The sequence below is a fragment of the Phaseolus vulgaris genome, chromosome 7, assembly GCF_000499845.2.
Source record: "Phaseolus vulgaris cultivar G19833 chromosome 7, P. vulgaris v2.0, whole genome shotgun sequence".
Lineage (NCBI taxonomy): Eukaryota > Viridiplantae > Streptophyta > Magnoliopsida > Fabales > Fabaceae > Phaseolus > Phaseolus vulgaris.
In genome coordinates, this window is record NC_023753.2 from 39,653,544 (window position 1) to 39,775,439 (window position 121,896).

A 121,896-nucleotide genomic window follows, 5' to 3' on the forward strand; every position below is an offset into this window, starting at 1 on the left:
CAGAACAGTTTTATTTATTATTAAGATTACGAACATAGGAGAGAAAAAGATTGACTTGAAGGAAAGGAAACAGAAACATGCAGAGTTGTTACATTAGGAAATGAAAGAAGCATCGAATCTTAATGTTACATTAAAGAGAAAGAAACGAACTTTGACAATAGCAGCCTTATTTGTAGCATTTATGAGATGAGAGTGAAGCCTTCTTTAGCTGACAGGAAGAATGCCTCTAAGACATGTCCAAGCATCAAGGATAGGCCTCACTCCACCTAAAAGAGTGTCATTACTTGAACCTGGAGTGAATTTGATCCACACATACTTATCTCCTTTGAAAAGATAAGCTTCAGAATTCTCATGGCAAGCAAAACACGCATCAATTCCACTTTCGAAGATCGTACCTTTCAGAATAGTAAACCCATCAGCGATGTTACGAATGCTGCCAATAAGCTGTTTGGAATCATAGTCTATGCGAGTATACTTATTGCCCTTGAACAAGTAAACCTCTTTTCCTCTGGTTGACCTGAATGCAGAGTCTATGCCATTCTCAAACACTGTGTTTTTGAGAACGGGAAACATCTTAGCAATTGTGGTAGGACCTGAGAGAATCTTGTCATTTGATGAACCTGGAGCATAGTCTATGTAGGCACAGTATTTGGTTGAGAACACATATGCTTCACTCGCTTCAGTGTCAAAGGCACAGTCAATTCCAGGTTCTGCAAAGAACGTTGCTTCAAGTGCTGGAAAATTAGTACTAATCAAGCATAGATTAGTCAAAATCGTATCATTTGAACTTCCTGGAGTGTAATGCAGTCGCACATACTTATTCTTCATGAAGAAATACACTTCATTTTTTCTTGATGAACGAATTGCAGCATTGATGTAAGCCATTTTTCTTCACACAAGAAATAGAAATAGAGGATATAAGAGAGAGATATGAGTTGATTTGAGGATGGTTAGATTCATATTAGAGACACCTATTTATAGTGTTATGAGAAACTACCATGAATAGACTGATTTCTGAATGTGCCATTTTGTGATCACATAAACAAATGTTTATGAGCTTGGTGGGGTTCTACACTAATAAATGCTATAGGTTTTATCTGTAACCGTCCCACATGAAAAAGTCTATGTATATGGGTTGGTCTATTCTTAAATAAATCATATATTTATATTTATTATTATTTTTTGATAAAAAAAAACTTATTTCTAATTAATTAATAGATTATTGTGTTATTTAAACCCTGTGCTGTTTACCTCATCACATAAACTCAACAAGTTTTTCATATCATAGGATATTTTAATTTACAATATATAAATATATGTTAATTTAAAAGATGAGTGTTTAAATAGGTTTGATAGGTTATAAAATTATAGAAGAGATTGGTACACGTAAACTCAATAAACAACTCAACTATGTGCTCATTCAATATGATATGTTAATCAGTAACGTGTAATAATTTATGCAAGATAATATTATATATAAAACTATTCAAAGAAATAATCTAATTAATATGTGTTTTTAGGAGACAAAGTGTATATTTTCCCGTGCTGTGCGTTTACATTAGTTATTATTTTTAATTTATTATTATTATTAAAAAAATAAATTAAATAAAAATAAATTTTAGAGATTAAAATAATTAATTAATATTTTCACTAATATAGTAATTTTCTAATTGGCATGTGCATCTTTTATAAATTATGCATAAGAACATTTTGTATCCTATAGCATATTTGCATAAATGTCTTCAAAGTATTTACGATATTTGCATAATTAATATTTACGATATTAATTAATATTTTGGTAGTTAAAAACAACTAGAATAAAGTATAGATAAAAAATTAAAACTACGATGACAATGGGTTGTATGGGTAGTTGACAACTATCTGTTTACAAATAAATACAATTATTACAATCAAGATATTTTTTAATTGTTTTATATATTTATTATAAAAAAAATTATTAAATAAAAACTAAATTTAAATACCAAAATAATTAATTAAATTAAAAACTATTTTATAAATTAAAAATTATTTTATAAAATTAAAAATTTATTGATATTCAAAATAATTTCACTATTAATCAAAACTTATAAAGTAGTTTATAAGTTAGTATATAACCATTAACTACCAAAATTTTAACTACTAAATATTTTATATTCTAAATTAGTCTCTATTAATACTTTAGAGATTAATTTAGAATCTAAAATATTAATAGTTAAAACATGAGAACTAATTTAGATATTAATTTAAAAATTATTTTATATATTTTTATTAATAATATAAATCATTTTGGATATTAATATTTTTTACTCTCTAAATTTAATTGTTATTTAATGATTTTTTTAGTAATTTAATAACAATTTTTTTTTTTACAAAAAATTATCAGAAAATATCAATAACTCTCTAAATAATAGCATAAAAATGTAACATTATTAAAATCGACCAAATAAACTTTAACACGAACTAAAAGATTAACTTTTTTTAATAAATGTAAAATTATTTTTAAATAGTTTTATATTATGTAAAGTGTGTATCGGATAAGTTGGTGCTTAGAGCCAACTTAACTAATAATGAGTTGACATTAATTTTTTAAAAACAAGTAAAAATATTTGTATTTGTATCAAATTAACATAGTAAACTAACTAACGTTGACTTGAATTAATATTAAAACTATCAAACACTAAATTAAATAATTTATAAAATAAAAAATAAGTCAATTTAGTTGAAAATAATTGTTTTAATTAAAAATTAATTAAAAAATTAGTGTTAGTGTTTTCTTAACATATACTATTTAAAGTAGTAAAAGTTGACACTATTGAACTAACATCGATATTTTAGAGTGGGTTACATATTCAATACAAATTTGATACTATTAACTAATTAACCTTAACTTTTAGTTATTAGAATTGATTTTTACATAAGTTAAATTTATATTTTCTTGTAGTTATTTGGGTTATATACATTATTATTTTTATTGAAATCAACTCTATGTTTTGGGGTTTGAACTTTCACAAGAATTATATTTTCTAATTTGGTATAGAGTGTGCTTACCTCCAACACATTTTTTTAGTGAATTCTGAACATGGTGTCACCACTTTTGTAGGTGAAATTCTGATATAATAATAATACTTGCCATTTTTCAATGAAGATCCTAATTGGTTCAAAGTGTTCATACTATATAAATAATCAAATATCAATATCCTAGACATATAGAACTACATTCTATACTCAATAAACAACTCAATTATGTGCTCCTTGCGTTTACATTATATATTATTTTTTAATTTTTCGTGGATCTCAACAAAACCTTATTAAAGAAGGCAAATCACAAGATGGTCAATTACTTTAAATATTATTTACATAAGATAATAATTTTATAATTGATATATTTTTTTATGATTAAGAAAAAATAAATAAATGTGAATCATTTAAGGATGACCATGCCCTTATAAAAAAAATTCTTAATTTTTTCTAAACAAATCAAAATTCTCCAACAGACACTTAAAAACACACCTAACAAAATTCAGAAAAATTCGGCTATTGTGCTAACCACCTTAAAACATTCATAAAAAATCAATCTATACAAACTAAAGAATTGAGACACCAATTATAAAAAAAAAAATTGATGTATTTTTTCTATGGTAAATTTTTTAAAATGTCTTTATTGTTAATTATAACATTTAATGATATTAATTCATCCTTTGGTAGTTAAAAACAGTCAGAATAAAGAGTATTCGTAAAATTCACTGTTTAAAAGTAAATAGAATTATTACATCAATCTATTGCTTAATTGTTTCTTATATTTAAGAACATAATTATTGTTTTCTAATTTTAACATTTTTTTACTAAAATTATCATAATTCATATTATAAGAAAATATTAAATATTAGTTTCTACATAGTAACGTCACTTAAAATGAAGTATTATTAAAATCGACTAAGTCAAATTTAACATGTAAAATATATATTTTTTTAAAATTAAAAGAATATAAAATCATTTTTAAATATAATTTTATATCATGTAAAGTGTATAGATCAATCTCATGTTGTTCAAATATAATAATAGGGTTGACTTAGTTAATTTTGAGTTGATCTTAAATTCTTTTAACAAGTAAAAGTATTTGTATTAGTATAAAATTAATAACAAATTAACTAATGTGAAATTAAATAAATCTTAAAAATAAAGTAATATTAAAAATAGATTTAGTATCTACCTTTCCATTTTTCAAGTCTAGATTTAATTTTTTAAAGCACATCATTCCAAAAAGGCTTACATCTTATGACACTCTCTACCGACATACCCAAATATTTGAAAGGTGTTTTCATCGCATCACAATTAATAATAGCAGCAAAACCTTTTAACTGCAAACAAATCAATCACCACTCCTTTACCGCTACTTCTCAAGAAATTCACTTTTAAATCATATACAAACTCAAAACAGCTTAAAATAACCTTAATGATAAACACACTTTTAATATTTGCCTGACAGTAAAACAATGTATTATCTGTATATTGGAGCATATTAACCCTGACATTCTTGCTTCCAACTTCTAAACTCTCTAAAAAATCGGTCTCGTCAGCTTTTCTAGAAACCTCAGCCAATCCTTCGACCGTTATAAGAAACAAAACAGGGCAAGAGGATCACCTTGTCTCAAACGTTTCTAATGAGAGAATTCCTTAATCAGAATCCGATTAACGAGAACAAAAACTGTAACAGATTCTAGACCAACTTTAATTTACAAAATCCACTATCACAAAATCTCAATCTGCATAACATGTAATAAATAAACTCACACTTCACATAATCATATGTTTTCTCATAGTCCACCTTAAAAAATACACAAGACTTCTTCTTCCTCTTTACTTCCTCTAGTACCTATTTATATATTTTCTACCCGACCTTCAAGGAATCAGACAAAGTTAACTAAGAACACATTTTATAGTGTTTTACATTTAACTAAAAGAATCTAAGAAGAAATATGAGATAAATATAGTAAATATAAAACCTCAATTGTCCCACAAACAATATGCAAACTTTACAATAACATAATAAAATGAGAATTCGATGTTTTTCAATACTAAAAAAAATATGAGATTAAAAATCATTAAAAATTAAAAAAAAAATAACAACATTGTAAAGTAGTTTTACAATATATTTACTCATATAATCATGGTCGAATCACCATTATAAACATCTTTTAAAAGAATATAGTTTTGAAGTATATTTTGTTATTTTTTATAAAACTATTTTTTTTCTCAATTAATCTTTGTTCATCTAATGCAGACTTTTACAGTACATATCATAAAAAAAAAATACCAGTAGCAGCGTGGATTCTTTTATATACATATATATATATATATATATATAAAGTGCAATAAATTTCTTAAAAATACATGGTTAAGATAAAATTCTGTTTTGAACTTTCTATTTCAATTTTTTATTAATATAAAGTATACGCACAAAATAAAATAATAAATACCATTATAAAATAAAAAATATATTGAAAGATAAAAGTTGGAAATGTCTGAATTCGAAAATGAAAAGAAATAGAAAGCACAGAAGAAAACGTGTTGAAATTAATAGCTTATCCGAGGACCACACGTATGAACAAGCACACTAAAAAAATAATGTTTGGGACCATAGTTTAGTCCTCTATGAAAAATTTCAAAATTGGTCCCAAACAAACACAACACGAATATAGTATATATGAAAAATCTGAAAATATACTCACATGTGTATTCTAGAAATTACATCAACATACTTACTTGTATTCTAATTACAACAATTATGATATTAATTAATACTTTGATAGTTAAAAACAATCATATTAGTTCTACTTCAAGTTTACAGCAGGGCTTTATTATACAGGTTCTTAACATTGATTAGTGAGATTTAGAGATACATAAATAATTGTTAATTTAAAAGAGGTGTGGTTGATGAAGTTTTTTCTTAAGGTTTGGTCAATAAATTTCTCGTTTTTTAACTGGTGTCTAGAACCTTTGGTATGTATGTATTTGATTTAATGATTTTTCTTTAGTTGGTAGTGTTGGGAAAGGCAGTAAGAAATTTTTTTATGAGATTTAGATGCGTATGCAAAAATGTACTTTTGTTTTTTCTTACTTTGTAGGAGAGTCGTAACACCCTTAAGTGGACCTATTTAATTTAATTGTTTATTACTGATAATTTTTATTTTTTTTTGGTTTATATATGCTTCGGAGGAGTTTGGAAGTTTAAAATACACATATATATTCAACCAAACCACAAAGTTCTTATTTATAATATGAAAATTGGAAAGACATACATTAGGAAAAGAAAAGAGACATTCAATCCTAATGTTACATATTAAAGAGAAAGAAACAAACTTTGACAATAGCAACCTTATTTGTAGCATATTATGAGACTAAGGTGGTTGATGAGAGTGAACCTTTCTTTAGCTCACAGGCAAAATGCCTTTAAGACTTGGCCAACCATCAACTATTGGCCTCACTTCACCCATAAGTTTGTCATCATATGTACCTGGACTGAATTTGATACGTGCATACTTATCTCCTTTGAAAAGGTAAGCTTCAGATTCCTCATGGGAAGCAAAACATGCATCAATTCCACTTTCAAAGATTGTATTTTTCAAAATAGGAAATCCATCACCGATGTTACGAATGGTGCCAACAAGCTGCTTGGAATCATAGTCTATGCGAACATACTTATTTCCCTTGAATATGTAAACTTCTTTTCCTCTGGTTGACCTGAATGCAGAGTCTATGCCATTCTCAAACACCGTGTTTTTGAGGACGGGAAACATTTGAGCAATTGTGGTAGGACCTGAGAGAATCTTGTCATTTGTTGTGCCTGGAGCATAGTCTATGTAGACACAGTATTTGGTTGAGAACACATATGCTTTACTCTCTTCGGTGTCAAAGGAACAGTCTATTCCAGGTTCTGCAAAGAACGATGCTGTAAGTGATGGAAAACCACTACTAATCAAACGCAGATTAGTCAAAATCTTATCATCTGATTTTCCTGGAGTGTAATACAGCCGCACATACTTATCCTTCATGAAGAAATAGACTTCATAGTCTTTTGATGAACGAAATGCAGCATTGATGTAAGCCATCTTTCTTAACACAAGAGAGAGATATGATTTGATTTGAGGATATATACTTACATTCCTCCCAAAGGCACCTATTTATACTGTTATGGAGTGTGAACTTCTTTACCATTGGTGTTGGAAAGGAAATCATAAAGAATCTTTTACAACATAAAAAATAAAAAAAAACGTTGGCATTATTGGTGCAACATGTCCTCTCTGTTTTTTTATTGGCATGAATAGACTTATTTATGCATGTGCTGAATCACAGAGTTAATCAAGAAGAGGATATCAAATAAATAAATTGAACTAAAAAAATTGTTAAAACAAAAAATGTTGTCTATATAGCATTACAAATGATGATTTTTACAAAAATCGTCATCTATAATGTAATATTTTTTTTCAACTAATGAACAAGATGACAGTTTGTGCAAAAACGTCATTAATTATGAAAAAATAAACGATAATTTTTATTAATAGCTTTAGCCTATAGCAAAGTAAAAACTACCATTTTAATTATCGTGTAAATTAAATTTTTAAGTATTTTTTTTATCAGTAATGAAAAATCAATAAATGGGAACCACTTCAGGGGTGGTCCAACCCTTTTACAAACTCACATCCAAACCGCCGAATAAATAACCAACAAAACCAAGTGCTAATTTAAAGATAGTCAATAAATTTTTAAATAATAGACAACGGATTGAAAATAGTTGCTTTAAAACTCTAAAAAAATTCATCTAAACACTATTGATTGTAACTAAAAATCACAAATCTTCATTTGAGAGGACTATTAAGACATAAAAGGACATCTAAGTAATAAGTTATACGTTTGTTTCACAGTGCAATCGTACATATTTCTTTTAGTCATGGCAAAGAAAAAAAATTACTTATTAAGATATCTATGTAGGATTTTAATTGAATAAAATGCATGTAAAATTGGATTATTTTACCTTTTTTTTCATACAACCTATTAGAAGTGAACTTTAAGCCTAACTCAATTCTATAAAATCGATTCATAGTGAACTTTAAGCATAACTCAATTTCATAAAATCGACTCATGAAATGAAGTTTGCATTCATTTATATACAATGAAATGTTTTATAATTTCTAAATTTCTAGTTGACGTGGCATCTTTAACAAAATCAGATAAATGATTGAAAGTTGATCCCAAACATTCCACTACTTCACATATTTTTTCTATCTTTTAGTGTTTTTTTTTCATACAAACATATTTTTTCTATCATTTAGTGTTTTTTTTTCATACAAACCATATTCGAGGGACCACACGTCACAAGATATGAATTTCCATCAACTTAACATTAACTTTTATAAATATATGATGTTGATACAAACCATATGAAGGTGACAACTGTACCAAAATTGATTGCAGGTCCCAAACAAATACAACACGTGAAAAATACCAATTGCAGTGTGGGTCTTATTTTGTAAGAGTTTATGGATCACATTTATTTTTTTATAAAAAAATTAATAACAATGTAAATTCTATATATATGTATAGAAATAAACTACAATAAATTTCTTAAAAATACATCTCGTTAAGATAAAATTCTGTTTTCAACTTTCTATTTCAATTTTTTATTAATATAAAGTATACACACAAAATAAAATAATAAATACCATTATAAAATAAAATATTGAAAGATAAAAGTTAGAAATGTCTGAATTCGATAATGAAAAAGAAATAGAAAGCACAGAAGAAAACGTATTGAATTTAATAACTTATCCGAGGACCACACGTATGAACAAGCACACTAAACGACATGAAAAAAAATAATGTTTGGAACCAACGTTCGGTCCTCTATGAAAAATTAAAAAAATTGGTCTCAAAATTGGCCCGAAACAAACAACACGTGAATAAAGTATATATGAAAAATCTGAAAACATACTCACATGTGTATTCCATAAATTACATCAACACATTTACTAGTATTCTAAATTCTAATTACAAACCTTTATTGTAACACCCCATAATTTACATATAACTATTACAATAAAAGTTCTAACAGTTTTTATATAAATTTGGATTTTTTCAAAACATTCCTAATACATGATTAGGATTTATAGAAATACAAATATTTACATATCCAGTTTAAAAGAACATCTTAATGTCCTCCAGAACCTTCAACACATGTATGGTCATCTGCTCGTGTACGTCGTACAGTCATCGTAGTTCAAACACAACAAGAAAAGCAAGGGTAAGCTAATGAAAAGAAATTTCATATCTTATCTAATTTATTTATTTTTTGCAAAAAGAACCAATCAAACAAATCATTTATAAATATTTCTTTAAATGTTATCATATAAAATTTCAATATCAATTTCATCATTCATATAGACCACACATGGATCTATTTTCAATCACAATCATTGGATTTCATTTCAATCCTACTTCATCTTCCCGGAAGACTCATTAAGTATGCCCCTACCAGAGACTAACACCTGACCCAAAGATTACCATCGAATCCAATAGAAAGGATCAGGGTAAGTTCAAACATCCAATACCGAGTGTCTACAATGGGACCCGGTGTGTATGAACTCCCTCTCAGCTTCTCACCACCTAATATCTTAGTCTACATGACTTAGATCATTAGTGAAGCCAGAGGATCTCCGTTAAACATAGGCTTTTCATACTTAACGTACCATCAAACAACAACTCATACATTATCCCAAATGTATGACATCAATTTCATACAATTTACATCATTCGTATATAATACATATCATTCAATCAGAACATTTTAAAAAGTTATACCATTCAAGAACTTTTCCTACATCAAAACAATATTTAACTTTCAAACTATCAAACTATGATATTTATAAAGTTAAAATAATATATAAACAAACACACAATATATAAACAAATAACACCCCTGCAAGAGAAATTCAATATTGGGACCACGTCCCTTCCGCATTCAGATTTTCTATCCTAAGGTGCTATTAAAAATTAAATTAAGCTTCCCTTACCTCAATTGCTTGTTTTCCAAGCAACTTCAAGAATTTTGTTCCCCACAGTCTTGATAAACTTCAAGATTTACGGGCCTAATGCAAGTTATCCAAACAGAACAAAAATTCAGTATATAGTAGAATAAGTTGAAAGGATTAAACTTCTCAACTGACCCAACCAAGATTGATGACTAAATCCTAAGAAAAAACAGATAACAAAGGATCTCTAGAGTAAAAATGAACTTACTCTGTTTGAAAATAAATCTGATCGGGTAGAAATGTACCTTAACTCCTCAACTACAGCGTGGTACGATCAGATTCTAAAATAGATGAGGTATGGAGTGAGAAATTAAAAGAGAAGGTAGAAGGAAGAGATGGAGGGAAAAAGAAGAAAGAAAAGAATGGTTAGTGAAAGTGGGGGCAAAGTTCTGCTTCTTTATCCTCTCTTTTTTTACGCTGTTACATTTATGATATTAATTAATACTCTGATTGTTAAAAACAACCAAAATAAAGTATAGATAAAAAAAATTAAAACTTCCCACGATAATCGAGGATCATTCTTAAGAGTATCTTAACTTGAATCTTAGAACTATATTCAATATATACACAAAATTTTATATTTTTACTAACTTAAACATCGAAATATTTTTCTACAAAATGAGGTCTCTCATTTTCTAATGGTTGAATTACTATAACTTGAAAAGAACTCACTAATGCTCCCGCCCTGAGTTGACGAACATAAATTAAAACATACTTCACATGTTACATCATCAACAGATTTACTAGTATTCTATTTTAAACATTTATAATATTAATTAATACTCTGGTAGTTAATTTGAATTGATATATTAACATAAAAATTCTTATTTATTAGATTTTTTTATAATTTTAATTTCAAAATGTTAATCTTTTACACTACAATAAAACTATTAAATAACAACTAATTTCAAAAATAAATAAACTATTATATGAATTAAGTTAAATATTATCTTATAAATTAAGATATTCTATTATTGTAAAAATTTATAAACTATAGTTTCTAAATTGGTATTTCACATAATTACCAATATTTAATTATTAACTACTTTATATTCTCAATTAATCTTTATAATAACTAATATATTATATTAATATTAATTTAATTGACATTAACTTAAAAAAAAATCACATCAATTAAATTAACATTAATTTTATTTTTTAATATTTTTTTGAATTAATTTTAGTTAATTCGTCATAAATTTAACATTAATACAAATATTTTATTCATTGAAAAAGATAAAATAAAATAATCTCAATTCATAATTAACTTAAAAAAAACTGAAATGTAACTTAATATGTATCTCAAAATTCTGATAAAAAAATTTAATTCTAAGTTAACAGATATTTATTTAGAGAAAAATAAACTTACTTAATTAAAGATGGTGTAAACTTTTTGTAGCTTATATGCTTTGAAATTATTATTTTTGTAGCTTATATGCTTTGAACATTTTTCGGATTTTTTTTCTTCCTGTTTAAATGTATTTCCCATTGTACCATCTTTTTAAGTTACTCTCTAAATGTTTTAGTAAACTAGCTATTTGATCTTAAAAAATTAAAATTAATAAAAAATATAGTTTATAAGATTATTAGCTAATTTATTGATGCAGACACAGTTTCCTCGTACAAACGTAATAAAAAACAAACCTCATACAAATCAAAAAATATTGAAACACAGGTCTCAAAAAAGAGACTTAGAAGTAATTGGCATGCGTGTCTTTTATAAATTGATGCTGCATATAACTCGATTTTGTATTTTTTGTTCAATGGTGATTTTCTTAAAATGTCTTTGTTGTTAATTATAACATTTAATGATATTAATTAATACTTTGGTAGTTAAAAAAAGTCAGAATAAAGAGCACTGAACTTAGTCAAAAAAAGAGAAATTAAAACCGTAAAATTCACTGTTTAAAAGTAAATATAATTATTACATAAAGCTATTGCTTAATTGTTTCTTATATTTAAGAACATAATTCTTCTTTTCTAATTTTAACATTTTTTTACTAAAATTATCATAATTCATATTATAAGAAAATATTAAATATTAGTTTCTACATAGTAACGTCACTTAAAATGTAGTATTATTAAAATCGACTAAGTCAAATTTAACATGTAAAAGATTATTTTTTTAAAATTAAAAGAATGTAAAATTATTTTTAAATGTAATTATATATCATGTAAAGTGTATACATCAATCTCATGTTGTTCAAATATAATAATAGGGTTGACTTAGTTAATTTTGAGTTGATCTTAAATTTTTTAACAAGGAAAAATATTTGTATTAATATAAAATTAATAACAAATTAACTAATGTGAAATTAAATAAATCTTAAAAATAAATTAATATTAAAAATAGATTTAGTATCTATCTTTCCATTTTCCCAGTCTAGATTTAATTTTTTCAACCACACCATCCCAAAAGGCTTTCCTCTTATGACACTCTCTACTGGCATACCAAAATATTTGAAATGTGTTTTCATCACATCAAAATTAATAATAGCAGCAAAATCCTGAACTGCAAACAAATCAATCCCCACGCCACCATTGCTACTTTTCAATAAATTCACCTTTAAATCAGATACCAACTAAAAACATCTTAAAATAACTTTAATGATAAACACTTTTAATATTCGCTTGACAAAAAAAATAGTGTATTATCTGCATATTGAAGCATATTAACATTGACCTTCTTGCTCCAAACCTCTAAACTCTCTAAAAAAAAACAGTCTCGTCAACTTTTCTAGAAACCTCAACCAATCCTTCAACCGCTATAAGAAACAAAAACAAGGCAAGAGGATCATCTTGTCTCAAACGTTTCAAATGAGAGAATTCCTTAGTCGGACTCATTAACAAGAATAAAAACTTTAGTAGATTCCAGACAAACTTTAATCCACAAAATACCAATCTTCCTAACATGTAATAAATAAACTCCCACTTCATATAATCATATGTCTCCTCACAGTCCATCTTAAAAAATACACAAGACTTCTTCTTCCTCTTTACTTCCTCTATTACCTATTTATATCTTTCTACCCCGACCTTTAAGGAATCAGATAGAGTTAACTAAGAACACCTTTTGCAGTGATTTACATTTAACTTATAGAGTCTAAGAAGAAATATGAAAAAAATATAAAAGATATAGAACCTCAATTGTCCACTAATAATATGCAAACTTTGAAATAAGATGATATGAGAATTCGAACTTTTTCAAGTACTAAGGAAAAAAAAAATATGAGATTGAGAATCATTAAAATTAAAAAAAAATAACAACATTGTAAAGTAGTTTTATAATATATTTACTCATATATTCATGGTCCAATCACCATTATAGACATCTTTTAAGAATATAGTTTTGAAGTATCATTTGTTATTTTTCATAAAACTAATTTTTTTACTCAAGTAATCTTTGTTCATCTAATGCAAACTTTGACAGTACATATCATCCAAAAAAAATACCAGTAGCAGCGTGGATTCTTCTATATATAAACTGCAATAAATTTCTTAAAAATACATCGTTATGATAAAATTATGTTTTCAACTTTCTCCATTTTTAATATTTGTATTTAATTTAAATTAGTATCGGTTAACGTTAATATTATTTATTGGTTAATATTTATTTAAATTAACATCAATCTTCCTAAAATTACTGTAAGTTTTTAATATCTGTATTTAGTTTAAATTAGTATTAGTTAACATTAATATTATTTATTGTTAATATTTATTTAAATTAACATAATCTAACTGAAATTACTGTAACTTTTTAATATCTATTTAAATTTGAATCGACTGATCATACGATGTCTTCCCCTGGCACACCACAATTGAATTAGCTATTAGCTGATACAGTTGTGAGTGTGTTGGTGTGTGATTTTATGCAGGTTCTGTTTTGTAGTGTTGTCTTGTGAGTAAATTCACATATGTGTTAAACCAAACCACACAACCATACAGTTTTTATTTATAATTAAGATTATGAAAATAGGAAAGACAAACATGCAGTGTTCTTACATTAGGAAAAGAAAGAGGCATTCAATCCTAATGTTACATTAAAGAAACAGAAACAAACGTTGGCAATGACAGCCTTATTTGTAACATATTATGAGACTATGCTTTTTGATGGAGAGTGAAGCCTTCTTTAGCTGACGGGCAAAATGTCTTTAAGACATGGCCAACCATCAACGATAGGCTTTATATCACTCAGAAGAACGTCATTAGTTGCATTTGGAGTGAATTTGATACGAACATATTGATCTCCTTTGAAAAGATAAGCTTCAGACTCCTCATGAGAAGCAAAAGACGCATCAATTCCACTTTCAAAGATCGTATCTTTCAGAACAGGAAATCCATCAGTGATTTTACGAATGGTGCCAACAAGCTGCTTGGAATCATAGTCTATGCGAGTATACTGATTGTCCTTGAATATGTAAACTTCTTTTCCTATGGTTGACCTGAATGCAGAGTCTATGCCATCCTCAAACACTGTGTTTTTTAGGACAGGAAATGTTTCAGCAATTGTGGCAGGACCTGAGAGAATCTTGTCATTTGTTGCACCTGGAGTATACTCTATGTAGGCAGACTGATTGGTTGAGAACACATATGCTTCACTCCCTTCAGTATCAAAGGAACCGTCTATTCCAGGTTCTGCAAATACCGTTCCTTTAAATACTGGAAAACCAGTACTAATCAAACGCAGACTAGTCAAAATCTTATCATCTAATTTTCCTGGAGTGTATTGCACCCGCACGTACTTATCCTTAATGAAGAAATAGACTTCATAATCTTTTGATGAACGAAAGGCAGCATTGATGTAAGCCATCTTTCTTAACACAAGAAATAGAGGGATATATGATATGATTTGAGGATGCTTACATTCCTCCCATAAGCACCTATTTATACTGTTATGGAGTTGGAACTTCTTTACCATTGGTGTTGGAAATGAAATCATAAAAGAATCTTTTACAACATCAAAAATAAAAATAAAAACATTCGCCATATTGGTGCACATGTCTTCTCTGTTTATTTATTGGCATGAATACACTTATGTATGCATGTGCTGAATCAGAGTTAATCAAGAAGAGGATATCAAATAAACAAATTGAACTAAAAAAAATTGACCACAGTTAAAACAAAAAATGTTGTCATTTAAACACTATTGATTGTAACTGAAAATCACAAATCTTCATTTGAGAGGACTATTAAGACATAAAAGGAAATCTAAGCAAAAAGTTATATGTTTGTTTCACAGTGCAATGATACATATTTTTTTTAGTCATGGCAAAGAAAAAAATATTAATTATTAATATATTTATGTAGGATTTTCATCAAATAAAATGCATGCAAAATTATGCGAAATTGGGTTATTTCACCTTTTTTTCAACCATTCAGTGTTCTTGTTCATACAAACCATATCCGAGGTACCACACATCACAACATATGAATTTTCATTAACTTAACATTAATTTTGATAAATATATGATGTTGATACAAACCTTATCAAGTTGACAACTGTACCAAAATTGATTGCAGGTCCCAAACAAAGCACATGCAGAAGTTAGATAACATTTGCTTACGTGTTTCAATTTTAGTGGCTTTTAAGGTTACGTGTTATCCTCAAGTGCCACACTCTCAATAATCATTTAAAACATCCAATTTTTTAACATGTTTGCCATTTAAAAATAATTTATAATTCACATTCGTTTTCATTAAGATGAACGAATTCATAATATATAAATAATTATGGTTTAGTTGGTGTTAAATTAGAATTAATGTTAATTACTAAATAATAAAACTATTCAATAGCAACTAATTTTAAAAATAAATAAATTATTATATTAATTAAATTAAATATTATCTTATAAATTACAAAATCATTAATATTTAAGAAAAATCTATTATTAATAAAAAAATTATAAATTATGTAGTTTCTAAAGTGATATTCACATAATACCAATATTTTAATTATTAACTATTTTATAACTATCAATATTTTAATTATTAATTACTTGATATTCTTAATTAATCTTTATAATAACTAATATAATGTTCTTATGCAAAGTTATGCTACATTATTTTGTGGTTTTAAGCGTCAGCTTATGATGCAACCAAGTAGTTTCAGCTGAAGTTCTTCTCTGCTTGTGCCAGACTATGCAGCTCAGATCATCTCTTTGTTTTAGAATTTTTGTGTATAAAAGAAGCTCAGTAGTGTTAGGTACCTCTTTTAACTTAAATAAATAAATAAAAAATCACATCAATTAAATTTATTTATTTTTAATATTTATTTGAATTAAGTTTAGTTCATTCATCACAAATTTAACATTAATACAAATATTTTATTCATTGGAAAAAATAAAACAAATTAACCTCAATTCATAATTAACATACCAAAATTTTAAGTGTAGTTTAATATGCACCACAAAGTTCAGATAAAAAATCTAACTATAACACTAGGATTTTGAACTAGGATTCTGAGCTAATAGAGATAAATCTTGGAGTTAAAAGAGTCACATTTTCTTTTTTTGTTAATAATATTTTTTTTTCATGTGATGGCAGATGATTGTTGTTACTTGAGGTGTCAGCCTAGCTGAGATGTCAAGTTGCATAGTGATGTCTAACATGAAAACTTTTTATAAAAAAAAAAAGTTTATGCAGAGACAAACCTAACAAGTTCAAAATTTGACTCAAATGGAAGAACAAAAATGAACTTACTTTATTAAAGATTCTAATTTGGCAGTCTTGTAGTATTCATTGCTATGAGTATGAGTCTAATGACACACTCCGATCGCCAAACCTCAAACTGGAGAGCGAGTAGATCAGAATCTTAAAAAGAAGACAGAGAAAAGAAAAAAAAAGAATTTTTTTTAAAGAGATGATTATTCTTTTAAAATAAAACTTTAATCTTTTAACTTTATCAATAAAATATTCAAGTGTCATTTTAATAATACCTACTTTTACTCTAAGACTATTTTATTTGATCCTACCTAGATATATAGTATTTTAAAATATTACTTATACATATATAAAATTTAGATAAATATAATATATTTACAAAACAAGGCCAAATAAAACGTCCATGATCTTGTACCTCTATTCATATTTCATGTATGGCAATTTACAAAACAAACAATGTATTATACTAATTTTATATTTTTATGAATATATTAAAGTTATTATTATTTTTTATGTATTTTAATATTAAGATGTATTTTTATGTTTTCAACTTTCTATTTCAATTTTTTATAAGTATACATACAAAATAAAATAATAAACGTGTTGAATTTAATAGCTTATCCTAGGACCACACGTGTGAACAAGCCCACTAAAAGATATGAAAAAAGTAATGTTTGGGACCAGCATTCAATCCTCTATGAAAAATCCCAAAATTGGTCCCAAACAAACACAACACGTGAATAAAGTATATATGAATAACTATTTTCAAAGTATAGTTAATTAATCAATCTCCTTTTATGACAACAATTATTTTCATTCATATGAATGCGAATTATTTTTTAACGAATGTAGAGAACTAATGTTTTAAAAATATTGAAAAAATAAGAATTCAAAAACTGGTGAAAATTCGAAAAGTGATATTTTTTAAATTAAGAAAATTTAAAATAATTATATTTAATTATAATAGTATATAATTGTTACCAAAAGTAATGTTGGAAGAAAAATTAGATGCAAAATGTAATGATTATAAATATATGAATACTATGAAAAATAATAATAATTATAAGAAAAAATGAAAAATAATCATATTTAATTAATGAATTGTAGTCCAATAAATTGTGAATATAATGTATTACAATAGATGACAAGTATTGTTAGAGTCTTATTGAAAGAAGTTAAGACCAAATAATCATATTTAACTAATTCTTCGTAATAAAAATTATCTACTTTATGAACTAATTATTAAACTTATTTTATATTTTATAGATGTTCAACTACTCGAATCCGAATAAATTGATTATTTAACGATAGTTTGGACATCCTATTTGCTCAACTTTTACAACACCTTAAAATAGATCATGATTAAAATAACTTAATCATATATTTTCTACTATTAGATTTAGTTTATATGCTTTTAATATATATAAATTTTGATTTTACATAATTAATTTTTAATTTGATTTGATGTGGTTAATATTTTATTATTTTATGAGCATGTTTTTCTGTCATATTCTAAAATCTGCATGGGATTTTTCAACTAATGAACAATAAAGGTGACAGTTTATTAAAAACGTCATCTATTATAAAAAAAAGTAATTTTAATTATCATGTAAATTAAATTTTTTAAATAATAGCAAAATATATGACGGATTAAAAATCATCATTTTAAAACTCTAAAAACTTGTCATCTAAAACACTTAATATTAAAAATCACAAATCTTCCAACTGTTAACACATATTTTTTTTTTATCAGTAATAATAAATAAATAAATATGAGTTAGTTTAGGGTGATCTAACTCAAATACAACTTATTAAAAATAGTCAACCAACAAAATACTAACCAAACTATATCAAAATTATTCAAATTACTCTGAAAAAAAAAAAAACTCCAAAACCAACGATCAATAAAATATAATCACAATTAAATTGAATTTAAGCAAATCATAGATTCAAGACATCAATTTAAATAAAAAAAATAAATAGATGAAATTTTAAAAGAAATTCAAAACCAAATTTTCATTTCAACTAAAACAATCTTTAAATAATTCATACTACATTTAAAAATAACCTAAAATATTTATAAAAAAAAATTGGACAACTGTACCACAATTGATTCCACCGATAAATACAACATGTGAAAAAATACCACTAGTGTGGATTGTTTGGCATATAAATAAAAGTTAGAAATGTCTGATTTCGAAAATGAAAAGAAATAGAAAACACAGAAAACGTGTTAAATTTAATAGCTTATCCGAGGACCACATGATTATCTTTTTATAATTTCTATAATTTCTTTTTATCTTTTTAACGTATTTCACAGTTCGTTTAATAATTTATAATAATCAATTATAAAATTAAAAGAATTAATGTTAAGATAAATCATATATTTATCAAAATTAATGTTAAGTTAATGGATATTCAGTCCTCTGTCTGGTTTGTATGAAAAAAAAAGTTAAACAACCCAATATCTTATCTTTCATCATAAATAATTCTACATAATTATATTCAAGAAAAATATTTATTTCACAATCGTCCCATCCTACAATCCCAAAAATATTAATTGAAATTTATAATTTTATTAATTTTGAAAAAAATTCTAACTAAGGGTTTTTTTATTTTTTTTTTTAAAAATTAATATTTATTAAGCTTGTAGAGTAAACACGGTTGTCAAAATATTAGAACTCTTATATTCAAATTTTTTTTTCTCAATATTTCTTACATTAAATAAATACATAAGACGAATTAAACTCTAAATTCTAAAGTTAGTAACTAAAATTTTATCAACCAATTAAATACAAATTTAAAAATTATTTATTAATAATAAATAATAAAAATAATTTAGATATTAATAATTTGTTAAGATAAATATTGAATAAATTCCTAAACATATATATACAATATAATATATAAAAATTTATACTGAAATGTTAAATTTTTGTGAATAATTATGGTTTATAGTTGTGATTGTGAATATTTGCTAAAACGTAGTTGAAAATTTCAAAATGTTGAGCAGGACACAACTCAATGTTTGCAATAGTTCTCAATGTCTAAAAGAATGCAATGATAATTCCAAGGTAAAATTATCTCCCATATTATAGAATTTAATATCTTGTTCATTTCTTTACTATTAAACTTTTTCTAAATTCTTCCTACTATTTCTAAAACTATCAATTTGATTATCCTTTTCTTAAAAATCACTATTTCTGGACCCTTTCTCTCCCACCCCAACCCACTCTAAATTGCTAAATTGGTGATTGTTGATCTTTCTACATCTCCATACTTTCTTATGACAATCCATAAGTTTTTTAATTCCTAAAATATCTTTTTTAACATTTTGGATTATGTAATCTGGAAGTCTTTTGTGATTAGCTTCTGGATTACAAAATCTGAAAGTCTTTTCTATACACGAGATTAGCTTTTAGATTATGTAATCTAAAAGTCTTTTTCTTTCATATGTTTGATTAGCTTTCGAATTACATAATCCAGAAGTCTTTTCTGGATTAAGATTAGCTTTCGGATTACGTAATCTGAAAATCTTTTTTCAAATGCGTGATTAGCTTCCAAATTACATAATTCATACACTTATCTCAAATCCAAAAAAGACTTTCGGATTTCGTAAATCTAAAGGAAACTTTCGGATCCAAAAAATCTTCTAAATTATGTAAAAGAGTATTTTTCACATTTGGTACGAGGATAACAAAAAAAAAAAAGTATGGAAGTGCATGAAGAAGGAGTCTGAAATTCGTATGGAACTCTCCCATCAATTTCAATGCATACTTGCCACATTTATACCAGCATCTTTTAGTAGTTTAAGATTTAAAGTTTAAAATTTCATAACTACTGAACACAGCCATTGAACAATCCATTTGTATAAGCTTTTCCAAGAGTACCAACATCCCTCGCCAACCACCTGGTAAGTTTCAGCAGAAAAAAAAAATTGATCTGGATAATGAAGAACAGCTGGATCAGCATGAAAATGAAAAACACGTCCAATTTCATGGTGAACAAACTCTCTGACAACACTATAACGATATTTATCTGAATGATCACTAAAATGAAAAGAGAAGACGTGAATTATAAATCATTATATAATTAAGAATAAACTTTTACTTGAGTTACAGTAAAAAAAAAAAAAAAAACTACTAGCTCATATTGACATGAATGAATGAGGTAATAGTTTAGATACTGCTTGCTTGAGAAAAAAACAGATCAAGATGAATATAGCTTGAGGGAGCCATTCATGGAGGAAGATAATGATAAATCAGAAAAAGATAATAATCCAGAAATAAACTAGACGAAACCTAGAAATAATAAACCAGAGTTAGTACAACGAAAAAATAAAAAAAGATAATGATAAATATTGTGCAATAAGAATTTAAAATAAATCACAAAAACTAAAGCAAGTTAAAATTTAAAATTAAAGTTAATCACGATTAATTAAAACTACAATTGTATGTTATGACACAAAGCAAGAATTCATGTTTAAAACACTACAACATCGAAATTAAAGGTAAAAATAGTTTATCAGAAAAAAAAAATTATAAACAAGAGAGTGTTTAGCAAAATCCATAACATAGACCAGCAATAACCACAAACAAATAATTATGGTCAATCATGTTTGTTTTAAGATGAATTAGTAAACTGGATCCCTTATAATAATGCAACTGTAAAATGACCTAATTAATTCATAAGGATAGAAAAGTTTGTCCCTGCAAGAATAAGATTAAATAAATTATGCTCACTTAGTATATATTTTAAATAGAGTTTTACACACTGAAAAAATCCAAGAGAATGTAAAATAACTGAAAAGAATAGGTAACAGAAATCACCTTACATAAACAATCATTTTCCTTGTGCCTTATAAATAGTCTTAGGAATACAAGCCAAACTTTTAGACTCTGGTAGAGCTATGATGTTTGGAAAACTAATTCATTGCACATTGGCACTGTGAAATAACAAAACAAAAAATAAAAGGACCAAAATAAAAATATATATATATATTTTGGTTGGGTGTCTTTTGTATAATATTTTGGTTATTGTAGTGTAATGTATGTCAGATCCTTAGTTAGTTGGGTGATGAAAAATTTGTTTGGTGTTTTTCTAAACTCCTTTCATGGAAGAGAAGCTTCGAAACTACCTAGCGTAGCTTCAAAACTATCTAAACCCTAAACCGCTCCAACTTTAAATAAACAGTTATTTCTATGTTTCTAAATCTCGTTAACCAACATGATCCAAACATTATTCAACATAAGATTAACCGAAGTAGATGCATCTTGAATCTTGAAATGTTCGAAATATGACTCATGGACAATAAGATCGACCGAGCTCACTCCAAACTAGTCGCAACAAAGATCCAAATTAACTAAACAACTCTCACAATGTAATTATACATATTCTTTTTTAGTCATGGCAAAGAAAATAAATATTAAATTAAATATTATTATCGAATAAAATGCATGCAAAATTAGGTTATTTCACTTTTTTTTATACAAACATTCTACTTCACATATTTTTTCAATCGTTTAGTGTTCTTGTTCACACAAACAATATCCTAAGGACCACACGTCACAACATATGAATTTCCATTAACTTAACATTAATTTTGATAAATATATGATGTTGTTACAAATCATGTCAAGGTGACAACTGTACCAAAATTGATTGCAGGTCCCAAACAAATACAACACGTGAAAAAATACCACTAGCAGTGTGGATTCTTTAGCAGATATATACGTATATATATACACTGCAATAATTTTCTTAAAAATACATCGTTAAGATAAAATTCTGTTTTCAATTTTTTATTAATATAAAGTACACACACAAAATAAAATAATAAATACCATTATAAAATAAATAAAAAATATTGAAAGATAAAAGTTAGAAATGTCTGAATTCGAAAATGAAAAGAAATAGAAAACAGAAAACGCATTGAATTTAATAGCTTATCCGAGGACCACGTTACATGATTATATTTTTATAATTTCTATAATTTCATTTTATTTTTTAACGTATTTCACAATTTGTAATAAATAATTATAAAATTGAAAGAATTAGTGTTATGACAATATCATATATAAGTGTATGCAATCCTCAACCTCAAGAGCAGTAGAATGTTTGGGACAAGTATTCAATCCTCTTGATTTGTATGGAAAAAAAAATAACCCAATTTTGCATGCATTTTATATGTATTTGTTAAAGTTGATTTTTGGTAAATACTTAATATGTATTTGTTTTGTTGTAGTGATTAAATCTTGCTGTATACAAAGTTAACGGGTGATACAATATCAGAAATAGCTCTGCAATTTTTATTTTTTTTAAATCTACATGTTATTCAAATAAATATAATAATATTTGCTTAATACAATAAATATAGTACTAAAAATAAATGAAAAAACTCTAAACATACTCACATGTGTATTCTAGAAATTACATAGGCAGATTTACTAGTATTCTAATTACAACATGTATGATATTAATTAATACTCTGATAGTTAAAAACAACCAGAATAATAAAGTATAGATGAAAAAATTAAAACTCAAAATGGACTTATGCATGCATACCAATTTATACAACATACACATGTCAATAATAAAGTTATTATGTTAAGTAAGTAATATTGCAAATTAAAATATCCTATGATAGTGCTAAACTTATCCAGTTTATGTGACGAGGCAAAGAAATTTGTATTTTTTTAATTTGAGTTTATTAATCGAAAAATGATTTATAGATCATATTTATTTTCATTAAGACGCATGAATTCATAATATATAAATAATTATTAGTTTAGCTGGTGTTAAACTAGAATTAATGTTAATTAATAAATAATAAATTAAATAAATATAAATAATAAAATCAAACAATATTAGCATCAATTAAATCGAATAATTTTATTTATTTTTAAAAATAATTTAAATTAATTTTAACAAATTCATCATTGACATTAACATAAAAGAATTTACATTTTTAACTTTAAAAGGTTAATCTTTTACACTATAATAAAATTATTAAATAACATTTAATTTTTTTTAAATAATTAATTATTATATTGATTAAGTTAAATATTATTTTATAAATTAAAAAATATTAGTATTTTAAAAAAATATTATTAAATAAAATTTATAAACTAATTTTAAATTACTATCTCACACTTAATCTTTTAACTATTAATTATTTTATATTCTCAACTAATCTTTATAATAACTAAGATATTATATTGTATTAAAGTTAATTTAGTCAATATTTAATAATGTTACAATATTGAGTGACACAATTATTTAGAATTTAATTCGATAATTTTTATAATAAATTATCATAATTTTAGTAAAAAATAAAAAAAGATTGAAAAAAAAATTATGTTTAACATAAATAATTTTTTATTTTCAAAAATAAAAAAAATTAAAATTGAAGCACTTATTTTATATGTAATTAAAACATATTTAACCTTATTATCAAAAACAACTTTTCGTTTCGTGTACGAATATCATTGAGTATATGGAATCTCATTCAGCACAAGATTTATTTGTGTTACCTGTAAATGGAATTTTTTTATAAGAATATTTTAATGATGTTTAAATATAATTTTTTTCTATATATATATATTATGGGATTTTCTATTTAGTTCACACAATTTTAAAAAAATATACTTAAAGATAATTATTATTTTTATATATAAGACATATAATTTTTGTGTTACTACTCTATTCAAATCTTATTTTTCTATATTTCTTACATTAAATAAACAGAATAGACAATTTAAAATATATATTTAATTTTTTCAATAATTGTAATATTTAATAATAAGTTAAATTATATATTTTTTAAAAAAAATACGAAGATGACAATGTGCATGTTTTCGTCCGTGTATATATATAATTATTGTATATTACTAATTAAAATAAGTTATTATAGTAGGAATGGAGAAAGAAAGTTGATGCGATGACAAAACAGTACACGACAATGATTTTAAGTATTTTTGTTTTAGGTTTGGTCTAACCCCACCCTTTAATCTTATCCAGAAGTAAGAGGAAGGACACATTTCTCACGTGCTTTACTTTACTAAGTTAGAAATAAGTGTATTCATGATAGTTTCCTGTATCAATAGTAAAGGACTTCCCACTCCATAATAGTATAAATAGGTGTCTTTCATAGGAATCTAATCATCCACAAATCAACTCAGATCTCTCTATTTATCTATACTTTATCCATCATTTTCTACAGTTTGTTAAGAAAATGTCAATCCCTCCACCAAATGATCCATCCAGAGGTTCATCAGAATTCTCACAGCCTCTCCGAATGGTAGATTTTGTTGAAGCTCTAGAATTGTTAAATAATATCAACCGTGTGAACGTCGTGGAAGGAAACTTGACTGGAATTGAGTACAGGACAGGTGATCAAGAATTAGATATTCGTCGTCCTGTATATCGTTGGGACAGAAGGCCCTACCAGGAGATCTTTGAAAATGGCTTCCAAGCATGACCTCAAGGACAAACTCCCAACTCCACTTATTATGATTTGCATCACTTCATTGAACATGCAGGAGCCCCTCTTGATTCCAATAGGCCTCCAACTACAACACATGTGTACCACACTCAACAATGCTTGGCAACCAACACCTTCTATCGAAGTCCTCCCACCCGGCTCTCAGATCCAATTTTATCATTATGAAATTTATGCTCCTGGTGGTATTTGGTATTTGGGTTGCTCTCAGTCTTAATAGTTACCCATATATTTCTCAAGCTGAAGTTTGCTTTGTTGGAGGAATTGCATCTCAGTACATTCGATCTTGTCTCATATTCACAGCAACACGTGAAGCCGGAGCAAGGTTAGATTACATCTCATGCTATATAATTTTTATAATCATCTCATATAATCAATCACTAACTATAACCTATTATATTGTGCAGGTTTCCGAGATTACAGAGAGAAACAAGATTGGTGATAAACAGAAATTTTAATCCAGTGTCATTTCCTTACCTTGAAGTTGTAGTTCATATGCCAGTGTACTACTACAGAGATGATAATGGTGTAAACAGATACCTACCTGAAGAAACTTATCCGCCTAGGAGAGAGAAAAGAGAGGTCTTGAGTGCTGATGAGGATGCTGCTCTTAAGTGGTATACTAGTTCAGTTCTAGAGATACCAAGTTATATAAATTCTGCATTGCGTTCATCAAGAACAAATGAAGTTTATTTCTTCTTAAAAAATAAGTATGTGCGGGTTTATTACACTCCTGGACAAACAGATGATAAGATTTTGACTGATTTACGTTGGATTTATGATGGCTTTCCATCACTTGTTGATACGCCATTTGGAGAATATGGAATAGACTGTGTCTTCGACACTGAAGGCAACGAAGCATATATCTTTTGTACCAAACTTTGTGCCTACATAGACTATGCTCCAGGTACAATGAATGACAAGATTCTCTCAGGTCCTACCACAATTGCTGAAATGTTTCCCGTCCTAAAAAACACAGTGTTTGAGAATGGCATAGATTCTGCATTCAGGTCAACCAAAGGAAAAGAAGTTTACCTATTCAAGGGAAATAAGTATGGTCGCATAATGTATGATTCCAAACAGCTTGTTGGCACCATTCGTAATATCACTGATGGGTTTCCTGTTTTGAAAGGTACCATCTTTGAAAATGGAATTGATGCTTGTTTTGCTTCTCATAAGGAGAATCAAGCTTATCTTTTCAAGGGAGAAAACTATGTACGGATCATTTTCACCCCAGGCACTACCGATGACACTCTTGTGGGTGATGTGAAGTCTATCTTTAATGGTTGGCCACTTCTTAGAGGCATTCTACCTCTCGACAATAAAGGAGTTGATGCTCATCCTCAATCTGATCATGAAGAACCATATCCTGATCAACATGATGAGCTTTGAAAAAAAAATAACAAGATGCCATAATATGATAAGAATAAGGCTTTCATTGCCAAAGTATTGCTTCCTTTTCTTTCTTTCTTTCCTAATGTAATAAGTGTGGATGCTTGTGTTTACTTTCTTCTATGTGGATATTTGCTTTCCTTTCTTCATGTAATGCTAATGGTTTAATAATAAAAGTGTGCTTTTTGATTGAATAAATTATTCTAAATTTGTTTCCTTTAAAAAATTTACGGAGATGTTTATTGGTTGATTTGATTCCAGTGTATTTTTTAAAGGCTATGTGTAACACCCCATAATTTACATATAACTATTACAATAAAAGTTCTACCAGTTTCTATACAAACTTGGAGTTTTTCAAAACATTCCTAATACATGATTAGGATTTATAGAAATACAAATATTTACATATCCACAGCTCAAAATAAAACTCTGTAACCTCTAAGGCTCTCCTGCACCTGTATGGTCATCTGCTCGTGTACATAGTACAGTCATCGCAGTTCAAACACAGCAAGAAAAGCAAGGGTAAGCTACTGAAAATAGAATTTTATAATATACACACTTAAATCCAAAGAGAAAACCAAGTTACATGATCAATTTCTCAAATTACACAATCTTCTTCAAATCCCAACATTAAAACAATCACATAGATCTCACATGGATCTACACATCCAGAATATTCAACAAACAACATCTTCCGGAAGACCCGTATTAAGTAAGTCCTACCAGAGACTAACACCTGATCCAAAGATTACCAGCGAATCCAACAAAAAGGATTAGGGTAAGTTCAATACAACCCAAGCCGTGCATCTCATATGTCACAGTGTGCATGAACTCCCCCATCAGCTTCTCACCACCTGATATCTTAGTCTATGTGACTTAGATCATCAGTGAAGCTCGGAGATCTCTGTTACCACTTAGGCATCAATACTTAATATACAACAAACATCAGTCCATACATTATCTCAAATGTATGAATTCAATTTCATACCATTTCGTCATACAATATCATTCAAAAAGTTATCCACAATATTCAAAAGTTTATTTGGCATAAAAAAATACACTTTAATACTAAATCATCAAAACCCAATATTTTCACAAATTTAAATAATATATAAACAAACAACCCAATATAAATAAACACACAACATCCCTGCAAGAGAAATTGAATATTGGGACCACGTCCCTTCCGCATTCAGGTCTTCTATCCTAGGGTGCTATTAAAAAATAAATTTAGCTTCCCTTACCTCAATTGCTTGCTTTCCAAGCAACTTTTAGAATTTTATTCCCCACCGTTTGGATAAGCTTCAAGATTTACGGGCCTAATGCAAATTATCCAAACAGAACAAAATTTCAGTATATAATAGAATAAGTTGAGAGGATTAAACTTCTCAACTGACCCCATCAAAATTGATGACTAAATCCTAAGGAAAAACAGTGAACACAGGATATTTAGAGTAAAAATGAACTTACTCTGTTTGAAAATCTGATCGGGTAGAAATGTTCCTTAACTCCTCTGCTACAGCGTGGTATGATCAGATTCTAAAATAGATGAAGATTGAGAGAGAAATTAAGAGAGAGGGAGAGAAGAGAATTGGAGAGAGAGAGAAAGTGGTTTGGAAGAATGAAGAAGAAAGTGATAGTGGGCACACTGTTTCTGCTTTATATAAAGAAAGTGTCGTTACACTATGATACGTAAACTCAAGTAAAAATGATATAAAGAAGAAAAGAAAAATAAATCCAATAAAATTATTGAGGACTATGTGAATTTCATAAAGTATAATCTATTTTTTTATTGTCAATAAATAAATAAATTAAAAAAAATATTTTAGAAGTGTTATAAACTTTATAAAAATATCAACAACCTCATCATCTTGTTTACGAATTTAGAAAAATATTACAAATATCAATAATAAGCAAACAAAACCAATACGAGACCTAGGCTTCCTGCAAAATTATGCAGAAAACCTTGCATAAGTATCCTTTTGATGAAGCACAATCTATATGTGAAACAAAAAGAATGTTCATATGTTAAAAACCCCACAACATATTATAATTATTAGAATAAAAAAATAATTTAAAATAAAATTATTAGAATTAGGTGAGTATCCAATTTGTACACTTTGATTTCAAATGTTATATTTAAACAAAATCAAGTTTGAAAAACTATACTAATGACGATAATTTAAAATACATAAAATCAAAGAAATACAATAATATTTAGAGGTGGTGGTGAAAATTATCGTCCATGATAATGAACAACAAAAACAACTATATAAAAAATTGTCATCTATATAAAAATAAAAATTACAACTTTAATCACATCTAAATTAAAAAATAAATTAACGACAATTAATAGACAATATATTGAAAATGATCACTCTAAAGATTCTAAAAATTATCGTCTAAACACCTTTGTCTCACAATGATTATACATATTCTTTTTAGTCATGGCAAAGAAAATAAATATTAAATTAATTATTAAGATATTTATGTAGGACTATTATCGAATAAAAGGCATGCAAAATTGGGTTATTTCACTTTTTTTAACACAAACATTCTACTTCACATATTTTTTCAATCGTTTAGTGTTCTTGTTCACACAAAAAATATCCTAAGGACCACACGTCACAACATATGAATTTCCATTAACTTAACATTAATTTTGATAAATATATGATGTTGTTACAAACCATGTCAAGGTGACAATTGTACCAAAATTGATTGCAGGTCCCAAACAAATACAACACGTGAAAAAATACCACTAGCAGTGTGGATTCTTTAGCAGATATATACGTATATATATACACTGCAATAATTTTCTTAAAAATACATCGTTAAGATAAAATTCTGTTTTCAATTTTCTATTAATATAAAGTATACACACAAAATAAAATAATAAATACCATTATAAAATATAAAAAAATATTGAAAGATAAAAGTTAGAAATGTCTGAATTCGAAAATGAAAAGAAATAGAAAACAGAAAACGTATTGAATTTGATAGCTTATCCGAGGACCACACGTTACATGATTATCTTTTTGTAATTTCTATAATTTCATTTTATCTTTTTAACGTATTTCATTTTATAAATTCTAGAGTTGATAATTAAACTTTTGATAATTAATTATATATCAATTTTAAAATATTTATCAATAATAATAAAAACTAATTTAAATACTAATAATTTTTTAATATTTAAAATAATATTTAATTTACACAATATAATAAATAATTATTTTTAAAATAAAATAAAATTAATTTTTATTTAATAATTTTTTTAGTAATAATCTTTATAAAAGTTCAAAACTGAAATTTAGCTAATTGAAGAAGTTATAAAAGTTCAAACCTGAAATTAATTATTTGATTAAATTAGAAACTATTTTATAAATTAAAAAAATATTAATATTTAAAATAATTTTTATTATCAATAAAAAAATATAATTTTTTAAAACTGATATCTAATTATTAATTATTAAAATTTTAATATATTTTAAATTAATTATTTTTAGTGTTTTAAAAATTAATTTAGAATTTAAAGTATTTCTTAGTAAATAAAATCTTGATAACTAATTTAAATACTAATTTATAAAATTTTATTAATAAAAAACACTTTATATATTAATAACTTTTTATTTCTAAAATAATATATAATTTAAAGTTAATACAATTTTTATTTTTAAATTTAATTAATATTTAATAATCTTTTAGTGTGATATGCAGGCATAAGTCCATTTTATATATATTTTTATCCTATATTATATTTGCATAGCATAAATGTCATCAAAGTATAACATTTATAATACTAATTAATACTCTCGTAGTTAAAAACAGCCTCGTAAAAAAGAGAAAGAAAAAAAATTCTCTGTTTAAAAATAAATATAATAGTTACAAATGATATTGTTTAATTGTTTCCTATATCTAAGAACATAGTTTTTGTTTCCAATTTTAGTAATTATTTTACTAAAATTATCATAATAAAAAAATATCAATTAGAATTAGCTTCTAAATAATAGCATAAAAAATGTAACATTATTAAAACCCACTAAGTAAACTTTAACATGACCTAAAAGATTAACTTTTTGTGTAAAAATGTAAAATTATTTTTAAATATATTGTTTTGTGTTAAAAATGTAAAATTATTTTTAAATATAATTTTATATTATGTAAAGTGTGTGTATTGGTTAAGTTGATGCTTAATATGATAATATAGTCAACCTAACTAATTATGAGTTGAGGTTAATTTTTTTTAAATATGTAAAAACATTTGTGTTAATGTGTAATAAATTAATTAACATTAACTCAAATAAATATTAAAATGTATTTAATTCCATATGGTTTAATTAACATTAAATTAAATAACTTTTATAAAGTAAAAAACATATGGACGTCAATTTAGCTAATATTAAATTATTTTAATTAAAAATTAATGTTAGAGTTTACTTAACTAACACTAATTAGAATTGTAAAAATTGACACTAATGAACTAGTATTCATAGTTTTAGAGCCTGTTACATATATAATATAAATTTATCACTATTAATTAATTAATCCTAATTTTTACTTGTTAGAATCGATTTTTAGTGAAGTTAAATTTATATTTTCTTATAGTGATTTGAGTTATATAAAAAAAAATGAAATCAACTTCTTCAATTAGATATATTTTGGGGTTTGAACTTTCACAAAGATTATATTTTCTAATTTGGTATAAAGTGTGTTTAGTTTAGGATGTATCTTGAAATTTTTGTAGGTGAATTTCTGATATAATAATTATGAACTTTTAATTTTATTTTCAATCTAATAATAAATCTCATGGCTTCTTCAAGATTAGGATTGCAAGTTATGTTACAAAGAGTACTTTATTCTTCAAGATTGTAAATTATGTCACAAAGGAGTAAATACATGCTTGTGTAGACTAGCCTTAAGGAATTGGAAAGTTAGGTCTCATTCCTTCCAATAAGACTCATACAAGAATACGAAATGGTTAAGTCTTGTTTGATTAGTACTCATCATTTTCCAATAAAGATCCTAGTTAGTGCAAACTAATCTAAGTATCCAAACTACATATATTATTTTTGGTAGAGTAAATTTATTTGGATTTTTCAAATCCATTTAAAACAAACTAAATTTATATTAAATCTACTTTATCAATTAGATTCAATTTTTTATGGGACTGACTTGACGTGGGTCAACTCAACCCAACCTTGGTAGACTTGACTCGACCTACCTTAAGTCGACTCAGCTCGACATGATCTACCTGGTCCGAGCTGACTAAGCTCGAATCGGGCCCAAGCCGACTCGGTTCGACCTAGATCTGACTTGACTTGGCTTGAGTTGGGTTAGACGTGTTGACTTGAACTCGGGCCAACTCGACTCGACCTTGAATCGCACCGACTTGGCTTTTTCTAAACCTAGGCCAACTCAACTCGACCTGGATCTGGGCTGACTTGGCTCAACTTGGCCTCGGGCCAACTTGGCACGACATGGAACATGTCCGACTAGCCTCGAACTAGGCTTATGCGCAGACTGACTTGGAAGCAGGTTGATTTAGCTAGACTTGGGCTCGAGTAGACTCGACTCGACATGGGACCATACATACTTGACTCGACTTGGCTCAACCTGGATTTGGGCCGACTCGGCTTGGCAAGGGGCCCATGCCGACTCATCTTGAAATGGGTTCAAGTTGACTCGACTTGACCTGGTACCAAGACAACTTGGCTCGACTTGAGCCCAGACTGACTCTGCTCTACATAAGCCCATGCTGACTCAACTTGACATGGGGTCATGTCGGCTCAGCTCAACTTGGTACTAGGTCGATTCAAGTTGACTTGGGCCTGAACCAACTCGGTTGATAGAGGCTCGACACGACTTGGGCCTGAACAGACTCGGTTGGACAGTGTTCGAATCGACTCGACTCCACCAAGACCTAAGTTGACTCGGCTGGACCTGGACTTGGGTCGAATCAACTGCACTGGGCCGGACAGGCTTTACCTCAGCATGCACTGACTCTACTCCACATGGGCATGAGCTCACCTGTCTCTACATGGGTTTGGGTTGACTTAGCTCAAACTGGGTCCATGCCATCTCAAGTCAACATGGGTCCAGGTTGACTCGACTCGATCCGGGCTGGGGTCGAGACAACTCGACATGGGTTCGGGTTAACTCGACTCGGCCCGGATCGACTCGGCTAGACCTGGTCCCGTGTCATGTTGGCTCGACTTGGACTGGATCATTTTGACTCAATCTAGGCCCAAGTCGACTCAACTAGACTTGGGCTCGAATCGACTTAGCTCGACTTGAGTCCTGGTTTACTTGACTCAACCTAGGTCCGAAATGACTCAAAATCCATCACAAAATTCATTTTGGATAATTAAAAATGTATTGAATGTATATCTAATCCAAATCTATTTAGATGAATTGAATTTAAATCCAAAAAATAAATTTGAATTTAAAATCTAAAAAATAAATTTGAATTTAAAATAAATATATTTAAATGGACTTACAAACAATAAATTTTTTTTGAATAATTATGAATTACAATTTAATTTTTTTAAAAAGATAGGTACCTTATAAAAGAATGGTTTTAAAGGGAGGTAAAAGAGTGAATGGTTATAAAATTATACAATAAATTGGTACATTGTATATTCAAATAACAACTTACGTGTTTCATGCATTTACATTGGATGCACTCATATATCCATTAAGTACATGATAATAGGTTGTTTTCTAATTTTAACATTTTTTTTACTAAAATTAGCATAGTTCATATTGTAAGAAAATGATTATGAGATATTATGATATACTAGAATTTAGTTTATGAACACATGACTATCTTTAAGGATGGTATATTCAGCTTAGTAAATATTGATTAAAGTTATATTATGGATATATTTACTTATTATTTAATAAATAAATATTAATCAATATTTTTTATTGATAGCAATCATATATTTATATTTTTCATTTGTAACATTAACAATGACACTAAATTTATTAAAATATTATTTCTCATTTGTATATTTAGATTTAATTTTAATAAATCATAGGTACGTATAATCTCTTTTATTTAATTTTTAATATTAAATATAAATATATATATATATAAATAATAAAATAAAAAATATGAATGCATATATATTAGAGTATCTGTGTGTTTCCGTAGTAATTAATAATAAAAAATTATAAAACTAAAAAAATTAAAGTTATGACAAATTATATATTTATAAAAAATAATGTAAAGTTAATGGAAATTCATATGTTGTGAAGTGCGGTCACTCGGATATGTGATTTGTATGAACAAAAAACACTAAACGACATGAAAAAAAAATCTTACATAAATATTTTGGTTTGTATGAAAAAAAAAAATCCAATTTTGCATTCATTTTATTCGATAATAATCTTACATAAATATTTTATCTTTCACTACAAGACAATCATGAAATAAAAACTAATTTTTAGATACCAAAATAATTAGTTGTAATAATAACTAAATTAGAGACCATTTTAAAAATTAAATAAAAAATTAGTTTATAAATTAGTTTTTATTATTGTTAAATAGTTTCTAAATTGGTATCTAATTACTAACCAAGGTTTTAGAGACCAAATTTAGAAACTAAATAATTGGTAGTTAAAACCTTGGTTGTTAATTAGATACCAATTTAGAAATTATTTAACAATAATAGAAACTAATTTAGAAACCCAATTTTTTTATTTAGTTTCTAAAATGGTTTCTAATTTAGTTAATATTGCAAGTAATTATTTTTGTTTCTAAAAATTTGTTTCTATTTCATGATTTTCTTGTAGTGTTTTAACATAAACAATCCTACATAGTTATATTAAAATCCTTTTTTTTCAATATTTCTTTCATTAAATAAATACATAAGACAATTTAAACCGTAAATTTTAAAGTCAGTAGCTAAAATTTTGTTACCTAATTAAATACCAATTTAAAAATTATTTATCAATAATAAAAAATAATTTATATATTAATTTTTTAATATTTAAAATAATATTTAATTTATTCAATATATCAACTAATTATTTTTAATTTTTAAAATTAATTTTTATTTAATAATTTTCTCATAGTGACCCTTTTTATAAAATTTCTAAATTTCTAGAAATTTAACTAACCGAAGAAGTTGATTGAATAAAAAAGAAAATAGTGTAAATAACTAACATCATTACGAGAAAATACAGATTTAGTGTCAATTAAAAGTCAACTCAACTAAGTAGAAATAGACATTAATTAGTCAATAACATTAGATATAGGTATCTATGTAATTTATTAGTGTATCTATGTAGTATAAGTTAATACTCACTAATACAAAACAATGTTTTAATGACGATTAAAAGGATTTTTATCTAATAACTGTTATTATTTTAGATATTATTTTAGATGTCGTTATAAATTAGTTATTTATAATGACGATTTTAGAACCGTTCTTATAAAACTTCATTAATTACACGTATAAAAAATATCATTATTTTGTTAAATAAAAGAAAAAATATATTTATAACAACAATTTTAATAATTTTTTAGTTTATAAAATTATTTTTAATTTAATTAAATAATAACTAATTATTTTAATTTATAAAATTAATTTTTATTTAATTATTTTATTACTGTGTTATTTACTCACTATTAAAAATATTGTTTTAATAACTACACAGTAGAAAAGTTAAACTATAATTATAAGGTGATACAATAGAATTTTAAAATGGATCAATCTCTTCAAATAGATTTACATCTCAGAAATATCACTCTTTTAGCTGCATTATTGTATTAATAGGTATTTTACTCCAAATTGTTATCACTTGGCTTTTAATTTAGCGCATAAATAATCAGTGGGATGTCATAAAATGCCAAGATTAAAATAATATTTTTATTTTAAAAAGAATGAAAATAAGTGAATTATGTTTCACAGAAATATAATATTTTATTTGAAAAGAACAAAACAAAATTAAAATTAAAATTAAAACACACTTATTTTATATGTGATGATAACATATTTAACCTTATTATCAAAACAACTTTTCGTTTCGTGTACGAATATAGCAACCATCATTGAGTATATGGAATCACATACAGCACAAGTTTTATTTGTGTTACTTCAGCTAGTTTTTTTTTTTTTTTATTGGTGTTTCGTCTATTTGATTTGTCTGTATTTGCTTTAGTGGAATGTTGGATGAAGTTTCTGTCAGATTTTGTTTTGTCATGTTATGTCAGTAGCTGCTTTGTTTTTTAGATGTTTGAAAGATGTTATGCGGTTAGACTCGTACCCTTTTGTATAATGATTGAATCACTATTGGAGTGGTTCTTGGGTATATATATTATTGATTGCTGATAAAAAAAAGTCACGAAAATTTTAATTTGATTTAAAAAATATTTTAATGATGTTTAAATATAACTTTTTTCTATATATATTATGGAATTTTATATTTAGTTCACACAATTTAAAAAAAAATATATATAGTTAAATATAATTATTATTTTTATATATAAGACATATAATTTTTTTGTGTTATTACTCTATTCAAATCTTATTTTTCAATATTTCTTACATTAAATTAAATAAACAGAAAAGACAATTTAAAATATATCTTTTTCAATGATGGTAATATTTCATAATAAGTTAAATTATATATATATATATAATTTTTTTTAAAAAAACGAAAATGACTATGTGAATGTTTTCGTCCGTGTATATATATATATAATTATTGTATATTAGTAATTATTATGGTAGGAATGGAGAAAGTTGATGTGATGACAAAAGAGTATACGACAAGGATTTTAAGTATTTTTGTTTTAGGTTACCTCTAACCCCACCCTTTAACCTTATCTAGAAGTAAGACGAATGACACATTTTTCACGTGCTTTACTTTAAGCTAGAAATAAGTGTATTAATGGTAGTTTCCAATAACAATAGCAAAGAAGTTCCCACTCCATGATAGTATAAATAGGTGTCTCTCATAGGAATCTAACCATCCTCAAATCAAATCATATCCCTTTGTAAAGTTTGTTAAGAAAATGTCAATCCCTCCACCAAATGATCCATCTAGAGGCTGCTCCTCAGAGTTCTCACAGCCTCTACAGCTACAAGATTTGGTTGACGCTCAAGAATTATTGGAAAATGTGAACCGTGTGAACGTTGTTGAAGGAAACTTGACAAGAATTGAGTACAGGATAGGTGATCAAGAATTAGATATTCGCCGCCCTGTGTATCGTTGGGACAGAAGGCCCTACCATGACATCTTTGTAAATGGCTTTCAAGCATGGCCTCAGGAACAAACTCCCAACTCCACTTACTATAATTTACATCACTTCATTAATCATGCAGGTGCCCCTCTTGATCCAGATCGGCCTTTAAATACAAGACATGTCTTTGTGAGTACCACTCTCAGTAATAGTTGGCAACCAAGACCTTCAACTGCAGTCCTCCCACCCGGCTCTCATATTCAATTTTATCGTTATGAAATTTATGCTCCTGGTGGTATTTGGGTTGCTGTCACTCTTGGGCATCAATACGACCAATATGCTTCTCAAGCTGAAGTTTGCTTTGTTGGAGGTATTGCACCTCAGTACATTCGATCTTGTCTCATATTCACAGTAACGCGTGAAGCCGGATCAAGGTTGGATTACATCTCATGCTATATTATTTTTATAATCACCTTATATCATCGATCACTAGCTATAAGTTATTATATTGTGCAGGTATCCGAGATTTCAGAGAGAAAGAAGATTGGTGATAAACAGGAATTTTAATCCAGTGTCATCTCCTTACGCTGAAGTTGTAGTTTATATGCCGGTGTACTACTACAGAGATGAAAACGGTGTAAACAGATACCTACCTGAAGAAACTTATCCGCCTAGGAGAGAGAAAAGAGAAGCTTTGGATGCTAACGAGGATGCTGCTCTTAAGTGGTATACTAGTTCAGTTTTAGAGATACCAAGTTATATAAATTCTGCATTGCGTTCATCCAGAACAAATGAAGTTTATTTCTTCTTAAAAAATAAGTATGTGCGGCTGTATTACACTCCTGGACTGACAAATGATAAGATTTTGGCTGATTTGCGTTGGATTGGTGATGGCTTTCCATCACTTATTGATACGCCATTTGGAGAATATGGAATAGACTGTGCCTTCGACACTGAAGGCAACGAAGCATATATCTTCTCTACCAAACTTTGTGCCTACATGGACTATGCTCCAGGTACACTGAATGACAAGATACTCTCAGGTCCTACCACAATTGCTGAAATGTTTCCCGTCCTAAAAAACACAGTGTTTGAGAATGGCATAGACTCTGCATTCAGGTCAACCAAAGGAAAAGATGTTTACTTATTCAAGGGCAATAAGTATGGTATCATAGAGTATGATTCCAAGCAGCTTGTTGGCACCATTAGTAACATCACTGATGGGTTTCCTGTTCTGAAAGGTACCATCTTTGAAAATGGAATTGATACGTGTTTCGCTTCTCATAAAGAGAATCAAGCTTATCTTTTCAAGGGAGAAAACTATATACGGATCAATTTCACCCCAGGTACTACAGATGACACTCTTGTGGATGTTGTGAAGCCCATCCTTAATGGTTGGCCAATTCTTAGAGACATTCTGCCTCTCGACAATAAAGGAGTTGATGCCAATTCTCAGACTGATCATCAACAACAATATCCTCAACAACATGATGACCATGATGAGCTTTAAAGAAAAAAGAACAAGATGTCATAATATGATAAGAATAAGGCTTTCATTGCCAAAGTTTGTTTCCTTTTCTTTCCTAATGTAATGTAATAAGTGTGATGCTAGTGTTTACTTGTATTTGGATATTTGCTTTCCTTTCTTCATGTAATATTAATGGTTTAATAATAAAAGTGTGCTTTTTGGTTGAATAAATGATTCTAATTTTTTTTCCTTTAAAAAATTTACGGAGATGTTTATAGGTTGATTTGATTCCAGTGTATTTTTTAAAGGCTATGATACGTAAATCCAAGTAAAAATGATATAAAGAAGAAAAGAAAAATAAATCCAAGAAAATCATTGAAGACTATGTGAATTCCACGAAGGACTAATAATAAAAAAAATGTGGATATACGTGTTTCACTAATACAAAATAAAGACGACAACTTTAACCATTGTCTAAATTAAGAAAAAAAAATAACGACAATCTAACGGATTGAAAATCATCACACTGAAATTCTAAAATTAGTTATCTAAAAATCTTTGTCTCAATGCAATCATACATTTTTTTTTTCATGGCAAAGAAAATAAATATTAAATTAATTACTATGATATTATGTAGAACTATTATCGAATAAAACGCATGCAAAATTGGGTTATTTCACTTTTTTTTATACAAACATTCTACTTCACATATTTTTTCAATCGTTTGGTGTTCTTGTTCATACAAACCATATCCCAGAGACCACACGTCAAAACAATTAAACCATATCCCAAAGACCACACAAAAACATATGAATTTCTATTAACATTAATTTTGATAACTATGATGTTGATACAAACCGTATCAAGGTGACAACTGTACCAAAACTAATTGCAGGTCCCAAACAAACACAACACGTGAAAAAATACCAGCAACGGTGTGGATTCTTTAACACATATATAAAAACTGTAATAAATTTCTTAAGAATACATCGTTACGATAAAATTATGTTTTCAACTTTTTATTTAATTTTTTTAAAATCAATTTTATACTTTCTATTTCAATTTTTTTATTAATATAAAGTATACACACACAAAAATAATAAATATCATTATAAAATAAATTAAAAAAATAAATCACTTTCGTGTTTATCAAAAACAACTTCTCACTTCTCTCTCACCTTATAAGTTACAATATTAACGTATCTCAAGTCTGACTCTCTTCTCTTATTTTCTTTTCTAAAGGAGACACAACATTCCATTTTCACTTTTTTTTCTCTTTCTCTTTACTTCTCTCTTTTTTTTATGGTACTCTCATTCTCAATTTTTTTCAATTTTTTCTGATTTTGTTCCAATTGTTCCATCTTCTTTACATGTGTTTCTGTATATAGTTTTGTATTGGTTTACAAGCACGTGAAGTTTGGTCCCTTGGTTGAATTAAAACGAGTGACTCTTTGTCCAACATGTTCTCTTCTCCAATTTCTCTTTGTCCAAGTATTTTTGTTTTAGGTTACCTCTAACCCCACCCTTTAACCTTATCTAGAAGTAAGACGAAGGACACATTTTTCACTTGCTTTACTTTAAGCTAGAAATAAGTGTATTAATGGTAGTTTCCAATAACAATAGCAAAGAAGTTCCACTCCATGATAGTATAAATAGGTGTCTCTCATAGGAATCTAACCATCCTCAAATCAAATCATATCCCTTTGTAAAGTTTGTTAAGAAAATGTCAATCTCTCCACCAAATGATCCATCCAGAGGTTGCTCATCAGAATTCTCACAGCCTCTACAGCTACAAGATTTGGTTGACGCTCAAGAATTATTGGAAAATGTGAACCGTGTGAACGTTGTTGAAGGAAACTTGAGAGGAATTGAGTACAGGATAGGTGATCAAGAATTAGATATTCGTCGCCCTGTGTTTCGTTGGGACACAAGGCCCTATCAGGACCTCTTTGTAAATGGCTTCCAAGCATGGCCTGAGGGACAAACTCCCAACTCCACTTACTATAATTTGCTTCACTTCATTGAACATGCAGGTGCCCCTCTTGATCCAAACCCGTCTTCAACTACAAGACATGTCTTTGTGAGTACCACTCTCAACAATGCTTGGCAACCAAGACCTTCAACTGCAGTCCTCCCACCCGGCTCTCGTATTCAATTTTATCGTTATGAAATTTATGCTCCTGGTGGTATTTGGGTTGCTGTCACCCTTGGAGATCGATACCAATATGTTTCTCAAGCTGAAGTTTGCTTTGTTGGAGGTATTGCACCTCAGTACATTCGAGCTTGTCTCATATTCACAGCAACACGTGAAGTCGGATCAAGGTTGGATTACATCTCATGTTATATTATTTTTATAATCATCTTATATCATCCATCACTAACTACAAGCTATTATATTGTGCAGATTTCCGAGATTACAGAGAGAAATAAGATTGGTGATAAACAGGAATTTTAATCCAATGTCATCTCCTTACGCTGAAGTTGTAGTTTATATTCCGGTGTACTGGTACACAGATGAAAACGGTAAAAACAGATACCTACCCGAAGAAATTTATCCGCCTATGAGAAAGAAAAGAGAGACCTTGGATGCTGATGAGGATGCTGCTCTTAAGTGGTATACTAGTTCAGTTTTAGAGATACCAAGTTATATAAATTCTGCATTGCGTTCATCAAGAACAAATGAAGTTTATTTCTTCTTAAAAAATAAGTATGTGCGGGTGTATTACACTCCTGGAGAGACAGGTGATAAGATTTTGACTGATTTGCGTTGGATTTATGATGGCTTTCCATCACTTGTTGATACGCCATTTGGAGAATATGGAATAGACTGTGCTTTCGACACTGAAGGCAACGAAGCATACATCTTCTGTACCAAACTTTGTGCCTACATGGACTATGCTCCAGGTACAACAAATGACAAGATTCTCTCAGGTCCTACCACAATAACTGAAATGTTTCCCGTCCTAAAAAACACAGTGTTTGAGAATGGCATAGACTCTGCATTCAGGTCAACCCAAGGAAAAGAAGTTTACTTATTCAAGGGCAATAAGTATGGTCGCATAAAGTATGATTCCAAGCAGCTTGTTGGCACCATTCGTAACATCACTGATGGATTTCCTGTTTTGAAAGGTACCATCTTTGAAAATGGAATTGATGCGTGTTTCGCTTCTCACAAGGAGAATCAAGCTTATCTTTTCAAGGGAGAAAACTATGTACGAATCATCTTCACCCCAGGTACTGCAGATGACACTCTTGTGGGTAATGTGAGGCCTATCTTTGATGGTTGGCCGCTTCTTAAAGGCATTCTACCTCTCGACAATAGAGGAGTTGATGCTCATCCTCAGTCTGGTCAGGAAAAACCATATCCCGATCAGCATGATGAGCTTTGAAAAAAAAAAGAACAAGATGCCATAATATGATAAGAATAAGGCTTTCATTGCCAAAGTTTGCTTCCTTTTCTTTCCTAATGTAATAAGTATGGATGCTTGTGTTTACTTTCTTGTATGTGGATATATGCTTTCCTTTCTTCTTGTAATGCTAATGGTTTAATAATAAAAGTGTGCTTTTTGGTTGAATAAATGATTCTAAATTTTTTCCTTTAAAAAAATTACGGAGATGTTTATAGGTTCATTTGATTCCAGTGTATGTTTTAAAGGCTATGATACGTAAACCCAAGTAAAATGATGTGAAGAAGAAAAAAAAAAAATCTAAGAAAATCATTGAGGACTATGTGAATTCCATAAAGTATAATCTATTTTTTTTATTAACAATAAATAAATATATTAAAAAATATTTTAGAAGTATCATAACCCTTATAAAAATATCAACAACCTCATCATCTTGTTTACGAATTTGAAAAAACATTACAAATATCAATAATAAAGTAAACAAAACCAATACATATTCTTTTTTAGTCATGACAAAGAAAATAAATATTAAATTAATTATTAAGATATTTATGTAGGACTATTATCGAATAAAAGGGATGCAAAATTGGGTTATTCCATTTTTTTATATACAAACATTCTACTTCACATATTTTTTCAATCGTTTAGTGTTCTTGTTCACACAAACAATATCCTAAGGACCACACATCACAACATATGAATTTCCATTAACTTAACATTAATTTTGATAAATATATGATGTTCATACAAACCATATCAATGTAACAACTGTACCAAAATTGATTGCAGGTCCCAAACAAATACAACACGTGAAAAAATACCACTAGCAGTGTGGATTCTTTAGCAGATATATACGTATATATATACACTGCAATAATTTTCTTAAAAATACATCGTTAAGATAAAATTCTGTTTTCAATTTTTTATTAATATAAAGTATACACACAAAATAAAATAATAAATACCATTATAAAATAAATAAATAAATATTGAAAGATAAAAGTTAGAAATGTCTGAATTCGAAAATGAAAAGAAATAGAAAACAGAAAACGTATTGAATTTGATAGCTTATCCGAGGACCACACGTTACATGATTATCTTTTTGTAATTTCTATAATTTCATTTTATCTTTTTAACGTATTTCACAATTTGTTTAATAATTATAATAAATAATTATAAAATTGAAAGAATTAATGTTATGGCAACATCATATATTTATCAAAATTAATGTTTAAGTTAATGGAAATTCATATGCTGTGATGTGTTGTAACGACTTTATAATATGTGAAGTAGAATGTTTGGGACCAGTCCTCTATCTGGTTTGTATGAAAAAAGAGAGTAAAATAACCCAATTTTGCATGCATTTTATTCGATCATAATCCTACTTAAATATCTTATCTTTCATCATAAATAATCCTACATAATTATATTCAACTCTTATTTTTCAATATTTCTTACATTAAGTAAGACAATTTAAACTATAAATTCTAGAGTTGATAATTAAACTTTTGATAATTAATTATATATCAATTTTAAAATATTTACCAAACAAATTGAATTGTATATCTTGTCCTATATAAAATTTAGAGGTTTCTCAATTGTATTTTTCCTTTAATTGTAGTTTGGACACTATATCAGCTGCTTATTAACACTAGCTCCAACTTTTGATCACCAAATCCGAATCATAACGCGGAGCTGAGTGTCATGGAATACGAATTGCAATAAAGAACTACCACCATGTTGGAAATCTCACATCGACTAGAGATAAAGACATTTCATAATATATAAATGGGTGCAAATCTCACTCCTTCATTGAGCCGGTTTTATGAGGTTGAGTTAGGCTTAAAACCCACTTCTTAACATGGTATCAGAGCCATTTCGAACCTATCCTATCCTAACGAGTATTTGTTGGGTTTATCTGTCCACCCGCTATCGGGCCGTTACCAGACCACCCATAACATATATCTCCACGCACGAGTTGGTAGCCTCGGCGTGAGGGGTGGGTTGGAAATCCCATATCGACTAGATATAAAGACATTTCATAATATATAAATGGATGCAAACCTCACTTCCATGAGCCGGTTTTATGGAGTTGAGTTAGGCTTAAAGCCCACTTCTTAACACACCAAACCAGAATAGTTGCACCATAAACTGACATTGACTGACAACACCCCTTTGCACCATCCAGAACAGCATAGGATACTTGAAAGGAGCACTAAACCAGACCATAAACAACACCCCTTTACACATACCTTCTTTTTATGCATAAAATGGGATTCAAATGCCATTCCGAATAAGAAAAAGTGAAAGAAACCTTTATTTCAACCATAACGAGGATCTCAGCTGTGCCATTTGGAATATTTCTTCTGCATCAGATACTTCTTAGCCACCCATACACCTTTCCACACTATATTCTCTGCTTAGTGCTCAAGTGAATAAGGCAGATACTATGAGTGGAAATTTCAAGTTTGTTCATGTTGTGGTAAATCAATTGCTAGAATATAATTATTTCTTTTAATTTTTTTGTTGCTTGAATAACTTAAGCCTCATTTCTTTTCTTCTCAGGAATCTGAAATTAAAGAAATAGAAGAGAAGCAGGTATAGTCAATTTGATTTAGGTCACTACTGCATAATTTGATTTTTTGTGTTATTATGCTTTATCTGTGATTTACTAGCAGATATATGTGTGTATATATAGAAACTGCAATAAATTTCTTAGAAATACAAGTTAAGATAAAATTATGTTTTCAACTTTCTCTGTTTTTAATAGTTATTAAATTTAGTATTAGCGTAATCAATGCTAAACTTAACTTTTTTTAATATTTGTATTTAATTTAAATCAGTATCGGTTAACGTTAATATTATTTATTGTTAATATTTATTTAAATTAACATAATCTAACTGAAGTTACTCTAACATTTTAATATTTATATAAAAATTTGAATCGACTGATACGATGTGTGATTTTATGCAGGTTTTGTACTGTTGTCTTGTGAGTATCGTTTCTGTGCTGGTATGGTTGAGAAGGGATTGCTTCTTTTTGCAGGTTCTACAAGTGGAGAAAGTAAGAGAGAAATAATGAGGCAAGAAAGCAAAGCACATCAATGAACAAGATTGGAACATATGAATCAATGATGACAAGAAGTGCTTAGCAGATTAGTTTAAAATACACACATATCTGTTAAACCAAACCACACAACCACACACTTTTTATTTATAATATGAAAATAGGAAAGACAAACATGCAGAGTTGCTACATTAGGAAAAGGAAAGAGGCTTTCAATCCTAATGTTACATTAAAGAGACAGAAACAAACGTTTGCAATGACAGCCTTATTTCTAGCATATTATCAGATCATGCTTTTTGATGGAGAGTGAAGCCTTCTTTAGCTGATAGGCAAAATGCCTCTAAGACATGTCCAACCATCAAGGATAGGCCTCACTTCACCCACAATACGGTCACCACTTGTACCTGGAGTGAATTTGATACGAACATATTTCTCTCCTTTGAAAAGGTAAGCTTCAGACTCCTTATGGGAACAAAAACACGCATCAATTCCACTTTCAAAGATCGTACCTCTCAGAATAGTAAACCCATCAGCGATGTTACGAATGCTGCCAATAAGCTGCTTGGAATCATAGTCTATGCGAGTATACTTATTGCCCTTGAATAAGTAAACCTCTTTCCCTTTGGTTGATCTGAATGCAGAGTCTATGCCATTCTCAAACACTGTGTTTGAGGACGGGAAACATTTGAGCAATTGTGGTAGGACCTGAGAGAATCTTGTCATTTGTTGTGCCTGGAGCATAGTCTATGTAGACACAGTATTTGGTTGAGAACACATATGCTTTACTCTCTTCGGTGTCAAAGGAACAGTCTATTCCAGGTTCTGCAAAGAACGATGCAGTAAGTGATGGAAAACCACTACTAATCAAACGCAGATTAGTCAAAATCTTATCATCTGATTTTCCTGGAGTGTAATACAGCCGCACATACTTATCCTTCATGAAGAAATAGACTTCATATTCTCTTGATGAACGAAATGCAGCATTGATGTAAGCCATCTTTCTTAACACAAGAGAGAGATATATGATTTGATTTGAGGATGCTTACATTCCTCCCAGAGGCACCTATTTATACTGTTATGGAGTTGGAACTTCTTTACTATTGGTAATGGAAAGGAAATCATAAAGATTCTATGACAACATAAAAAAATATAAAAAAAAGAATTCGCATTATTGGTGCAGCATGTCCTCTCTGTTTTTTTATTCTCTTATTTATGCATGTGCTGTTTGCCATTAAACATAAACAAATGTTACTATCATAGAATATTTACACTGTTACCTCAGTTTCAATACATAGATTACTGTGTTATTTAAACCATGTGCTGTTTGTATAAACTCGATAAGTTTAGCACTATCATAGGATATTTTGATTTGCAATATATAAATATATATGTTAATTTAAAAGATGAGTGTTTAACAGACAATTTAAAATTACTTTAAATGGTTATAAAATTATAAAAGAGACTGGTATACGTAAACTCAATAAACAATTCAATTATGTGTTCCATTCCATATGATATCTTAATTAATTAATGATGTGTAATCAATTATATTCATGAGAATAATATTCTAATATGTGTTTTTAGGAGGCAATAGTACATATTTTCACGTGGATCAGATAATTTTGTTTAATTGGTCGTGGATCTCAAAACCTGAGCAAAGAACACAAACCACAAGGTGGCCTATTACTTTAAAATTATTTGTATGAATAATACTTCATAATTGACACGAGTATTAAACAAAATTATTAAATAAAAAACAATTTTAAAGATTAAAATAATTAATTAATTGATTAAATTAGAAACTATTTTATAAATTAAAAACGTTAATATTTAAAATAATTTTTATTATCAATAAAAAAATATAATTTAAAAAAAAAAACTGATATCTAATTATTAATTATTAAAATTTTAACATATTTTAAATTAATTATTTTTAGTGTTTTAAAAATTAATTTATAATTTAAATTATTTCTTAGTAAATAAAATCTTCATAACTAATTTAAATACTAGTTTATAAAATTTTATTAATAAAAAACACTTTATATATTAATAACTTTTTATTTCTAAAATAATATATAATTTAAAGTTAATACAATTTTTATATTTAAATTTAAATATTATTTAATAATCTTTTAGTGTGATATGCAGGCATAAGTCCATTTTATATATATTTTTATCCTATATTATATTTGCATAACATAAATGTCATCAAAGTATAACATTTATGATACTAATTAATACTCTCGTAGTTATAAACAGCCTCGTAAAAAAGAGAAAGAACAAAATTCTCTGTTTAAAAACAAATATAATAGTTACAAATGATATTGTTTAATTGTTTCCTATATCTAAGAACATAGTTTTTTTTCCAATTTTAGTAATTATTTTACTAAAATTATCATAGTAAAAAATATCAATTAGAATTAGCTTCTAAATAATAGCATAAAAAATGTAACATTATTAAAACCCACTAAGTAAACTTTAACATGATCTAAAAGATTAACTTTTTTTGTGTAAAAATGTAAAATTATTTTTAAATATATTGTTTTGTGTTAAAAATGTAAAATTATTTTTAAATATAATTTTATATTATGTAAAGTGTGTGTATTGGTTAAGTTGATGCTTAATATGATAATATAGTCAACCTAACTAATTATGAGTTGAGGTTAATTTTTTAAAATTTGTAAAAATATTTTTGTTAATGTCAAATTAGTAATAAATTAATTAACATTCACTCAAATAAATATTAAAAACAAATTAATATTAAAAATGTATTTAATTTAATATCGGTTAAATTAACATTAAATTAAATAACTTTTATAAAGTAAAAAACAGATGGACGTCAATTTAGCTAACATTAAACTATTTTAATTAAAAATTAATTTAAAAATGAATGTTAGAGTTTACTTAACTAGCACTAATTAGAATTGTAAAACTTGACACTAATGAACTAGTATTCATAGTTTTAGAGCCTGTTACATATATAATATAAATTTATCACTATTAATTAATTAATCCTAATTTTTACTTGTTAGAATCGATTTTTAGTGAAGTTAAATTTATATTTTCTTATAGTGATTTGAGTTATATATAAAAAAAATGAAATCAACTTCTTCAATTAGATATATTTTGGGGTTTGAATTTTAACAAACATTATATTTTCTAATTTGGTATAAAGTGTGTTTAGTTTAGGATGTATCTTGAAATTTTTGTAGGTGAATTTATGATATAATAATTATGAACTTTTAATTTTATTTTTAATCTAACAATAAATCTCATGGCTTCTTTATTCAGGATTGCAAGTTATATTACAAAGAGTACTTTATTTTTCAAGATTGTAAGTTATGTCACAAAGTAATAAATACATGCTTATGTAGACTAGCCTTAAGGAAATGGAAAGTTAGGTCTCATTCCTTCCAAACAAGACTCATACAAGAATACGAAATGGTTAAATCTGGTTTAGGATTTAGGGTTTAGGATTTAGAGAAATGGTTAAGTCTGGTTTGATTAGTACTCATGATTTTCCAATAAAGATCCTAGTTAGTGCAAACTAATCTAAGTATCCAAACTACATATGTTCAATTTCTATATTTTTTTTTTAAATCCATCAAAATTCAATCCAGATGTAATAAAATAGATTGAATCTAAAATCCATATTATTTTTGGTAGAGTAAATTTATTTGGATTTTTCAAATCCATTTAAAACACACTAAATTTAGATCTACTTTGTCAATTAGATTAAATTTTTTATGAGATCGACCTGGCGTGGTCAACTCAATCCAACCTTGGTAGACTTGACTCGACCTACCTTAGGTCGACTCAGCTTGACATAACCTAACCCAACTCAATTCGACCTGGCCCCATATCGACTTGGCTTAGCCTGGTCCAAGCTGATTAAGCTCGAATCGGGCCCAAGCCGACTCGGATCGACCTAGATCTGACTTGACTTGGCTCGAGTTGGGCCAAACGTGTTGACCTGAACTCAGGCCGACTCGACTCGACCTTGAATCGCACCGACTTGGCTTTTCCTAAACCTGGGCCAACTCAGCTCGACCTGGATCTGGGTTGACTTGGCTCAACTTGGCCTCGGGTCGACTTGGCACGACATGGAACATGTTCGACTAGCCTCGAACTAGGCCTATGCCCAGGCTGACTTGGAACTAGGTTGATTTAGCTAGACTTGGGCTTGGGCAGACTCAACTCGACATGGGACCATACAAACTTGACTCGACCTGGGCCTGAACCGACTTGGCTCAAACCTGGATTTGGGCAAACTCGGCTCGTCATGGGGCCTAAGCCGACTCATCTTGAAATGGGTTCAAGTTGACTCGACTTGACCTGGTACCAAGACAACTTGGCTCGACTTGATCCCAGAATGACTCTGCTCTACATAAGCCCATGCTGACTCAACTCGACATGGGGTCATGTTGACTCAGCTCAACTTGGTACTAGGTCGATTCAAGTTGACTTGGGCCTGAACCAACTCGGTTGATAGAGGCTCGACTCGACTTGACTCAACATGGGCCAAGACTAACTTGGCTCGACTTGGGCCTAAACAGACTCGGATGGACATGTGTTCGAATCGACTCGACTCCACCAGGACCTAAGTTGACTCAACTGGACCTGGACCTGGACCTGGACCTGGGTCGAATCAACTGCACTGGGTCAGATAGGCTTTACCTCAACATGCATTGACTCTACTCCACATGGGCATGAACCCACCCATCTCTATCTGGGTCCATGCCATCTCAGCTCGACATGGGTACGGGTTGACTCGACTCGATTCAGGCTGGGGTTGAGACAGCTCGACTCGGGCCCGGATCGACTCGGCTAGACCTGGTCCCGTGTCATGTTGGCTCGACTTAGACTGGATCGATTTGACTCGATCTAGACCAAAGTCGACTTGACTCTCAAATCAACTTAGCTCGACTTGAGTCCTGGTTTACTACTCAACCTAGGTTCGAAATGACTCAAAATCCATCACAAAAATCATTTTGGATAATTAAAAATGTATTCAATGTATATCTAATACAAATCTATTTAAATGAATTGAATTTAAATCCAAAAAATATATTTGAATTTAAAATCTAAAAAATAATTTTGGATTTAAAATAAATATATTTAAATGGACCTATAAAAAATATTTTTTTTGAATAATTATGAATTACAATTTAAATTTTTTACTCACCCTAAATTATAAAAAGTATTTAAAAATATGTTTTTAATTTCCTTTTCTATTTTTTCTTGTATATTTTTCTATGTATCTTTTTATATAGCATTAAAATTGTATTTTAAATTATTTTTCTATTTATTTTAGCCATGTAATATCTGTCGTAGTGAGATAGGTAGTGAAAAAATGATTTTAAAGAGATAAGTACTTTATAAAAGAACGGTTTTAAAGTGAGGTAAAATAGTGAATGGTTATACAATTATACAACAAATTGGTACATTGAATATTAAATAACAACTTATGCGTTTTACATTGGATGCACTAATATATTCACTAAGTACAAGAAAATAGATTTAGTTCATATGGTAAAAAAAGATTATGAGATATTATGATATACTAGAATTTAGTTTATGAACACATGACTATCTCTAATATGGTAAAAAAAGATTATGAGATATTATGATATACTAGAATTTAGTTTATGAACACATGACTATCTCTAATAACCGATGGCATGGATTAACGTTATATTATAGATATTTTTACTTATATTTAATAAATAAATATTAATCAATATCTTTTAATAAAACTTATCAATAATATTGATAAATCTAAAATTTATTGTAATAATAGCATAAAAAAACATAAATTCTAACTTAAAAAACATGGTGATAAATCTAAAATTTATTGTAATAATAGCATAAAAAAACATAAATTCTAACTTAAAAAACATGGTGATGGATTATTCAAGAAGTTTATAAACGTCTCTTCCAAAATTAAATTAGTAGATCTAGGAGTTTTGTAATACACTATAAATAAGATAATTAAATGAAAATTCAATGAAGGAATCATTTAAACAATATGAAAACATACATATCATTTTCTACTACCATGTCATGCAAATGACATGAACATTTAACCAACAATTGAATTTATTTAATCAAATATTTAAACTTGGTTAACTGCTATTTTTTTTTTTCACATGCACAAAATTGTTACTTCACGTATGTAATAGTTGGGTTAGTCATAATTATTGAAATTTCACAAAGCCTACCTAGGATAATGTTTGAATGTGTTGCATGATTTAACCAGAAACACGTACTAGTTTAATCAAAGTATTTTATTCTACACAAAAATAATAAATAAATTTCATAATCTCACTATAACCATGTCTACAATAACAAGAAACATAAATAAAAAAGCTTTAATCAAAGATAAATTAAAAAGTAATCACTATAACCATGTCCACAATTAAAAATATAAAGAATTTCAACTTATTTCTTTATAATTAAAATTTAACTGTATTTAATTAAAAAAATCCAATTAATCTCATAAAAATCTAAAATTTAAAATTTACTAAAAAAATTCTGACCCTAAAAACCAAACAAGATATTTTTGGATAGTTATTTTAAATTTTTAGAAAAATAAATTACCAACTTAAAAATTTCTATCAAAAAGAGACTAGTAAGGTTTGTTCAGTTAAAAACTTTTTGGGGTTTTGAAAATAAGAATAAAATTTCATTGGAACTTTAATTAATTAGTTATGTTAAGAATTTAATTTATAGCACCCTCGCAAATTTGATGATTGTGATAATCTTCAGAGTTTAATATGATGGTTCCAAAAAAGTTGAAATCTATTTTACTTATTGTTATATACACTTGACAATCAATTTCAAGATTTAATATGGTAATTAGAAAATTTTCAAGTTTATTTTTTTATATTGAAGTTTCATTACAAGTATCCACAATTATGAAAACAACTCTTAAAGTCTAATTTCTTAGTTAAGAAAAGCTGAAGTCTCTTTTTTACTTATATATTACATGAAAGAGATTTTAATTAATCTTACAATTATAATTAATATGCTGTAAAATATTTTCAAAAACTATAAAGTTTACATACATACATAACTTTCTTAAAATTCAAATAAAATATAAATATTTAATTTAAATAAATTCTTGCACGAATTTAAATCTAGTAAATTGTGAACATATATTTTTACTAATTCGATTTTAAAAATATAGATAATAATTATAAAATCTAGTAAATTATGGGCCTTAAAATTTTAAAGAGTCTTACGGGCCTCCACCAGAACCCATTTTTGTTTTTTTCTAAATTACGACACAAAAGTTTGGGGTTTTGGCCCATTCATCACAGCCCATGTTCCTTTCTTTATAATTGCATAACATTGGGGGTGCAGGAATAGAAAACGTAGGGCTGCAGGAAGAAATTATCTCTTTAACCACACAAACGTATGTGCTTTTGGCCCATTTATCACAGCACATGTTCCTTTCTTTATAATTGCAATTTCAACAAAACCCTAACTTCAAACCTTCACTCCTCCTTTCATCACTTCGGCAGTCACAGAACCTCTTAGCCGAAAATGGTGAGTTTCACCAACCCTTTTACATTTTCTATCTACCTTACGATTTTTCTGCATCTGGGTTTTCTGGTTTTAATGAAAAAATTGTTTCTTTGTTTTCTTTTCTGATCTGTGTTGCAGCCTTTCAAGAGGTACGTTGAGATTGGAAGGGTGGCTCAGGTCAACTACGGCAAAGAGTATGGGAGGCTAGTAGTCATTGTCGATGTTATTGACCAGAACAGAGTATGTTCTTTTGTTTTGCCTTCTTTGATTTGTTGCATTTTCGTTGGATTGGATTTTTGTAGTGCGTGCCCTATTCTTTGTCTTGGTTTCTTGTGAGGTTTGGGAGTAGAAAAAGCCTAATTTATGATCTTGGTGTTGATAAATTTCTACATGAATTTCGTTGCCGCATAATTTGTTCTGAACAGTAGTTTTAGGTTTTAGATTTTTTATTTTGTTGAGGATGTTGGTTTTGCTTAGTTTTATGTTAATTGAATCTCAAGGTTTTCTCTATTTGTGCATTAGAACAATTTGATAATGCCAAATTCCATTGAAGGGGTTATAGTCGTTTACCATGTTTGTTTGATGATGGTTTGTTTTATTTTTTTCTCTTTTGTGAAGCCTATATTTTTTTCCTCATTGTATTTAAACAGGGTCATATCCCTTTAGGCTTTGTTGTATATTTGTATTTTTTCAGCATGAACTAAATTTGGCTCTTTTTATCGATTTGGTTTGTGGGAATATATAATATCAAGTTCGTATTAAGAGGAGTTAGAACTGTCAATCCCACTGAGAACTTCAATGAGCGGATTTTGTTTTTCCTATTTGGCGAAGTCATTGGCTTTTTTAGATGCATTTTAATTGAATCATATATGCTTTGTTTGTATACTTGTGTTTTTGCTCGGTCAACAAAATGAAAAATTATGCTATTTTTTTTGGGGGTTTTGTTATTAACGTGGCATGCAATAGAATCAAATTGCATTAAGATTTAGAGGTGTGCAATTTTTTTAAGTTGAATGTGGTTTTGGTTATTTGACTTTGAGATCATTTAGCATAATTTTCTACCACCATTTGTTGATAGGCTCTTGTGGATGCTCCCGACATGGTGAGGTCCCAAGTGAACTTCAAGAGGCTGTCACTCACTGACATCAAGATTGATATCAAGAGGATTCCAAAGAAGAAGGATCTCATCCAAGCCATGGATGCTGCTGGTTGGTACACGTTTTTTAGAATAAATTGTTATTTAATTTGAAGCATTCCTTTTGTTGATGGGTGTTTTTCCTTGCTGAACAGATGTTAAGAACAGGTGGGAGAAGAGTTCATGGGGAAGGAAACTGATTGTGCAGAAGAGAAGAGCATCTCTCAATGACTTTGACAGGTTCAAGATTATGTTGGCAAAGATCAAGGTTGGTTTCATTCTACATGACTATTCTCACTGTTTCAATTTTGGTATTGCTCTTCTAATAGTTTGTGAATTGGCTTTTATGCATAGCAAAATCCAAGTGTCTGTACTATTGTGTTGTCATATCATTTTGGCTTTGAAGTTAATTTACAATTTTTGTTTCAATTTGTGCAGAGGGCATCAGTTGTTAGGCAAGAGCTTGCTAAGCTGAAAAAGAGTGCTTAGGCATAATTCCATGTGCAATTTCCTAATTTTGTTATGAATTTCTTTCAATTTAGTTTACTTTGGTTACATGGGTTTTATTATGTATCATTGACAGATTTTCTAGAAATTTTTATTGAGATCCTTTATGTTACTAGTGGATTGATGCCTGTTTTCGTAATCTCATTGTTATAATATGGGGTGCCTATTTTTGCACTGTTCGATTATTGGTTTTTGACATTATTAAAAATACCTTTTGCTACAATGCAAATGTTATCAGAAATTGTTTTTTATTTTTCTCATTAGGATTTGATCATTTTTTTCTTTTGTTTTTTGTTTTAAATTTTAATATTTCTGTTCCTTGGTAATTGGTTGTTCACGGTTGTGGTGTAAATGATTCAAAATTATGTTTTTTACCAAAATTGTATCAATTTTTATCAAATAGAGTAGCATTTGCAAAAGTTTAGATTTGGTTTTGATTTCAAAATTGTTTCAATGTTGTTTCTCCTTAATTGAAAACTAGTGTGTGAATTTTACTTTTTAAGAATAGTCATTTGTTAAAGGGGTGGACAAGAAATTAATTTTAATCCTACAGATTCTTAAAGGTGTGAGAAAGAATAGAAAATTTAAAATTCAATTTGGAGGTTGTAAATGTTTTGGGACTTCATTTACGTTTCTTAAATGAATTACTATATTTTTGAACAATTATCAAATGAAACGTTTATGATGTTATTTATTACATTTTAAATCACATTATGTCAAAATTTAATATTTATATATTTATAAATTAAAAGAAAATATATTTGTTATATGTTTTTTTCGAATTTTATTTATTTATTTAATTTAAAATTTTCTATATATAGTAAAAATTAGGAACCTTCTCATCATTTACTTTTTTTGAATTGAAAAATCCTAATTGGATTATTCATATATACAAAAATATTAACTGAGTACAATTATGTCTATTAAATAGGCAGAGCATCGAGTACAAGTGTTAAATAAGCTATAATTTAATATGGTCCAACATAGATATAATGATTCGGCTTTTTAATCCGAAAAAAATATGATTATATGATTTTTTATTTTATGAAATAATAATATCAAGTAAAGACTTAATGATTTTTCGGATTGATTTATTTTATAAGCTTAATTTCATTGTTTAATTTATTCTTTAACAATAATACATTTTAATACTAATTGTCAATTTATATGATAAATTAATAATTGTTTGAAAAAAGAAAGTAATAATTGTTATTAATGAAAAATATTAGTAATAAATTAATGATTTTAAATTGTTATTTTTTTATCACTAGACGACTCAGCTAGATAATATTAGTAATAAACCTATATAATATTGTGTTATTTTTTAATACTCAACTACTCATTTTTTTTTCCAGAATATATTACATCGAATAAAATTATTATTTAGATAAAAAAAAAATTAATCATTATATTTAATTAAATTGAATATTATTTTATATAAAAAACTACTATTTAAAGTTAATTTTACTATTAATAACAATTTACAAAATAATTTTTAAACATTAACATTTTAGTTACTAACTACTTTAAAACTAATAATTTAATTTAAACTTAATTAGTAATTAAAATATTGATACTAATATTAAATATCAATTTAAAAATAATTTTATAAATTTTTATTAACAATAAAATTTATTTTAAATATTTAATAATCTTTTAATTTATAAAATAGCATCTAATAACACTGATTCTTTTCTTTAAATGGAAGAAAATTTGAAAAAAAATATGGTGCTAAACAAAATTGAATATGCAAGTTTCACTAAATGAAATTATGTGGGGATGAACTAAATAATTAACTCGAAAAAACAAATAATTGAAATGGTTGCACCTATAATCATGATTGAAAAAGGACACGTAAATGGCATTAAAGTATGCAATAGGTAGATATTAAAGCATATTGATGTCAGTTTCTGAAAAAATAACACCCCAATTCCACACCACTGTTTCTTACTTGTTTCATAAATACTATTTATTTATATTTTATCCTTTCATTTTTTTCTTTTTTCTTTAGGGTTCTAAGCTCTGTTAACTTCATAACTTTGGCAAGAATCATGGCATGAGGCATGCAACAAGAAAAAAATTAAATTAAATGTCTTATACGTCTCTCTCTCAACTCAATTTTATAAGTAATAAAATGTATAAATTTGGTGGATAATTTTAATCAATTCAACCCACTTGTTTTTTTAGAGTCTTGTTTAGGATACTGTTTAAAAGGTTTAAAAAAAAAAATAGAAATCATAAAGAATTTTTTTCGCCTATACTAAGAAAATGATTGACATTTTTGCTTTTAAGTTATATTTGAATCTAAAAAAATCAAGACAGATAAACTACATCTTGTCTTTGTCTTGAGGATAACTAAGAAAACAAAATTATTTAAACTAGAATCTAAATTTTACTTAATTTTATTTAACGAACTTATAAGATAAAATTTGTACTATTTATATATTATGAAATAATTTAATTTGTAGTTAATAAAAAATCTTTAACACATTTTTTCACTTTATATGTTAATAAGTTAAAACTATTAACTGAAACTATATATTATTGAATAGAACTATATATTAATGAATCATCCGATAGTAATTCAATATATAGAAGGTAACAATAAAATTAACAAACTTTTTTTTTTTCAGATGAGATATATAAAATTAATAATAAGTTTAATTTAACTTTCATCTCAAATGTATAGCTGAGGTTAAAACCAAGTTTTTAATCTTAAAATAACTTATACTAAAAAATTCTTAAAACAACTGAATCTTTAATTTTACTAATAAAGACATTTCATACATACTGTATTCTCTTTAACTAAAACAACTTAATCTAATATTAATATTTGTAGTTGTTGTTTTTAGTGTAATTGAATTCCTTGTTTTTTGTGCAGGACGGTTACTGCATATTCAAAACTTTCTCCTAACAGATAATAAAAACCAATTAATTTTTTGAATAGAGCAGCTACTACTACCTTACACAACACCTCTATTCAATATGCAACCACCCAGCCAAAAGAATAAATTGCCTCACATCTTTTTTTCATCTCAAAACATTAACAAATATGGGATTAAGAGAGTTTCATATAACCCTTAAGGTATGTCCATTCTTCATTGTTCTATTGAGGTTATTTGAAGTTCATCACAAATAATCATTACCTTTACACATTTTCTTGTAGCTAAGAACAAACCTTTAGATATAGTTACATATATTTAATGAATCTTTCATACTGCAAATTAGTGAGATGAAGCTCTAATCTTGATTGAAGAAACAAAACCAAAAGTACCTGAGTTTTGTTGTTTTGGTAAATGCTTGTTCATATGAATGAATGGTAATCTTTCCATTGACTTGAACAGGCATTTCGGGTGAAACGTTTTTTCTTTGGAAGAAGGAGAAATAAATGGAGTGCAAACAAGCCTTCATGGATGATTCCAATATCACATGGCCATCATGTGGTGGAGCATCACGTGATCAAAGGTGGTTCTGATGACTCAGAGTTTGATTCAGTTGTGATACAGAGGGAACAGATGGATCACACAGAACTGTGGTATTTTGGAATTTTTGATGCTGTAGTTGGAGATGGAGTTACCAAGTATGTGCAATCCCATTTCTTTGGCAAGAAGCTCAAAGAGGTGAGAAATCAATATAAGTAATAATGCTCATGAATGGTTATTAGTGGCATATATTCTCATTTATCAAATTTAGACATTCATTATGAAAGAGAGGTAGAGAACAAAGCTTAAAATTTCAATTTGGCTTCATAGATTTTATTACTCAATTATCATTATATTATACATTTCCAGTAAAATGTGTGGAAAAAAGCTGATAGCTATATATGCAATTAAGCCAAATATCCACAATACTTCACCTAAGGATTATTCTAAGATGATCATCTATATTTCTGGCCTCTGGTGTGTTTGTGATGTTTCAACTACATGTTAGTGTCATATGAGGAGAAAGAGCAAAGAAACACTGAAGAGAGCTTACCTCGGTGTGAGAACAAAGATCAGAGAGGCACTGAAGCCAGAGGAGGAGATATGCAGAATAGGTTCAACATCAGTGATGGTGATAAATGGAGAAAAGCTTGTGATAGCCAACATGGGAGATTACAGAACTGTTTTGTGCAGAGATGGTGTTGCTTATCAGACAACTGGCAGATACAATCAATCAGCCAAGAGAAACTGGTACAACAAACTCTTCTCAGGTATCAATCACTCACATATTTTTTTCATTATCATTTGAAAGATCCAATCAAGAACATTTCATTATATACATGTGGATGCAAACATAAATCACATAAATCTTATAAACTGGTTTTATGGGTTGAGTAAGGTTAAAGTATACATATTAATTTATTTGTTTTTGTTCACATATCTCATAATGAATGCTATGCATGTGCACAAAAGCACGCACGATTGCTTGTGAATCAGGCAACACAACAGGCACAAAGCATTCTAAAGGCTCAGAACTTGTGGTGGGAGGTGATAGAATCGACTCTGATACTGAATTTTTGATCCTAGCAAGCAATGGCATATGGGAAGTAAGTCCTAGAAGATTAGGTAACTCATAACCATAGTTGGTCACTAGAAAACAGTGGATCATGAATCTCAATATGTGTTTGCAGGTGATGAAGAACCAAGAGGCTGTGAATCTCATAAGACACATAGAAGATCCACAAGAAGCAGCTGATTGCTTGGCAAAGGAAGCTTTGATTAGGATGAGCAGAAGCAAAATTTCATGCTTAGTCATTCGCTTTGACTGATATGTCACCATAGTTGGTTTATCCTAGTTGCAGCAGTTGCAGCACTGTAGAGAGCACTTTATGAGTTCAATACACAACTAGATTATCAAGGTGTTTGCAGATTCATCATCTCAAAACTCAAGAAAAATGGGCCTAGTAATGACCAATGTGGTTGATGAAAAATTAAGTATTTTTTTTTCTGTAATTCATAAGTGATTTGCACTAATGTTTACAGATTTTTTTTATAAGCTAATTTGGTTTACATTACTATTTAATTACTACTTTAATGTAATTTTATTTATAATACATATTATTTGACATACACAAAATAAAATGAACCAACTCTATTTTGATACTTCATCCTGAATTATTATAAAAACCAGACAAACTTATTATACCCCTCCTATATAAAACTGAAACAACAAATAATATGTAACTATAACTATATTATCAAAATGTAAGTATTGAATAAAAATATATTTACTTATTAATTCTTTTGGTATAATCCAATAGAAAATAAATATATGAAATGTCTCAAAGTAGTTTTGAGATTATGAGATCCTTTACTGAATAAGATCATCCAAAATTAAAATGTTACAAATTAAAAACAGCGGATCTAGTTCCTGCTAAATTTCCCTATGACTTACCCAGAAACTGAAACTGAAGTTGAGAAAAAAACAAGAGTTTAGAATAAGAATGACTTGTTCTTGCATATACGTTTATTTTTAAACTTCACAAATCAATAGTATTAAGTATTATAGCGAGATTATGGTGAGTGTGATCATGTGTAGTAATGAAAAGTGTAATATGATTGTAGCCCTTTTGTATGCTCATTTTTTGGTGTCTTGTGCATACTTTAGGTAATATATGCATCATTTTCTCTGTATCCACTTTCAAGGCTTCATTCGCTGCTCATCACCAAACAAAGTTTAGTGTTATATCTTTGGTGTCTCTCAGAATTTTTCTCCTTAGATATTTCATTCTTTATCATTTAAGCTTCTGCAGTACCATGTCCTTTAACATAATCCAGAATAATGATTTATCTGACATTTCAGTTATTGCAAGTGTGCTTCTTAAATATTTCTATTTTGTACTTAATCTGTTTTCATTTTGATTTGATTACTTAATCCTGCAACATGCTAAATAAACATCTATAATGCCCTTGCTTCCTTCAAATTTCAAGCTCTCCACTTGCTAAATCTCATTCTTTACCTCAAAAGATTCACTATCTCATCTTCTCTTACTCTCTTTTCCTTCACTCATGCTTTTATGTAATCATATTCTACTTAAATTGTAGTATTTGAAAAAAAATTCTTTCTACCTCTCCAAAAACTAGTTAATTTGTTTTAACTTTTTAAACATTAAAAGATAATGCAGTTATAGAATATGTATGGTTATTGAGACTTTTGCAAGAAAAAATAGAGGCAACTTTACTATAATCAATTGTATTAAACCAAACCACCCACTTTTATTTATTATTGTGTCAAATTACATGAAGATAGGAAAGAAAGACAAGAAAGAAAACACAAACATCAGACTTGTTACATTGGGAGAGGAATGAGGCTTCCAATCCTAATGTTACATTAAAGAGACAGAAGTAAACTTTGGCAATGAAAGCTTTATTTGTAGCATATTATGCGACCATGTTTTGTGATGAGACTAAGGTGGTTGATGATGATGGTGAACCCTTCTTTAGCTGACAGGCAAAATGCCTCTAAGACATGTCCAACCATCAAGGATAGGCCTCACATCACCCAGAAGAACGTCATCATATGCATCTGGGGTGAATTTCATACGCACATACTCATCTCCTTTGAAAAGGTAAGCTTCAGACTCTTCATGGGAAGCAAAACACGCATCAATTCCACTTTCAAAGATCGTACCTTTCAAAACAGGAAACCCATCAGCAATGTTACGAATGGTGCCAACAAGCTGCTTGGAATCATAGTCTATGCGAGCATACTGATTGCCCTTGAATAAGTAAACTTCTTTTCCTTTGGTTGATCTGAATGCAGAGTCTATGCCATTCTCAAACACTGTGTTTTTTAGGACGGGAAACATCTTAGCAATTGTGGTAGGACCTGAGAGAATCTTGTCATTTGTTGTACCTGGAGCATAGTCTATGTAGGCACAGTATTTGGTTGAGAACACATATGCTTCATTGCCTTCAGTGACGAATGCACAGTCCATTCCAGGTTCTGCAAAGAACGTTGCTTCAAGTGAAGGAAAACCACTACTAATCAAACGCAGATTAGTCAAAATCTTATCATCTGTTGATCCTGGAGTGTAATGCACCCGCACATACTTATCCTTCATGAAGAAATATACTTCATAGTCTCTTGATGAACGAAATGCAGCATTGATGTAAGCCATCTTTCTTAACACAAGAGAGAGATGTGAATTTATTTGAGGATGCTTACTTTCCTTTGAGATGCACCTATTTATAGTGTTATGTAGTGGGAACTTCTTTACTATTGGTATTGTTTCAACGTAAAGCAATTGATGAATACTATCTAACAAGTAAAAACAAACCAGCCTTTAAGTTAAAATGTTTTGATGTTTTAAATTGTTGTTGAGAGTGTGGCACTTGAAGATAAGAGGGATAACACGTAACCTTAAAAGCCACTAAATTGAAACACGTAAACTCCACGATGAGGGTTAGAGAGATTGGAGTTTCTTGCTTACCTGAAAAAGGGAGACTCAACAACATCATCATTCCTTCTTGTAATCATGCTTAAGTAAACTAAAGATGATGGCAATGAAAAACTGATATTTAAATGAAACTGATACGTTAAGGATGTTCCAAACTTTTATAAGCCTAAATACAAGAACTGTGTCCAAAAAATCTTATAATGCAGTTTAAATATGGCTCAACTAGCTGTGAAAAAATTATTTAATACCTTTCTTGACGATTAAGCTCGTAAAGTTACCTTTTCTTGAATAGAAAAAACTGTATGGCACACCAATTTTCTTGTCGCACTTTCCATTTAACTATGAAAATATTACATGTGAAAATAATTTCAAAAGTGGAAAAGAGTAAAGGATGTATTTACTTAAAAAAAACTAAACCAGAGAGGTCTTTGGTAAAACCATATTTAAACCAGAGAGGTCATTAGTGAAACCATATTTGTACTTGTATAGGGTTATAACGTCAAGATATAGATAGTAATTGGTAGTGTCTTTCGTCCCTCAGCCGCTTCTCCTTCACCTCCTTTCTCATATTCACTCTTTGGTGTTCCGTCATTCCTCCTTTCTCTTCTCGTATCTCCTTTCTCATATTCACTCTTTGGTGTTCCGTCATTCCTCCTTTCTCTTCTCGTATTCGCTATCTAATATGTCGGCTGAGAGTTAATCTGTAAAAGATTTTCCGACAATCAATTAATAAGTCTGTATACGAGTGAGTGATATATTGATATAAATTTACTTTCCTCTTGTATTAATGCTTATTTAATAGTGTTAAAATTTTTAAATTGGAACACTCAAACAAATGTTATCTAACTTCTGCATGCATGTGCTGTTTGTGTGAATACATTAATCTATTACTCTGTTTCTTAAAGCGTCTGCTGTTTGCCTCGTCACATAAACTGGATAAGTTTAGCACTATCATAGGATATTTTAATTTGCAATATTATTTACTTAACATAATAATTTTATTATTGACATGTGTATGTTGTATAAATTGGTATGCATGCATAAGTCCATTTTGAGTTTTAATTTCTAAAATACACATGTGAATATGTTTTCAAATTTTTCATTTTCTTTTATTAATAAAAAATAAATAAATTAAGAGGGATACTTCTTTCAACTGTTATTGACAGATTCCTACATTCTCTTCATTTGTCTGTCTTACTGACAGATTCATAAACACTACAAGCTTCACCCAAAACAGAAAATTGAAATACCCTGTGATCTCTATAATACTATATATTAGTCTTTGCAAAACCTGCATAATTATGCAGAGTAGCATGAGAAAGAGACACCTGCATAATTATGCAGAGTACCATGAGAAAGAGACACCTGCATAATTATGCAGAGTAGCATGAGAAAGAGACACCTGCATAATTATGCAGAGTAGCATGAGAAAGAGACACCTGCATAATTATGCAGAGTAGCATGAGAAAGAGACACCTGCATAATTATGCAGAGTACCATGAAAAAGAGACACCTGCATAATTATGCAGAGTACCATGAGAAAGAGACACCTTGCATTATGATCAAAAGCACAACATACTTGAGTGGCACGCATCCTCCCTACCATTGTTTTGAGATTTTTCACATATACTTTATTCATGTGTTGTGTTTGTTTGGTCCCAAACATTATTTTTTTCATGTCGTTTAGTGTGCTTTCTGTGTTTTCATTTCTAACTTTTATCTTTCAGTATATTTTATTTGTTTCTTATTTATTTTATAATGATATTTATTATTTTATTTTGTGTGTATACTTTATATATTAATGAAAAATTGAAATAGAAAGTTGCAAACATAATTTTATCTTAACGATGTATTTTTAAGAAATTTATTGCAGTTTATATATCTGCTAAAGAATTCACACTGCTACTGCTATTTTTTCATTCACGTGTTGTGTTGTTTGTTTGAGACCAAGTTTGGTACTGTTGTCACCTTCATATGGTTTCTATCAACATCATATATTTATAAAAGTTAATGTTAAGTTAAAGGAAATTCATATGACGTGTGATCTTATTCCAGGTTGTTGTAGAAGTTCACAAGCTATCCTCACATAATCAATTTATTTTTGGATTCAGTGATTGAATATTCATAAAATATAGAATAAGTTTAATAATTAATCTATAAAGTAAACAATTTGTGTTATAAAGAATTAGTTAAACATATTATCTGTCTTAACCTCTTCTAATACTAAGTTGGAAATTGTGTCTACATTAGTTAGAGCACAACATGTTATAGTTTTCTTTCTCTTGTGTTTTTTTAAAGAAGAGCCACATCAATCTATGTCTTTCTGATGGTTTTTTTAGATTGTAACTGTGAAGATGAGTTTCGTATAAATAGTCTCTTTCAAATTATTTATTTATTATTGATAAAAAAATATAGTTCTTATAATTATTGTCATCCATTGCATTAAATGATATTGACACCCATGCCCTCTCATTTGTTGATTGCATACAACTCATTATTAATGAAGATGTTTATTTAACAAACAAAAGAAGATAGGAAATGAAATAATGTAATAACCTTTCAGGTGCAACCATATCAACTTTTAAGATCTTGCACTTCGTTCACCTCTCAAAATGTTATATCTAGTGTATGAACTAATTATAAAATAAAACACTCATTATGTAATACTTAAGTAATATACATACATAAGTTGACAATGTATTTACCAATCTTATTGTTTGTTTACTTTTTGTATCGTGAACGAAACCACACAATAATGTGATCAATTAATTAAAAATATCACAATTAAAGGGACGTTTGGATTAAAATTAAGAATAACCATTATTATTTTTTAAAGCTCTATTTATTGTAAACCCTTATCCATCTATTTATGTATTTATACTTTTCTGAGTAAAATATAGTTATTTTCAATATTTTAGTTATTTTTCAATTTGAACATATTTCTAATTAAAATCATAGTAATGTAGTATGAGGCTCATGTTAAGTAATCTGTGTCTTTTAGGAGTTCATGCTAAATATTTCATCAGTACTTATATTAAAATCTTACTATTTTATTTTTATTTTTCTTACATCCAAACCTCTTTTGCTCTGGTAAATAACGCAGACAAAAAGGATTAGAGATGTCTGGTTTACATTATTTAGATTAGAAATACATTATTTAGATTAAGAATAACACAAAAAGTGCACCAATGGTTGAGGGGGATAACATTGTATATCTGAAGCATTTCTTCTCAGTTTTCACTTCACAAATTCTCCTTCAATATTCAACCCTCTCACCCCCATGCAAAATCAAATTGCTCAAAGAAAAACAAGATAAATGAATCATTTTTTCTAGTTTCAATTGCTATTTAACATTCTCAATGTTGTGTCTTCCAGAGTCTTAACTCTAGCAAGTTACAGAGTCTCATGACAAACAGCACATGCATAAATAAGTGTATTCATGCCAATAAAAGAACAGAGAGGACATGTGCACCAATAATGCAAATGTTTTTTTTATTTTTTAGGTTGTCAAAGAATCTTTATGGTTTCCTTTCCAGCACCAATAGTAAAGAAGTTCCCACTCCATAACAGTATAAATAGGTGCCTCTGGGAGGAATGTAAGCATCCTCAAATCAAATCATATATCTCTCTCTTGTGCTAAGAAAGATGGCTTACATCAATGCTGCATTTCGTTCATCAAGAGAATATGAAGTCTATTTCTTCATGAAGGATACGTACGTGCGGGTGTATTACACGCCAGGAAAATTAGATGATAAGATTTTGACTAGTCTGCAGTTGATTAGTACTGGTTTTCCTTCACTTACCGCATCGTTCTTTGCAGAACCTGGAATAGACTGTTCCTTTGACACTGAAGCGAGTGAAGCATATGTGTTCTCAACCAAATACTGTGCCTACATAGACTATGCTCCAGCTACAGCAAGCGACAAGATTCTCTCAGGTCCTACCACAATTGCTAAAATGTTTCCGAGCCTCAAAAACACAGTGTTTGAGAATGGCATAGACTCTGCATTCAGGTCAACCAAAGGAAAAGAAGTTTACTTATTTAAAGGCAATCGGTATGCTCGCATAGACTATGATTCCAAGCAGCTTGTTGGCACCATTCGTAACATTGCTGATGGGTTTCCTGTTTTGAAAGGTACCATCTTTGAAAGTGGAATTGATGCCTGTTTTGCTTCCCATAAAAAGTCTGAAGCTTACCTTTTCAAAGGAGAGGAGTATGTGCGTATCAAATTCACCCCAGATGCATATGGTGACGTTCTTCTGGGTGATGTGACTCCTATCCTTGATGGTTGGCCATGTCTTAAAGGCATTTTGCCTGTAAGTTAAAGAAGGCTTCACTCTCCATCAAAAAACATGGTCTCATAATATGCTACAAATAAGGCTGTCATTGCCCACGTTTGTTTCTTTCTCTTTAATGTAACATTAGGATTGAATGCCTCTTTCCTTTCCTAATGTAACAACTATCTGCATGTTTGTCATTCCTATTTTCATATTATAAATAAAAAGTGTGTGGTTGTGTGTGGTTTGGTTTAACAGATATGTGTGTATTTTAAACTTCCAAAGCATATATAAACCAAGAACCTCTCTAATGTAAACTTGAAGTAGAACTAATCTGCTAAGCACTTCCTGTCATCATGGATTCATATGTTCCAATCTTGTTCATTGATGTGCTTTGCTTTCTTGCCTCATTATTTCTCTCTTACTTTCTCCACTTGTAGAAACTGCAAAAAGAAGCAAACCCTTCTCAACCATACCAGCACAGCAATGAAAAAGAAAAGAACCTGCATAAAATCACACACCAACACACTCACAACTGTATCAGCTAATTCAATTGTAATTGTAGTGTGCCAGGAGAAGACATCGTATCACTCCATTCAAATTTAATTAAATATTAAAAAGTTAACAGTAATTTCAGTTAGATTATGTTAATTTAAATAAATATTAACAATAAATAATATTAACATTGACTAATACTAATACTAATTTAAATTAAATACAAATATTAAAAAGTTACAGTAATTTCAGTAAGACTGATGTTAATTTAAATAAATATTAACAATAAATAATATTAACGTTAACCGATACCAATTTAAATTAAATGCAAATATTAAAAAATAAGTTTAGCATTGATTAGGCTAATACTAAATTTAATAACTATTAAAAATAGAGAAAAGTTGAAAACATAATTTTATCTTAACTATGTACTTTTAAGAAATTTATTGCAGTTTATATATAGGTGTGGAAGATATCAATAAATTATTAGAAGGTATCCCTTGTCATGTATTTCTATTACAAATTTACATTTTTCCTACATGATTTTAAAATAAAATGTGGAAAACTAGCTCATTTCAATTCTGATTTTGTCAACTTTTTGAATGAATACATGATACAACGTGAATTTTGATATCAAAGATGAATATAGGCAACTCTAAACTTGTGTGTCAAAGGCACTGAGACAAGGTGCAAGGATTTGTTTTAATCATATCGAGTTCTTTCTATTTTTCTTTTATCAGCAAAAATAAATAAATAAATGTGAAACACTTCCAACCCTTATATACCTTGGGTTAAAGCTCACAATATTCAAAACAAAAACAACAATCCCTCAAACAGTAGAAAAAACATATATCCAACCAAAGATAAATAACTTGTTTTTAATTGAAAATATGCAAACTAAAGTATAAGACACCAATATGAAAAGGAAAAACAAGTTGAAGAAATTTTGGAAGTAATCAAAGACCAGACGAAAAAATTTCAAAATGATCAATTACTCGTCCTTTAAAAATTTGTTTATTACGATGAGTTGTTTGTATGTAGTTAATTGTGTAAATAACTTATTATTTATATGGAGATGCATTAAAGCCCTAGAACATTTTATTTTTACTTTTAGATTTTTTCTGTGACATTAGATGAATGGTCAAGTGATGAAATAGATGCAATGGTTGAAGTTGGAGGAAATTCTTGTGCTAATTCACTGAGGCTTATTGAATTATACAAATCTTATTTTCAATCTCAGTAAAAAAAATAAAAATTCTGAGGATCTGCCAGTATGAAAATAAAATTGGTGTTTGGTGTTAACAAGTAACAACCCACATTAATTAATCAACAACTATATATTTAGTGGGCTCTAAAATTATGAATGTGAGTTCATTAGTGTCAACTTTTGGTCAACACTATTTTATTGCTAATTTTTAAATGATTTTTTTTAATTAAAGCAGTTTAATATTGTCAAAGTTGATTTTAATACAATTTTTTATTTTAAAAATTATTTAATGTATAATTGATTATTTCTATACTAAATGTAATCAACACTAAATAACGTATATATTTTTAAAAAGTTTCGCATACAATGCAATCATCTTCAATAAAAGGAGAAAAAAACATAAACAAGATATTTTGTGATAGTTATTTTAAATAAAAAAAAAAGTAGTCACTATCTATAACCATGTTCGCAATTAAAAATATAAAGAATCGCAATTAAAAATATAAAGAATTTAAAGTTCTTACTTTATAATTAAAATTTAAATGTATTTAATTAAAATAATCCAATTAATCTCATAAAAATCTAAAATATTAAATTTACTAAAAAAAATTTACCCTGAATCAAACAAGATATTTTAAATTTTTATAAAAAAAAATTACCAACTTAAAAATTTATATCAAAAGAGACTATTAAAGTTTGTTCAGTTAAAAACTTTTTGGTTTTTTTGAAAATAAGAATAAAATTTCACTGGAACTTTAACTAATTAGTTATGTTAAGAATTTCATTTATAGCATCCAGTGATGATTGTGATAATCTTCAGAGTTTAATATGATGGTTAAAAAAAAGTTGAAATCTATTTTAGAAAAAAAATCGAGATTTAATATGGTTAACTTTTAAAGTTTAATTTCGTAGTTAAAAGAATATGTAGTCTCTTTTTTACTTATATATTACATGAAAGATATTTTAATTAATCTGACAATTATAATTAATATGTCATAAAATATTTTCAAAAACTATAAAGTTTACATACATACATACATACATAAATTTATTAAAATTCAAATAAAATATAAATATTTACTTTAAATAATTTTTTGCACGAATTTAAATTTAGTGAACTGTGAACATATATTTTTACTAATTCGATTTTAAAAATATGGATAATAATTATAAAATCGAGTAAATTTTGGGCCTTAAAATTTTAAAGAGCCTTACAGGCCTCCACACAGCCCATTTTTTAAAAATCGAGCTTTCTTTAACGGGCTTCTTCTTTCTGCTGCACCCCTACGGTTTTCTGATTTTAATAGGAATATTTACATAATATTGTCGGAGTGCAGGAATAAGAACATATGGGTGTAGGAAGAAACTTCCTCTTTAACGACACAAAATATGGGCTTCTTCTTCCTGCATCCCTACATTTTTCTTCCTGCACCCCACAATTTTCTAAATCCCGAAATTGGCCTTAATATTTTATTTGGAAAAGGATACCGTGGTCACCGGAAATAGGAATCTGGAAGTGTGCTACGGATTCAACAATCTGGAACTGAATATTTTTTTTTTCTGGATGAGGGGTGTTCTGGAAACAATTTTTGCATAAATTATTGATTTTCAGATTGCTGAATCCGGAAGTGTAATTCTATTACATATTCATGGATCCGGAATGCTTTTTTTTAAATTACGGATTTTTGAATCCAGAATGCATATTTCTGTTACGGATTGGTGGATCCAGAATGCTTTTTTTTGAATGATACATATTTTGAATTATAGATTGGTGGATCCGAAATTTTACCGGAAGTGCCAATCCGAAATTTTTCCGGATTCCATAATCCATAATGCAAAAAATAAATATAGTTCAAGTTCATTTTAGGTTTTTTAAAGAATAATAGGGACAATTTGGTCTTTGCATAACATTGTGGGGGTGCAGGAAGAAAAATGTAGGAGTGCAGGAAGAAACTGCCATCGGTGATTCTTGGCAAAGGCAGAAAAGTACCCTATATTGGTGATGTGTTGAAGAATTGTGTAGGACCACTCCTCTATTTTATCAAACCTTACACTCTTTTAAACCATCCATGTTCTAATACCCCAAGCTTTCAGGGACAGTCCTTGAGAGAGAAACTTCCAACTTTCATTTCACATCTCTATCAAATCAATGAAGTAATTCCTTTCAAATTCTATAAAATCAATATGTCAAAACAACACTATAAATACAATATAATCTATGTCTAAATAGATGAAATGATTATATATATATGGCTTCTGTTTTGGGAAGGAAGAGTCAGATATGGGGCATAGAAATGGGTTAAAAATCTGTGGGAGTTGTCCTATAGATTGTACATTGTTTATTATGTTTTAAATTGAAGTTTAATATGTTATTAGTTTGCTTATTGTTCACAGTCAGTATCATCTGCCCCACATCTCACAACAAACATTTAATATACACCAAATTATGTCTTTTATTTAATATTGTTATGATTCCATTAACTACTCACTTTAAAGTGGAATTGATGTGTGTTTTGCTTTTTCATGAAGAATCTGAAGCTTACCTTTCAAAGAAGAGAAGTATGTACCTAAACTTTCCACAATCATCAAGTTTGCAAAAGAGTAGACCCATTTATTTTATAGTTGAATCAAATTAATTGAGTGAATGAAATGTATCTCCAAATTAATGTTACCCATAAATTTACATTGAGATGTTGATATTTCTGTTGTCAAAACAAATAGGGGGGTATAATTATTAATTTACATCATCACCACAATGCTGAACCAAATCCTTAAGGATTCAGATTCAATTTCGCCATTTACATAACCAAATAATTTTACAAGGTTTTGAAGCTCAAAAGAACTGTCAAAAAGAGGGCCTGAAATTACTTTTGGTTAAGAGACACACTCCAAGGGCAAAATAATCTCAGCTAAGACAAATATAACAGCATAAATTCTGTCAAGACATCTTTTTTCCTTTGTTGCTTCGAAATGGTGATAACAAAGAGAAAGAGCGAGAAGCTGCATAAGAATGATATGTTAGATCAAATATTAATTTGAATCTAGATAAGATGAAGTAAGAGTTGATTGAAGGTCACTTACACTTTTCAGGAGTTGTAGTTGGGGGAGTTTCATCTCGAGAGATCAAATTCTTCAAAGTATGAACTAAGACAGCATACAAACAATACCAATATGATGATAAGCTTGAGTATATTAGTCATCTTACAAATGAGTATATTAGTAATATGATGGTTTCTGTTAGAATCATGCTACCTTCATTGGGGGAACCATTCTTTCCAATCTGATTTGCTTTAGGACCATCGATACTGTTGCGCCCAGCAGCAGGTGGCGAGTCATGGTTGTCATGGTTCTTTTTTCCAAATTTCAACAGCCGTTTCAACCCTTTAGATGATTCCTTTACCTGAGGCTTCTCAATCAGCTCGGGAATCTTCTCAAGAGTTGAATTTCGGGAATCAGACACTCGTGATCTAAAAGTCTCCATACCAATTGATGCACTGTCAAAGCTTGCAGAAGGTGCTTTACTGTCCTCGGAGCTTTGGGTACTAGAATCTTCCAAAGAAGAAACTCGAGCATGATAATTTTTCTCAGTAATATGAATGCTGGACGATTTTGTAGGCTGTTTCTCCATATCATTCATTGTAACCTGATTTTGGAAGAAAATACGTTCAAAACTGATGTATAAGAAGTTCTCTCATGCATGGAAATTTCAGATAAACAACTATGATACAGGCACGTAGACAACAGGTCAAATTAGAATTTCCTTGACCTTGCAGTTACATATCTAAAATAACACACCACTCCTGAAATTAATTATCAAATATCAGCAAATTTCTCCTAATGATTGAACATAACACACCTTGGATGATCCGGGTTGCACATGTGGTTTGTTGTCTGAGGTTTCTGTATCTATTGAAACTGATGTATGAACGGCAACATAACTTGGCACTGTCTCAGTTTTCTCCCTCACATTATCATTCGCATACTGTCTCTTCGGTATCCGTGTTTTTTCTTTTGCCTTGCCATCATTACTATTGGGAGCACAAGGTTTTTCACGTTCAAGCACTACAACAGTCTTCTCAATAATAGGATTGTTTTCTTCATCGTCAAGAGGTGAGATTTCAAATTCAATTTTCTTCAGCAAGGTGCCTTCTAAATTCAAGGAAGACTTGCTAACATTCGGCTTCAGTGTCCTCTCTTTAACTGAGGATCCAGTTTGGACAATGTCATTTGCTTTAGATGTTCCGATTCTTAGTTCAGGGAGTGTTGTAGTCTTGCTTTTATCATGATTCACAATAGCAGAAATCTTTCTGATATCAGTCTCATTAGCTGCTTTAGTAATTGAAGTTTTCCTAGCACCTCTAGGTTTAACAGACACCGAGGAAGAATGACGAATGGTACTCATTTTAGGCTCTGACAATCTTCTAATTCTCGCCATGGATGCCTTATTGTCAGTGGTACCGTCACCCTTCTCTTGCTTGGATTCAGGCAGAGAAGGTGCTGATCGACTTAATTTGTTTGTATTCAATCTGCTGATTTTTTGGGCTTTTGAAGAATCATTGGATCCAACAGAAGCAGTTCTGATTGGAAATCTTTGGAAGGGTGAGGATGAATTTGGCTCTGAATCACTAAATTTAGAGCCTTTATAAGAACTAGGTGAAAGCTTCACGGGAATCTGTTTCTTCGTTTGCTGTGGTGGTGTGGATAACTTGGTGGTCATTGAATTACTCCTGGCAGCAATTCTCCTTTGCCTCTCCATCTTTAAAGCATCAAGGCGTTTTTTCTCTTCCTCTTCCTAGTTATTATCATAAATACGAAAGAAGAAATAAATAGATTTGAGAAGTTGATGAACAACCTTAAAACATGAATCTCTCACAAATCTAACTTTAAACATACTAAATGCAATGTACTTCAATTGTATGTTAAGCATGTGCAATACAAACATGAAACAGGAGTTTTAGTAATTAGGGGAATGTAGATTACTTCTCTTTGTTCATATTGTGGAGATCAGCTTAGTAAAGAAGAAATAAATAGATTTAAGAAAAAGATGAACAACCTTGAAAACATGCAATATAAATTTAAACATACTAAATGCAATGTACTTCAATTGTATGTTAAGCATGTGCAATACAACCTTGAAAACATGAAATATAAATTTAAACATACTAAATGCAATGTACTTCAATTGTATGTTAAGCATGTGCAATACAAGCATGAAACGGGAGTTTTAGAAGTTAGGGGAATGTAGATTACGTTCTCTTTGTTCATTTTCTGTAGATCAACTTTGTAAAGAAGAAATAAATAGATTTGAGAAAGATGAACAACCTTGAAAACATGAATCTCTCACTAATCTAGATTTAAAACATACTAAATGCAATGTACTTCAATTGTATGTTAAGCATGTGCAATACAAACATGAAACGGGAGTGGGAGTTTTAGTAGTTAGGGGAATATAGATTACCTTCTCTTTCTTCATTTTCTGGAGATCAACTTTGTAATTCCGTAGTCTTTCAGCACGTGCTCGTGCTTCATCCAATGGACTCAGTTTATTAGTCTTTCCTCTCCTTATTGGCCCAGGAGTCTTTTTTAGATCAGAAATATTTGCAGTAGGTTTTGATTTCAGATCTTTGTCCAACATCTTGGATTTTGGTTTCAGACCTTTGTTCTTTTTATCTTGCAAAGCGCCACCCCCAGTCTGAGCCTGCATTTCACAGTCGAAGGCATGATCATAATCCATTGCCCCCTTTTCTGCTCCTCGTTCAGGCATCAGACTCAATTCATTTGGCTGATAATTGGAATTATTCTCTTCCTTCTTGTGTACCTTGGGGAACTCTGAGTCCATGTCAATAGCATTTCTCTCAAGATTTCCTGAATCATTGACTCTGACTACATATGAGTCATCATTCATATCATGAAACAACTTCCTTTCCAATTTTTGGCTTGAATAACCAAATTCATTAACAAAATCACCATTTCCGCCCCTTCTATAACCAATCCTTCCATCTATTTCTAAAGACTGCATAGCATCCACAGACCTACCATTAACAGACTGTCCTGAGCTTCTAGATAACAAGAAACCATCATTGGGTGACCTAGGCATATGGGTCAATCCATTGCTAATTCTCTGCATATCTAAGGCGTCTCTACCACCTTGAGCTTCATGCATATTCCGCTCAGTAAAATCTATGGGATCATTCCCTACAACATGTTTTTTTCTTCTCACTTGATCAAACTTGTCTTGGTCAACAGCATGCCTATCTTCATCTACACCTCTCAGTAAACACTTTTGGAATGCTAGCCACTGTCCTCCATCAGCATCTTTCCCAGAGTCTGTTACTTCCTTATCAGATAAATTCAGTCTTTTAAAGGATTTGTCACTGGATCCTCTTCTTTTTGATGCCTTAACAGATTCCTTAACCTCTTTTTCTTCATCAGTTTCAGAGGAATAATCTGAAGATGACCCACATCCAGAAGATCGTTCTGTCTTTGTAATGTAATTGATGTTCCGAATGACCACCATACCAGATCTGTGTCTTCCTGATCGGCCAGCCTTCTTCCGTCGTTCTCCAGTCAGTGAACCCTCTCTCTCCATGGCCATTTCATCTTGAGTTTCAGATTCAGTAAGCTGTCCATTATTCATGGAATGCATTACATGTCCCACATTTGGACTAGCATTTAGTCTGGAGTCCTCCATAGGTGAAGAAACTGGCTGCATTAATGGGATGTTGCCTGGATACGTCTGATAGTAGGGTATCCCTTGCACTGGATAAGGCTGAAACATTGGTAAAGCACCCGGGGGAGAATGAACAGGCCAAGAGGAGAAGCCATTAATTGGAAAATGACCTTGGACATTATCTTGGTAACCTGGGGTTGGTTGTCTGTCTTCTGAACACGCATCAATAATTTTTTAAACAATAATGTCAGTACATTTTAGGGGAGAAAAAAATAGACATCAGGAACTTTACTAATTTTGCTCAGATATAGAACCGCTGGCAGTAAGAACTAAAAATTTGATTCAATTCAATAAAACCCCAGTTAACCATAGATTATATCAAATAGAAAATCCCATATTTATGTGTTATTCATGGCACCTAAACAAATAAAAAACTACCAACTAACCTACTAAAACCCATCATAAGTGTTCATGACTTCCCATACCATCCTTGCTCTCATACCCCCCAAAATGGATCTTCCTCCACCTATTTTCTACTGTTAATCCACTCAAGAAACCCCTAATAATAATCCCTTCATTGACCTCAAAGTTAAAAGTGCATGAATATGCAAGTCCAAATGTGCTGAAGATGTCAGCTACCTGAATTAGTTTTGCCATTACTTTCTGAGTCCAACTCAGTATGGGATGTAGCAACCATATTGGAAACTACTATGCCAGAAGCATTTATTGCACTGGAGTCAGCACGATTAGGTGTCACTTTGGCAGCTTCAATTTCAAGCCAATGGCCACTTTCATGCTTTATTTTCCATATAGATATAAAATTTCTGCATGCATCCCTGAAATGTGACAATATTAGAATCAGAAAGATTGTCTAGAAATCACACACATGTGCGTGTGTGCTATCAGCCAATTGGCCAAGTAACCAAAATCTCACTAGTAAAACATAGTTAAGAAAGATAATTATTCTTACATCAAACGTGATGCTTCAAAGCATTCGGCAAATGACATCAACGCTGGCATGTAGTCAATGTCAAAACCAGCAGCAACAGCACGTGCAAACGCCATTCCTTGCTCTTTCTGCAGAGCAGATTTACGTGTCTCCAGGACTTTCAAAAGCTGAACTCTAAAACAATAAATAGAGGAGGGAATACAGTAGAAAAGAGGTTAACAAACAATTATTCAGCGTACTAAGCTCAATGAATATAACAACTCTTAAAGACTTATACATAATGCACACCACACAATTAGGTCTCAATGTTGGCTTAATTTTATAACAAAAATTCACTCATTAGCACTTCATTCACCATATTGTGAGAATGGTCTTGACATTAGTCCATTAAATTCAACAAGGAGGAATCTTTATGCTGAATTGTGAAGAAACTCAGGAAAAGTTAGGGTGGAAGGTTAATTCCAAAAGAAGAGAGAAAATTCTTATGTTTGCCACAGAAAAAGTTGGAAATCATAGTATCCATCAAGATCAAACAAGACCTGAAGATTCCTAGATAGCATATTATCTAGTCAGTATATTCATAACTTCAGGGGAAGGGTGGTGAAGATAATGTTGCAATAGAATTTATTAGAATTTCTAATGTTTGCCACAGAAAAAAAGTTGGAAATCATAGTATCCATCAAGATCAGACAAGACCTGAAGATTCCTAGATAGCATATTATCTAGTCAGAATATTCATAACTTCAGGGGAAGGGTGGTGATGATAATGTTGCAATAGAATTTATTAGAATAATCTACTAGAAAATTATTGGTTTTATATGGCAATACAAGGAAAATAAAGAAGGGTAGGACTTAGTCAATAAGAAATCAATTGATTTCAACTGGTGGAGATGGTACTGGATAACGGATTATCTTTAAAGGGTCAAAAAAGAGATGGTCAAACTGGTACAAGAGCCTTACAAGTCCTTTTCTTCTTTACTCATAATTATCGGTTCTATGTGTCCAGACTAAAAAATAAGTTCTATCTGGTTCATAATTGTTTCTAAAAATAACTGCAATAGCAGTTTGCTCTATCTGTTTTGACCATATTACAAAAAAAAAAAAAAATTATATCCAGGTCAGGCCTAGGCACTTAAGTATTTTATATTAATCAGACACAATCATCAACTAAAGTTTCTTAGTGAGGGATGATCATAGAAAAGAAGGAAAAAAGTAATGTTTAGAACTTACTTAGAGTTTCCTTCTGATTTGGTGCTTCCATTTGTATGAAGTGGCTGTGTATCAGACTGACACATATCCGCACAAACAGATAAGGAAATAATAAATCTAATCTATATAAGATTAGGGTATTCAAGATTTTCCTAACCTTGTAAAGTACAATAGCTCTGTCCTCATTTGTATCCTGCTGATTCTTCCTGCCTGAGTAAAGCCAATGGATCTTCTTAGTCGCAGACAATTATAAAGTTGCAGACAATTATAAATTTCAGCAAGGCTTTATATATCCATTTTTGTTGAATACAAGATACTTAATAGTTTTAAACTATAACCATATGCAATAGATACCTGTTCTTTCAAAATTACCTTCAATGTTTTCCACATGTTTTATTTGGTTTTCTTCTACCTACAGATATACAAGTTAATTTAAACAAACCTTTAATGGCTGCAGTTGAATTTAAAAATTGCTAGATATGTACTTACAAAGCTCATCCCTACAGAATTATTTCCTTGAATTGCAATTGCCTCTTCAATTTGTGCGATTTCAGATTCGACAGTATATACACGTTCCAATATCTCAGGAGTGCTCACAAAGCGAACAAACCTAAAGAAGCAGAGGAAATTAGTTCAGCCTGCTAATCTATACAAAATTAAATGTGAGCTAGAATCATTTGTAGCAGAACAAACTTTAAGCTTCCAACCATAGAGTTAAAATTCATTTAGTCTGAGAGTTTAACATTCAAAGGAATCCCAGTACTTCCCTCTACTTTTGAAAGAGTAAGAACACAAAAAATATAAAAGGAATTTTGGAGTACATATTACATGAAAAACAGGACTTCCAACACAGCATACTAGATCCATGGTGAGTTGAGTACTGGAAGAAATGATAACCTTGAATAAGCATAGACTGATCAGTTTCAATTCAGATTCAGACATACATTGATAAGAATAGTTAACGAAAAAATACTATGATAACAAGTCACACCTTTCAATTGTTCCCTTGGTAAACCATGAGGCATCAGTGTCAAGCTTAGGCACAAGAACAATTGAATAACCACCCTTTGCTATTTGATCTTGAGCTGCCTTCAAGTGGGATAGAAATGGATTGAGCAACCCTGATGCAACTTTCTCCTTCTTTCCATTAACAGTTATAACCAAGTCAAATCTGAATTACAGATGAGGGCAAAAATCAAAGGAAAAAGTCAGGCAGCTAATACCTACAATCATGTTACTGGAAGAGTAATTCCTACAATCATTGTTTTGAATGAGCTATTGCAATTTTGATCACATAACAAATTAACCAGCAAATTTAAACAGAAGAAAGTGCAGAGACTTCAGCTACAACATTTGTAAATAAGGGCAAGACAACACTCCAGTTGCAAATTCAAAAAAGGTCAAACTGAACTGAATCCATGAGACTGTTAAACTAAGTACAGTCCGCTAAATTATTATTGCTCTTAAGAAAGGTAATCAACTAGTCATCTCCATTTTAATTCATTTTATTAGGACTATCAAATACCCAACTGCAAAAAAAGAAAATACAAAAATAAACAAACTTATTAAGATTATCATACACCCCAAGAGCTTAAAAATACACAACAATATTCAATGGTTCTTGTTTTCTATTTAGGGTGAGAAACGGAACAAGTAGTAAAAAACAACAATAAAATGGTAAAAATATTGATGAATGGGGTAACACTGTTGTTAGGACTATCAAACACCCCAAGAGCTTAAAAAAACAAAAACCAACAAACTTAATCCCCACAGTTCTTGTTTTCTATTTAGGGTGAGAAATGGCACAAATGGTAAAAAAAAACAATAAGATGGTAAAGTATATTGATGAATGGAGTAACAATATTGTTACCTGGTTCTAGTTGGTGTGAGCTGAAACATAACTGAATCCAACCTTGTAGAAGAGTTCATTGTGAGAGAGACCAAACCAGAAACTGGGTTTTGCTTTCTCAGGGATCACACATGAGACTCTAAAGTGAGGCTAAGCTCACATACCCAAAAAGGAAAAAGCAAAGCTTCAAAGTGGGGTTAGACTCTGGTGACTCAAAAAGGAAAGCTTTGCTTGAAAAACAGGCTTCAGGGCCCAAAAGGAAATAAAAGGGTAGGTTGCAATGAATGCTTAGAAATGGTTGAAAAGAGGAGCTTCAATGGCTTCCAAAGACAAGTGACTCTTTTGAGACATGATCCAAAGTTGTTCTTCTTTGGATACCAACTCAGAAAAAGGGACCATCACTCTTCTTTGAATATCACAAAAAAAAGGTGTATTTTTTTGGAAATGTGGAAAGAAAATGAGGGCAAAACCGGGATTTCTAGCAACATTGTCAAACGGCCACATGGTGACGCTATCAAACACATACTTGTCTTTGAAAATTGATGCTATTTGGATGAAATTACTATGTTGGCCTCAAAAAGTTTTTTTACAGTGTTTTTTCTTTGTAGAGTACCGTTGAAGATGACACCCTGTTATATGATATCATCCCCTTGTTCAGTTACAGTTGCAAAATTTATTCTTCTGTCAACTCATAAATGCTTCATTATCTTTATTTTAAAACTTAACTACTCAAGTTATTACTATTTAAATGTATTTTAGAATTATCTATTATGATTATTTTTTAAAAATATAAAGTATATTTTATTTTTTTCTATTCAATGAAAAAATATTTATAGTGTGCTTTCATACACATTGAAAATATATTTCGTGAACCCATTGTATCAGAAAGTTTATCTTTTAACCAAAAAAAACCCGTTTATCAAGATTAAAATTATTTTAATTCAAAATCAATTTCGAATTTTGAATCAATATTACCATTTTTTTTTATCAGCAATAACAGATATGTAAATGTGAATCACTTCAGGTTGGATCAACCTTTATACAATAAATACATAATCCAACGTCTAACAGTATTCTCCAAACCAAACATGTAAAAACATTGTTCACTCTAAGAATCTAAAAACCTAAAAAACATCAAATAACCAAACGCATACATTCCAAAGGTTTCAAAAACCAACTAGAAGTAGTGTGAGATTTTGCAGAAATCTAAGATCAAACATTTGTTTGCATCAGGTACAAACTTCAAACGTGTCAGTTACACCCCTATTAAAAATAATAGAATTGATGTGATTCCATATTTCCCTCATCAATATTAACATATTAACATCTAATACACTTTTGAAGATTTGTTATCATTATTGAATTGCTGAACTTTCTTATTATGAAGAAATTGCTTTAACACACATGATTTTTAGTTTTGCAATGCATGATGCTACCATGAATTTCTTTTTGTCACTTGACTTGGAAATTTAGCCACAGCTAAGGATATTGATCAATGGGTTCAATAATAATAAAATTTGTGGATAAGAACTTAAAGAGATTATAAAAATTTCACCTGCTATTTGAAATTAATGTTTGTTCACTTTGCTTAAGTTTATAATTATGGTGTAATACTCTAACAAACTATTCCATTTTTTACACATTCATATCTATACACCAGATCATATTTTATTTGTATAAATAAAATTTTAAAAATTCCTAATGTGATTTTACTTCTATTTTTAATATTTGTGATAATTTTTGGATATCTCGCGTGCATTTATTAGAGATAAATATATTTAATAATATATAAGTAAATGTAAATTTTGTTTTGTAAATTAATTTTATAAGATTAAATATATTTAAAAATTGTATAAATTGCTGAAGATAATATAAGATAAATAAAAATATGAATTTCTTAAAAAATATAAAAGAAACAAATACTGAAATATAATAATTCACTTGCATTTGTATTATGGTATGAATATGATGTGTTGTGTCTTTTTCTAGGGTTTAAACAGGTTAAATCCTATAAGCAATAATTGTACATTATTGTAAGCTTTGAAGGGAGAAAATTGTAGTATGACATGGACTACTTAGGTAGTGTTTTTTGTCATACTATTTTTTATAAGGAGAAAGGGGAAAATAATATCAACACAGTGAAAATCAATAGGTGACAAATTATTAATTGATGAATTGTGGTAGTTACTTTTTATTGATGGACCAAAAGCTAAAATGTTTCCAAATGCATGATCAAACTAATTAAATATTTAGGAATATAAGAACAAATTGGTCAATTCAATGTCATATTAACTAATAAAGTCAGATTAGTTGATGAAGATATTTTAATTTTATCTAGGGTGACATTTAATGGATATAATAATTTAATTTTATATTGTACACATTCAACATTTCTCAATCCATATTTTTCCTAAAAGAAAAAACAGAGACGAAAAATCTTCGATGTAAAAAAAACTGTTTTTTTTAAGAGTTTACAATAAGGTTAGGTTTAAGATTTAGAATGTAGAGTTTAGGATTTAGAAATTAATATGTATTAATCTGTTAACGAACAACAACCACATGATTCAAAGTTTAGGTCAATAGTCAATATTTATTTTTTAGTTATGAAGTTGTCCCAATTTATCCAAAATACAAGTTTAATTTTTAATTACAATCTTATTTACTTTATATATTTCCTTTCCTATTGCATATTTATTTTATATTTAAATATCTAGTAGTGTGGAAGATTTTGAATCACATTGGCTAAGTTGATTCGTAATTATAAAAGATAAAAAAAATGTTATTTATGTTATTGTATTTATTGTTATTATTATTGATTGAAAAATAAATATTAAAATATTAATAATGGTAATTTAATAAATATTTTTATTGTAAAAATATTTAATTTTGCATAAAATTATAATATTTTTATCACTTATTTTTAGTTTTATAATATATACAACTCTACTATAAATCAATGAATATGTGGTTACGATTAGTAATAAAAAATACCTTTTCTTGGCTAATTCTAAAGTCACAAATTTTAGTGACAATTTTTTAAAAACTACACTTAGCAAATCATTCAAAGTAAATTATAAGTTACTCGCAAAAATATAGATACTATTTCGCTTATATTTTTTCATTATAAAAAATAATATTTATATTAATCTCAATTATATATATATATTGAAATAAATATATTGATATATATTATTATTTTTATATTTAATGTATAATAAGTATTTTGAACCAAAAAAAAATGAAAAATTACAGATCACAAAATTGTATAAAAAAAGGGAAAAAGCTTTGGACTAGGAAATAATAATGTTTATGATTATTTTAAGTGGATGAGCAGTTTATTTTTAATTTTTTATTACTGTATATGTAATTCAATAATATTTTTTTATGTTTAAAATATAATTAAAGGTAAAGTAGAAATATAAGATATATACACAATTATGTATTGCTATAGATTATATTATCACACAGTTTTACTTTTTATTTTACTAATCAATGTGTTAAAATCGACTTTAGATTTAATAGTTTATGAGTGTATAGAATACCCAGTGTACCCTCTCAATAATACAAAACAAAAATTTGTAATGGGCTTTTTTTTTCTCCATGATTCGCATTACAACTTTCAACTCAGAATGCTAAAATAAAATAAACAAAAATCAAATGATAAAACTTGAATGAATAGAACTAATATTATAATAACTTAAAAAGTCTTAGGATTTGAAGGTAAAATAAGGTTCTAGAGCTTTAAATCCAAATCTAGTTGTTGGAGGGAGTTGTTGTCTTCATCTGTGTTAACCAAATCAATGAAATCAATGTGTTTGATGGGTTTCTCCAACTTCAAGATATAAGCCTTTGATCCATCATCATTCATACTTGCATCATATTGTGCTTGAACTTGCATTCTCCTAATTGGCATGGAAGAAGAACCAATTTGGCTAGCATTGGAAAATGGATTTCTTCCAATTGATTGAAAAAATCTACCATCACCCATAGGTTGGAGAGGGAATTGTTTTTGATAGTTCACATGTTGTGGTAATGAATAGAGTCTTCTAATGGCTATTTCTTCTTGTGCCATGTGAGACTCAAGATGGATTAGTAGGGCTTCAGTGTTACTGAAAACTTGTTTGCACAACTTGCATCCTTTTGGACCTGTGTTGTTGTAAAGGTATGAGAGATGTGCATAGTTTAACACATCGTTGTAAAAGAGGTTGGTCATGGTGGTGGCGGTGACGATGACGACAACGATGATTTAGGTGGTAGTAGCGGTGACAACAATGATTGAGGTGCACAACTAGATGAAAACACAAATTGAAAAAATTAGGTTAAAAGAATATAGTTCAAAATCAACTCTTACTTAAGAACACTTATTGAGAATTCTATTGGAGTTTTATATAGGCTTATGCATAATGATGTAAGTAAATTACATTAATTTAGATGTAATGGGGATTTTTTTTTTTAATAAATATTTTTTTATAAACAATCTTATTTGGGATGTATTAAATGTAATACCTCTTTTAATAAAATGATATATCTAACAATTGACAACTATTTGAAAGAGAATATGACATTTTAAATTTAAAAAAGCATATTTTATTTTTTTTATGTAGTTAATATATCATTGTTACACTATAAAGGAAAGATAAACAAATAAGGTATTTATCATTTATATAATTATTATTGTGTGGTATCTGCCTAAATTGCTTTAGTTGATTACATTTAAAATTAAAAAAATGGCCATTAAGGTAAAATTGTGGAAGTTTCCAATCTAGAAAAAAAATAGTTAAACATTTCATAAAATGCTCAAATTAGTTAAGTTTTAAATAGATTTTAGTATTTTAAATAAAGTTATTAAAATGGACTGAAAATCACGGGTTAACCTGATTCATCATGGTTTTTTAATAGAATAATAATAAAATGAGATCAATTTTATAATTGATCAAAATTTTGGATATTTTTTTCTTCTATTGGACATCTTTATTAAATTATTTATATTTAAGGTATTTATTTTTTCAATGATCCATGTTAGTTAAGTTTACCTGTAAAAGAGGGAGCAAAAATCTCCTTTATACATGGAGAGTGTAAAAATGGACAAAAAAATAGTTTAAAAAGCATAGTGTTTATTTGGTAAAAAATTTACTTACTTAAATAAATATTTTATGATTGTGTTTATGAATTAATTAAATACAGATGATTTTTTTAGAATGTATATTGTTGAGTGTATTTTAGGAGTTTTTTTTTCCTTAAAAGAATATATTTAATAATACATAACTTTAAAATGAAGTTCCTTATTTTAACATTTTTTTATAACATCTTTTAAGGAATAACAAACATGTTACACTATAGTATTTAAAAATAAAAATTAACTTTAAAATTTATTATACATTTAATCTATTCTTTGAAAAGGTTTCACTTCGCTTTTACAGTATACTTTGATTAGTTTTTTTCCCATGAAAAGGCTATTTGAAGTTAAAATTATAAACACCAACTTACAAAATAAAGTAATGTTAATCACACAAAATAAAAAATTTAAAAAATAATTAATTAAATACTAATTTAAAAACTATTTATTATAATAAAAAAATACTTTAAATATAAAAAAATATTTAAAAAATAATATATAATTTAATTAATTTAATAAATAATTATTTTTATAAATTAGTTTTTATTTAGTGGTTTTGTTATTGTGAAATTGAACATTTTTAATTTAATTTAATATAATGTACTACCTCGTAATATATATATATATATAAATTTGATAAAAAGTTTTTGCTAACAATGCTAGAAATTGTGCACCTAAAACATTTTGACAGGTTGAAAATCCTGAAAACAATTTTGCTACACTTTATTTATCTCCTCATCGACCTGAATTAATTTAAGATGAAAATTTATAACAATGCCAAATCGTATTCATAAAAATTTAAATAAAATAAATAAATAATGAAACTAATGACATAATTGAATAAACAAGTTATCATATAGTCAATAAAATAATTAAAACGCGAAATAATAATTAAACTCTCAATTTAAAAAAATCACAGATAAATTTAAATATTAAAATAATGTAAATTAGTTGTTTAAATATTAGAAACACATTTAAATTTTAGTTGATGAATGATAATAAAATATGTTAACTTGATCCAAAAAAAGTAACATATATCATTCTTTAAAACAAGAAAATAGGTGGGTGTGTCTAGAAAGACACTATGAAATAATTAAAATAATAAATAAATAATTTATACCTTTATAACACCATCTATTTATAATACTTTAATATGCTTTTATTAAATCTTAATCTTGCATTCATATAACCCTTGATATTTATAGTTGAGGTACGACAGTGTTTCGTTAGTAAAATATACAAGTTAATTACATATTTAATTTTATTTATTTTGATTAGTTTTTTAAATTATTTTTTTATTTTATTTTTATAAATAATATTAATTGATTTAAGATTTAAAATTTAAAATTTATGATTTAAGATTTAGAAGTAACATAATTAATATACTGTGACTAAAATTGAACTATGTGGGCCGAAAGCCCAGCCGAGAGGTGTCCTTGAACCGTAAGATTGGACCTCAATTAACAGAAAAATTGATAAATAATACTAAGAATGATAACTGTAGCATTAAGAGGCCCAAATGATGAGGTGTGTACTTTGTAAAAGATATGTGTAAAGGGAAAATGCCCAAATAAGTTATGGACTTAATGAGAAAACACTTTAAAAAGGTCATAAAAGTCAAATAAAAAGGTCATCAAATCAAGAGATAAGTAAAGTGAATTTTATCTAATTATTGTTTAAAACTGATTCTAACTTTAATATCAGAGGGCCTTTCAAGTACACATACCTACCTATGAGAGGAATCCGAGATTAAAGACCAAGAGATCAAATGAAAGAGCAGATAGAGTCCAACCAAAAACAATTTATCGAAAGACTCAATTTATTAAACAAAAATTTCACAAACCAAACTCAGAGGATTAATAAAAGGGAATCCAAAAGCGACGAAGAAGTTAAGTCTACAATAAGAAAGAAATTTGTTTTTAGAAAGAAATTTGTTTCTAGTACTTGTAAAAAAAAATAATTATAAAAATTTGAATCTAAAGTGTTATGGACTTTCGTATTATTATGTTGTAAAAAAAGTGCGGAACAAATTAAATATTCAAACTCGTCAGTTTCCAGAAAATTGTGTATGATTATTAATTCATGGATATCATATAATTAAAAATATGAATTTAAATTTTATTTCACGAATCACTTTAATATATATTTTACTTATGATAATAGTAAATTATTAGTCTTCAATTTGCTAAAATAAAATAAAATAAAATATTATAATGCTGGTTAAAACTTATCATTCGATGGATCAATATTGTTTTAGATGGTTAAATGCTAAAATAAATCCAGAGTGATAGCACATTGTATCTTCAATTCAAATCTTTAATTTATTTTGGAAATGAAATAAATTATGATTATAAAAAAAGTTCTTAACATTATTTTTAGACACGAATAAAGAAGCTGAATTCAACCTCAGATGAAATATAAAAAAGTTAAATTAATTATGATATTATGAGTATAAGATAAATTGTTGTTAAAAAATATTAAAATTTTAACTGATGTTAAAAGAAATTAATTTTAAACTGATAAATAACTAAATTCAACACATTTAAAACATAAAAGATTAAGTTATTTTTTTAAAAGATAATACAATAGATTAAATATAAAAAATAAGATAAGAGAGGAAAGGGACAATTTAGGCTATTTTTGAGTATGAAATAAAACATATAACCATAGAAAAAGGTTTTGGAAGGAACAAACATCTTCGTGGTAAACCCTATAGACATCATTTAGGAAGCAGAATCACAGATTTTAAGGTTAAAACGAAAAAGATCATCGATGGCAGAAACGAAAGAAGGTTCAGGTTCGGAGATGTCTCTGAAGGATCAGGGCAACGAGTTTTTCAAGTCAGGAAAGTATCTCAAAGCTGCTGCACTCTACACTCAAGCCATCAAGCAAGACCCTTCTAACCCTACTCTCTATAGGTACCTTTTTTTTTCTTTCAAAATTTTCAACCTTTTTCATTTGGGTGTCATTATTCACTTCTTTCAATTTGTGGGTTTCAAACTTTGCTTCAGCATTCTGCTTTTCTCTCTTCGTTTATTTTGTTTCCCTTGAAATCACAAAAGGGTTTCTTCTTTTCTTTTGTTATCATTATTTTAGTTGGAGCTTTCAGTTTTTATATAGATTGTGAAGTGTCAGTTTTTATTGCCAGTATATTATCAGAGTTTAAAAAATTTAGTCTTTTAGTGACAGTTTGGCATGACCATGTGTGTTGTTTGGATTGGAGTTAGATCGATATTATGGCTTAAGCTGGAGCTCTTAAATAGGAAAAAAAGATACTGAGCTTAAGACTGTGTTGATTAGCAGGGTGGAATATACTGAGCTTTATGGTCTGTTTGATATGGTGCTGAGGAAGCAAGTGAGGGGAGGGAAAATTTGAATTCAAGGGAAACTGTATAGAAATAGAAGTTTTATTTTTTGTTTTTGGATGAATTTTTTCTCTCTTTTCCTTTCATTTTCTCCCCAAACAAAAAAAAACAAGAACATTGTGATTGTAATTTTTCCCTCCCATAAGATATGTCGTGTGAACTCAATGCATAAACCTTGTCGTGACTCCTGATGTAGTTTCTTCTGTTTATTTGGGGTCTTCCAGTAATCGTGCTGCAGCATTGCTGCAATTGGATAAGCTTAATAAAGCTCTTGATGATGCTGAGATGACAATCAAATTAAAACCCCAATGGGAAAAGGTAAATGTTTATCTACTTTTGTTAATATATGATTGTCTGAACCTTTGTAATACAGTTTGGAGTGATGCTGCTTGAATACACTTCCAGGGATATTTCAGGAAGGGAAGCATATTGGAAGCCATGAAACGATATGACGATGTATGAATTCAATAGCTTATTGCTTAAATTTAATTGGAAGTTATTTGTTCTGCTTTGATTTTGGATTTTGATCTTACTGTGTACGCTTGTGTGAATATTTGTTTGTAGGCTTTAGCTGCCTTTCAGATAGCATTGCAGTATAACTCGCAAAGTCAAGAAGTATCAAAAAAGATAAAGAGAATGAACCAACTGGTGAAAGATAGCAAGCGAGCACAAGAAGTGGAGAATATGAGATCGAATGTTGACGTGGCTAAACATTTAGATACATTCAAATCTGAAATGGTTAGTATACATGTATTCTCAATCTGTAACTAGGAGTGGTCAACAAGTATGTGCTTTCTTAGCTTTTCTTTTGCATTAATTAATATATGGTTTGGAAAGGGTATGGGAGAAAGAGAAGGGAATGAGGTATTCTATAAGAGAGACAAGAAGGAGTGAGAAATACAGTAGAAAAGGGGAACAAATATATAGAGGTAGAAGCAAAAGTTTTGGAATGGTGTATATTCTGAGTCAAAAGTATTAAATTCGGTGCACAACTATACTTGTGTAGGCTAACCTCATAGTTATGAATCCCAAATAACAATGCAGAGCGGCTGACCATAAAAATCACTATAGTGGAATTTAAGCCTAATTTAACTTCACAAAACCAACTTAATAAGGTAAGGTTTACATCCACTTATATATTATAATTTGACCTTATTTTAGTCAATATGAGATCTCGAGTACACCCCTTGAAGCCAAAAACTGGACATCTCAAGTGCGGGACTAGGAGGAACCCGATAATGGGTGACATATAGGCCTAACAAACTTGACCATGATTTTAAGAAAGTGGAATTTAAAATTGACCTAACCTTATAAAATCGACTTGTAAGGTGAGGTTTGCACCCACTTGTATACTATAATTTGGTATTATTTCTAGTTGATGTTCAATACACTGCCTCACGCCAAGGAGTAAACATCTCAAGCATGGGACTAGGGGAAATTTGATAGCAAATGATACGAGATCCAACTAACTTGACTAGGATAGACTCTGAATGACCTTGGTACCATATTAAGAAAATGAAATTTAAGCCTAACTCAACATCGCAAAACTAGCTAAATAAGTCGAGGTTTACACTCACCTATATACTATAATTTAGCCTTATCTCTAGTCGATATGAGATTTTCACTAGTTATCAACTGAATGAACAACATAGACTCCTGTTCTCAAACAGAGAAAAACACCTTAAAAAATGAACTGAGAATGTTGGAAGTATATTTATTTCCTTCTTTCTGTATCTTGGTTTCTAGATGTTTTATTTTAAAAGTTTCCTTTAACTTGGATTTCATGTTATTGATATTTATATAAGGATGTGAAATAATTCATTTTTCCATATAATCATGTATCATTTTAAAGTTTCCTTTGTGAGAATTAAAATGATCTCCATACAGGTGGAGAAGTATGGATCTGAAGAATGCTGGAAACATTTGTTCTCATTCGTTGTTGAGACTATAGAGACTGCTGTAAAATCATGGCTTGAAACATCTACGGTGGATGCTAGAGTTTACTTTCTTCTGGATACGGAAAAGACACAGACTGATAAGTATGCCCCAGTTGTGAATATTGATAAGGTATGCATTTTCTTATTAAGTCTTTGTGCAATTATAATCATGGTTCCTTGCTTGGATATCTTGCATAGACTTTATGCTTAGTATTCATGTTTATTTAGCCGGCCTGTGTTGTTCACTTATGATTATCAACTCTAAAATCTTCCCTGTATGCTATTATGAGTTTTAATATTTTTATTGTTCTCATCTTATTTGGCAGGCCTTTGAATCACCACATACGCACGCCAATTGCTTTTCATTTCTTAGGCAGTACGCAGAGGAGTCTTTCTCCAAAGCAGCCTGCTTGGTAACTCCCAAAAACATTATTGCTTATCCACAGGTAACTTCTGATTTCTTAAAGCATTGAACATTGAGACTTCCACATCACATACTGTAAATGGTTAAGAAGTTCAAGTTAAATGGGAAATTTTATTACAAAGTTTAGGGGTACTTTTGAGGCATATCACATCTTCAATAGGGAAGTGAAGAGAAGTCATAATTTCACTCCTAGGTTTCAAGGTGTGTGAAATTTGCAAAATAGCCTTTGAATAGCTTTCTACTTGCCTTTCCATCCCTTCTTATCCTCTAGCTTTCTTTCTTTCAATTTCTCTCCTTTTGGGTTGTTTAGGTTAATACAAAATTAAAGGTGCAAGGTGGGATATTGACTACATCGATCAAGTGATACCATTGTTATTTTTTTGTAAAAAGAAATCCAAGTTCCTGTGTGGTCGTTTATATCTAGGACTCTTTTAGTTATTTCTCTTTAAATTTGTCTCGGAGCTATTCTGTTCACACAGTTCTTTTTGGGGCTGTACTGGTTTATTGATTGGCAAAATACATGTTAATATCATACTTCATCTGTTATTCTTTTCAACATGTGAATATATATAGTCAATGTTCATTTTCTGACAGATCAACCTACAACCTCAATTTCATGTGTATTTTAGAATTGCTAATTCTAAATGACTGCTGAACATATTAATTATATTCTATACCTGCAGGTCTGGAAGGGCCAAGGATCAAGAAAGTGGAAACATGCACACAGTGATGGTTTCTTTGTTCAATTTGAGTCACCCTCTCTGCGAAAGCTCTTTTTCATACCTAGTTCAATTGACAAGGGACAGATATTGTGCAGGTTTCTCTCCAACTATCTCTTGCATACACTTATTTACATGAATATAAGTTTTGTAACAACCTATGGGGGTGATATTGCAAGTATCAAGTGTTTTTTTTTTCTAATTACGAGGATATATGCTTATAATAATTGTTTCTAATAAGCTTTATTTATTCTCTTTTCCCCTTAAAAGAAATTGACCCAAACAAAGTTTTAAGAAAAAAAAGCTATCTTTTCTAATGAAGAAAGCCTTGAAGGAGCTCTCAAAAAGGCTAGATTTAATAGTTTTGACTTCTATCAAATAAATTTGAACTTCAGAGTAATTTTTATGTTTAAAAATGGAATGAGTTTCTTCATAAGCTAAAATTTGCTAATGCGCATGTTAATCTGTACAAATTCTCTCATATGGCCTCTCTAATTCTCATTTTAAACTTGTGCATAAGCTAATTTTAGCTCATGGAAAAGTTCTGTTCATTTCTTCTTATTTTTCTCTATTAAAAGTGCTTATGGAGAAGTTTTTCCAAACAAGTCTATAGGAATTTGTGATTGGATGACAATGTAAAACTATTTTATATTGTAATTCCTCAAAATTTCAATCTTATTTTAACTCATTTTTAATAGGTCATGCGCTACTGCTGTTAGAGATTAACAAATTATAAATATATTGTTTGTTATTTTCAGGGATCCAGAGGGTTTGGACATTGGTGTTCATGAAGTTCTTCCCCGGTTATTCAAAGAAAAGATGCCCCAATCTTAGTGTACTTCATTAATACTTGGTGTATATTTATTTCGGAAGGTAAAAATGACAGGCTCACATGAAGGTTTGCTTGCTCAACAAATACAGATGAAATTTGGTGATCTTTTGTTTGTGTTCTTGGGATGTGATGTGACAAATGCTGGCAAGCTTGTGTGCTTCATAATTTTGTTAGATCCATCTATTATTTATTAATTAGTTTAAATTATTCAAGCCATCAAGGAGTTTCACTTTTGGTACTTTTTTTCACAATTGCCTGTTCTTGAGGTTTGGAAACTTTGGCCTTTAGTTTGTTTGTACTTCTATGGTTTGCCAAGGCAAGTATTCAAGCAGTTAGCATAGATATTTTATATGTAGCTTTTGTGGTTCAAATATCAATATTGAATTTGGTGGTGGATTTCCAAATTTAGATCAACCATTTATTTATGTATCCTCTTTTGTTTGTAGAAGAAAATGGTGCATGGATAGTGTAAAGAATGTTTACCATGTCTACCAATCACAAACCATTATATATATGTATGTATGTATATATAACCCAAAAGTCGTGTAATAATGATTTGTGATTGATAGATAGTAAACATTTTTTTTACATTGCAGTATGAAAAAGAACTGATCATAGGACTACTTAACATGAATTAAGATAACATAATCACTCAGATTACTCAAATTTGGAACAGAAATATTTTTCTGGTATTAAATATCATTGTAGGATTAAGAAGTTCTTCTAATTTTCGCAATATAATGACAATTCAGGTTCCCTGCAAAATATAAACATGTTTGTTTCATATTTGAATGGATTAGGAAACAAAAAAAAAAGTAACAGTGTTAGAGCTCATGGTTTGGTCATAATGGTTGGCATCATTTATTTGGAGGCATGTCTGTCAACACCCAATTTGTGTCATTTATTTGGTTCAAATGAGGTTCATGTTCTTGACTAGTGATCACAAAAGAACATTCATGTGGGTCACTCAGATCAATGAAAAACAAACGTTACTGGTATGAGCAAAAGAGGAAATCAAAGTGCTAGGAGAATTATCAGATTCAGATCAATGAAAAACAAACGTTACTGGTATGAGCAAAAGAGGAAATCAAAGTGCTAGGAGAATTATCAGATAAGCAAAAACTTGGTACAAGTTGCTCAACCCTAAACTAAAATGCTTACTTAAATGATGTATTACAAGTTGATACGAAGTTCAGACACTTTTCTTTTCTTAAATGATGTATTCGTGTCGGATACACGTATCGGACAACGATACTCATAGGATCCATATTGGTAAAGTGTTTAATTCAAAAAATATTTATTGGATTTTTGACAATTCTAGCATAGATTTAAATAATTTTAAAAATAATAAAAACATTAATAAAAATAAAGAATAAATTCTTTTGAACCATTTATGAAAAACAACTGAAACATACTTAGTGTATATATATTTTTATTGTTAATTTATATAATTTATAATTATATAATATATAGATTTGTGTTTTCATATCCTATATTTTAGAGATTATACGTTTTTTTGTATTATATTCGTATCAATGTCAGTGTCTGTACTAAATAGATGCTTCCTATCGATCTTTGGTATCTGTTAATAGTCTCAAATAATGTGGAAGGATACTCCATTCCTGATTTTGTTACTTAGATATACGAACATGGTTACAAGGTTAAGTTCAATTTTGTCATAAATCTAAAGTTTATCGTAAATAAAATGTTCATCGCTTTATAAAATAGAAGAAAAATGAATAAAATAAATACATGGTTTTACATGAAAGAAAATTATATATCAATTTAATTTATGTAATTATAACTTCTTGTTATTTGGCAGAAAACAAAATACTTCTATAAATAATTAATATTATTATGTTTCCTTTATTTAAATTTTTAATTTTGTATATTTTTTACAAATATATATATATATATATATATTATCGGAATTTGTCAAGAATTGTCAAGAATCAATCAATGAAAAATATAAATAATATGAATTTGTATTTCGAGGATAAATATAGTCAAATTATCATTGTTGCATCCGATGTTACCGTAATTAAAAATGATAATATTATTTTCTAGATATCATTCACTCCAAAATCTAAAAATTATTTTTAAAGAGTATTTTAATTTTTAAAGATATGTCTAATGTTTTATGGAAATAAAATCTGGTCACTAAACTCTATTTTAAATAAAAATGTTTCCTAGTTATAGTGTGATGATATATATATTTTCTATAAATGTTGTATTCTAGTGTTATTTAAAAAAAAAACTCTTATTAATGTTACCAGAATTGGATTTATAATTCAACCAGTTGAGGTATGTATTAAGGAGTTAATGATTCTACCAAATAAATTAGTATATATTAAATTTTAAATTTTATATATTTAATTTGTTTGTATATATTAACGTATCTTTGGAGAATTGATAAACATTTCCTTTGATAACCCATGTTAATTTTACATTATTTCATAGTTTAAATACCAAATAGTTCAAAAGTTTGTTTATATTAAATAAATGTGTCCATTTGTATAGCTGCATGTGCTATATACATTATCCAAATCTTGTGTTAAGCAACATGGCTCCAACTTATAATAATATTGCTATAACAACACTTCTGCATAACTTCAACTTTTAATCTTATCTCCTAAATGGCTTCAAGTTTAGAATAAGACATGAAACTTCTAAAGTGCACAAGACACTATGCTACATCTCTTTAATTTTGCTATCAAGTTTTGATATGACTTATACTTATGAAGAATCATGTCCAAATACAACCTTGTAAAATATAAAAATGTAATTGCTGTTAGGAAATATCCCACTTTGTAAAATTTATACACAGTTCACAAACAGAGTTAGAATGTGTTCTCGTAGAGTAATACACAACACAGTAAATACAAGAAAACAATCTTCAAACTTTGAACTTCAACTCAAAATAAATAAAAAAACCCTTACAAGCTAGGACCCTGAATTTGTAAATGCAGAGTCTGTTATATGTTTTAACGTCTAAAAAGTTGAATGAACTCTGAAATTTTGGACTTGCTGCAAAAGGATACCTTTGTTGTAGAGAAAAAAAATCCATGAGGCTGCAGCCAAAACAAGCAATAGTTAAACCTTATCTGATCAAATAGTATTAACAAACTCAGTGACACGACCTAGCCTTTATGTAAGACTATTATTGTCACTACACATGGTTCTTTGAGTTGTTTTTGTGTTGCACTATCAATTCAATTTTGTGGTGAAAACATGTCACATGAGATTTGCTTGGTAACAGTACTCACATCAGATCATGTGCAGTAGTAATTAGAGTTTGTGAGCACTGTACTTGTAGAGCCACACTCACTGACTATGGACCTGTCAAGCTTTATTGACCAAGGATATTGGTAGTTTTGGGCAGTGACACCAACATGTGAAGATGACCTCTGCATCCTCACTGGCCTTGGGACATTTCTCCCTTCCATTGAAGCCCTTCGCCGGCTTGGCTGCCTCTCAAACGAATCCGGCCTCGCCTTTGGTGCACTCTGTGATCTGGATTTGGCCCTTGAAGATTCTGTGTTGGCCATGTAGTTTGGAAACAAAGGGTAGTCATAGGACATGGGTTCTGTGTAGGCTGGTTTAGGTAAGGCAAAAGGTAGCTTTGTGTTGTCCACTCTTGACACTGCTGAGCAGTAATAGGGACTACTCTGTGCTGTGCTGAAAGAACACTCCTCAAAATGACCACTGTATGCTCTTGGACTGAGTTCTGTCAGTGTTGATGGTGCAGGTGATGCATTGCAGTTTTCCTCTTTTGAGTATGAACCATTTGATGAATAATATGCACAAAATCTATGATCTGAAAGTTCATGATTAACTGTGTTGTTTCTGCCTCTCAAGTTAGCTTTGGCTTCCCAAACAGCCATCTCAACAATCTTGGCATTCTCTTCCAATTCCAAACCACTTTCCATTTCCTAGATGAACAAAAACCACATTCTATATCAATCAACACAAAAACTTACTGTTATTTACCTTCTTTTTCTTTTTGTTTGGCCAGAGTAAATTAATTTAGTTTCCAAATTCACCATTGCAATATATTCTTCACATAAAAGAAGCAACTCTATATTGTGTCTGTGCTATGGTTTATGTGTTACAAAATGTTTCTCCAGTTCAAAATGAAAGTTTATCATTTTCTTACTACCTTAAGCTGAAAAGACCAATGCTTATCAGAAAATTTTCACTTAAAATTTCAAGAAACCATCCTTCTGTTGAACTCACATTATACATGAAGTTGTCCTCTGTGGTTCTTCTGTAGGGTGAAAGATTTTGGTGAACCTTTCCTTCTGAAACGATCCTTGCCCTCTGAACACGAGCCCTGGCTTGTGCTATGACCAAAGCCTGCATGCATCTTAGTGTCTCCCTGGCCTGTTTTCTCACCAAGTGACCCCTCACCAGTGCCTGCAACTTCACTATTCCTCTAAGAGCACACAGTGCCTTTCTTGCCTGTTACAGAAACATTGAAGTATCAGTCACACACACCACATACCAATATCAGTTCTCTACACAGACTCACACAAGTCCAATATTAGCCTCCCAGAAAAGTGAAGAAAATTTAAAGAGAAAACTTTTTTTTTCAAACCAAACAACTCCAAATAACACAACATACCAAGTAGGACCGAAAAACTGACTGAATTTGAATGGCTGCAGTCTCTTGAATACTTGTTGATGATATATTGGAATCAGGATTCAAGCAGATCATAGCAACATCAGCCTCATGTTTCCTTTGATCATTCTCAACATCTGGTGTGGTTGTCTGCACTGTCACTGAGGCATTGACACCAGATTCTTCAAGATTCAGTTCCCTGGAAGCTGATGATCTCCTGAAACTCCATCTTCTTTTTTCCTTGGGAGTGGTTGTTGTTGTAGTAGTTGTTGTTGATGAAGAAGCAGGAGTGGTTGGATTCTCTGTTGTGCCATTTAACAAACACTTGGTACCACATTTTTCCTTCTCTTTTTCTCTGTCTCTCTTCGCTGTCAACAAGTTCCTAAGCCATTTGCCAGTCCTCCCCATCTCTTTCAAAACATGGATAGTATCAAAAACTCAGAAGAAAATAACAAAATGAAATGCAAGATTTATTCACATCTGCTATTGACATGTTGCTTTCACTACCATGGTCCACATCTCATGCTAAATTCAGCTCAGCATTTTCACTGCCCCTCTACTTATTCCATAACACATTTTTCATTACAACTATCTCTTTCATTGCATATTTGGTCCCATCATAAGGAGAATCATAGAAGCAGCTTCCAATGGCCACCTCTTAACACTACTCCTACAGATCCATTGCCTCCAATCAAAACACTTTATCTATAATAAATTAGTTTTTAACTTTTGGCTTAACACAATTTTATACTCAATTTTTTATTTTATGATTATCATGCATTAAGAGTGTAAAATCTTTTACATTATTAATCAATTAAAGATCATAGTTACCAACAGTTTTAAAGTAGTTATTGTGAAGTTAAGGTAAAAATGAGATTTTCTTGGTTGCAATGTGTGGTTTGATTATTTGAGTTGTCGGTTAACAAGAAATGGGTTGGATCAGAAAGCATGTGAAAGGTACGTCAACAACAACTGGCAAAATTCCTTCTAAAATACTCTTTATTGGTTACAATGGTTTGGCTAGGCTCCATTTTCAAGCTCCATAATCAACCATGCAAAAATACAACTCTTACTATCACCACCAAACATACATTTCCATAATTTAACACCTCATTCAATCATGTGTTTATTTTTTATTTATAGCTAAATACTAAAGTTGTGATTTTGGCCTCTTTGTGTGAGTTTAAAAAAAATCTTTGACCTAACTCTTAAATTTGCATGTGTTTTTTTTGTTCAATTGATTCCTAGACTTAACCTATTTATTTAAAATACCATAAAAAATAAAGAATTCTAGATTTTTTTTAAAAGTTGAAATCTAAAATCTTGGATCAAGAATTAAAGTGGAGAAAAATTACAATTTATCATTCTTTTTCTTATCCATTTTGTTTTTGCTTAACCTAACCCTAGGTTAATTGACTTGATATAGCAAGACATTGTGAGAAGTAATCCAACTTTTTCCTTTACATTATATTCCTTATGGATTCAAGAGCTTTCATGCTTTCTCATTTCTCGAGCATTGCTTAATGATATTATAAATTTCAATATCTTTTTAGACAATTTTCTTTTCCCAAAATCTTTAATATTTTATTCCCAAAAAGTGTGCTTAATATTTCACATTTAAAATATGTGAAGAAAAAATGTCAATTTTAAATTTATTCTCCCATGTCCCCTTAAGAGGAAACTCTTGACTTCATCTTGTTGGCTCCCAAATTCCCACAACAACTACTAAAGTGCAAGAGTGATTTTGTCAACATAGAGTCCAATTACTTTATGTTACAATTTAATTTTATGCTGCAAGTGAGGACCACCCATAAGTACCAAAGTTTTTAAATGGCTAGATTAATTAGTTTAGATGATGACCAAAAGTCACTGAAATTGAATGCTCCATGATCCATGTACTTTAATTCTTTGTGCATCAAACTACATTCAAGACACAAGAAAAAAAAAATAACATTTCAGTTGTAATAATGAATGCATTTCATTTTTCAACTTTTAGGAAAAATTTGAACACTTTATATATGAGTAAGCCTTGCACATTGGTTTACCTCAAGTGAGGGTTCTTGAAACCATTTTCTCATAAACTAAGTTTTGCTTAGGATATATTTATTACATGTATATAAATGGGTAAGAAACAAATAGACCCATATTTTGTATTATGTTGCAATGCACAAAAGAAGTTGAAATTAGAGTCGGTGGAGAATAAAATGCATGCAAATAATGCACCATAGAAAAGGACAAGTTTTGTTGAAGCAAGAATGGTGGTTTACACATGACTAAGAATTTAAATAGGAAAAAGGGACCCATCAAACCTATAATGGAGTTGTGATTTGTGTTCTTACATCAATCAATTATGTATACATCTTTGCTTAAACAAAGAATTTGTTGGCAATCACATGCCATGTTTTATGATCATTAAGCTCCTCAATTTGAGTACCTAATTTCATTGAGGAAACAAAACATAGGGATTTGGTCCATTCACTTCCCTTATTCTCTATTTAAATGCCTTTTTTACTTGGTATTATCATCAAGCAAATTCCCTCTAATGGAAATTCTTCAATGTGGTGAAAAGCTTCACATGGGTTTCTAAGAAACATACTCATCCCTCACGTGGGTACTGTATATTTTTTAAGGTTTGAATATGTGAAAATTTGATTTAGTATTTAAATGTATAAAAAATACAAATTCAATGTTAAATTGATTCTTTTATAATATAATTTAGTATCAAAATGATTACTAAATATTAAAGTAATGAAAAAGTGATCTCGCGCATAATTATCACACCTTTTATTTATGTATAATGCATATTACATTATGAAAATGACAATCTATAACCTATTTTTAGAAATGATAGTTTGTAACCATTTTAAAATATTCTTTTCACACAATTTTGGAAGTTAAAAAATGTGTTTTGGAATTGATATTTCGGAATGAATTTTTTGTTTTTCACATTTTCTATTTCTAAAACATCTTTTGCTTACGAAATGTCCCCTATTCTTCTGGAACCACTCAAAATTGTCAAGTGTAATTTTGGTATTTCAAAAAAAGGGTAGAGGTATAGGAAGAAAAAATGTAAAGGTGCAAAAAGAAACACCCGAAGTGTTGGTATTAGAGGATCTGATTTAGAGGGAAGAGCAAGTTTGTGACAGTTTCTTCCTGCACCTCCATATCTTCTTCTGCCACCTCCATACACAACTTGAAAATACATTTTTATCCTTCTTGTGTCACCCCATAGATTAGTTTTCGGATTATATAATCTGGAAACTCATTTGAAAAAAGACTTTCGGATTACATAATCCGGAAATTAAATAAGACTTCCGGATTATGTAATCCAGAGAGTAATCAAGGATCTGAAAAATGACTTCCACATTATGTAATCCAGAATCTAATTACACATTTGAAAAATGACTTCCGGCGGAATATTGTAAAGGGGCAATTTTGGAAATTTAGAAATTTATGGAGGTGAGAGAAGAAGGTATGGAGTGCAAGAAGAAACAGTCCAAGTTTGTACGTCCAAAACTATATTGGGCCTTGTGGCCCATCATGCAGTTAACACTGTTGCTAACTCATCATGGGTTCCTTAAATGGACCCCAAAACATTTAGGATATATATGGTTACCATGTCAGAAAAATAAAATTATATAAATATTATTTCTAATTTCTATGATAATGGGTGAATGAACCCATTTGTTCTTTCATTCCTTTGTTAGCCTACACTAATTATCAATATGATTAACGCATGATGAAACAAACACTCGTATTTTTTGTACTTTTTTAGCTTATAATAATGTTTTTTTTATACCATTATCTCCACATCTGGATAGATTTTTTTTATATGGGTTGAGCCATAATACTCTTATTTATATAATTTTTTATTACTTATAAAAAAAACAATTCGATGTTTGAGTTAATTCACCATTTTATCTCATAATTCTTTTTCCTGCATCGTCGCTATGTTTTTCTTTCTGAACCCACAATTTCAAAAATTTCAAAAATGACATTGACCTTTTATTTAAAAAAAGCATCATTGGGGAGTTTGTTTGACATGTTCATCATCTTTATTCATCTCAAGTGTTGGTGGAGGGTTATTTTAGCTGTACGGAGCAAGGTGGAGGAGTGAGTTACGTTGTCGAAGTGATACTTGACTTCTATAGCTAAGAATTAAGTTTGTTTAGGAGCATTGATGGTTATAGAGTTTTTGGGGTTACCGGAAATCGAGATCTGGGAGTGTGCTACGGATTCATCAATTCAGAAGTAATCACGTTATTTTCCGAATGAGGGGTGTCTCGGAAGCAAATTGTTGATTTTCATATTGTTGAATCCATAAGCCTAATTTCTGTTATGGATTGATGAATCCGTAAGCTCACCCGACTCACCAATCCTGAGGATTTATGGATTCCACAATCCATAAGATTTACAGATTCTCCAATCTAGAAAATTTACGAATTTCCCAATATAAAATCAAAAAAATAAATATGAATTCCCAATTTTGTAAAACTACCGAATTGAATTGTGAGTTTTATGTGCATTTTGAGAATTTTAAAAAATAATAAAAATATTTTTGTCTTTACATTACATTGTAACCTTTATCTCAAACGGAGTGAGAAAACGGGCTAGCTCGGTTCATTTTGACCTAACCCATCGTTAGTGTACTAAAATTGTGTGGATTGTAAATAATAAAACGTTCGTTATAAATAAATTAGACAAATTAACGGATCAAATTCCTCAACCATTTCTAATAAATTTAATAATTTATCTGAAAAAAAAATCCTAATAAAGAAGAATGGTCACTAAATTTTGTTTTTCCTGAAACTGACATTAATGAGACGGAATGAAGGATGGTTGGTTTTTGGGGAATTTCCACTCTTCATTAATAAGAGCCACCAAAATCAAACTTAATCACATCAACTCAAAGGATACAAATTGAACCTATATTTAAAGAGAACAATAATTATGTAAACCAACATGTCTATGTCACAAAAATATACTATTTTTTGGATTTTTTTTTTAATAAAAGACTAGCATGTAATTTTTGCTGCTTGTAATGAAGATTAGCTTAAATTTGTATTTATTTTTTGAAAAAAAAAGTAGTTTTGGAGAATCTAAAAATTTGTAGTATTTTTTTCAATTTTTTTACTGTTTTTCAACTTCACAAATACACTTTTTTTTATGTAAAATTTGAAAAAAAAAATCTTAAAAGATATTCCAAAAGAACAAGGATTTTTATTATGGTTTTTGCAATCAAAGGAAAAATATATACAGTAATTTTTATTGTCTTAATAGAAACTTTTGTTAAAATTTTATTTTTACATTACTAACTATATATAAATGAATGAAATGTAAGCTTGATACAATGATTATATACTTATATTTATATATTATGAATAATATGAATGTATATCTTTCATTCTTGTTGTGTGGGAAAATTTTCAGACAAATTAAGTATTTTGAGAGAAATTAATATATGCAAATTGGGAAAAATCTTTAATAAAAAATAAAACTATAATTAAACAAATAAAATGATAATAATAATTATGAATGACAATAGTGTGGATGTATATTTAATTATATTTACTTACATAATTAAAATAATAAAAAAATGAATCTGGATAATTTATATAAGTTTATTTTGTCATTGATAAAAAAAATGGAAAGATTTTAATAAAAGAAAGAAAATAAGAAAAAAAAAATATTCTAATAGAAAAAGAAAAAGAGGTTGACTTTTTGAAAGTGTTGATATACATTGGACGGTTGCATTACCTAAAATGCATTTATGACAGTTATTAGTACGTCAAACACTCAACTGTTTTTTCTCTAGTACCCATATATTCCACCATTTTTAAAAAAACATAATATTATTTAAATCTCCCAATTCATTTAATAAGTTTTGCTTGTGATTTTATAATTATAATAAATTTTAACTAAAAATACAAATGTTTTAAAAAGAAATACTGATATTTGAACATTTTTTTTCAAACATCTAATTAATATATTATCCATCCTGTCTTAGATTTTTTCTCTCTCTTTTGTCTCTTTAGAGAAGTGTGAAATGTGATTGAACAATGTGTAGTATATATATTCAAGAGAACGTTTCCTTTTCACACTTGTCCCCAACTCATTGATCACAAGTATCCAAACTCCAAATATCTCAGCTTTGTTTGTTCTCTGTGTTAACTTTTTGTGCTATGTAAACCCCTTTTCCCTCTCTTTCTCTTTGACTTTCACAACATCATGGCCTTTGCAAGTGTCATAACCCTTGTTGCATTTCTTCTTCTGCAACCTCTTCCTTCTACATCTAACTTTCTTTCTCCCATCTTTGGTTTGTAACCATTTCTTTTGTTTTCTCTTTTGTTGGATTTCCTTGTTGTGGTGCTACCTATATGCTTGTTGATTTTCATTTTCAGTCTTGAGATTTCTTGAGTGTTCATATAAAACATTTTGATGGATCTTTATATAGCAAGATAGAAGATATGATTCTTGCATGCAGAAAGTTGTCTATTTTTAAGATCATATGTTGTTGATTCAAATCTTTCATAAAAGGGTCTTTTCAACAAGTTTTCTTTTCTTTTTTGGATGACAGCTTTGGAGTTGTGGATTGCTTTTGACATGATGTTTTGTTTTGTTTTGTTGTTATGTGAGATGGTTTCAGATGAGGTCTGCAAAGCAGTGGAATGTGGAAAAGGAACATGCAAAGCTTCTGAGAACACCACTTTCTTCTTTGAATGTGAGTGTCAACCTGGTTGGAAGCACACTCTTTCCAACGATGAGGACTCAGGCTTCAAGTTTCTTCCTTGCATAGTTCCTAACTGTAAGAAAATTAATAACTTTCTCCTATAACTTCAATCTGTCATTGTCATGTTCTTTGTTGAATTAATTTTGTGACACTGCTGCTATCAAGAAAAATATTTGTTGATAAAAAATTCTTACACTGTAACATAGCACAAGGTATTTTGCAAATCACAAATGGCTATATAGTTCATTTTCTTCTTGGTGTTTAGTTTGGTGAAATTGTCACCTTGTAGAAGTACACGAATTAACTACAGCAAAAGAGGGTGGAGAGATAACATGGTGAAAATTTTACCAAGAATATATTTCTTGCTTTAAGGGTAGAAATTTTCTTTTCATGCAGTTAGATTCTGCCACAGTTGTTTCTGACTAATATGTTACTGCAAAATTTTGGCTATTTTTACAATTAAATTGCAGTACACTTAATCCAACACAACCAAACAAAACCTGCTACAGTGTTTGTGGCAAATTGTTTCAGACCATGGAATTTGTTCTTAACTTTTTATACGTTTAGCAAGTGCCATGAGGAACTGTACAACTTTGATATAAGAAATATAGTGCTAGATGAATTTTATTCAGTAGGAAAGTGTTTGTAAAAAGTGTATTATTAACAGTATAATAGAGTTTGTGAATAACAATTCTCTTGAAAAGCATTTAATTATCTGATATAGTGAAAGATTTGAATGGTATTGTGTGTAGGTACATTGGACTATTCTTGTTCCAAAGCCCCTGCCCCTGCCCCTGTTCAAGAAAAGGCAACAAAGTCCAATGAGTCAATTTTTGATGGTAATGGAAAGATCACTAACATTTTCAGTTTGACATGTTCTTATGAAACATCATTAACATTTTGTTAATGTTTAGCTTGCAATTGGGTTGATTGTGGAGGTGGATCATGCAACAAGACATCAATGTTCTCCTACAACTGTGAATGTGAAGCTGGCTATTACAATCTCCTAAATGTCACCTCCTTTCCATGCTTAAGAGAATGTAAGATTTCAAACCTCAGTCATAGATAATGATGCCATTTGTTTAAGGGAATGATGATATGTTCTATGATTGATGTTCATGTAAAAAAACAAAAGTTTGATCTATGTTTATGTTGTAATTCTAAGTAGTTTTAGAAAATTTTGTTGAGATTTTGAAATTTTTGTGTTTAAGGTTCTCTTGGCATGGGATGCTCTGAACTTGGAATATCAGTGACAAATTCTTCTACCTCTGCACCACCTTTGAATGACAACACTAAGAATGAAGGTAAGGTTTTAATTAATTAAATAATATAAATATAATAATATAAATACAAAAAATAAATCAATAGGTTTAAAATGGTATTGATATAAAATAATAGAATCTCCAAATTATTTAATACAGTTCAATTTAGTAGACATAAATTTTAGGTTGAAACTAAATATATAAATATAAATCAACCATAAAATTTAACAGTTTTTTTTATAGAGTATCCCTTAATTTGGAGAAATTTCCAAAAAAAAGACCTATATTTTATTGTTGATATAATTCTTACACATTCAAGAATAAATTTATTAACAGCATTTTGATTAGTATTAGAAAATTGTTACAAACATAAAGTCAAAATAGTTAGAAAATTATTTATAAAGAAATAATTATATAATATTTATTAAAGATAAGTTTTTTCTGCTCTTTTTCAAATTACAAGCTCTAAACAGGAAAATAAATTTAAATAAACTATTTTCCCAGTAAAATTCATTCTTTTAATTTCTTAACCAATGTCTCTATTCATAATATTTTCTCATTATTTGATATTTAATATTTTAGGTTTATCAGGTAACTCAGTTCTACAAGGAAGTTCCCTTAGGGTGGCCATGGTAGTTTTGTTCATGACAATGCTCCAAATTGCAATATAATCACAGGATTGATTGCTTTTGGCACTATTTCATTTTGTGCTATTTATTTATTTGCCTAGGAACATTCTCTTTGATGTAGTCTTTTAAACACATGTTTTATTACTGTTTGAAATTTATTAATATTATAAATTTTGATTACTCTCAGTTCTTAATAAGAATCACCTTAAAATTAAAGTAAAAGTGTTTTATACTCCCATTGATCCTTAATACATTAAACTTATAATATAATTATAGAGACTAAAAGAATCTTTAGAAAAATACTATTAATGTATTAAATTAATCTTCATTATTAATACTTGAGAGAGAAACAATGGAGAGTAATATTCAAATAATTTCATTAATAAGACCCACCTAAATCAAACTTAATCACATCAACTCAAAGGATACAAATTCAACCTATATTTTCATTTCTAGAAAAATATATTATTTTTTGGATTAAGGTTTTTTTTAATAAAAGACTAGTATGTAATTTTTTATACTTGTATGATTAGCTTAAATTTGTAAAATATTTTTTTTTTTTAAAAAGAAAGGTAGTTTTGGTGAATCTAAAAATTTGTAGTTTTTTATTTCAAAATTTTTTATTGCCTTTCTACTTCACAAATACACTCTTTTTAAGTAAAATTTGAAAAAAAAAATATTCTTAAAGATATTCCAAAAGAACAAGGATTTCTCGATTTTTTGCAATCAAAGAAAAAATTTACACAGTAATTTTATTACCTAAATAGAAACATTTGTTAAATTTTTATTTTATTTTTACATCCCTAACTATATATATAAATGAATGAAATGTAAGCTTGATGGATTGGTACAATGATCATATACTTATATTTATATATTATGAATAACATGAATGTATGTTACATTTTTGTTGTGGTCATATGGCAAGTTAGTATTTTCATGAATGTCTATTTCTTTGACTTCATTGGCAGAGTTCACAAGGTATTCCTGCCGCAAACCCTCCTTTGCAAACTTAGTGGAATCACCCACCTGTCACAATGGAATGTAGGAGAATATTTTAGATATTACAATAAATTCAATCAAATTAAAATTAACCATACATATAGCTAAAAAACAGCCAAAACAGCAAAACAGAATCAGCAAAACAGCCCTCTATTCCCATTCACTGTTACTTTCCTTTGCCTTTAAGACTGCAGTAATTATCATCAAAATACTCAGGCTTGGTGCTTTGTCTTTTGAGCCTGTTCCTTGCTATTGGGCCTGCTCCTCTTGGGCGGTAACACATTACCACGGCCATATATTGATGGCAGGAGCCATTGGAAGAAGCCCACATTAGTTTCTCCTTTCGATCTACTTGTTGAGTACTCAACTAACATGTTCCATAGATCCCCAACTGTCCATCTCTCTGACAAAATACAGTGAGCAACCTGCCACAACATCAATCAAAGTACCTAGTAAGAAATTTTCAATGCATAGGATCGATAGTGTTACTACAAAAGGAAGATCAAATTACCTCATCTAGGCTCTCTAATGCTTTCAAGCCAAATGTGTAGTATGCTATGAAAGGTCTTCGAGCCTGTTAGGAAAGAACCAAGAAATAATTGGTTTTCAAGCATGATAATTCAAAGGTAAACAGAATTACTGAGAATGATTAATCCACCACATGTTTGACCCAATTCCTCACCACCTCATCTTAACCATCACATTCCCACTACACAAAATCATCAATAGTTTGAGTAATCCACCACACCATATCTATGCTGGTGAGCAAGCAAACCACAAAGATAAACCTCCTGCCCAACCACCCTCTCGTCTGCCTGAATTTCATACTCCTTTTTCTTTTCTTTTGAGAAATAATTTAAAACTATTTATGAAATAGATAGAAAATATCTAGCCGTTAATATCTATATTATCCTCTCTTCTGTAATTATCTCTTAGGATTTGCTACTATATTTCCTTATGTTATATTTTAGCTTTAGTTATCGCATTTCCTTATATCATGATCTGTTTCCCTATTTAGCTGGATTCTGATCAGTATATATAAGGGTTAGTATTCTAGGCTTTGTGAACATATCAAACAAAATAATACATCGATACATCTTAATTAATATCAATACAGTTTTTCATTCTCTTCAATCTTTCTTCCCCCTCCAAAGCCTAAAGTCACATAATTTCATGTATCAACAAATGGTTAGCATAATTAATCACATTATTTTGTCGAGTCAGTTTCCAATAATTCATTTACATCAACCTTTTGTCAATATGGTGATTTTAGTGATCCTCCGGCGATCAAAATTTCAATACTACAATCACGTTATTGATCATCCAAAAAAGAAAAAAAAAATCAAATACGGAAACTATTTGAATCAAACATAAGCTCTATGACCACAACATTTACAACAAGAACATATAACAAATTTACCACAAAAAAGGGCCCAAAACGGTGGTATATAATTGAGCATGGAAAACTAAGGGTAGAGGGATTCCTAAATGTCAACTCTAGCCTAGCAAACATTTCAACTCTTACTGAAAAATAACAAGGAAAATAAGTAGTTTTCCATAATGTAAGGGTAAACACACAAGAATTTATAATGCATTCAGAACACTCACAGTTACAACTGTCTCATTCTCATACAGTGACGGCTAAAAATATAAAATTACCTGAGAAACTGCAAGCCACTGAAGTATGGTCTTTACTTCAGGATCTCCTTTAAAGGCACCACATCCCCAGTTTCCAGTTGCAACCCCAATATTATTACCCTGGTCCATCCTATGATAATCGTTTTGAGAATTTGGAGTTTCATGATTTGAAAATTTTCCTTCACTTGTTTCCATAGATGTTGAGGTGGCACCTTCAAACTGTGAATAAAAGAGTGTTCAAAGAAGATAAATGAACAAAGACTAATGGATACCTGAATCCTAATAAATAAATAAAGTTGGTTCACCTAAATCCACTAATACAATATCATTGTTTACAGAAAAACATTGGAAAAGACTAACCAGTGCAAATGAACATCCATTCTCTTGCAACTTTTTCTGATATAGTTGATATTTACATTGGTACAGAAAACCACAGAATGCCTTATTGATCTCACTGCAGAAATGAACAAGTTAACTTTAGATTTTATTTTATAAAATCACCATGAACAGTGTTAAATACTTAAAAGGGTAAATTATTACTAAATTAGGAATAATTTACCCAGTAATTCCTTTTTCAAAGTCTCTAAATTTTAGGGTATAAAACTGAACTAACATGAAAAAAGAGCTTTGTTTCATGAATGACAAATATTATGGATACTATAATAGCTACTCTGTGTAATAAAACAGGCACATTGTTCAAAAGGATCGAGAAAAAGAAACTAAAGGCAATTCTCAAAAAAGTGTTTCCACCTTGCAGGGAATGCATGTGTGTAAAACACACCTTTTATAAACAATCGCAAATTTCAAAGTCTAAACATCAAACATAACGAATTCAAGATTATATTCTCATAGTCCATAAATAACTGTGGTTTTGCATCCATAAAAGCAGTAGCCACATAACCAATATTAACAGACCGGAGGAGAAAATTTTCCCTGTATTGTCTCATCCCTGGGCTATGTAATGCATCGATTGCAACAATCGTGGTTTTCCGTCTTCCAAGAGTGTCTACTTCCCTTTCATCCACATAATCACCAGAAAACCGAAATGATGATGCATACCTAAAGAATTAGACAATACTATCACCATTAGAATATGAAGAAAGCAACCAGCAATTAAAGCAATGAGTAAAGTAGGTAAACAGCTGAAAAACATTAAGTAACATCATATCAGAATAAGTATTCTTTTAAATTTCCCCGTTAACCGTATAAACATCATTACAAATTCAAAGTAAAATGTCCAATATTTATATTCTTAGGGATGATATAAACTTAAGTATTAAAAATGTGTCATACACAAGTGTGCAGACAAACAAGGAGAAGAAAAATAAACGCAAAACTTGAATCTCTCAAGCTACAGCAAAATATTGGCCATCATAGACAGACAAAACCCGAGAAAATTCACTATGCAAAAGCATAACAATCAATAAACATGTTTTTCTACCTCCATATTCAAAGAGAAATTGAAAAAAATTATCCCATCACAATTTTTAAGTAAATAAATCTATTAGTATAGTAGGCATCAACAACTACAATTTCTTATACAAGTTCATATCCATTAAGTATCACTAACCCTGTATAACTTGAGAACCTTTCCACCCCAACAACTTCTATTGCCTCGTTATCTGCCATGGCTGGCAAGAATAGCATCCCAGCAATCAATTCTGGACAGACCATGAAGCGGATTTCCTCCTATACAGTACATTTACGACCAAATTTATCAAACATCAATAGAACAAATGTTCATGTGACAGAATAAATATCTCAACTTAAGAATCTAAAACATGAAGAAAGGTGATAAATAAAACATGTACACAAAGACTACACCAATATGCTGAATATGCTTATACAAGGAACTATGGTATAAAAGCTATTATAATCACCAAAAGTTTATAGAAGGTGGAAATAAAAGCATATTGTACCTGTACACACCCCCAACCAAGAGCACCTCCCCCAAGATATTTATCTGCAAAATCAACTTCAACAACTTCACTTGATTGATCTTCTATGAGCCCTGAACTGTGAACCTATTTAAAATGCCAAAGGGTTACCTATTACAAACCAAATGGATAATTTAAAAATAAAAATATATATATATATATTAATTTTCTAAAGTTTAAAATAAATTTCCTTCAATTACCTCAAATCTGCACAGAGGTACAGAAGAAGTGCTCCAAAAGTTGGCATCTGGGCAAGAAATCTGAGTAGAATCATTTTTTAAGTGAAGTACTTTTCGCTCAAATGAGACAATTCCCTTGGGCATTTTAGCACTTATCCTTTGAAAATAGTGAATGATGCACCAAATCTTATTTTCCTGTTTTTGACTGTAATTTTCATACAGACTCCTGAAAACATAAAAATCGATCTTTGTATTTCCAAAAATAATAATTACGACATATGAAACAATAAAATAACTCTTTCATACAGATTATGCCAATATCAATTCTAGCTCTCTCACTCTTTCTCACTCCCACAGGCACTCTCGCACACAAGCACGCGTCTAAGATATATCAAGTGCCACAGCATCTTGACACCACTAGGATACCTAAATTACGACTAAAACAAGCAAACAAATAGGTGGATACGAATACTTGGAGGTAAAAAAAATATATATATATAAATAGCTAAAGTTTCTTACGAAAACAATTTATCAAAGTTGATCATCGGAAGATGCTTCACATGTCTGTCTTTGACTGGGAATACACAAAAGAATGAGCAGCAAAGAAGAGCAGCAATCAACTCCTGAAAAGCCAGAAATTGGTAATATTAACCATAACCATCTTCATCATGCATGAGTGCATGTTAAAATCATGCATCATACAATAAGATCGGGTGGCAGTAGAAATTGACAGTGTTAACCATCTCCAGCATGCATGCACGCATGTGACAATCAAGTATCATACAATAAATTGGCATCCCAGGAGAAGCAGCCTTAGTCATGCAAGCAACAGTTATGACAGCGGTGGCCGCCTCAAATCAATGGCAATAGCAATATCAGTATAAGAAAAGTTTTACTATAGTGTGAGTGATTTGAGAACTGTTTCTTATTTGAAGTGAAAAATAGAAAAGAGTAACATTTAAGAAAGTAACCTGGCTAAGGAAGATTATCCCCGGCTGCTGTGAATCCAATAAGCGAAGAGCAGTTGTTGTGAAGATAGCATTGTGAGGGTTTTGATAATGTGTTTCCAACAAAGAGGGCAATCTCAAGAGCAAATTGGCCAATACAGGAATCACCTCCTGAAACCACTTCCTAGATTCCTCTCCAGACATAACCTGAAACAAATCCATGTAATGCGGGCAATTGAAATGGTGAAATTTAAAAGTGAGGGAAAAAAGTAGCGTTACGTCGTCGAAAAAGTGTGCGTAACCAAGCGAAGTGGAAGGGGATAAGGGTTTGGAAGAGAGAGAAAGAGCATTTCTGAGGTGAGAAATTTCCTGGAACAAGAGGTGGCCCGAGTGAACTCGACCTCCGCCGAGTTCTCTGAGCGTTTCCGCCGCTTGGGAGGGCCAAAACAGAGAAGAAGAACGCATGTGAAGTGGTAGGTATGGCAGAATCGATCGCAACTCTTCACTTTCTTCCATTTTCTGAATGAACAAAACAACACCGTCTTTCAAATCAAAACAAACGGATAAATTCTGAATGAACACTCTACTCCCACACGTTTACAAACACTATTTTAGCCCTAATTGCAACTTTTACTTTCAAACAACCACATTTTTTTCTTTTAATTTTTTTTATGTACTTTATCTTTCATTTTTTTAAATGTTGCGAAGTTTATTATTTCATATTTTTTTTCGTAAAAACCACCAAATGTAATTAATATTTTTTTTACTAGAGTGGCTGGATATTTTTTTTTTAATTTTATTTATCTTGTATTCCATTCCAAATTAGGTCACCATTTTTTCTTGCCTTTCCAAACAAAGTCCATAAACACCCAATAAAACAAAAAGTGCAAATTGAAAAGAATTTGAATGGTTTTTTAAAAGACGGGGAATCCACTACAAAAAAATTACATCTCTAATTTCGGTTTTAGATTCCAGATTGCACTGTTGACAATGTAAGTAAATTGCAATTAACTCTAAAATCCAAGAAATTTACAGATCAAACAAGTCACAATAAGAAAGAAAAGCTGATGAGTCAACACCAGTGGCAATGGGGTGACCAATTCAACATAAGCATAGAAAAGAGTTGATGTGATGTATAAGGACACTTTCGTCTTTTTGAACACACCCATTGCAGGAAAAAACCAGTGCAAAAAGCAATTGCCCTAGTTGAACTGAATTTGATTTAAAAACTATATCCAAACTGATAGGATTAATAAACACCCCAAATAAATTATGGTGCTATGGTTGCTTCGTTTGAATCACTCTTAGAGCGAAAGAAACACTCACGTTACTCACTTAAACAGGGTGTTTTGCAGTTTCTTAGCCCCTCCATTAAGAAAATACAAGAATAAAACATGTAAACTCGCATTCATAGATTTGTTTTTTATCTTGACTAGCACAGAAGAAAATGATTACAGAAGGAGAACCACAGGAGGGTGAGGAGTATAGGTATGAAATAAAATTCAATTACACTCTAATTCTCTATTCTAACTTGTTTTAACAATTCACAATTAAATGCAAATGACATTGAAGCTATAATCATGATTTATTGTCCACAATTTGAAATGAGTACATAACGCTACCTAGCTCTAGGTAGATACATATCTACAGAAAGTCTTGAAATAGGACCAGCAAGAGGGGGAAATTGACAAGCTAAAACAATCATTCCAAAGACTTGAGAAGTCTAAACAACGCAGCTGCCTCTCTAATCCGTGAAAACTCGATGCAAAACGCTTGAACTTCAATGAAGAGATCTTTAACTGCAAATTGGGGTCATTTACTAAAATCAGTGGCATGCTGCAATTTTCTTTCTTTTTGTGTTCCAATTAATATACACAATGACGTTCATTTACAGGAAAATACATAATTGTGAATTAATAGCAAACAAATATGAAACCAGACAAAATCAACTCTCAACACTGTTTTTATAATAAAGGATAAGATATCCTCAAAAATCTAGTCCAAGAAAAAATGACAAACTAAGAACATAGAACACGCAACACTGTATGTCAATCTCTCAAGAAATACAAAGACTCCAATATTGTCCTCTAGACACAATAAACTCCAATGGTAAAAGTTGAGCAGAGAAAATAGCATTTTTTTTCCAAACCGAACAACCCATCTTCTTGAACCTCTATTAGTGTCAAAACGACTAAAGTTAACAAAGGAACTTCTGGAGATCCTTGGAGGGAACCCAAGGTTTCTTCTAATTCATAATAGGTACAGGCCTAAAGCATAGTTAAATTCAAATTGCAGGGTCGCAGAAACGTATGATGTGGTCACAAATGATGATCCGACAAAATATTGGACTTGTTGGTAAGTCGTATGTACAATGTAACTGAATTTCAGTACAACAAAATGGTAGCCCAACAAAATTCCCATTGGAGATTTATTTCCCAAATATTCTTTTTTTTATATACTAGATTGCAAAGCTTATTTAAGGTCATGTGACAAACATTTCTAGAACTATTCAGGAAAGAAAAATTGTTTGTTAAGATGTGTGCCTTCAACAAAGTATTATTAATCTGCTTACAGTATTAACTAACAACAGTTTAAACAAATTCCAAGCATGTTCAAGTATGTTATTTCCACACCTTCCACTTACCATCAATCATTATTTATCCAGAAAAAAACTAGTCATTAACCAACAATTCATCTTCTTCCCTTTACTCATTTTTTTTAAGAAAATGTTACTTGAAACAAAGTTATTCAACAATGTACCAACTGGGTAAACTCACCATTAATAATGTCATTCCGAATTAGGCTTTGCAAAAACACACAGACAAGTCTCACAAGCCTGTTTTGCATGTATTTATCCTGAGAAAAAAGTAGAAAGCATAGGTATTAATGTGAAATTAAAAAAAAAACATAGTTGTCTTGTGAAGTGCATAGACATAAATGACTACTAGAACAATGTCAAATTTGCAATTTTGTATGCCAATATTATTTAATGGACACAGCACATCTTTCTCTTCCTCTCACTGCCTATCTATCTCCTCCACACATTTGTTCTTATAGGGATAATTGTTTCTCATCTAATTACCTATATATGCAGTTTATGTTCCCACTAATCCAAATATATATAAATATATTATATATATATAGTACTAAAGTACCACCACACTTCATTATTTTGGTCTGATGGAGCTTTATTATGTATGTAGTAAAAAAAGTTGAATATGATCAAGAGTATAAATGCATATATATGCATTAATAGGGTTTTTAATATTTATTTTTTATGTATTAGGTAAACTCTCAGGAGTTTATGAATCAAGTTTACAAAAACGACACAAGTGTACACAGACTCTACAATTTGACAACCTTTACTATCTCGAAAGCACTTTTTTCATACCAAAAGACAACAGATAGATCAGTGATTAATGTCAAATTTCAGACCTAACATCATCCCTTCAGGTCAATTATTTCCCTATCATGTTTTTCCAAAAATCTACCATATCCCTATTGTTTTTATGTTTACCATGCCACTTCCATATGTGAATAAAATATCAGAAAGAAACAAAATCCAATATCCCTACGTAATCTACAAGTCAAGAAACTGAATACCAGTAACTGTTACACAAAAGCATAATGTTTTGTGGAGAACACATTTGTTTTGTGGAAAGTAAAAGCTTATGGCAATAAGGCAAAGTGAAGTACCTTGATCTTCACACAGGATTGTATACAATTAGTTATGTACATGTGAATAAATTGTGATGGTAGTTCAACTGCTGTTGTAAGCCTGTTCACAACTTCCATTGAATGTAGACTCATATCCATACTGACAAGTACTGTAAAGTATCTGCATCCATAAATAAGCAAATAGAAATAAAGAAAATAATAGGAACAGGGTAATTTATATAATAGAGGACAGAAAATTTTAATATATAAAAAATGCATACTCTGATATTTCCGGAGACTTTATCAACTTAGTGAGAACATCAACTGCAATAAGGGGATTGTTTTCCACCAGTTCCTGAATTTAAAAAAAAAAAAAACGAGAATAAAAGATCAAGACCTGACTTGGTCATCGACTCACCAAAATGATTACAAAACCACGTACTGGCAATTTTCTTGGTGTCAGTCCACAGTGATATACAAGCTTTGGATCATTTGCTAGCTCCACCAGGACTTGCTAGATTAAAACAAAGTTACAAGTCGTACTCATTAAACATTTGACAAATTAAAACAAAGGTACAGGATATACTTTCCATACTGCAATGTGATGCGATTCTGAAGCAACTAGCAAGGAATAGCAGATTATCATTTACTCTGTATATTTTCTCTTTCTCAGCACAGCAGTAGTTCAGTTAGGTTATTATATTTTGACAAGCTATCACCTCTAACCAACTGATAGCCAGTTAGAGTCATTTCAATAAGAATTTCATAAACTGTCAGTCTCTCACCTAAACTCAATAATCATTGATGCTATAGTATAAAGAAAAATCTTACAGTGGTTTACTTAGTTTTCCTAAATATCCCCAACCTAAAAGAAGAAAATATTTTTTCCTTAAAAATCAATCAGGAGTCCCACCGCATAATCTTATTTGACTTTACAAGTTTCAGCGTTGGATACAAACCATAAGGTTTTCCCTTTATAAGCAAGCAAGAAATAGAGTAGTGCTTGTTCAGAATGAGTTCATTTGTCCTTACAATGTTCTGCTGCTGTCACTTAATGATGTCCAGTGTCAGTAGGCCAATTCTTCACTAGCTTCACAGACTTTAGTCATATTAAAAAAGCTATTTTTTTCTGGCCATGTGCAATCCATATGCCACTTGGTTATTATAACACTCATTTTAAGATGTTTCAAGAGTTGTACAAATGATTTGAGACAAGATTAAGAGTTTGGCTTTATTCAGTGTAAAGTACAAGATCTTTTCAGGTGGTTTATCCATTTATCCGTAACAGAGATGCAAAGAAACTGGGTATCTTTGCTCCTACAATGTTGTCCTATTCTATCAAATAATAATAATAATAACCTCTTGTTGTGCCGGTGCAAGGGCTCCCTTCAGAGCTTTTGCAATTAAGTCCCTTACTGCAGCCCCTCTGCTGGTATCAATACACATACCATAGTCCCACATAAGTTCATGATTGTCATCAGGGTTGAGCCAAACTAGCTGAAAAGGGTTCCAAGTATAAATAATTTTAATCATTAAGATTCAATAATCAAATATAGAAGATACAAATATGCAGTACCTCCCCATCAAGTATAGGCAGCCTTGGTGGAAGTGGTCTGATCCAATGAGGATTTAATCCTTCCAATGAAAGATTTGACAACAAACCAACTACTGCCTCTTCTTTATCTCCAGCACCATGTTTAGGTTTTGTTCCAGGTCGCACATCAAACCTATAAATTCATAATTATAATAATTTACATATATATGACTTCGAATTGCCACTCTAAAATAGCTATGTGAAACCATTGAAGAGACAAACAAAGTGAAATTTAATAATAAAAAAACTACATATATAAACTAGTCAATCCACTGCATGGGACATACTCTAATGAATCTGCATCACAACTTGGGGGAACATCTGGGTCTGGGACAACATTTTTTACAGTACCATCTTTTAATAAGCAATGATATGGTTCTAGATGAACTTTATCAGAAAACTGCTGCTTCAACTGATCTAGTGGAGGGAACTCCTGGAATCAGAGAGGATAAATAAGTACAGAAATCCTAAAACAAGGGAAGGACTATCCTGAGAAATTTAAAAAGGCAGGGATATATCTCAGAGACGTTAGATATATAAGGAAGGACAATATTGGATATGCTACAGGTAAGTACTTTGCATATCGTGACTTACATGTAATGACTGATCAAATCCTTTAACATAATCTGATGCAGACTGTTTAAGAAACTGCAATCCTCCAGGAAAAGAAAAACACCTCAGAAATTACAAACCACTAAAGATAAATATCTAATGAAAGCGACAGAGTAAGGAAGATCAACAGCAAACATTTAGATGCATGCTGCATGCGAAACAAGTGACAGAATCTAAAACCAAAAATACGTTAGCAGCGTGATTAACCAACAAACAACATTCCATCCACAATTTTTCCAATCTAAAACAAATTTAATGACCAAAAAGAAGATATATTTTTTCGAGAAAAATGTTCACATCAGCAGTATCTATTAATAATGATATGAACCAAAAGCCAGGTAAGTAGACTCCCTTAAAAAAACTATTTCCTATATCATACTACTTATTAAAATTTCCTTTTTCCAAAAAAATTTCACCAAAATTACAGATAAAAATAACACCTTTAAAATATTGATCGGCTTATTCCACACTTAGCAAGAGTATTTTTTGCATAGTACCTATAACATCAAAACTTGCACAAGGCTAACAACAATCTCTACAAATCTCCTCTTTCTCAGACTATAAACTCAGAATTATTGCAAATAGGTAACAATAAAGAAGTTTAACTGCATAGAATAGGAATGACGTTCAACACAAAACATCATTATGGAGAATAAATAAAAGACTTCGCAATATATGTGACTATTGTTAAGACAAAAAAACAGAATATAACCTCTTTCCCACTGTTGGAGCTATCAACACCGAGTAGCTGCAGAATAAATGCCCTCTCAACTTTTTCTGACCCTTCATGACAGGAAGCCTGTAACCAATAGATTATCCTTAGTAATATGACACAATAACACAAAATGTAGAGACAGAAAAGCATCTAACTTTTTGCTTATATAGAGATGAAATGATACGATTCCAATTGCTTATCATTAACCTTGCATGACTGTTTCAGCTAAGATTTTCATTAGAAGTTCCAAAATGGAATTGTCTAGATAAATCACAACACCCCTCAACATATTTCAGCAGGCAAGCTTGGCTACATGAGCCAAGCAATCATCTAATCTAACACTACTTAGCTCTGTTAATATCCAGATTTAAATAACACCACTTGTGAAGGCTTTCTTTTTAATGGTTTATCCTATTGCTCACTTAGCTCTTCCTCTCACCTCTAATTGGACATCTGTATTATCTTCCATTCATCCGTTTTGCTTGCTCACATGGATGTCCACTCGCTAGTTTAACTTTAAATAAAAAAACTGTTGGAGTATACTGTATAGCATACTGCTTTCTGTCAGTCAAAGCAGTACTGGTAAGACAGTCATTTTATGCTATTCTTATGTTGTAAATAACTAATAGTTGGTTAGATCTAAGTAAGTATAGTATCCTATCAAAAGCAATCAGTTGTACCTCTCAAACCATATCAATAATATATTTTCTCAGATTTCTCTTTATTCTCTTAAAGCCATATCAGTTTAGCACGAACTCAAACATTTTTCTGCACCATAGTGACAAAATTGTGTTAATTCACAAAAAATCACCACCAAGTATGGTAAACTGAGTTCAAATTCAATTTGCACAAACTCAAGTTTATGGATAAATGTTAGTTAACTAGTTTTTTCGATAGCATGTCCATTAATAACTAACAACGTAATTCTAATTTAGAAGAAATACAGTTAATTGTAATCTGTCACAACTTCAGATTTGAGAAACGGTGAACATTGGAATATCACTCAGCAATAAAAATGTTAGCTTTCCATATGTGTATAAGATTTCAGTCACAGACTCTTAAATGCAATGCAGCACAGATGCGGGTATAAAAGCAGTTTTTCCATTCTGTTGACCCATTAATCCTCAACTAATTTCACTGATAAAACCTTGTTCAAGGTGCTTGCTCGTCTTTCTTATGTTCACCACTTCATATTTGTTAAAGAATCATATCATCCTTCCCTTGCCTTCAAAAACTGGCCCAATCTCCAGAGAATTAGACAAACCATATAGGGCACCCATACAAAAAAAGTTCACAAGACAACAACAACATAAATAAATAAAAATAATTGCTTACGTTGACAACAAAGCTTATGAAGGGATTTGAAGCAGGTTTCTGGGATGAATAAGCCTCAACTAGCAGAGAAAAAGCTATTAACCTCTCAGTGGGGGTGAGAACCTTGTTGTCCTGCTCAAAAGATTCCAATTAGACAACATTCAACAACACCCCAAAAAATCTGTATCCAAGAAAAATTAAAACACAAACCCCCTTTAAGGAAAAGGAAAACCCAACTCATTATTTTAATTCAACGCCATTTCCACCTAATCATACTAACAATTTAAAAGGAGAAAAAAGAATCCCCAAAATGCCGACATGCCAGAATGAGTTTCGAATCAGTGTCAAATTAAGTACACGATTTCCGATATATAAACCCTAGAAAATTGAATTGCGAGTGCGGATTGAAAAGGGCGAAAAGAAAAGGGATTGTTACCTGCAACAGGATGAGGAGATAGGAAGAGAGAGTGAAATGACGAGATGAAGGGATTGAGGAGTTGAATTGGGAGAGGATCTCATGGAATGGACGCTGCTCCGCTCTGAGCAGAGAGTAAAGCGCTTGCGATTCTTCGCCACTCAACCTTTGAATGCTCATCTTCCAGATTGCGTTCCTGTGTTAGGGTTTCACAATTTGGGACACACTCTTTAATCAAAACGCGATTTCTAGGTTTTCTTCCTCTCTCTCTCCCTTCTATGTTGCTCTGCTGTTAACACTCACCACCATGAACAAGAACAACTAAAGCAAATTAAATTATTTTTTTAAACTACAAATAAATTATCTATTTATTTATTTATTTACTGACATTATTCAATTTATTTTATTTTACAGTAAATAAATAATTTACCTCGTATTTTATTTACGTCAATAATTTAAGTCTCATATTTTTTTAAAAATTATTTAGATCTCTGATATTAACTTTTTTATTTTAATCTCTAAACATGTGTATGTGTTGTTATTATTATTTAATTTTTTTAATTAGCTATAAATATTTGTTTTGACCTAGTTAGGGTAAAATTCAATAAGTCTATTATTATGCTACTTTATAATTGAATGAAAATGTAAAAATTCAATCAATACACTTATTTTTTACTTTTCTTGTTTTTTGTCCTATTACTCTCTTTTAAACAACATATTTTTCACTTATTCATGAAAAAGGAAATAAAGTAATGAAAAAATAGTAATTCACTACATTTTTGTAAAATGAAGAATAAAAAGGAAAAAACACAAAAAAAAAATCATTTTTGTATCAATAATCAAAATCTTTAACCAATGATTAAAGCATCACTAGTTTTAACAATTCATGACAAAAATTATAAACAAATCACTCTTCCAATTGTTACTAGTTTTCTTCTCTATATACATATACAATAAACATATATATATATATATAATTTTGTAATCACTTTTATAATCTTATCTATATAAAAAGCACTTTATTTTAATAATAAATCATACAAAATTAAACATTTTATATAATTTTCAATACAAAGCATACATGCATTTCGTATTGTGTCAATCATCGGAAAAACATGGTTTTGTTTTGTACTGAAAAATTACACAAACATTCCTTTTTTTTATCACAACCTATATAAATGTATTTCCATGAAGAGTATTTCTTAAAATGATAAAAATAAGGCGGTATAGTTAGCAAAAAAGAGGGGGTGTGAATAACAAACACTATCAAACTTTCACACGAAAACAAAATGGGTTATATGTTTCCATTTTTAAAGCCTTTTGGTTTTAGGACAATTTCTCCCTGCACATATCACTTTTAACCTGCACCCTATTATCTTTTGAAATTTCTGAAATTACCCTTCTTTTGGATTTGAAAAACCAGAATAATAAATATAATTCAAAATTAAAAAAAAATACATTCTGAAAAGAAAAAATCCAAAACACAAACCGTCTTTTTTCTAAAGTTATTTTCGTTATTTTTAGAAGAATATTTTTATCATTTTAAATAAAAATTGAATGCATGTTAGAATTGATATGGTGAAAGAGAATTTGCCTTTGTTTTAGATAAGAAAACCTATATATAATATGTATATCTATCGTATAGATTTTTCCAAGACACTTTTGAAAAAAAAGTAAAAATTAAATTAACTATATCGAAGTTATTTTATTTAATTTCTCTAAATTTGTATTTTGATGTATATATAGGTTAATTTGAAGTTATATAAAAAATTATTTTGACTTTTGTTTCAGTTGGAATTGTGAAAAAATGTTAAAACATGGTGAATAGAATACGTTGATTTGAGAAAGAAAAGACAGAGCAAAAAGCCTTTATTTGTGGGTTTGGATTGATGAGAATGTGTATGTTGAAGAATGAATACAAAAATGAATCCCATGGCAAATTCAACTTGAACAGTGCATGACACCTTAGTTTTTAATTATTAGAACTATCATTATCTTAGGTGGCACCAACTATATCATGTTGTCTTCAAATTATATCACAAGATTGTAACATAAATTCATCATCAACTTAGGTTAAGATTGTAACATTCACATGTGTAGATGCGCTCAAAGTATTTGCATTGGTACAGGTAACTGTTTGGTCTTTGATTTTTGCAAAGTCCTGTTGTAATTCTTTTACGTACCTCAACTGGGTTCTGAATCCAGTGGATTGTATGAGGTTGGTTGGTTAATGTTTTCTTGAGTTTGGTTTAGTTGTTCCTTAGTTAAGTTAGAAGGTGTCCCTTGATAGGAGGTTGGTAAGGCGCTAATTCTTTATGTATAAGGATTGGACCATCCCTAAAGTGGTTTCCATTTATTTATTTTTTATTGCTGATAAAAAAATGTTAAAATTATGATGTTGCCCTCAAATTATATTACAAGATTCTAACATAAATTGTTCATGCTCAATTTAAATTTAACTCAACATTTTGTAAAATCGATTTATTAAGTAAATTTTGTATTCATTATATATCATGAAATATTTTTATTTATAATTGATGTGAAATTTTAATTCATATTTTTATTTATAGTTGATGTGAAAATTTAATAAAATAATATTATGACTTGTTTATATGTTAGAATAATATTTAAGATGTAATTTATTTAACTAACCTAATTCATCTTTTAACATGGATTTTGTGAGTTGTATTCAAATCCAAGGGTTATAACTACAAGCACACAATAATAAACAAATTAATATAAGAATATAAAATAATATTTCAATTTTACTTAAATGTGAAAATAATTGGATGATTAGAAAAAGAATACTTTTAAAATTAAGACATTTGTTGACATTTTTTTTTAAGATCATAGTATACTTACAATTATACACACAATTATAATTATACTTGTATAGATAAAGTGAGTTAGATAGTATTTGAGATTGGTTGTACAATTGTTGCAGTGTCGATTGCTCCCTTGTTTTTCAATGATCCATTTTCAGATTTCTTCAATACTCATTCTTCTTAATTCCTCAACGCTCGTCGAGAATTGGCATGTAAAAGATACTCTGACGATTAAGTAAGTACTATGTGTTAAGAGTGTACAGTGGAAACCGATAAAAAAACATACCTAACTTCAGTGTAGAAAACTTATTTATAGCATTGAGTAATGGACCATCAGAATGATGGATCAAATCTAACATGTATTAGTGTTAGCTGATTTATAAGGCAGTTTACCTTAATTTATCGAAACATTACTCGGATTTGATGGGCTGTGTCATGACTTTTAGGAAGTTTCTACAACTTCCTTAACTATTGTTTATTACAATTGTACATTAAATATATTTTTGACTGATTGGTCACCGAAATCGAATAACGTGGTTTGTTCGACACCCAACCAGTAAAATAATTAATTAAAAATAAAATATATAAAAAATATTACTTAAACCATACAATCGTTTGTAAAAATAAAATAGATAAAACAAATAAATAAGCTCACACCATATCTTACCTCCTTCATGATATCACAATGCTATAAATCCAATTTCAAATGTTATATAAACATTTCCCAGTTTTATTGTATTCTTCTTAAGTTTTTAACAACCATTTAGGAGACATGGGTGTAATTTTGGCACAATTAAATCATTCAAACTCTTGTGGATAAAAAAATGTTTTAATTTTTATATTTAAAATGTTAATTTTTGATTGAAGATTTAGTTAATTTATCTTCTTAGAAAAATTGCAATTGCATCATGAATTTTGTGTTAAATGACACGTATACTCCTCACACATTTTAAAACAACAAAAGTTCATTTGAAACTGCAAATATTGAAACCAACTATTCTACAAGTGAGTTTGTAGAAAGAAATATTATATTATAATAAAATAATAATTTATTTAAATATTAAAAATAAATATAATCGACTTCAACATATCATTGTTATTTTAAAATAAACTTACATACATCTTATACTTTCAATAAAATGGCAATCATACACTTATAGTTTTTAAATACATATTCATACATACCCTTTTCCATTGTTTGTGTGTGAATAGCAATGGGGGTGTTCTTTTCGAAATTTGACCCTGTTCTTACTTTCTTTTTGTTTATATCATCTCTTTTGACCCTTTATATCATTGCTTTATCCTTCAATCTAACAACTTCGTTCTTCGCGCCAAAGCTTTTAAAATCCCCCTTTCGTTTGTGTATTAAACCATTCATCAATAATAAAAGTTTAATTTAGGATTAACATTTCACTAATACAACTTCAAATTATAGTTAAGGA

The 121,896-nt window shown here is 29.4% G+C and overlaps 16 protein-coding genes, 1 long non-coding RNA gene and 1 pseudogene across 27 annotated transcripts in view; 8 read left to right on the forward strand and 10 right to left on the reverse strand.

The window, feature by feature from the left end:
- The window catches only part of LOC137827556 (albumin-2-like), a 986-nt gene extending 16 nt beyond the window's left edge, over positions 1–970 (reverse strand). Inside the window, exon 1 of the mRNA XM_068633743.1 lies at positions 1–970. This exon is cut by the window's left edge and continues 16 nt beyond it. Coding sequence (XP_068489844.1) covers positions 205–885 — 681 coding nt within the window. The 5' untranslated portion in view covers positions 886–970 and the 3' untranslated portion in view covers positions 1–204.
- Positions 971–6,244: 5,274 nt separating this feature from the next.
- LOC137827549 (albumin-2-like) lies at positions 6,245–7,154 on the reverse strand. Its single transcript, XM_068633734.1, has one exon. The coding sequence runs from the start codon at positions 7,107–7,109 to the stop codon at positions 6,429–6,431; it is 681 nt and encodes a 226-aa protein (XP_068489835.1). The 5' UTR covers positions 7,110–7,154; the 3' UTR covers positions 6,245–6,428.
- A 6,850-nt stretch (positions 7,155–14,004) lies between these two features.
- LOC137827550 (albumin-2-like) lies at positions 14,005–14,958 on the reverse strand. Its single transcript, XM_068633735.1, has one exon. It carries the CDS (start codon positions 14,893–14,895, stop codon positions 14,215–14,217), a length of 681 nt encoding a protein of 226 aa, XP_068489836.1. The 5' UTR covers positions 14,896–14,958; the 3' UTR covers positions 14,005–14,214.
- A 9,948-nt stretch (positions 14,959–24,906) lies between these two features.
- Positions 24,907–26,835, forward strand: LOC137827557 (albumin-2-like). The gene is made up of 2 exons (XM_068633744.1): positions 24,907–25,570; positions 25,653–26,835. The coding sequence occupies exons 1-2, from the start codon at positions 25,344–25,346 to the stop codon at positions 26,635–26,637; spliced, it is 1,212 nt and encodes a 403-aa protein (XP_068489845.1). The 5' UTR covers positions 24,907–25,343; the 3' UTR covers positions 26,638–26,835.
- A 112-nt stretch (positions 26,836–26,947) lies between these two features.
- Positions 26,948–28,272, reverse strand: LOC137827559 (uncharacterized). Its single transcript, XR_011083759.1, has 3 exons — positions 28,108–28,272; positions 27,882–27,956; positions 26,948–27,104 (listed from the first exon to the last, which is right to left on the reverse strand). It is a non-coding gene; the product is annotated as an uncharacterized lncRNA (long non-coding RNA).
- An 8,288-nt stretch (positions 28,273–36,560) lies between these two features.
- Positions 36,561–38,531, forward strand: LOC137827551 (uncharacterized). The gene is made up of 2 exons (XM_068633737.1): positions 36,561–37,266; positions 37,349–38,531. Exons 1-2 carry the CDS (start codon positions 36,665–36,667, stop codon positions 38,340–38,342), a joined length of 1,596 nt encoding a protein of 531 aa, XP_068489838.1. The 5' UTR covers positions 36,561–36,664; the 3' UTR covers positions 38,343–38,531.
- A 1,441-nt stretch (positions 38,532–39,972) lies between these two features.
- LOC137827560 (uncharacterized) lies at positions 39,973–41,879 on the forward strand. Its single transcript, XM_068633745.1, has 2 exons — positions 39,973–40,622; positions 40,705–41,879. The coding sequence occupies exons 1-2, from the start codon at positions 40,024–40,026 to the stop codon at positions 41,687–41,689; spliced, it is 1,584 nt and encodes a 527-aa protein (XP_068489846.1). The 5' UTR covers positions 39,973–40,023; the 3' UTR covers positions 41,690–41,879.
- A 3,009-nt stretch (positions 41,880–44,888) lies between these two features.
- LOC137827561 (albumin-2-like) lies at positions 44,889–45,824 on the reverse strand (annotated as a pseudogene).
- Positions 45,825–52,143: 6,319 nt separating this feature from the next.
- LOC137827562 (large ribosomal subunit protein eL14-like) lies at positions 52,144–54,131 on the forward strand. Its single transcript, XM_068633747.1, has 5 exons — positions 52,144–52,325; positions 52,443–52,544; positions 53,383–53,512; positions 53,595–53,707; positions 53,878–54,131. The coding sequence occupies exons 1-5, from the start codon at positions 52,323–52,325 to the stop codon at positions 53,926–53,928; spliced, it is 399 nt and encodes a 132-aa protein (XP_068489848.1). The 5' UTR covers positions 52,144–52,322; the 3' UTR covers positions 53,929–54,131.
- A 2,799-nt stretch (positions 54,132–56,930) lies between these two features.
- On the forward strand, positions 56,931–59,010 carry LOC137828428 (putative protein phosphatase 2C-like protein 44). Its single transcript, XM_068635006.1, has 5 exons — positions 56,931–57,031; positions 57,291–57,566; positions 57,877–58,138; positions 58,341–58,474; positions 58,559–59,010. The coding sequence occupies exons 1-5, from the start codon at positions 56,999–57,001 to the stop codon at positions 58,694–58,696; spliced, it is 843 nt and encodes a 280-aa protein (XP_068491107.1). The 5' UTR covers positions 56,931–56,998; the 3' UTR covers positions 58,697–59,010.
- Positions 59,011–60,118: 1,108 nt separating this feature from the next.
- Positions 60,119–61,103, reverse strand: LOC137827563 (albumin-2-like). Its single transcript, XM_068633748.1, has one exon. The coding sequence runs from the start codon at positions 61,046–61,048 to the stop codon at positions 60,368–60,370; it is 681 nt and encodes a 226-aa protein (XP_068489849.1). The 5' UTR covers positions 61,049–61,103; the 3' UTR covers positions 60,119–60,367.
- A 3,816-nt stretch (positions 61,104–64,919) lies between these two features.
- Positions 64,920–65,860, forward strand: LOC137827564 (albumin-2-like). The gene has a single exon (XM_068633749.1). It carries the CDS (start codon positions 64,973–64,975, stop codon positions 65,651–65,653), a length of 681 nt encoding a protein of 226 aa, XP_068489850.1. The 5' UTR covers positions 64,920–64,972; the 3' UTR covers positions 65,654–65,860.
- Positions 65,861–69,943: 4,083 nt separating this feature from the next.
- LOC137827565 (COP1-interacting protein 7-like) lies at positions 69,944–78,467 on the reverse strand. 9 transcript variants are annotated; one of them, XM_068633757.1, is made up of 14 exons: positions 78,006–78,368; positions 77,127–77,306; positions 76,964–77,032; positions 76,625–76,745; positions 76,508–76,547; positions 76,293–76,345; positions 76,157–76,212; positions 74,948–75,100; positions 74,617–74,813; positions 72,766–74,186; positions 71,164–72,099; positions 70,560–70,950; positions 70,389–70,451; positions 69,944–70,307 (listed from the first exon to the last, which is right to left on the reverse strand). In XM_068633757.1, coding segments are annotated over exons 3-14 (3,495 nt in total). In that variant the 5' UTR covers positions 76,966–77,032; positions 77,127–77,306; positions 78,006–78,368; the 3' UTR covers positions 69,944–70,245. The 9 variants fall into 9 exon arrangements, with proteins under 9 accessions (XP_068489858.1, XP_068489857.1, XP_068489855.1 ...); XM_068633756.1 differs by having other exon boundaries at positions 72,766–74,189; XM_068633754.1 differs by having other exon boundaries at positions 72,766–74,189; positions 76,490–76,547.
- Positions 78,468–85,718: 7,251 nt separating this feature from the next.
- LOC137827552 (U-box domain-containing protein 70) lies at positions 85,719–90,781 on the forward strand. The gene is made up of 8 exons (XM_068633738.1): positions 85,719–86,018; positions 86,690–86,783; positions 86,871–86,921; positions 87,030–87,203; positions 88,353–88,532; positions 88,729–88,848; positions 89,510–89,643; positions 90,304–90,781. The coding sequence occupies exons 1-8, from the start codon at positions 85,873–85,875 to the stop codon at positions 90,377–90,379; spliced, it is 975 nt and encodes a 324-aa protein (XP_068489839.1). The 5' UTR covers positions 85,719–85,872; the 3' UTR covers positions 90,380–90,781.
- Positions 90,782–93,168: 2,387 nt separating this feature from the next.
- On the reverse strand, positions 93,169–95,971 carry LOC137827553 (protein IQ-DOMAIN 19-like). Of its 2 annotated transcripts, XM_068633740.1 has the most exons (4): positions 95,002–95,968; positions 94,614–94,838; positions 93,644–94,309; positions 93,169–93,448 (listed from the first exon to the last, which is right to left on the reverse strand). In XM_068633740.1, exons 1-3 carry the CDS (start codon positions 95,404–95,406, stop codon positions 93,650–93,652), a joined length of 1,290 nt encoding a protein of 429 aa, XP_068489841.1. In that variant the 5' UTR covers positions 95,407–95,968; the 3' UTR covers positions 93,169–93,448; positions 93,644–93,649. The 2 variants fall into 2 exon arrangements, with proteins under 2 accessions (XP_068489841.1, XP_068489840.1); XM_068633739.1 differs by having other exon boundaries at positions 93,169–94,309; positions 95,002–95,971.
- A 5,141-nt stretch (positions 95,972–101,112) lies between these two features.
- Positions 101,113–103,798, forward strand: LOC137828431 (uncharacterized). 2 transcript variants are annotated; one of them, XM_068635009.1, is made up of 6 exons: positions 101,113–101,314; positions 101,645–101,803; positions 102,481–102,567; positions 102,643–102,768; positions 102,940–103,032; positions 103,573–103,798. In XM_068635009.1, exons 1-6 carry the CDS (start codon positions 101,227–101,229, stop codon positions 103,659–103,661), a joined length of 642 nt encoding a protein of 213 aa, XP_068491110.1. In that variant the 5' UTR covers positions 101,113–101,226; the 3' UTR covers positions 103,662–103,798. The 2 variants fall into 2 exon arrangements, with proteins under 2 accessions (XP_068491110.1, XP_068491111.1); XM_068635010.1 differs by having other exon boundaries at positions 103,582–103,798.
- A 665-nt stretch (positions 103,799–104,463) lies between these two features.
- LOC137827567 (poly(ADP-ribose) glycohydrolase 1-like) lies at positions 104,464–109,900 on the reverse strand. The gene is made up of 11 exons (XM_068633759.1): positions 109,602–109,900; positions 109,347–109,529; positions 108,895–108,998; positions 108,397–108,601; positions 108,179–108,283; positions 107,830–107,948; positions 107,175–107,318; positions 106,620–106,713; positions 106,281–106,478; positions 105,133–105,195; positions 104,464–105,046 (listed from the first exon to the last, which is right to left on the reverse strand). Exons 1-11 carry the CDS (start codon positions 109,836–109,838, stop codon positions 104,834–104,836), a joined length of 1,665 nt encoding a protein of 554 aa, XP_068489860.1. The 5' UTR covers positions 109,839–109,900; the 3' UTR covers positions 104,464–104,833.
- Positions 109,901–110,813: 913 nt separating this feature from the next.
- Positions 110,814–117,973, reverse strand: LOC137827568 (uncharacterized). Its single transcript, XM_068633761.1, has 12 exons — positions 117,651–117,973; positions 117,236–117,346; positions 115,898–115,984; positions 115,168–115,221; positions 114,861–115,006; positions 114,556–114,706; positions 114,339–114,476; positions 113,422–113,493; positions 113,261–113,334; positions 113,019–113,160; positions 112,100–112,178; positions 110,814–111,121 (listed from the first exon to the last, which is right to left on the reverse strand). The coding sequence occupies exons 1-12, from the start codon at positions 117,807–117,809 to the stop codon at positions 111,024–111,026; spliced, it is 1,311 nt and encodes a 436-aa protein (XP_068489862.1). The 5' UTR covers positions 117,810–117,973; the 3' UTR covers positions 110,814–111,023.
- Between the last annotated feature and the right edge of the window lie 3,923 nt (positions 117,974–121,896).

What these genes read in the sequence shown, in the direction of transcription:
- LOC137827565 (XM_068633750.1), bottom strand. Translation starts at nt 78,064, where the DNA reads ATGAACTCTTCTACAAGGTTGGATTCAGTTATGTTTCAGCTCACACCA. An exon ending in ATTCTGTAGGGATGAGCTTT is followed by an intron (nt 76,548 to 76,624) that starts GTAAGTACATAT and finishes GTATATCTGTAG; the next exon opens with GTAGAAGAAAACCAAATAAA. An exon ending in TTTGAAGCATCACGTTTGAT is followed by an intron (nt 74,814 to 74,947) that starts GTAAGAATAATT and finishes GTCACATTTCAG; the next exon opens with GGATGCATGCAGAAATTTTA.
- LOC137827560 (XM_068633745.1), top strand. Translation starts at nt 40,024, where the DNA reads ATGTCAATCTCTCCACCAAATGATCCATCCAGAGGTTGCTCATCAGAA. An exon ending in ACACGTGAAGTCGGATCAAG is followed by an intron (nt 40,623 to 40,704) that starts GTTGGATTACAT and finishes TATATTGTGCAG; the next exon opens with ATTTCCGAGATTACAGAGAG.
- LOC137827557 (XM_068633744.1), top strand. Translation starts at nt 25,344, where the DNA reads ATGCTTGGCAACCAACACCTTCTATCGAAGTCCTCCCACCCGGCTCTC. An exon ending in ACACGTGAAGCCGGAGCAAG is followed by an intron (nt 25,571 to 25,652) that starts GTTAGATTACAT and finishes TATATTGTGCAG; the next exon opens with GTTTCCGAGATTACAGAGAG.
- LOC137827552 (XM_068633738.1), top strand. Translation starts at nt 85,873, where the DNA reads ATGGCAGAAACGAAAGAAGGTTCAGGTTCGGAGATGTCTCTGAAGGAT. An exon ending in TCTAACCCTACTCTCTATAG is followed by an intron (nt 86,019 to 86,689) that starts GTACCTTTTTTT and finishes GGGGTCTTCCAG; the next exon opens with TAATCGTGCTGCAGCATTGC. An exon ending in AAGGGACAGATATTGTGCAG is followed by an intron (nt 89,644 to 90,303) that starts GTTTCTCTCCAA and finishes TGTTATTTTCAG; the next exon opens with GGATCCAGAGGGTTTGGACA.
- LOC137827551 (XM_068633737.1), top strand. Translation starts at nt 36,665, where the DNA reads ATGTCAATCCCTCCACCAAATGATCCATCTAGAGGCTGCTCCTCAGAG. An exon ending in ACGCGTGAAGCCGGATCAAG is followed by an intron (nt 37,267 to 37,348) that starts GTTGGATTACAT and finishes TATATTGTGCAG; the next exon opens with GTATCCGAGATTTCAGAGAG.
- LOC137827568 (XM_068633761.1), bottom strand. Translation starts at nt 117,809, where the DNA reads ATGAGCATTCAAAGGTTGAGTGGCGAAGAATCGCAAGCGCTTTACTCT. An exon ending in TGACACCAAGAAAATTGCCA is followed by an intron (nt 113,335 to 113,421) that starts GTACGTGGTTTT and finishes TTTTAAATTCAG; the next exon opens with GAACTGGTGGAAAACAATCC. An exon ending in TCGGAATGACATTATTAATG is followed by an intron (nt 111,122 to 112,099) that starts GTGAGTTTACCC and finishes CCCAATTTGCAG; the next exon opens with TTAAAGATCTCTTCATTGAA.
- LOC137827564 (XM_068633749.1), top strand. Translation starts at nt 64,973, where the DNA reads ATGGCTTACATCAATGCTGCATTTCGTTCATCAAGAGAATATGAAGTC.
- LOC137827567 (XM_068633759.1), bottom strand. Translation starts at nt 109,838, where the DNA reads ATGGAAGAAAGTGAAGAGTTGCGATCGATTCTGCCATACCTACCACTT. An exon ending in ACGCACACTTTTTCGACGAC is followed by an intron (nt 109,530 to 109,601) that starts GTAACGCTACTT and finishes GATTTGTTTCAG; the next exon opens with GTTATGTCTGGAGAGGAATC. An exon ending in TTGGTTGGGGGTGTGTACAG is followed by an intron (nt 107,949 to 108,178) that starts GTACAATATGCT and finishes TGTACTGTATAG; the next exon opens with GAGGAAATCCGCTTCATGGT.
- LOC137828428 (XM_068635006.1), top strand. Translation starts at nt 56,999, where the DNA reads ATGGGATTAAGAGAGTTTCATATAACCCTTAAG. An exon ending in AGTTTCATATAACCCTTAAG is followed by an intron (nt 57,032 to 57,290) that starts GTATGTCCATTC and finishes TGACTTGAACAG; the next exon opens with GCATTTCGGGTGAAACGTTT. An exon ending in GTACAACAAACTCTTCTCAG is followed by an intron (nt 58,139 to 58,340) that starts GTATCAATCACT and finishes TGTGCACAAAAG; the next exon opens with CACGCACGATTGCTTGTGAA.
- LOC137827549 (XM_068633734.1), bottom strand. Translation starts at nt 7,109, where the DNA reads ATGGCTTACATCAATGCTGCATTTCGTTCATCAAAAGACTATGAAGTC.
- LOC137827550 (XM_068633735.1), bottom strand. Translation starts at nt 14,895, where the DNA reads ATGGCTTACATCAATGCTGCCTTTCGTTCATCAAAAGATTATGAAGTC.
- LOC137827562 (XM_068633747.1), top strand. An exon ending in ATGTTATTGACCAGAACAGA is followed by an intron (nt 52,545 to 53,382) that starts GTATGTTCTTTT and finishes ATTTGTTGATAG; the next exon opens with GCTCTTGTGGATGCTCCCGA. An exon ending in CCAAGCCATGGATGCTGCTG is followed by an intron (nt 53,513 to 53,594) that starts GTTGGTACACGT and finishes CTTGCTGAACAG; the next exon opens with ATGTTAAGAACAGGTGGGAG.
- LOC137827563 (XM_068633748.1), bottom strand. Translation starts at nt 61,048, where the DNA reads ATGGCTTACATCAATGCTGCATTTCGTTCATCAAGAGACTATGAAGTA.
- LOC137827553 (XM_068633739.1), bottom strand. Translation starts at nt 95,406, where the DNA reads ATGGGGAGGACTGGCAAATGGCTTAGGAACTTGTTGACAGCGAAGAGA. An exon ending in CAGTTTTTCGGTCCTACTTG is followed by an intron (nt 94,839 to 95,001) that starts GTATGTTGTGTT and finishes TTTCTGTAACAG; the next exon opens with GCAAGAAAGGCACTGTGTGC. An exon ending in AGGACAACTTCATGTATAAT is followed by an intron (nt 94,310 to 94,613) that starts GTGAGTTCAACA and finishes TTGTTCATCTAG; the next exon opens with GAAATGGAAAGTGGTTTGGA.
- LOC137828431 (XM_068635009.1), top strand. Translation starts at nt 101,227, where the DNA reads ATGGCCTTTGCAAGTGTCATAACCCTTGTTGCATTTCTTCTTCTGCAA. An exon ending in CTTTCTTTCTCCCATCTTTG is followed by an intron (nt 101,315 to 101,644) that starts GTTTGTAACCAT and finishes AGATGGTTTCAG; the next exon opens with ATGAGGTCTGCAAAGCAGTG. An exon ending in CTTTCCATGCTTAAGAGAAT is followed by an intron (nt 102,769 to 102,939) that starts GTAAGATTTCAA and finishes TTTGTGTTTAAG; the next exon opens with GTTCTCTTGGCATGGGATGC.